This window comes from Hemiscyllium ocellatum, chromosome 25 (genome assembly GCF_020745735.1).
Source record: "Hemiscyllium ocellatum isolate sHemOce1 chromosome 25, sHemOce1.pat.X.cur, whole genome shotgun sequence".
Lineage (NCBI taxonomy): Eukaryota > Metazoa > Chordata > Chondrichthyes > Orectolobiformes > Hemiscylliidae > Hemiscyllium > Hemiscyllium ocellatum.
The window spans coordinates 6,367,125-6,487,142 of NC_083425.1; the positions used below are offsets into that span (position 1 = coordinate 6,367,125).

General features: G+C 42.3%; 2 protein-coding genes and 1 long non-coding RNA gene across 4 annotated transcripts in view; 1 reads left to right on the top strand and 2 right to left on the bottom strand.

Annotated features, from left to right (window-relative positions):
- Positions 1-293, bottom strand: part of samd9l (sterile alpha motif domain containing 9 like) — a 17,553-nt gene extending 17,260 nt beyond the window's left edge. For both annotated transcript variants that reach the window (XM_060844437.1, XM_060844436.1), the window contains exon 1: positions 137-293. The gene's annotated coding sequence lies outside the window, so the exon portion shown is untranslated. The remainder of the gene's footprint in view (positions 1-136) is intronic.
- Positions 294-8,160: 7,867 nt separating this feature from the next.
- Positions 8,161-99,935, bottom strand: LOC132827910 (serine/threonine-protein kinase/endoribonuclease IRE1-like). Its single transcript, XM_060844715.1, has 22 exons — positions 99,799-99,935; positions 65,444-65,561; positions 58,596-58,629; positions 57,388-57,460; positions 56,722-56,794; positions 55,402-55,524; positions 50,931-51,032; positions 48,921-49,182; positions 47,405-47,483; positions 42,991-43,150; positions 40,272-40,390; positions 36,438-36,623; positions 28,439-28,703; positions 26,933-27,023; positions 26,597-26,786; positions 25,158-25,257; positions 23,515-23,714; positions 22,007-22,154; positions 21,238-21,365; positions 16,419-16,542; positions 14,737-14,804; positions 8,161-11,679 (listed from the first exon to the last, which is right to left on the bottom strand). The coding sequence occupies exons 1-22, from the start codon at positions 99,862-99,864 to the stop codon at positions 11,458-11,460; spliced, it is 2,931 nt and encodes a 976-aa protein (XP_060700698.1). The 5' UTR covers positions 99,865-99,935; the 3' UTR covers positions 8,161-11,457.
- A 12,314-nt stretch (positions 99,936-112,249) lies between these two features.
- LOC132827744 (uncharacterized) lies at positions 112,250-112,811 on the top strand. Its single transcript, XR_009646038.1, has 3 exons — positions 112,250-112,305; positions 112,414-112,543; positions 112,780-112,811. It is a non-coding gene; the product is annotated as an uncharacterized LOC132827744 (long non-coding RNA).
- The last annotated feature ends 7,207 nt before the right edge of the window (positions 112,812-120,018 follow it).

Genomic DNA, 120,018 nt, shown 5'->3' on the forward strand with positions numbered 1-120,018 from the left:
TCACGTTTAAATAAAATGAATACCAGCTCATTTCCTCACACTTCCAAGTGAAGGAAAAGGGAAGAACTTTGAACTACAGAAACTGAAACTAGGGTTCAACTAAAGCAAAAGACTCACAGAAAAGATCAAAACCTACCCAAAAATGTTGCTTTATCAGCGATTTGTTAATACCATGATACAGAAAGCTCAAATAACAATCGGTAGAGACAGAGACGTCCAGTTTCAATTTCTAGTCGAAAAGAATCGAAACAAATAGTTTCGGAAAATTGGAAACTTCCAGAATACGACGAACCGTGTCACTGATCCAATCCCAACTCTGCAAACAAAATGCGAGAAATTACTCACCAATCAGACTCATAGAGGTAGTGGTTTATGATCAACAAGAGATTATAACATAACATCCAATTACATGCTTGTCAGAAATTATTTCAATGAAAATTTCCGCATAACACTGATCTTACAAATAATCGGAAATAGTGGGTTTCCCAAACTCAGGAATAGCTGTAAAACTAACTGTTATTTCTGCGCATAGCAAAATAGGAAAACCTGCAGATGGTGGAAATTGGAATGCAATTTGTGACAAATGGAGAGAAAATCTTGAAACAATGGAATTTTTCACAAACATCGCACTTGGCCAGGGCATTTATTAAAAATGCGCCAGTCAGTAACCCCTTTCCATGAACCAGCCACACAAAATCAGAAAGCTCTCTACACAAAACGGAATCCATTCTCCACTCACAATGATAACCACTGCAATCAAAGGTTCATTCAAGTCCTTTAGTGAAGAAAATCGGCTGTCCTTACCTGGTCTAGCCTATATGTGACTCCAGACCCACAACAACGTGGTTTAATCGTAAGGACTAGATAATAACTGCTGGCCCAACCAAAGACCCCCACATGCCATGAATAAATCTCAAATAAAGTATCTTAATTCATGTGTAGTTCTCCCACCCACACAAGGGGGTGTAAGGCTGAATTTCAGGCCATAGATCTTCAGAACAAGAGCAGGCTATTTAGAGTCGTGAACTCTTTCTGTCTTTCAACTCCCGGCTGTTGGGTACCTCAACTTTATTTACTCTTAGCCACACCTCGCAGTAATCTCACCTACCCTGTCAATCTCAGTCAATACCCAGTCTTCACAACGCTTCTGGGGAGGAGAGTACCAGATTTATACGGATTTCAATTTTTGCCAGAAGATGCCCCAAGTTCATTGGAATAAACTGTTGAGCAATTTCAAATTAGACAATAACTAGGCAAACTATTGCCTGTTTCAAATGTTGTGGCATTGGACATTGTGAAAGTATATGGGATGATTATTTCTGCTGCCCTGTAATAACATATTTGCCTAAGGCTGACCCAAATATTAGTGTATAGACATTTACTAATTCAAACAGCAATCAGCATTAAATATCTGGTTTTTTAATAGCATGCTTTTAGGCAGGTTAATATTTATTTTGTAATAGGTGATAAATACACAATTAGAGGCTTGCACGTTTTACTGAGTTGGCAGCTGTTAAAATACTTGGATTAAAAGGAAACATCTTTGAATTAATGAATGGTGACACCAACATTCACTCAGTTTCCCTTACACATCTTGTCTCAAGAACTCAGTCAGGTATAAAATCTCCACGTTAGGATAAGATGTAAGGAGCAATAAAGCCCATTAACTTCATCCCTTCTTCAGAAAAGCCACACTGACCCATCCTGAATCCTTTCCCCAAAATCAGGTCTAATATCTCTCAAATCTATTTATAGCCTTCGCAATGGACTTTGTTGGTGACTTAGACAGCAACAAATGGATTGTTGAAGTAAGTGCCAAAAGTAAACACAGTCTGCCAAACTTTCCAACTACAGCACCAGTGGCTGACATTAGAGTTCAGGTTAAGCCAGACTGCACTTTACTTCACTGCGTCCTTCACTGTTGGCCACTTGTTATGGTTCTATTTGTCATTCCATTCTTATGGTGCTGCGTGGATAATGCCTGAAGAACTCCAGGTCTTCTTTTCGTACAATTTGAATTCTCTTTTTTAGGGCAACAGTCACTCTCTTGCTTAGGTTGGCTCAGTGGTTAGTATTGCTGCCTCACAGCTCAGAGACCTGGGTTCAATTCCATTCACAGGTGCAAACTCCACACAGACAGCCACATGCTCCGTGTGTCTGCTTGGGTTTCCTCTGGGTGCTCTGGTTTCCTCGCACAGTCCAAAGATGTGCAGGTCAGGTGGATTGGCCATGCTAAATTGTCCATAGTGGGCTGACTATGGGAAATGCAGGGTCGGGGTAGGATATCTTTGGAGGGTTGGTGCAGACTTGATGGGCCAAATGGCCTCTTTCTACTCTGAAGGGATTCTATTCTATTGCTCATTAGTCCTCCTACAGTAGTTTTTTTCTTCCACACAGGTTATCTGCATGATCTCACAGATGCACCACATTTAAAAGTTTCTCACCTTTCCAAGTGCTCCAAGCTTCACATCTACAACTTGTTACTTACCAGATCGTTTCAAGGTTCACATTTCTTAGAATGCTGACCTAATTTTGCTAATATAACGTTGGCTTGTCCATACACTTCACTGAAGCAGAAGCAGGCCATCTGACTGATCTAATAAATCCGCAACACCACTCTGCTGCCTTTTCCCTGTCACCCACAATTCACTTATCGATTAAAATCAGTCGACTCCAATCTTGAATACACTTATTGATCCAGACTTGACAGCCCTTTGTGGTAAAGAGTTCCACTGCTTCACAACCCTCAGAGGACAAATTTCTCCTCTTTGCTATCTTAAATTGATGAGAAACTACTTTCAGATTATGCCCTCTATTCCTTGATTTTCCCACATCTACCGTCAAGCACCGCCTGTATTGCACATTTCATTAAGATAGTGTCTCATTTTTCTAAACCCCAATGAGCACACTCCCAAGCTACTCAATCGCTTCTCATAAGAAACTCTTTCCATTATAGAATCATAGTGGGCTAAAGCACAGAAAAGGATCCTTTGGCCTATCAAGTCCACGCCAGTCAAAAACAACCAGCTAACTATTTGAACCCCATTTTCCAGCACTTGACCTTGTATGCCTTGGCATCACAGGTGCACATCTAAATATTCCTCAAATGTTGAGGGCTTTTGCCTGTATCCCCCCTGGCAGTGAGCTCCAGATCCACACCACCCTCTGAATGGAACAAAATTTCCTCTCACCCCCTCTAAACCTTCCTCCTGACCATAAATCCATGCCTTCTGGTCATTGCTCCATCCATCAAGGGGAAAAATTCCTTCCTGGCAATGCTCCTCAATTTAATACGTCTCAGGCATGCTCTCAGTCAGTTTCCTCTCCTCCAAGGAAAACCCACCCAGTCTGTCTAATCTCTCTTCATGGTTGAAACTCTCCAGCCCAGGCAACATCCTGGTAAATCATACCCTTCCCATGGTGTGCACTTCAGAACTGCACACGGTACTCTAACTGTGGCCTAACTAATGTTTGATACAGATCCAGAATATCCTTAATTAACCTCCAAACTTTGACTAATAAAGACAAGTATCCCATATGCCGTCTTTACCACTTTATCTACCTGACCTGCAACCTTAAGGGTGGACATTCACATCAAGGTTCTTCTGATCGTCAGTGGTGCTTCGCAGGCTCCTCCTGTTCCTCATATATTCCCTGGTCTTGGTTGTCCTATCCTAATGCATCACCTCACACTTTTATCTGGATTGAATTCCATTTGCTACTGATTAACCCATTAGACCAACTCACCTATAGTTTCCTGTAATCTAAGACTATTCTCTTCAATATTTAGCACCTAATTTTCATATCATCCATAATCTTACCGATCAACCTCCTACATTCAAATCTAAATCATACTGCAAACAACAAGGGCCCCAGCAGATCGCTGCAGAATTCCACTGGACACAAGCTTCCAATCACAAAATAAAATCTCTTGACCATCACCTTCTGCTTCCTGACATTCAGCCATTTCTGAATCCACGTGCTCTTACCTTTGCTTCCATGTTAGAGCTTATCAAAAGCTTTGCTAAAGCCAAATTGCTTGCGTCAAAGACATTACCCTCATCTACACACCATGTCATCCCTTTGAAAAGTTCAATTAAGTCAAACATGAACACCTCCCCCCCTTAACAAAACCACTGCCTTTCAACCTGAACTTTTATGCTAGCATCCCTCTCCAATTCAATAATATCCAGTTCTTTTATTTTTCCTGCCAAAGTGCAGAACCTCACATTTCCCCACATTACGTTCCATCTGCAAAGGTTTTGCCCACATTCTTACAGTGTCTATATCCCTCTATAGACTCTTTGGATGAAACCCATTAGTCCAGGGAAATCCTGTCCTTAGCCCCATTTGTTCTTCTCATTTTATCTTTATGATAGCAATTGACTTTATATCCTACCTGTGGGAGAAGGGGAAGCCATTTTGCCTACAGACCATTTTGCTTACATAAGCCAGTATTGTACCATTGACAGCTCACATTAGCTATAACCAGGAACTGACTGTGAATGAGACATTATCTAAATGACCAGCTAATTGGATGCTTTCCCTTACAATAATACAGCACCTCCAGAAGCCCCAAGGATTCTCTCTGTCTCTATGGGAGCCCTAGCCGACACAATGTCCCTGCAAACTGTCACCAAGCTACTCAACATGGATGACCTCAGCCCTGTAGGCCATTATGAACAGGATGCTACTGATTACTTTATCAAGTAATCTTCTGAGATTAGTTAACCTCCTGTTGCCGTTGTTCAACTGATTGATACTGTTTAAACATTGTTAGCCCTCTTTCAATACTATTAAACTATCAGCTATACAAACCTACACATACACAGGATCTGTTCAGGAGAGGAGGAATGTGAGGGACATTTGAAAGTGCTCAAGGATGCCCTCATAAGAACCAGGTATGATGCTCAACTCAACCGCCAGTTCCAATGTGCCACAGCGAGAAACCATAATGACCTCCTCAGGAAACAGACACAGGCTACAACAGAGAGGGTACCCTTGGTTGCCCAGTACTTCCCTGGGAGCCAAACGACTACGCCATGTTCTTCACAGCCTGCAACACGTTATCAATGAGGATGAGCACCTTGCCAAGACCGTCCCCACACCTCCACTTCTCACCTTCAAAACAACCACCAAGACATACATGATAGGAACAGTGCTAGGCTGCTCAGCCTTCTCCATCATTCAGTATGACCATGGCTGATCATCCTATTTAGCCCCCTGCTCCCACTTTCTCCCCATAGTCTTTGAACCCTTTATTCCAAACAACCATATCAAATGTTGTGTAGAAAATATTCAACGTTTTGGCCGCAAACAATTTGAGAGAATTCCACAGCTCACCACACCCCAAGTGAAGACATTTATCATCTCTGTCCTACATGGTCCCCTCCATTATTTCTGGCTTGTGACTCCCAATCATTGGGAACATTATTTCTGCATTTATCTTGTCTAGTTACAGGTGTCTATGGGATCACTTCACCTCCTTCACGTTTCTGAAGTCCGGTGAATATAGTTTTCTAAATAGCTGAATGGATTGACCTGTTTGAACTCGCTTCCACTTATCGGCATTGGGCATAACGGAATTGCTTTTTTTTTGGCACCACATTAGGATGTCTTTGCTTACATATGAATACAAACCCATATATCTACCACTTTCTTTTATGACTTTATTGTCATTTTTGTAAATATTCATGATAGCACTATTGGTAGAGTGACTTATGCCTTTACTTATTCCTGGGATATCAATATCACTGACCATTTATTGCCCAGAGAATAGTTAAGTGTCCACCACATTGCTGTACGGTCTGGAGTCATTCGCAGGTCAGTCCAGATAAGAACTGCCGTTTTCTTCCCTCAAGGACATTAGTGAATCAGATGGTTTTTTCCAACAGTTGACAATGGATTCATGGTTTAATTCCAGATTTTCTTGATTGAACTCAATTCCGAAAACTGCCTTGGCAGAATTTAAATCCGGGTGACCAGAACATTACTTTTGGCTTAATAGTCTAGTGAGAATATTCAGCCATCATCCCCAAACCAAACTGTTGATGGCTCTCCTTTCTACATTTATACCATCCAATCCATCAATTTGTTCAAGAATGCTTTCATTGTAGATGGAGAATCAAAATGAATGAGATCACAGCCTTGTCTACACACTTTTAATTCACTTTCCAATCACCGAGTTCCTTCTCATATCTGATACCATCAAATACAATTGAAGAATCAAAGATCTCTCTTATTAAAACCATTACTCGCTAGCTTCAGTTGACTTTATTTTTAAATTCATCTCCTTCAGTATTTTGGCCATAGAGAACTAAGTTCTCAGGTTATAAGTTTGCTCGCTGAGCTGCAAGACTTGCTCTCAGACAGTTCATCACCATGCTAGGTAACATCATCAGTGAGCCTCTGGTGAATCGCTGGTGTTCTGCGCTGCTTTCTATTTATTTGTCTTGGTCTGTTGTGGTGGGTGATCTCACTTCCAGTTCTTTTCCTGAGGGGTTGGTAAAAGGGGTGCAGATCGATATGTTTGTGAATGGAGTTCCGGTTTGAATGCCAGGCCTCTAGGAATTCCCATGTGTGTCTTTGTTTAGCCTGTACCAGGATGGATGCATTGTCCCAGTTGAACTTGAGTCCGTCTTCGTCTGTGTATAGGTACAAGTGATAGTTGGTCATGTATCCTGGTGGCTAGTTTCCTGCCCATTTGTCCAAAGTAATATTTCTTGCAGTATTTTGTATATCTGTCGTTGTTCTCTTCTTCCTTTAGTGAACTTTATACCAATCAGGACGTTGTTTGTGTCTGTGTGGTTTTCTTCTAATTTGTTGCGTTTTATGACAACAAAGGTGTAATCCGCATAGCGGACCCAAAGCTTGGGCTGGATCATGGGAAGGACTGTTTGTTCTAACACCTGCATAACTGCTTCTGCTAAAAATCCTGATATTGGTAATCCCATAGGAGTCTGGTTGATTTGTTTGTTGGTCCTCACATTGAAGATAGAAGTGGGTTGAGAGTCACAGGTCTACTAGCTTGAGGATGCTGTCCTTACTGATGGAGTTGGTGTTGTCAGGTGTTTGTGTCCTTGGTTCATCTCGCAGTGAGGCCAGTGTTTCTTTGGCTAAGATAATGTTTATTGATGTGAATAGGGCTGTCAGATCGAAGGAAACCATGACCTAGTCACCCTTTATCTTGGTATCTTCGATGATGTTAAGGAATTCCTGGGTGGAGTGGATGGAGTGGCTTGAGTCTTCTATGAGGTGTTTAAGGTTGCGTTGCAGTTCCTTTACTAGTCTGTATGTCAGTGTACTGGGAAGTAAGACTATAGGTCTGAGGAGGCTCCCCTTGTTTACGTACCTTTCATAATCCATAAAAATAAGATGAGTTGGATTCTTCAGGGTTCATTCTTTAAGAGGTCTACCTTGTTAATTTCACCTGTCTTGTGGAATTTCCTCAGGGTTTGCTGTAATATGGATTTCTTACTGTGGAGTCAGGTCCATCGACACCTGTTGGTAGATGTTGGTATCGGCGAATAGCGTGTGGTAAATGGGGTCCCAAACTGATCCACCTCTCAGAAAATGAACGGATGTGATATCACACACCACAACGATCAAGACAGATATATAGCAAGCAGGACAGAATACCAGAGCTTCAACAGAGGCTCACTGATGATGTTACCAAGCATGGTGATGAACCATCGGAGAACAAATCTTCTGGCTCAGCGAGCAAAACACAACCTGATCCACAACCTGAGCTACAAATCATCTCCAAAATCACAACAAAGTTCTGATGTACATGGTTTACATTTTTCATTATCTTGAAGCTTAGGACGGACTGTAAGCTTCCTGCCTTACAATGGAAACAAACTCAACTTTCTTAATCTTTTCTAATAAAGGTAAATCACTGCTGCTCAGATTATCTTTCTGAAGTACCTCTATAACATTTGGAGGACAATACTCTAAAGATATGGCCTATCCAACTTTATGCAATCAGCACTTAGTGCGAATATCCCACAGAAACTGACTTAACTAAAGCTTAAACTGTGAGAGAAGCCTTCATAGTTACCAGACTCAAAATCTCTCTGTTGGACAGTATCTTTGAAAAGGTCAATTTGTTGTAAGGAGTTCAATAAAACTGTCAAAAAAGTTACAGACCACAAACATACATATTTTTAAAATATTTTATTGCTTTAACCCAGAGGGCTATCAATAAAAAATTACATCCCCAGTTTGTTAAAGCATGATTTACCATTGCAACCTACCAAACTCAAAATATGTATTGCATAAACAGTCTCAGAAAGAGCACTGTCCTGCAGTCCTTATTCCTTGCACACATCCCAAATAATCAATAATGCTTTTCAAAATGCATTTCAAGTTTCTTTTGTCCAAGACGAAACATGTACTTTATTACTGTAGGTGCACAATTTCACAGTTATGTCTATTATATCTCCCCAGATGGGGGCAGTCTTTATAGAGGTTTTGTACATTACTGGCAGACATTACAGTGTAACCAATATACCAGGGAATTAGTTAAGACTGATTTAACAGGTTATTGGCAAATGTTTCAGCTCTGGCAGTAAGCAAACCTATCATTTAAAAGTGTGACCTAAACATCATAGTTCTCTTATTGCTGCTGAACTGTCTGTTTGAAAAGATTCGTTACCTGACAGACCCCAACAAAATTTCCAATGAACAACAATCAATTATACCTAGGGATTGATTAAATTACACTGTAAAAGATATCCAGTAAAACTTGTGTTTCAATACAGGTGATATCATAGGAAATTCCCAATTCTATTTTATTTCTGCTGAAATCACAGGAACCTTAGACAAAGTATTAAAAGCATTTAGATTGGACAAAATTATCATTTGTGAGACAGAAAAAGTTAGAATGCTAACCACTAATGCCATATTACCACCATTAGGATACTTGTAAATAACAGACTTCTCCGCACTGGGAATCAAGAATATTCTGTTTCAATTATACTTGCAGTTAAAAATGGAACTAACCAGATTACTTTTCAAGTAGAAAATGATTTAATGTATACAGAAGTCAATCAACCAATGTGGTGGACTGATGCTGTGCAACTGCAGGTGGGCACTGGGTCGCAAGCTGGTTGTGGATCGAGAGGCTGGAAGGAGTTAGCTCACTTCCTTTGTCTATCATTGTAACAGGAGGAGGATGTTCTTCCCCCTCAGGTATATTCTACCATTCAATTAATTATGGTTGCTCTGTACCTCAACTCCATTCACCAAATTAGTTGATGTCCTTCGTTATCAATCCCAGCCTTGAAGTGTTTTGCATCCTTAAAATAACTCACTGTGGTTAAAGACTGGAACTGACAATGTTGGTGGGAGCACTGCAACTGATCATTAGTAGAAATTATACTTGGAATAGCAAATGGGGAAATGCAGCAATATCTTTGGGACTTACTTTGTAAAGTGAAATAGATCTCAAAAAGTGCACTTTCGATTTTAAAATCATAACTCTTCAAGATTTTAAAACAAAAATCAAGCACAAACAAGATGCATGTATAATCATAAAACTCAACAAGGTATTATGGAATTATATCAACTGGTTAAACCAGCTTCTGGGTAACCTGGACGGCAGATCAAATCTTTTAGTGCAAATGTCAAAATAAAAAGGAACATATATAATCACAATTTGAAACTTTTTTTTGTAAATGAAGACACTGAACTTATTTTTGCCACTCTTCTTTCAGAACCAATACAAAGTTAACACTCTCCAAAAACAGCCACCTCATCCCACCTCTCAGATATACACATATCACCTCAAACTGAAGATGGATACAGAAACAGTTTCAAATGTACATTAAACATCAAAACTATTAACTACCAGATATAAAGGTAAATCCCCCCCCCCAATAAATAAATAAGTTACTAAAATTTAATTATCAGCACATTTTAAAAAAATTATTTTGACAATTGACATGGGCTGCATTGTTTTGTGAGATAATGATTTTTCTTGCAAGTACCAAATACTGAGCTTCTACCACAAGTACATTTTTTTGGTAAACTGATTAAATTAAATGCAACATTTCATGTCATATCAGCGCTCTTGTAGCAAATGCCATGAAAATACAGGAATCTGTGATCACAGTCCTGCTGTCGGGAAACCATACTAAGCAGAACCCAAGTACTTAGCCATCGCATACACACCCTGCCGCCCCCAACTTTGCCAAGTGTACAACACTTGGCTAGGTTCTTACCCACCACCCAGATTGATGGTATTGGAGATCACGTGATCTAGGTGGGAGTGGAGAGGTAGTAGGGATAGAATCAGAAAACATAAAAGAGGAGACATCATTTAACAGGAGACAAATTTCATCTGTGAAGACAGTGATTTCTCACTCAAGGTGGGCAGGAAATGCAATGTCGACAAGACATGGTGTCTGCACTCACCTTACTATTTCCGTAACAAAACAGCACAAAATCCATCTGCCCTCTGTTGTAATGGGCAAATAAAGTAATTCAGACAATCAAGCTTCAGCACATTATGTTATAACTAAATGAGTGAGCTGTTGGAAACTGTGTTCAGTTAGTGTGTGAATGAAACTCTATAAATTCAACTGATTAATCTGTAATGCAATAATCTGATCACTCCTGCTCAGTATTTGGACTTCCAAGATCAAAAACAAAATATTGCAAACACAGAACAATGGCATAAAGCTACAAATACCAGAAATGCCCCAAACCTGAAAGCATAGCTTTCAACAAGGCGTTTTGCTGTGTGTGGCTAACCACTTTCCCACTGATAAACTGTCAATCATTCTCCACCTTCCTTGCTTTCAGAACAGAATCCATTGCATTTTGCCCAATGATTGTGTCAGTGCCATAAACCAAGAACACAGTGAGCCATCGTACTCTCCTGACAGGACTGATTAGTTTTCCGGACAAACTATTCCACAGATTGGTGTTGTCGGTGCTCCAATATGTATAACATGAATCGAACGGTCTTGGCATGATCTAGCCAAATGCAAGCAAAAGGCCTTGCAAAACCCAGAGCTTGACCAGCATCTGTGAATAAATGCCTTCCTTGGAATTTTTGAGTTACAGGTGCTTTATATCCTCGAACGTTGGTCCCTGACACATGAAATAGTGAAACATGCAACAGCCCACAGCAGTGCAGAAGGAGAATCACAGTTTTTTTTAAAAAAAGTGAGACAAGAATCAATTTCCTGCAAGGAAAATATTTTCTTGCATTAAAAATGTAGCAGTGGCAATAAAACTGCAGGTCCTTAAACTGGAGAACCAGCTTGCCTTGGAATATCCTGCAGGCCATATACAGCTTTTATAAAGGCACTTAATAGTTTGGTAACTTCTTCAATCAGTAAATGTCTGTCACCAAAACATAGTATTTTAGTACTTGAGTGCTAAAAAGGCCAATGGCTGGAATGCATTTTAAAAATAAACAATTTTCATTTTATAGTTTTTGCCTTTGGATTATATAAAGCTGTCGGTTACTGAGAGGACTAACTGGTTCGGTTCTGCAGCCTCCTGGTAGTAGTATGGATGAAATAGTCTTTCCTGGCTGCAGATTTGCATGGCATAATATGTGTGGAGTAATAGATGAGGGAAACGGAAGGTAAAATAACAAACAAATTCATCTGGGACTGAGCCCAAAGTTTCTTGCACTTCCTCTGGCAGTTCCCTATAGTGGTGTTTCTGAAAATAAAACATGCAAGATATGTAAATGTTAGATGTACAGTCAGACACTCTTATTTACCTAAGATGATCATTGTTTTGTACAGAAGCCCCCTAGCTCTGCAAACTAGCAACACAGAGCATGCCTCCTCGTTACGCACACCGGTGGAAGTAATGGTGCAGTGATAATGCTGCTGGACAGCAAATAAGAACCCTTGGTTCGAATCCCACCAGAGTGAAATGTGAATTCAATAAAAATCCAGAATTAAATGCCAGCCTAATGTTGACCATAAAAAAGTCATCTGGATTGTTACAAAACCCCATCTGGTTCACTAATGCCCTTTAGAGAAGGAAAGTTGCCTCCAGATCCACAGCAGACTATTTATAGCTATTTTTGCAATAAACATTGGCCTAGCCAGTGATGCTCACATCCCATGAACAAATTAAAAATAACTCAAGATATCCAACAGAGCAATAAAATGAAAATTTGATACGTGCACACACTAATAGGACTCAGGCAATTTAAAAAAGGCACTTTGCAATCAGAGAAATGAATAAAACCTTAGGCAGTTTGTACGTCCTCACCCTGAAACAATTCCATGTTTCATAAAACTGAAAATAAAACTGATCGGAATCTGTGATTATCGAATGAATAGCCAGAAGAGGCTGGGGCGTGGGTTTAATTTCTCAATTAATCTGTCAGTGACAGACTGACTGCCAGAGGGAGATCAGGCATTTCACTGGAAGAGAAAGGCACCATCATGCCCCAAACTCAAAGACCAGATACTAGAAGCGGGGAGAGAATGAAGTGAGGCTGGGCGGATATTTTAAAGGTAACACTCACAAAACATCTATAAATCTCACTTACAAAACTGATCAATGAACCAATAAATCCATTAATCGATAGTGGCATATTTTACTCCAAGGTTCATGGTGCTCCAGATTCCTCATTGCTGGGTTGTCAATCTGCTCTGTAACCAGACTGCCACCAGAAGGTGAACAAGCCGGGATGACCAATTCAGTCATCTTCTATACCACTCTTTACACTGCTGACTCTGCGTCTCTATTCCATGGAGTTAACTCAAGATCGGAAATTAGGAATGGGAATGTTAGTCACTTAGCTGAGTTCCAGCAAGCTCTTCCGTTAATGGCTGACAGGCATGTTCATTCTTAAAATTGGAATGAAACAAAGGTACACAAAGCTATCTGGAAAACTTATTTTCCAGGCTTTAAATTACTACAATAATATTGCAACATTATATTAAAAGGAGATTCTCAGATCAGTGCTTTGATTGTGACCACTTTTCGATGCTTGGAAATGACACAACTTTAGGGGACTCAGTGTTAGGCTGGGCCGTTCCTGGATGAAATCCGAGAGAATGGCAGAGGCATGGTGAGACTATAGGGAGGGAGGCTGCTTGAACTGCAGAGATTAAAGACTTCCACTTGGATTTTCCAGAAAATGAATCAGGCCTGAAGGACTGACCAGTAAGGCCACACCCACTACAGAAAAATCCAAGCACCTCAAGTGACCAAGCAGCTGCTATCTCTAAGTCAGAGCTCCATGCCAGCTGTTATTGTTAGCCATTAGTTTGGGAAGCTCTGTTCTGGGTCATTCACCAGAAGAATGCAGAGTAGTGCCATTTAGGGACATGGTTTTGTTTACTCAATAGCACTGACAAGGGGTAGTTTATAGTATCGCACATTTGCAGTTTGCAACAGAGACAAATTAGTCTTTGGGTTCTCGTGACCTTTCCTGCCAGTATAACAACAGCCTGAACCTCAGCATGTCCATGGTTACTCTTTAACTCATATCCTTTTCACATCAAGACTACCCACTGTCACCAGCTCACGTCAGCCATCTAGTCATGGCTAGATGACAATGACATCCCTTCCTGACTACAATATTCCAGTGGTCTCTGGCCAACATTCCATCTCCCATCCACAAGCTTTATCTCACCCAGAATTCTCATGCCCGCATCCTACCTCACATCAAGTCCTGTAACTCATCTCCAAGTTGGCTGACCTTCATTCTGCTGCCCCCTACTACTCTACAGTGCCTCAAATGTGAAATTCACAAACTTGATTATAACATTCTGCATGCTCTCATCCTTGGTTATCTCTGTAACCACCTTCAGCCCTGCAACCCTCCATGAACTTGGTGCTTCCTCATTCCAGCCTTTTAAATCGGTGTCCTCCAGCTCTTTTTCAAGTGGGAACAGCTTCTCCCTATCAAATCCATTCAGTAATATGCAAGATGTCAATAACTTGCATTTAAATGGTGCCTGGGAATTCCAGAACCTCGGACTCAGCCGTGTGAAGGCATGATGTCAAGGTGATGGAGTGAATGGAAACTGAAGATGTGAAAAAGAAACAAGGGTGTTGTGTGAAAATAAACTTTTTTCACACAGCGAGTAGCTTATAGAATTACAGGATTGCCCGAGTGCAGGAGGCCATCCAATCCATGGTGCTTACACTGGTTCAATGACATGGAGCCAATCTCCTGCCCTTTCCATGTATCCCTGCACACAATTTTCATCTCTGTACGACTTGGAAATGGGTGGAGACAGGTTCATTAGAAACATTCAAGGCGTCACTGGATGATTATTTGGATAGATACAGTGTATAAACACATCGGGAAAAAAGCAGAGGGTGTGCTCTCGGTAACAAGGCATCTTTTAAAGAGCTGGTGCCAACAAAATAGGCCAAATCGCCTCCCTCTGTACCATACCAATTCAGTAATACAGCTAGGTCACAGTCTGTAGTTGGAGGATGTCATTTACTAATTCAAGAATTAGTTCATCTGAGGTTTTAGAGGTTTCTTCTATCAAGGTTCTCACTGCCCTTCTCCATGTGTCCAAATAAAATGGTGTCTTGTGGAGATGGCAGGTCAAATGCAACACATCCCTGAGCAATGAACAGGCTGGGTTACCATTGACTGCCATTACATTTACAGGTAATAACACTTCATCTGACTGACAGAGACCCAAATAATGCACATTTGTAATATTTACAAGAATTATTAGCAATTTTACGAGGGATCAGAATGATAGATCTTGAAAAGATTGGTATAATCACCTTATTCCGCATTGCTCGCAGGAGATCTCGCACTGAGCTCCCTTTATAAGATCGGAATTTTCTAAGATCTGCAAAAAAAAGTTACTTTGTGAAGAAGCACTCGTTTCATGCAACTGTTCTCAGCTTCCTGGCCATAGACTTGTGAACCTTATACAGTTTTAGATTAGATTAGATTACTTACAGTGTGGAAACAGGCCCTTCGGCCCAACAAGTCCACACTGACTCGCCGAAGCGCAACCCACCCAGACCCACCCCCCCACATTTACCCCTTCATCTAACACAACGGGCAATTTAGCATGGCCAATTCACCTAACCTGCACATTTTTGGATTTAAGGGAATAAAGATCATAAGGCAAATGGAAACTGAAACTTGAGCTTGTGCTGTCAGATCATGATTGACAGATTCCAAGACAAGGATTAGAGTGATCAGGTGCAGATGATATACACAACAGCCATGTTCCAAAATGGCTATGATACTCGATTCAAGGCTAATTTTCAAATGGAAATCAAACAAAACATTAACCTAGCAGTATTTTGGGAGATATAAAGGAAGAACAGAGAAGTTTGTCAATTGGGATTGGTGCCTTCAAGAACTGGAAAAGGCACAATGGGAAAACTGCTTCATCTGTGGCACTGAATTCTATAATTCCTTTATAAAGGCTGATAAGAAAATTACTAGGACAACAAATACCTTGCTGTGCCACTGAATAAACTGCATCCCTGCCAAACAGCCCCTACTCCAGGCTGCTGCAGGTCACAGATTCCTCCATCACAAGGTGGGGCAGATAGCTGACTGAATGAGAAAGGCAGGACAACCTCTTCAGTCAAAACCACTGACCTCATTAAAATCCAGACTGGCTTTGAGAGTTCCACATTCAAACAACAACCACAAAGTACAGAGACTGCAATCTCTGTGCACCCACACGCTACCCAACTAGAAATGAACAAGGTAAAGGTTGGGACAACTTTCATTTGAGAAGAATGGGATTGCACAGTGGCTCAGCGGTTAGCACTGCTGCCTCACAGCACGAGGGACCTGGGTTTGAATCCACCCTGGGGTGACTGTCTGTGTGGAGTCTGCACGCCTCCTGGAATCTGCATGGGTTTCCTCCCACAGTCTAAAAATGTGCAGGTGAGATGGATTGGCCATGCTAAACTACCCATCGTGTTCAGGGACGTGTAAGTTGGGTGGATTTCCTATGTGAAATGCAGGGTTATGGGGACAGGGCAGGATCATGGGTCTGGGTGGGATGCTCTTCGGAAGTTCAGTGTGGACTCGATGGGTAGAAAAGCCTGCTTCTGCACTTCAGGGATTCTATGATTAAAAAAGCAGAAGAGAATCTGAAGGAGATGTCTGCGGCTATTAACAGGAACATGAACAGAATTTCAAGACACACTAAGTGACTCACGCTGAGCAAGGAGTCAGATTTTAGATGAAGGCTTAATTACAAAAGATTTGCACAAACATATTCTTTGCAAAACTTATTTCCTCTTCCCTGAGCATGGTCAAGTAAAACAATAATTGTTAAAATTAATAGTTACCAATGTCAATACCAGGCCACTGATTTTACACACCTATTGCCAATCTCACCAGCACAGGGTTAGCAGTGAGTACATTCATTCTTGAATCATGAGAGAGAATGGATCAGCAGAACGTCAACTCAGCCACATGACCTGCTCACCTGTCTGCAGAGGTACAGTGATGTGCTCTTTCCAGTCACCTTGAACAACACTTCGTCCACCTCTCTCCAGTTCTCGTACTATTGGTCCATCCAGAGGCTCCTTTTCTATTCGATCACTGACATCCTGCAATGATTAACGCACAATTACAAGACCCGACATGATTCCTAAGATCATACCATGTTTGTCGGTTGTAACAGAAATGGAATCTTTCCTGTATACAGATTTCAACAACGTACCTTTTCTGCCTTTACACTCCCCATTTAAAGACTCAAAAGATGCTCTTGTACCCTGATGATTTGGCAGCTACAATCACTTTCTGGAGAGGGAGGGAAAGAGGGAGTCTGACACACCCATAGTGCACCCTTTAGAAAGGGAATTCTCGAAGTGATTTTGAACCAGTGAGTGGAGGAACAGTGATACAGCTGAGAGTCAGGACGGGGTGGGGTTGGAAGGGAGCTTGCACTGTTTCCAAACACCTGCTGCTTTGGTTTTTGGAGGAGGTAAAGGTCATAAATTTGGAAGGAGCTTGGTGAGCTCATGTGTGCACTTTCTATGTGGTATATACTGCTATCACAGCAGTGGAGAGAATAGAAGTTGCAAGTGCTGGATGGTGTCAAGATGGCAGCCTTGTCCTGGATGGTGTCAAGATTGAGTTCAGTTGGAGATATGTCCATCCAGACAAGTGGGCAGCATTCCATCACACTCCTGACCTGCAGATAGTTGAGAGGCTATAGGGATTCAGCTGGTGAGTTACGCCATGGAATTCCCAGCCTCTAACCAACTATTACAGGTACACTATTTACATTGCCGATCCACTTCAGCTTCTGCTAACACTCAGGATTTTGATAATCAGGGACTCAACAATGACAATGGCATCGAGCATTGAAGGGAAATGGTTAGATTTTCTCTTGTAGATGGTCATTACCAGATCTTGTGACATGAATGCTGCTTGCCATTTATCTCCCCAGGCTGGGATGTGGTCCAGACCTTGCTGTATATGGAGGCATGGACTGCTTCAGTATGAGGAATCATAAATGATGCTGAATATTGCACAAACAATGGTCAACATCCTGATTTCTGATCTGACAATGGAGGAAGATATTAAATGAAGCAACTAAAAATGGTGTGGCATAGGATACTGGCCTGAAGAAGTTCTTCAGAGATGTCCTGGAGCTGAGATGATTGTCCTCCAACAACCATAACCATCTTCCTTCATACACATGACTCTGCCTAGTGGAGAGTTTTCCTAAATGATTTCCATTGGCTCCAGTTTTGCTAGTGCTCTTTAATGGCACACCCAGTAAAATGTGGCCTTGATATCAAAGGCAGTCTCAGCTCAACTCGAGTTCAGCTCTTTTGACTATATTTAGACCAGAGTTGCAATGGAGTCAGGAACCTAGTAACTTTCATTTGAGAAGAATGGGATTGCACAGTGGCTCAGCGGTTAGCACTGCTGCCTCACAGCACGAGGGACCTGGATTTGAATCCACCCTGGGGTGACTGTCTGTGTGGAGTCTGCACGCCTCCTGGTGTCTGCATGGGTTTCCTCCCACAGTCTAAAGATGTGCAGGTGAAGTGGATTGGCCATGCTAAACTACCCATCGTGTTCAGGGATGTGTTAGTTGGGTGGATTTCCTATGTGAAATGCAGGGTTATGGGGACAGGGTAGGATCATGGGTCTGGGTGGGATGCTCTTCGGAAGTTCAGTGTGGAACCCAAACTGAGTTTCAGTGGACTCACTGCTAAGTCAATGCTATTTGAAAACACTTGTCAACAATCACTTCCATCATTACAAATACATAAAGGACAAAAGGGTAACTAGGGACAGAAAAGGGCCCCTCAAAGATCAGCAAGACAGCCTTTGTGTGGAGCTGCAGGAGATGGGGGAAAATACTAAACAAGTATTTTGCATCAGTGTTTACTGTGGAAAAGGACATGGAAGGTATAGAACGTAGGGAAGTAGTTGGTGACATCTTGAAAAATGTCCACATTACAGAGGAGCAAGTGCTAGATGCCCTGAAACACATAAATGTGGATAAATCCCAGGACCTGATCAGGTGTACCCTAGAACTCTGTGGGAAGCTAGGGAAGTGATTGCTGGGCCTCTTGCTGAGATATTTGTATCATCGATATTCAAAGGTGAGGTGCCAGAAGACTGGAGGTTGGCTAACGTGGTGCCACTGTTTAAGAAAGGTGGTAAGGACAAGCCAGGGAACTATAGACCAGTGAGCCTGATGTCGGTGGTGGGCAAGTTGTTGGAGGGAATCCTGAGGGAGAGGATGTACATGTATTTCAAATGGTAAGAACTGATTAGGGATAGTCAACATGGCTTTGTGCGTGGGAAATCATGTCTCACAAACTTGAATGAGTTTTTTGAAGAAGTAACAAAGAGGATTGATGAGGGCAGAGCGATAGACATGATCTATACAGACTTCAGTAAGGCGTTCGACAAGGTTCCCCATGGGAGACTGGTTAGGAAGGTTAGATCTCATGGAATACAGGGAGAACGAGCCATTTGGATACCGAACTGGCTCAAAGGTAGAAGACAGAGGGTGGTGGTGGAGGGTTGTTTTGCAGACTGGAGGCTTGTGGCCAGTAGAGTGTCACAAGGATCAATACTGGATCCACTACTTTTTGTCATTTATATAAATGATTTGCATGTGACGTAGAGTTAGTACGTTTGCAGATGACACCAAAATTGGAGGTGCAGTGGACAACGAAGAAGGTTACCTCAGATTACAACAGGATATAAACCAGATGGGCCAATGGATTGAGAAGTGGTAGATGGAGTTTAATTCAGCTAAATGTGAGGTGTTGCATCTTGGGAAAGCAAATCTTAGCGGGACTTATACACTTAATGGTCAGGTCCTAGGGAGTGTTGCTGAACAAAGAGCCTTGGAGCGCAGGTGCATAGTTCCTTGAAAATGGAGTTGCAGGTAGATAGGATAGTGAAGGCGGCGTTTGGTATGCTTTCCTTTATTGGTCAGAGCATTGAGTACAGGAGTTCGGAGGTCATGTTGCAGCTGTACAGGATGTTGGTTAGGTCACTGTTGGAACATTGCGTGCAATTCTGGTCTCTTTCCTATCGGAAGGATGTTGTGAAACTTGAAAAGGTTCAGAAAAAATTTACAAGGATGTTGCCAGGGTTGGAGGATTTGAGCTTTAGGGAGAGGCTGAACAGGGTAGGGCTGTTTTCTCTGGAGTGTCAGAGGCTGAGGGGAGACCTTACAGAGGTTTATAAAATTCTGAGGGGCATGGATCAGATAAATAGACAGTCTTTTCCCTGGGGTGGGGAAGTCCAGAACTAGAGGGAATAGGTTTAGGGTGAGATGGGAAAGATATAAAAGAGACCTCTAAGGGGCAATGTTTTCACGCAGAGAGTGGTACATGTATGGAATGAGTTGCCAGAGGAAATGGTGGAGGCTGGTGCAATTACAACATTTAAGAGGCGTATGGATGGGTATATGAATAGGAAGGGTTTGGAGGGATATGGGCCAAGCGTTGGCAAGTGGAACTAGATTGGGTTGGGATATCTGGTTGGCATAGATGACTTGGATCGAAGGATCTGTTTCCGTACTGTACGTCTCTATGACTTCATGTTCCTGATGATTGAAAGCAGAGTAACGGGGCAGTAATTGGCTGGGTTGGATTTAGTTTTTTTTCTTTTGTCAATGGGACATACCTGGACAATTTTTTTCACTGCCACGTAGGTGTTAATATTATGGCTGAGCTGCCACAGGAGTGCAGCTAGTTCTGGAGGATAAACCATTGCAACTATTGGCAAGTTGTTGTTCAGGTTCTGTAAAATCATCACAGTCCCAGTGAACCATTGGCTGCTCTCTCGTTAGAGAGAAATGACTGGTAGTGGTTTAACGTGAGGGTCACCATACCTCATAGCAAGGAAAGAGGTTGAGAAGTCGAGTCAGTCATGGTAATCTCAGCCACTGCAGGAATCAAACCCACGCTGTTGGTGGCACAAACTAGCCAATCTTTGCAGTATCCACCGTATTCAGCAATTTCTCAATATTACATGGAGTAATCAAAATGGCTAAAGACTGGCACCTATGATGCTGGTGGCTTTAGGAGGAGATAACAGATGGTTCATCCACTCAACTCTATTGTACGATTACTTAGCTCAGTACTGAGTATTACAGAAAGCTTTTACTGTCTCTGCAGTGTTAAGTGATCTCAGCTAGAGACAGTGGAAGCTCTCTGACTGGACTTCCTACACTCAACGTCAGGGAGGGAGGTGAAATAGTAACTGGCTGATACTTCAGCTCATTAAACTGATGACAACACCTAAACTCTGGGTAAGAGCAGGTTTAAACAAAGCTCTCTAATCTCTAAGTTTGAAATAGGTTTGCTCGTGACTGGGGGAAGTAGAGGAGCACAATCCGAGTTCAGGAAAGGAGGGGGGCAAGAAAAGAAAATGAAAGTGTAAAAGAGAAAATTAAAAACCACCGATCTACAGATGCACAAGTATACTGAACAGCCTTTGGATTCACACTTACAACAGTTAATACATAATCCCTTTAAAACACAGATTCTTCCCTAACCAATAAGCTGCTCATGATGGAGTGCAGCAAAGGAGCAAATTGCCAAAAACATCTACCCCTCTCAAACAGACAGGCAGGAATAAAAGTTTGAAAATGCAGGGAAGGCACTCCATAAAGGCACTTATCCCTTGCAAGTAATGTCCTCTAAATACTCTTTTCTCTCTGAAATCAACAGTATTAAGCATCTAGCAAAGAAAATTTGAAGGAACATTTGAAGACAATAGTAGAAGGAATGCGTTCATGCAAGGGAAAATAAACAAACCTGGAAAAACTGAAGCTGTTTTTCAAGACTCCAAAAGAAAGGATTTTTCAGCACACACTTTGCAGACGGACGTTTCTGTGGGTCCATGTTTATCATTTCCTTAATTAAGTCGTGAGCAATAATATCCACTAGAAAGAGACAGAAATACACAACGAATGACAAATTCATCAAGCAACAGTCAAACGTGTCTGGAACGAGATTGCTGAAGGAAGGATTGATCTGAATGCACAATTGAAGAAATAGAATCAGACCTTTCAGGTGTGTGGTAGGTGCAAATAACAACTAATGATGTTAAATTTGAAACTGAGATCTGAGATGCAATAAAAAGGTTAGTAACTCCTGGTTAAAATTTTCCCACTTTATACTGATGCAATGGAAATGCATTAGTCCAAGAATGTGCTTAGGGGGATAGTTAAATGAAAAAAATGGCTGTTACTCTTTCAAAAGAACTTTTGTTGCTGACTAGTGCCTGCTGTCTTGTGTAATTTTAAGCAGACCTGTCTAGAAAATTAATGGAATTCTTCCTTTAGTTTTAATAGAGGGGTGACAATTAAGCACAGTGACGCACTCGAATTCTGCTTCTGAGTAAATCCAAATACTGATTGCATCAACCAAAATATAGGAGGTAACATTATCACATGATAAATCTCCACCGCCCTTGGCAGGAGACGCGCACGTGTGTGTGTACGTGTGTACGTATGTATGTATGTATGTATGTATGTAGGTATGTCTGGGGGGTGTGGTCAGGGGCTACCTTTTTAAAACTCACCATGTATATCACACTTTAAATGTTGAAGGTTACTGACACCCAATAAAATATTGGCTTGTCGCTGCAGAGCCTTTCCATATGGGTGATTGCCTTCTGAAATCACGTAGTAGAACAAACAACCAGCAGAGAAAATATCCACTGCACATGTCTGAGGACAAACAAATAAATAATTGCTTTAAAGAATGAAACAGATTCAAATACTCTGTAACATCATGCTTGAAAAATTCAAAATCTTTTTCTGTTCAATTTCAGTAACCAGATAATCTTGTTCAATGCTGAAAATGGTTTGCTAATTAATATTATCATCAAATCCTGCATTCGATGTGGCTGAGTTACCCGCAATCTTGGAGGCAGCCATTTTAAATGATGAGCTGAGTTGAAATACCTTGATTAAAAAAATAAAAACAGCAACTGCTGAAAATCTGAAATAAGAAAATGCTAGAAATATACAACAAACAGACAATATCTGGAGAAAGGAACAACATATTAATTGTTCAGTTTTAAATTTTATAAATTAAAACAGTTACATTTATGTCTTTACATGTGCAGGAACTCCGGGAGAATCTACAGTGCTTAATTAAGTCACCCTGAATTTTCAGATACACCATACGTTGACTGCATTGTGTTGAAAGATTGAATATCTGTAGAAGTGCTGACCAATGTCCAGCAATAAAATTTGATTTCCAGAGAGGGACAGAGACAGAACAATCTGGGGACATGGATTCAAAACCCACAAAGGCAGATGGTGAAATTCAATTAACTGAAAATCTGGAATTAAAAGCCTGCCTAATAGTCTAACCATTATCAATTGTCAGAAAACCCTTTTCAGGTTCATTGACCTCATAAGAGTCATCCTTATTTGGTCTGACAAGGAGTGACTGGAGATCAAAAGTGATGTACTGGACTCTTAACTACTCTCTGGGCAATTAGGGATTCGCAATAACTAGCCAGCAAAGTGAACATCCCATTAGTAAATAAAAACCCACAATCTCACTACCAAGCTCTAACATCAATAATCAATTAGCCATGAACAAATTCATGATGAATATCTTACTAGCACTCAAATACAACTAGAACAAATTTGTCAACAGATTGCTTGGATTCTAACTTTTAAAAAAATCTCAATCCTTTTGAGGAAAAACAGCAGGGTTGATACCATGAACAAGATAAAGTGGGGGTTGAATCCTTTTTGCCTCTGAACCAATCCTGTGATTTCTACTTGTAAAACTGAGCAATGAGAATTGCAAGAACTGTATAATGAGTAGCTCAAATGGGGGATATAGCCATCTGACCTTATTGATGTCTGGGGATGTTCAAAAAATCTCAGTAGAACAAAACAATTTAAATGGTCTGATGATGACAACAATAGCTTTCCACAGGAGACACCAATTCAGACCACTCATGTTCCTGTACTCCAAATTATTCTTTCCAATTCTCTCCAGACTCTGGGAATTGGAAGCTATCAGAGTAACTACAGCTGGCAGTGTCAGCCCCAATCGCTAACTCACCGGATTTGCCTTGCAATCTTCATTTAGCACTTCTGGTGCAATCCAGCCTTCTGTGCCAGGCACTCCAGATCTGCGGCTGAAGCTGTGTCTGCCCACTGCTAGCTTCTTGCAAAGACCAAAGTCGGAGATCATGGCTTTCACTCTCCCATGGGCGTTAGGCATTGAGATTAAGATGTTGTGTGGTTTCAGGTCTCTGTGAACTAATCAGACTTTTGGACTTTAGAAACAAATAACAACACAATGCTAAATAGTAGCCATGATAAAGGGTCAGTGAAGTATTCAAGTCACACTTTTTATTCCAAAAGAACATTGTAGAATCAAGTTGTACATAGATATAGCAATGTAGTTTACAGGTCAAGTAATTTAAAGAACACAACAAACTCACTACAGTAGTTTGAGAATTTAAAATCCTGAAATGCAAGGAAAACGAGCATTTGCAAAAAAAATTACTATGAAGTAATCAGACTGTTGTGAAAACTTAACTAGCTAATGAGTAACCAGTCGGGAAAGGAAGGTGCCACCTTTGCCTGGTCTGGCAGACGTGCAGGTCAATAAAGTTGTGTTGGACTCTCAGCTGCACTATGAAGTCAGCCACATCAAATTCTGCCTATGTGTCAAATGTCAGCCTTGCCAGTAATACTCACATGAATAAAATTTTTAAATGCCACTTGATACCAGTACAATTATACCAATCTGCAGTGACTTGTGTCAGAAGGAATAAGGAATAGACCACCTAGGAGATCCCATGCTAAAAGGCGAGGGGCTGATAGTTGCTTTTTGCAGACTTTGTACCACACAAGACCAACTCTGAATACAGTTACATCACTTGTCACAGTGGCATGTGAACTTCTGACATTTGCCTGGACTGCTGGCTCAAGAATAATTAGACAACTGCACCCACTTAGAGTTAACATTTTGAATGCTTGACACTGAATCTGTTGCCTGCTAACTTGTAGGAATGTTAGGCAAGCACATTTGAATCAACAGTCCAATAGTTCCATTACTGCAAGGCAAGTCCAATAGTGAACAAAAGCATAAATGCACAACAGGGGTGAAATTCTTACACCCAGAAAGACTCCATGTTTGATCCTTCATCTGTTCTCATTTCAGATTGAGTAGATAAGTTTGGAATACTCAGAAGGTTCTTTCTACTGACTATGAGTAGTTCCTAAACATTTTTTATGTGACACAGAGCTGCAGCTCAGCTAAAATATTGTGCACAACTTTTACAACAGTCTTATAATTTAGAGATCAAAGCATAGAACGTGCAGAGTAAAACTTACAAGGATAAGAATACTGAACTTCCAACATAAGGAAAATGACTGAGGGTTAACCTCCTAGAGGTCTGTAAAATAATGAAAGGGTTTGGTCGGGTAGAAACCAAGAAAATGTTTTGCTTGGAGAGGAAATACAGAACTATGAGCCATGAACAGGATGGTATCCAATAAATATGACAACGAGGCCTTTGGGACCATACAGACGTCTTGAGTTAGACTTCTACAGCACAGTCCAACTGAAACTACAAGACTGAGGAGGCTGTATGGGAGTATACCACAAAGGCTGAATAAAACAGCAACATATTGATTGTACGCTGCTGTGTGCGTCAAGGACATTTTAAATTGCTGAAGGGAGTTGCTACTTACCAATATTCAGTGAGTGCAGATATGCCAGGCCAGATGTGGTTTGCTGAAGTAGAGGAATAGGCTCCAGACCATGGCGGTCAAAGTCCTTTTGTTCAACATACTAAGAAAGAGCAAACAGTCATTCCTGAAAACATTAGAAGCAAAAAGTCACATAAACCAAAACATTTAAAGAAAATCTTGGACTTGCGGAATTTTTTTTTTAAATCACCAATGAAACTTCAGTGGGTCCAATAAACTAGATAGTAATGTCATTCCTGCCTCTCCAATCCTTTGGTGGTTCTCTCCTTGTTTGCTGATGTCATTCACCTTGCTCACATTGCGGCTTTTCACAGCATTTTGTTTTAGCTCCTCATTTAACTGTAAAGTTGCAATTCATTCTCATTGAAGACAGACAGACAGATAAGTGACTGTGGTAGGCAGCTCTAAAGGACTGAATCTTTCACTTGCTGCCTCCTGAGATGTGAAAAAATGTAAGTGTGGAACTGACTCTGCAATTCCAACCAGTAGTCTTTCAAACTCAGTCCCAATACATTTTGTCCACAGCCAGTAATAGTAACAAGTATCAAGGCATTTGCAGAGATCTAGGAGAAAGTGAGGACTGCAGATGCTGGAGATCAGAGCTGAAAAATGTGTTGCTGGAAAGGCGCAACAGGTCAGGCAGCATCCAAGGAGCAGGAGAATCGACGTTTCGGGCATAAGCCCTTCTTCAGGAATGAGGAGAGTGTGCCAAGCAGGCTAAGATAAAAGGTAGGGAGGAGGGACTTGTGGGAGGAGCGTTGGGAATGCAATAGGTGGAAGGAGGTTAAGGTGAGGGCGATAGGCCGGAGAGGGCGTGGGGGCAGAGAGGTCGTGAAGAAGACTGTAGGTCAAAAAGACGGTGCTGAGTTCGAGGGTTGGGACTGAGATAAGGTGGGTGGGGGGGTGGGGGGGGGGGGGGATGGCGAGGCTGGAGAAATCTGCATTCATCCCTTGTGGTTGGAGGGTTCCTAGGCGGAAGATGAAGCGCTCTTCCTCCAGGCGTTGTGTTGTCATGGTCTGGCAATGGAGGAGGCCAAGAATCTGCATGTCCTTGGTGGAGTGGGAGGGGAGTTAAAGTGTTCAGCCACAGGGCGGTTGGGTTGGTTGGTGCGGGTGTCCCAGAGGTTCCGCATGTCTCCCCAACGGAGAGGAGACCACATCGGGTGCAGCGGATGCAGTAAATGATGTGTGTGGAGGTGCAGGTGAATTTGTGACGGATATGGAAGGATCCCTTGGGGCCTTGGACGGAAGTGAGGGGGGAGGTGTGGCTGCAAATTTTGCATTTCTTGCGGTTGCAGGGGAAGGTGCCAGGAGTGGAGGTTGGGTTGGTGGGTGGTGTGGACCTGACAAGGGAGTCGCGGAGGGAGTGGTCTTTCCAGAACGCTGATAGGGGAGGGGAGGGAAATATGCAGAGATCTCACCTCCTGCAGCGTAGCTGCACAGAGCTCAGTGGCTATGTACTGGAACTGACGGTCCTTCTCTGTGCAGAAATATCGGATTACATTTGGGTGCTCATCAGATTCACGAAGCAGCTGAACCTCACGGTCGGCAAAACTGAAGCATTCCGGCAAAATCCTTTTCACTGCAACATATCGATCATCAAATCTGCCCCTTGAAAAGGCAAATTAGTAAAGTTATCAACGGTCAGAGCTTAAAATGGAATCATTTTCAAAATCAGATAAGAGGTAAGAAAGCTGGTTTCACCTCTCTATACCTCAGCTATCATAGTTAATATATTATGAATGAATCAAACCTACTTGAACACAATAGTTCCTTCAGCACCATGTCCCAGTACATCTTTTGGATGAAACAAAATTTTTCCAACTCTCACAATGTCAGAATCATCATCTGAGGAACAAAGGAAATAATATAAGGCTAAATCAAAAACACTGCAGATGCAGCAAATGTTAAATACAAAGAAATTACTGGAGAAACTTAACACGGGAGGCACCATCTGTGGAAAGAGAAACAGAATTAACATTTGTTCCATTGCTGACAAAATTTCAGTTTCTCTCTCGACAGATACTGCCAAACCTGATGAGTATCTCAAGCACTTTCTGCTTTCTGTTAATCAGATAAAGTTGTCATAGACAGCATGAAAACAGGCCCCTCGGTCCAACTAGTCCACACCGACCATGTTCCTAACTGAACTAATGCCACCTGCCTGCATTTGGCTCATATCCCTCCAAACCTCTCCTACTCATGTGCTTATCCAAGTGTCTTTTGTAACTGTGTCTGCATCCACTACTCCCTCAGGCAGTTCATTTCACACACAAAACTCTCTGTAAAAAATGTTGCCCCCATGTCGTTTTTAAAACTTGCTCCTCTCACCTTAAAAATATGCTCCCTAGTTTTGAAGTCCCCCCACCCTAGGGAAAAGACCCTTGCTATTCACCTTACCTACACCTTCACGATTTTATAAACCTCTAAGGTCACCCCTCAACCTCCTACACTCCAGTGAAGAAAGCCCCAGTCTATTTTTATAACACAAATCTTCTATTCCAGGCAACATCCTGGTAAATCTTTTCTGCACCATCTCCAATTTAATAATATCCTTCCTGTAGCAAGGCGACAAGGGATGACCAATGTCCTGTACAACCTCAACATGATGTCACAACTCTTTTACTCAAACAACTGAGCAATGAAGGAAAGCAGGTGAAATGCCTTCTTATCCACCCTGCCTATCTGTGCGTCTGTTTGAATGAGTTTTTAACTACCATGCTAACTTCATAATTACTGCTAGATGCCTTGAAATCATCCCTACTCCGGAAGATAGTGACTGAATTTCTCTGAATAACACAACAGCTTTAACAATGGAATTGGAATGGATTTTGAGGAGATATGAGAGACCAACATGTTTCCCTGCACTGCTTCAGTTTATCTTTCCTGAGCACAAGTGAGGTACTAATGGGCTGACCACTTAGTTATGATGTTGCTGACATTAGATGTGATCAACATCTGTCTCAAAAATCTTAAAGAATATCGAACTGTGCACTTGAACTTAAGAAAAGCTCCAATCAGATAATTGCTTCTTTTTGTTTGCAAATTACCAGTTTGCTGGCCAATCTCTTCATCCAGGAAGGAAGGTCTGAACTATGGTTTCAGTACACAAACATTGGAGAATATGCATGAGGTAGGTCAAACTGGATGAGACTAGTTTAATGATAACTAACAGTAAAACAGGACAGCCCTTCTCTAATTTTATTCCTCTAACCTCTCGACCTGACATCACTGCCTTCCCATCTCAGCCAGCCACACTTTACCTCCATCTTCTTGTTCTGTCGCTGAGCTGCCAAACTCAGAGATGGAATGATTAGAGTACAGTGAATGGTTTGATACTCGTGGAGATGCACTTGGTGTGTTGGTGCTTGAACTCTCGGTTCGCAATCTGGATGTTTCCAATAAGTCCGATTCTGGACCCAGAAGAGGGGGTCGGAAAATAAGCTGCCGTTTCTGCATTAGTTCCAGCCTTTCCTCCAAGTGCTTTTGAAACTGTTGATGTTGCAACTGTTGCTGCTGCTGTACTGTCTAAAAATATATATATTTTAGTAATTTTTGCAGAAAATGCATTGCACATGATTTTTTAAAAACACTTTAGCTAAACGTACACCAGTTCAGCAGATTCTAACCAGCAAACCTTGCCCTGACTTACCTGTATGACCCACATTGTGATAGTTTTTTATTTTTAACACCCAGATCCTTAACTTTACATTACACAGAATTACCATAGGACCATAAGAAATAGGAGTGCAAGTACAGCCATTTGGCCCATCGAGTCCACTCTGCCATTTAATCATGGCTAATGGACATTTCAACTCCACTTACCCGCACTCTCGCCGTAGCCCTTAATTCCTTGCAAGACTAAGAATTTATCAATCTCTGCCTCGAAGACATTTAACGCACCCCACTGCGCTCCGTGGCAATGAATTCCACAGGCCCACTACTCTCTGGCTGAAGAAATGTCTCATTTCCGTTCTAAATTGACTCCCTCTAATTCTAAGGCTGTGCACACAAGTCCTAGTAACTCTGCCTGACGGAAACAATTTCCAACATCCAGCCTTTCTAAGCTATGCATTACCTTGTAAGTTTCTATTAGATCACCCCGCAACCTTCTAAACTCTAATAAATACAATCCCAGGATCCTCAGCTGTTCATTGTATGTTAGGCCCACCATTCCAGGGATCATCCGTGTGAATTTCCACTGGACACGCTCTATTACCATATGTCCTTCTTGAAGTGTGGGGCCCAAAATTGGACACAATATTCTAAATGGGGCCTAACCAGAGCTTTATAAAGTCTCAGTAGCACATTACTGCTTTTATATTCCAGCCCTCGAGACAAATAACATTACACTTACTTTCTTAACCATGGACTCAACCTGCAAGTCAACCTTTAGAGAATCCTATATGAACACTCCCAGATCCCTTTGTACTTTGGCTCTATGAATTTTCTCGGTGTTTATAAAATAGTCCATGCCTGTGTTCTTTTTTCCCAAAGTGCAAGAGCTCGCATTTGCTCACATTGTTCTAAGAGATGGCTGGTGAAATTCATTCTCCTAAACTGTCTAAATGTTTCTGTAGCCTCTCCACCTCCTCAGAACTACTTGACTGTCCATCGAACTTCATATCATTGGCGAACTTTGCCAGAATGTCCCCAGTCTCTTCGTCCAGATCATAAGCGAACAGCTGCGGCCTCAACGTTGAAACCTGCAGGACACCACTTGTCACCAGATGCCATTCTGAAAAAGAACATTTTATCCCAACTCTCTGCCTTCTGTCAGACAGGCAATCCATAATCCATACCAGTAGCTCACCTCGAACACTATGAGCCCTCACCTTACTCATCAGCCTCTCGCGAGGCACCTTATCAAAGGTCTTTTGGAAGTCTAGGCAGATAACATCCCCTGGGTTTCCCTGGTCTAACCTACTTGTTACCTCTTCAAAGAATTCTAACAGGTTTGTCAGGCAAGACCTCCCCTTACTAAATCCATGCTGACTTGTTCTTATCCGACCCTGCACTTTCAAGAATTTAGAAATCTCATCCTTAACAATGGATTCTAGAATTTTATCTACAGCCAAGGTTAGGCTAATCGGCCTATAATTTTCCATCTTTTGTCTTGATCCTTTCTTGAACAAAGGGGTCACAACAGTGATTTTCCACTCATTTGACTTTCCCTGACTCCAGTGATTTTGAAAGATTGTAACCAAAGTTTCCGCTATTTCTTCAGCCCACCTCCCTCAGAACTCTAGAATGTAGCCCATCGGGGCCAGGAGATTTATCAATTTTTAGACCTCGTTACATGAGGTAGCAACAGATCAGAGACACAGTTTACATTCTAAAGAGACGCCTAGCTGCCTTATTGCAATTCACCCTAGTAATGTATCCATCTGCTCCTTCCTCCGTCATTAGCTAACTTAGATTCTTCTCAAATGGATCCATACCTTTCCCTCAATCACTCCTCCACCTGGAGTTCCTCAGTTTTCACAAAGTTTCCTTTTAAAGAACAGACACCAGATTTTTCATTTCCATTTTATAACCAGAGGTGATTCAAAAGAAATTTTAGAGCTAAATTCACATAAGTTGCAGCAGATGTTTTATGTTGTTTTTGTTACAATGGGACGATCTGATCTGGAGTAAAATAAGTGGTTTCATGGAATTCAACTTTGATCCTTTTTAAATCTAAAAACATTAAGGAGTCAGCAGTGAGAAAGGATAATTTTGTCCATCTGATTTGTTCCTTCCCATTTCATCCATTAATAACTCATTTATTACTAGTCCCTTCCTTATCCCTAATAGGAACAAGTGCCGATCATTTTGATAAATTCTTAAAGTGCTTTGGACAGATCACAAAAGTTTCCTATTTCATCAGAGCAACTTCAGCATCTGTAGCAACGTGGTCTTTGCTTCATTTATGAGAACTGTTCCCAATAGAAAAGTTGAGACAAGAAAGGAAATGGAGACATATTTTGAAATTTATCACTGGAAACTGCCTAAGTCGCTCTGAAGAAGTTATGGTGGATTTGAAATGTTAATGCAGTTACTCTCTTCAGACCAGCCAGACCTGCAGAGTTTCTCTAGCATTTTCTTTCTTTGTTTCAAATAGCCCACATGCTCATTTTCTTTCCTACTTATCATTGATCAGTCTGGGGCAGCCCTGTATACAACTTCTAACACCGGAAGAACATTTCAAGTTTGACCCATGCCTCAGACTATTTACTGCCATGTTGCTCAGAGATTTCTTTCCAGTGATTCTTTCAAGTGGCAAAAATGTAGGTGGGCACAGTGGAATTTGCCAGAAACTCTTAGGACCATTAGTACACAAACTCTGATCTGGGCATCTTAATAGAAGACAGAAAATAGGCAGAGGAATAGGCCAATAGGCCCTTAGAGCAAATTCCACCGCTCAACATCCAACTTATAACCTTGTTCTCTAAGCATTGTCAATGTTAACCACCTTACCCGGAAAATGCAAAATGAGAAAGATTCCCTCTCAGGAATGAGGAAAAAGAAAAAGAAAAATCAGGAGCCACTGCCAAGACAGAGGGCAGTAGTGATAAATGACAGAGGAGGATCCATGGCTCACACACCACAACTGAGGACAGCATCGCAGAGGATCCAGTATCAAGTTGACTGGAAGCACATTTGTATAAAACAGTGGATGAAAAATGGGAGAATTTTAAAAGGGAAATGAATAGGGTGAAATATAGGTATATACCCATGAGAATTAAATACGGGGTTTACAAGGCTACACCCTAGATGACGAAAGATATTGATGAGAAAATAAGGAAAAAAGGGAGGTATATGATGCACGGTGGAATAATAAAAGCAATAGAACATCAGAAAAAAGTATCTTGAATTCAGGAAAGAGGCTAAGACTAGAATAAGGTAGGCTAAAAGGAGGACTGAGAAAAGGATGGCAGGGTGTGCTTAAACAAACAGTGAAATGTTCTTCAAACATATTAAAAGCTTAGTGAAGGATATAGTGAGGCATAAGGAACAAGCAAGGTAAGCTGCTCACTGAAACAAAGGGATTGGCAGAGGTACGAACTGAACACTTTGCTTCTGTCTTTACCAAATTAGAAAATGGTGACAATAGCCCAGTTGAAAATGTGGGTGTTGAGCAACTGAGCAGTACAGTGATAGATAAAGAAGAGGTGCTAAACAAGCTGGCAGCACTCCAGGTAGAAAGAAAAGAAATCAACAGGCCCAGAGGGATGCATCCAAGATTGCTGAGAGGGGTAACCCAGAAAACTACACACTTGTCAGCTTCACCCTAAATAGGGAAAACTGATGGTGACTATAATACAGGATAATATACACATACGCTCAGAAACATAAGTTAATACTTGACAGTCAACATGACTATGTCAAGGGGGGGAGGGAGGGGAGGGTCCCCCGTCTGTCAAATTGGAGTTCTTTGACAAGGTGACACAGGTAGTGGATGAGGGTAGTGCTGTGAATGCTGTATATTTGGACATTCAGGAAATATTTGGTATGATGCCACAAGCGCCTGAGACCCGGGTTCAGTTCCCGACTCAGGCGACTGACTGTGTGGAGTTTGCATGTTCTCCCCGTGTCAGCGTGGGTTTCCTCCGGGTGCTCCGGTTTCCTCCCACAGTCCAAAGATGTGCGGGTCAGGTGAATTGGCCATGCTAAATTGCCCGTAGTGTTAGGTAAGGGGTAAATGTGGGGGTATGGGTGGGTTTCGCTTCGGCGGGTCGGTGTGGACTTGTTGGGCCGAAGGGCCTGTTTCCACACTGTAAATCTAATCTAATGATAGGTTGGCTGGCAAATGTTTGGGATTGATGGATCCTTGGTAGCATGGATCAAAGGTTTGTTAAAAAGATAGGGAACCGAGGGTAGGAATGGGTGTAGGTTTGCTCGCTGAGCTGGAAGGTTCATTTCCAGACGTGTCACCACATTACTAAGTAACATCTTCAGTGGGCCTCCGGGCAAAGCACTGCTGATGATTCCTGCTTTCTATTTATAGGTTTGGGTTTCTTTAGGTTGATGATGTCATTTCCCATGGTGATGTCATTTCTTGTTCTATACCATGTATTCAAAAAGAATGGGTACCCAACGAACACAGTCTGCCGATTTCTCAGCAACAAACCCAAACAAGCAGACAAAACACGTCCAGAAACCCTAGCCACTCTCTCCTACATCAAAGACATCTCGGTAATGACTGCCAGACTACTCAGAGCCCTTGGCATCATCTTAGTCCACAAATCCACCAACACACTAAAACAGCAGCTAATTAACTTGAAAGACCCAATACAGACAACAAGCAAAATTAATGTCATTTACAAAATGTTTTTCAAGAACTGTAACAACTACTACATTGGACAAACAGGCAAAAATCTAGCCACCAGGATACATGAACATCAACTAGCCACAAAAAGACATGACCCTATATCTCATTAGTATCATTACACAGAGATAACGAAGGACACCACTTCGACTGGGACAGCATATCCATCCTAGGACAAGCCAAACAGAGAAACGCACAAGAATTCCTAGAAGCATAGCATTTCAACAGTAACCCTGTCAACAAACACATCAAGTTAGATCCCATCCACCACCCCCTGAGAAAAAGAATAGGAAATGACATCACCAACCCAAAGAAACGCAAACATATAAATAGAGAGGAGGAATCATCAGCAGTGTTTCGCCCAGGGGCCCACTGAAGATGTTACCTAGTTGGGTGACGAAACGTCTGAAATTGAGCCTTCCTGTTCAGTGAGCAAACCTGCATCCAGAACCTCAACCTGAGCTACAAAGCTTCTCAAAACTTGCTAAAAGGGTAGGTATAGATGGGGATTTCTCAGACTGGATACAAGTTGGAAGTAGTCTTCCCCAGGGATTAGTGTGAGATCCTTGCTCTTTCTGATTTACATAAACAATTTGGAGATGAACGTACAGGGCAAAATCTCTAAACTTGCTAAGCTAGGAAGAATAGTGAATTATGAGGATGACGTTGAGCAACATCAGGAGGACACTGACAAGTTAGCCAAATGGGCAGACACCTGACAAATGCAGAGAAATGTGAAGTAATACATTTTGGTCGAAGAACCATGGAGAGACAATACAAGCTCAAATGGTACAACTTTATAGTGAGTACAGGAGTAGACAGACCTAGGGGTTCACACATTTAATTCTCTGAAGGTGGGCAGGCAAGTTGAAACAGTTAAGGCAGCTTATAGAATCTTTAGGTTTACAAATGGAGGCATAGAATATAAAAGCAGGAAAGTGCTGCTACATTTCTAGAAATCATTGGTCAGACCACATTTCAAATATTATCTTCCATTCTGGGCCCTTATTCAAGGAAGGCTGTTAAAGTCCAGGAGCGTGCACAAAGGAGAGTTACTAGAATGCTACCAGGAACGAGAAATTTTAAATACATGGAAATAAATAGTGGGCAAACTGATAGACAGGATAACGTATACATGCACTCAGGAAAATAAGTTAATGGTTACTCCCCTTGGTGCAGAGAAGATTAAGAGGTGACTTTATTGAGCACTTTTGGCAAAATAAAGAGGATATTTTGTTTTCACTAGTTAGTATGTCAGTAAATAGGGATCACAATTTCAAGCGAGAGAGCTCGGACTAAGATAAGCAGAAACTTCTTTCCGCAGAGCTGTAAGGACTTGGAATGTGGTGTGTGGAAAAGTGGTGGAGGTAGATTCCATAGGACGTTTCAAGAGAGAGCTGGCTACATATTTGAAAGTGATGAATTGAGAGGGTTACAGACATAAGGCTGGATAGTGGAAATAGCTGGGTAGCTCTTTTAGGAGCAGGTACAGGGAGGAGGGTGAAATGGTCTCCTTTTGTACTGTAATATTCTATGATTCCATAATAGTATGTTCCAGGATAGCGGTGCAGTGAGAATAATGTGCCAGTCTGACCTGATGCAAAGGAAGTGGAATCCCTTGTGCTAATAACAGCTTCAGATGACTGACACAGCAGCAAGGGTGGGCACTGCTGCACACAGGGATCAAACAGATGCCCACGTGGGAACTGAAAGCTTCGGACTGCTCCAAACAGGTTTGCCTGTGCTGCTTCCAAGTAAAGAACCTACATTAAACAAAACGCTGCTCATATATTTCACAATTAAAAACAAATGCGACTCATTGAAACAATGAGCAAGAGGGAGCAAAGTTCATCATCAACCCAACCCTAGAGCAGGAGAAGTGAAAGTGATAGAAGGTAAAGCACTGCAGAGCCTTAAAATCTGAAATAAAACTAAGAAAACCGACTGCTGGAATATCTTATCGCAGGTTGAGCAGCACCTGTGGAAAGAAACACAGTTCACACTGCAGGCCGAGCTGAGCTTTCATCAAGAACTGCTGAGCAGTGTTGCTGCTGATGCATAACACCACAACAGAGTGAGTCTCATTGGGAAAATATATCAGCATCCAAAGAGCAGGAGAATCGATGTTTCGGGCATGAGCCCTTCTTCAGAATCTTGCTGTGCTTTTCCAGCAACACATTTTCAGCTCTGATCTCCAGCATCTGCAGTCCTCACTTTCTCCCCTAAAATTTACCAGTAGACACGCTTCAGCAATGAAGTTACTTCAACAAATAGCTCAATGATTAAGCAAATAAATAGACTGCCTAGTGAGTAATGAATCACACCAAGCATCAGGGTGGCAATCAATTCCTGATCTGTGTTGGTTTCAGTTGATGCTGCAGCCAGTGCATTACTTTGGGCTAACAGAACTCTGTCAGGACAGTTACTCCAAACCGTTATTGGGAGAACATCCCTAAAATCCTAGATTGAGCTTAGCTGTGTAGCTCGAGAACACACAAGACCCAAACATGCGTGCTGAAGCAGCCCTTGGCCAAGAGCTCACCAGTGAACAACCAGCAGTGGGATTAGACACAGCAAATGACAGCCTGCAGCAGCTGAGACTCTGGAATTCCCTCCCAAACCCTTTGCACTAATGTTTCTTCAAGATGGTCTTTAAAACCTCTGAGCAACATTTAGCCTTCTTCACTAATTTTGTTTGCTGGCTCAATGTCAAATCTGGTTTGATAATTACCTCAGAGATAACCTGGGATGCTAGGCCACATTTGCGGCACTGGCCAGTGAATAGATGGAAAGCTCTGTCAGAATTAAGATGTTAAGACAATAGATGCATTAAGTACCAATGAGAGCAAATGACTGAAGAATGCTGCCTTATCAAACACATCTGATCCTAACCAATTCCCCCATGCAATCATCCAACATTTTGGTTCACTGAAAACTTTGGTGGACATTACCTTAGGATAGGTGATAACAAAAGCAACCCAGCCTGCCAGCAGAAAGGTGCTGAAGACAATTGTAGCCATGTCTTTCAAGACAGAATCCACAGGAGCTTCGAGCTTGGGTTGCGATTTGCTGTATTTTTCTTTTAGGTCGTTAAGAATATCAAAATCTTCAGCAACTTCATCGATGTTTGGGAAATGCTGAAAGGAATTTTTTAAAAAAGATTAATGCACAGAAATTGATGTTTTCCCCAATCTGCATAAGCTCATTTTACTTGTTTCGTGCACATTTAAATACAACGCCCTCAGTCCCCCATTTACTGTCCACTTCTCATAGTTGTCCCTTTATCTGTTGTGTCTCAAATTAAATTACTGAACCTTTCTGTACTCAGAGGAATCCCTAGAACTATAACTCACTGCAAACTCAGATTCAGCTTCACTGAAATGCAATGGACCTCAGGTGAGAGATTTGGAAGTAGGCGAGCACTTTGGTGATAGCGATCACAATTCTGTTATGTTTACTTTAGTGACAGAAAGGGATAGGTGTATACCACTGGGCAAGTGTTACAGCTGGGGGAAAGGCAATTACGATGCGATTAGGCAAGATTTAGGAAGCATAGGATGGGGAAGGAAACTGCAGAGGATGGGCACATTAGAAATGTGGAGATTATTCAAGGAAAAGCTCCTGAGTGTCCTAGATAAGTATGTACCTGTCAGGCAGGGAGGAAGCTGTGGATCGTGGGAGCCGTGGTTTACGAAGGAAGTAGAATCTCTGGTCAAGAGGAAGAATGCGGCTTATGTTAGGATGAGATGTGAAGGCTCAGTTAGGGTTTGAGGGTTAAAAGGTAGCCAGGAAAGACCTAAAGAGAGGGCTCAGAAGAGCCAGGAGGAGACATGAGAAGTTGTTGGCGGATAGGATCAGGGTAAACCCTACGGCTTTCTATAGGTATTTAAGGAGTAAAAGAATGACAAAAGTAAGATTAGGGCCAATCAAGGATAGTAATGGGAAGTTGTGTGTGGAGTCAGAGGAGATAGGGGAAGCACTAAATTAATATTTTTCGACAGTGTTCACTCTAGAAAATGACAATGTTGTCGAGAAGAATACTGAGATACAGGCTACTAGACTAGGTGGGATTAAGGTTCACAAGGAAGAGTTATTAGAAATCCTGCAGAGTGTGAAAATAGATAAGTCCCCTGGGCCGGATGGGATTTAGAGCTGAAAATGCCCGAAACGTCGAATTTCCTGTTCCTTGGATGCTGCCTGACCTGCTGCGCTTTTCCAGCAACACATTTTCAGCTCTGATACTCCAGCATTTGCAGACCTCACTTTCTTCCCGGATGAGATTTATCCTAAAATCCTCTGGGAAGCCAGGGAGGAGATTGCCGAGCCTTTGGCATTGATCTTTAAATTGTCATTGTCTATAGGAATAGTGCCAGAAGACTGGAGGATAGCAAATGTGGTTCCTCTGTTCAAGAAGGGGAGTAGAGACAACCCTGGTAATTACAGACCAGTGAGCCTTACTTCAGTTGTAGGTAAAGTGTTGGAAAAGGTTATAAGAGATAGGATTTATAATCATCTAGAAAAGAATGATTTGATTAGGGATAGTCAGCACAGTTTTGTGAGGGGTAGGTCGTGCCTCACAAACCTTATTGAGTTCTTCGGTCACCTTCTCAAACAGGTAGACAAGAGTAAACCGGTTGATGTGGTGTATATGGATTTCAACAATGCATTCGATAAGGTCCTCCACAGTAGGCTATTGTACAAAATGCGGAGGAGTGGGATTGTGGGAGATATAGCAGTTTGGATCAGTAATTGGCTTCCTGAAAGAAGACAGAAGGTGGTGGTTGATGGGAAATGTTCATCCTGGAGTCCAGTTACTAGTAGTGTACCGCAAGGGTCGCTGTTGGGTCCACTGCTGTTCGTCATTTTTATAAACGACCTGGATGAGGGTGTAGAAGGGTGGGTTAGTAAATTTGCAGAGGACACTAAGGTTGGTGGAGTTGTGGATAATGACGAAGGATGTTATAGGCTACAGAGAGACATAGATAAGCTGCAGAGCTGGGCTGAGAGGTGGCAAATGGAGTTTAATGCGGACAAGTGTGAGGTGATTCACTTTGGTCGGAGTAACCAGAATGCAGAGTGCTGGGCTAATGGTAAGATTCTTGGTAGTGTGAATGAGGAGAGATATCTCGGTGTCCATGTACACAGATCCTTGAAAGTTGTCACCCAGATTGACAGGGTTGTTAAGGCAGCATAGTGTTTTAGCTTTTATTAATAGAGGGATCGAGTTCCAGAACATGAGATTATGCTGCAGCTGTAAAAAACTCTGGTGTGGCCGCACTTGGAGTATTGTGTACAGTTCTGGTCACCGCATTACAAGAAGGATGTGGAAGCTTTGGAAAGGGTGCAGAAGAGATTTACTCGGATGTTGCCTGGTATGGAGGGAAGGTCTTACGAGGAAAGGCTGAGGGACTTGAGGCTATTTTCGTTGGAGAGAAGAAGGTCGAGAGGTGACTTAATAGAGACATATAAGATAATCAGAGTTAGATAGGGTGGACAATGGAGAGCCTTTTTCCAAGTATGGTGATGGTGAGCACGAGGGGACATAGCTTTAAATTGAGGGGTGATAGATGGAAGTTAGATGTCAGAGGTAGTTTCTTTACTCAGAGAGTAGTAAGGGGATGGAATGCTTTGCCTGCAACAGTAGTAGATTCGCCAAATTTAAGTACATTTAAATCATCATTGGACAAGCATATGGATGTACATGGAATAGTGTAGGTTAGATGGGCTTCAGATTGGTATGACAGGTTGGCGAAAGGGCCTGTATGCGCTGTAATATTCTATGTTCTATACAGTAATACCTACAACATATGGGTCAATTTACATACAATGGTGTTCTTATTTTACATCTCCCAACCTAACACTGTTTTCGTTTACATTGTGTTATCTTTAGAACCTCTCTGTTTTAAAATGACATAATTTTCAGTTCAACACAACTGCATGTGCATTGTATATCATCATGTGGCGTTGGGACCAGATCAGCAATATGTTGAAGAACTCCAGGGCACTTTAGGCAAAAACGGTTTTAGCAAAGTGCTGCCTCTCCTTCAGCCTTGCTTCTTCCTCTCCACTTCATGGTTTGCTTCCCTCTGGCATTACTGCTCTCTGTCCTTACCTTCGACCCCAGGATCAGTTTCCAGATATTCCATTCTCCTGGTTTCCCTTTGAACTTGCGCTGAAGGCTCCATCTAATGGCAGACATTAATCAGTTCAGGGACTCAAATCCTCCCTCCATCAACTAACATCAGCCACTAGATAGAGCCTGAGCAATGTAAAGCAAAGGGGAGAGTAATTTTTTTTAAATATTATATGTCTTTAGTATTGAGTGCTGTATTGTATTTTGTAAGTTATTCTAGCTAGGAATGTAAACTTGAGTACATGGCTCTTATAGTATTTAAATTTACAATTTTTGTTAATCTCGGCCCAAAAATGTCCCAAAGGAAGCCAACACTCTCTCTGGTTTAAACACTGATTCCTATGGGAACCTATGATTCACTTCAAAGTTATTTACCCAATGCCATAATTTTCAAGAACACACCCACAATTTTAAATGAGGCCTGTCTGCACATTGTTTAGGTAAGGATATTGTGAGATATGGAATTAACGCAGATAGGTGTAGATCAGCCTTGATTTAACTGAATGATGCAGCAGGCTTGAGGGACTGTATGGCTTCCTCTGCTTTTCATGCTACACATTTTAAAAACACATCTGCTTTTGGATCTTATAAACACAGTTTACAAGTCACAGAGCGTGTAAAATGAGAGAAAATACAATTGAGATATACATACATCTTCAAATATTTCATTCTGAGGGCTAGTAGCAATTACATCGTCTGGAATTTTCTGCACATTCTCAGGAAAATCATTAAGGATCTTGGTTTGGGCTGCTAGTGGCATTTCATGGTGCCCTGAAAATGATAAATCCACAGCTCAGCACAACTGAATTAGCAAATGACAGACATCAGGTTGCAACATAAGCAAGTTGTTCAGTCCTAAAGTAATCAAGAAGTTTGCAGATGTGTGCTCCATGATTCAAATGGATTCACATCTTTTCAGGTGAGACAAAAACTGGCTGACAATGAAGAGAGAAGCTGTAGACTATGAGGAGGTATCAATAAACCTGTCAGAAAACCAGCAAATGGAATTCACCCCAAAAACGTGAGAGATGATACACTTGGGTAGGTCAAACAAAACAAAGGGATGTACAATAATTAATGGGAGCATACAGAGAGTTGTACAGCACATGAAAGATTCTAGAGCGCACACCCATAAATCCCCAAAGGTAGAAGGACAAGTTGATAAAGTTGTTAAGGCAACACATAGAATACTTCTTTTACTAACCAAAATATTGATCATAAGAGCCAGGGAGGTTATGCTAGGGCTTTATATAATGCTAGTTAATGTCAAAACTTTAATATTGCCTACAGTTCTGATCATCTCAGTATAGAAATAACGTAATTGCACTGGAGGGAGATTTATGAAGATGATGCAAAGTCAGGAAAATTTGCAGCTAAGAGGAAGATTGGATCGGCTGGGGCTGTTTTCCTTGGAACACAGGAGACTGATGGAGAGATGTAAAAGATTGTGAGGAGCCTGGATATTTTGGGGGAAGGACATATTTGTCCTGGCAGAGGAGTCAGTGACCAAGATGAACTGAGTTAAAGTAATTAGCAGAAGATCTTTTCATCCTGACCTGGAAGGGCTATAGGACAGAAACTCTCAACACATTGATGAGGAAACTAGAACTGTACCAGGAGACCCATAATCTGCAAGGACACTGACCAAGTGTTGGAAAACGGAATCAGGTTGGCTGGTTCTTTTTCAGGCAGTGCAGACTTTATCAACTGCACGGTCTCCTTCTGTCCAACACAATTTGCACATTTTCTAAATATCTGAAGAGGAGGACGTGGAAGAGGACGATGAAGTGGCAAGTATGTGAATTGCTCCTTCGGAGGCCCAGTATACACACAATGGATTGCATGGCATTCCATTACTGCAACCATCCTATGACTTTATGAACAGAGTACTTGCCCATACTATAGCGCTTCTACCACAAGCAGAAACTATTTACAACTTGCCCTATATTGGACTATATCATTGTCACATCAAAACCACACAACATGTTAGATGATCTCAGGAATAGTGAGGAATCTCTGCTTTCTAATAATCCAATACCACGTAAATCAGGACCAAGTTTGTTGGGTAAGTTGGTTAGCTCCAAATAAATCAGCTGCAGAACTTTTCTGACTTCAATAGTCATCACAGCAAAATCTAATAAACTGCCTTAAAAACAAATTAACATTCAAATAATGTTAGCAATTGAATGGATTTTGCTTTATCTCTGGGTTATTTTCTCTTGTGGAGGGGGGGATGGACAGCTTAGATTGTAGAATGTTTCACTGTAATCACAGGGTTTTCTTGACCCTTGTGTTTGCCAGAGCTCCCCAATCATCAGGACATGTTACAAATGGGTACAGTTCTTTTTGATCAACACTTTTAGCACCACCACTACTATTTTACTCTCTAAATTGTTTTTCTTTCTCAAATACCACTGAGAAGCATTTTCCAATTAAAACAGTATGATCTTTGTGATATCAATTCAACTCAGCTGATAGGAGATTCTTGCAGCTTTTCACCCTTTCAGCGTGGACATCGAGACAGGTCCCAAAGATGAAATGATCTTTGCTGAAAGATCTTCATTACACTCACCCAGAGTAATCAACTTCATGCTTCCACAACTGAAAGATTTTGAAGCAAGTGACATTGGAGTGAGTGGAGCGAGAGAGAGAGAGTAACTATTTCCGAAAACATCCTACCCTTAAGGTCATGGTCATTTTTTTAATATCTTTTCCTTGTAATTTATTATTTTAAGTCCATGTTTTGTCTTTTGTTTGTTGCACTGTGCAGTTCCTTTAACATCAGCAGATGCTAAGATTACATGCATCGTAAAGAGCACAATGGTTCCTAATGCAGGCTAGAATATGGATTTAAGTGACTGTGTGGTTCCACATAGCCAATGATTGTGATAAGTGTTTTTCTTGGCTAAAGTTATTTTCTGAACTGATGAACTGTTGCTTACTCCATCCACCCAAATGGAAGACTATATTCTTTTTGAAGACCTACAGATTTGAGGTAAATATTATTTTCATTTCCATCAAATCCCAACAAGATTACAGAGTTTCACTTATCCAGTCCATTTTGCTGCTTATCCTCCATGAACTGCAATTCCAATTCCAATCCCAAGTGCACATTTTCCTTTATGCCCCCAGTCATTCCCACATCCACTTATTCATTTGTTCTGGAAAGACAAGGCTTAGATAAAATTTTCATACTTTTTTTCAACAATGTTAAATACATTCCCTAAGAGCCCCCTCCTGATACTCACATTCCTGGGGAGTCCCTGCCAACACCCACATTCTAAGGTACCCCCTAGACTTTGCGCTGGTGTTTTGATAGTCTGGTTCACGCTGCCCACTAGGAGGCACTTCGACACCATAGTTACTCTTACCGATCAGAAACCACTGATTTCTCAGGTAATCAATTGTCTTCGAAACTCCTGGTGTGAACTTAACATCAATACTGGGGGTGGTGTCACACTCGCCACGATCAGAGATGGTAATACGTTCGGTTTTGGGACCTTCAAGTAATGGGAATGCACTACCTCTTGGCTGTGAACACAAAACCCATACTATTGTTATTGGAATATGTTGTGATTACGTATAGAACATAGAACATAGAAGGATACAGCGCAGTACAGGCCCTTCGGCCCTCGATGTTGCGCCGACCGAATCCTACCTAACCTATACTAGCCCAATAACTTCCAAATGCCTATCCAATGCCCGCTTAAATGACCATAAAGAAGGAGAGTTCACCACTGATACGGGCAGGGCATTCCATGAACTCACAACCCGCTGTGTGAAGAATCTACCCCTAACATCTGTCCTATACCTACCACCCCTTAATTTAAAGCTATGTCCCCTAGTAACACCTGACTCCATTAGCGGTAAAAGGTTCTTAGTATCTACCCTATCTAAACCCCTAATCATCTTATACACTTCTATCAGATCTCCCCTAAACCTTCTCTTCTCCAATGAGAACAGCCCCAAGTGCCTCAGCCTTTCCTCATAAGATTTTCCTACCATTCCAGGCAACATCCTGGTAAACCTCCTCTGCACTCGTTCTAAAGCTTCCACATCCTTCCTATAGTATGGCGACCAAAACTGCACACAATACTCCAGATGAGGCCTCACCAGAGTCTTATACAACTGCAACATGACCTCAGGACTCCGGAACTCAATTCCTCTGCCAATAAAGCCCAGTACACCATATGCCTTCCTCACAGCACTATTTACCTGGGTGGCAACTTTCAGAGATCTGTGTACATGGACACCAAGATCCCTCTGCTCATCCACACTACCAAGTAGCCTACCATTAGCCCAGTAATCCATCATCTTGTTATTCCTACCAAAGTGAACGACTTCGCACTTAGCTACATTGAATTCCATTTGCCACATTTCCGCCCAGCTCTGCAACTTATCTATATCCCGCTGTAACCTACCACTTCCTTCCTCACTATCCACAACTCCACCGACTTTTGTGTCATCCGCAAACTTGCTTACCCAGCTTTCAAGTCCTTCCTCTAGATCATTTATAAAGATAACGGCACGGTGGCACAGTGGTTAGCACTGCTGCCTCACAGCACCTGTAGACCCGGGTTCAATTCCCGACTCAGGCGACTGACTGTGTGGAGTTTGCACGTTCTCCCCGTGTCTGCGTGGGTTTCCTCCGGGTGCTCCGGTTTCCTCCCACAGTCACAAAGATGTGCGGGTCAGGTGAATTGGCCAAGCTAAATTGCCCGTAGTGTTAGGTAAGGGGTAAATGTAGGGGTATGGGTGGGTTGCGCTTCGGCGGGTCGGTGTGGACTTGTTGGGCCGAAGGGCCTGTTTCCACACTGTAAGTCTAATCTAATAACAAAAAGCAATGGTCCCAAAACAGATCCTTGTGGTACACCGCTAGTAACTGCGCTCCAAGATGAACATAATTCATCAACTACTACCCTCTGTCTCCTTCCAGCCAGCCAATTCCTAATCCAAACCTCTAATGTATCCTCAATGCCATACCTCCGTAGTTTTAGCATTAGCCTACCATGGGGAACCTTATCGAACGCCTTACTAAAATCCATATACACAACATCTACTGCTTTACCCTCGTCCACTTCCTTAGTCACCTTCTCAAAGAACTCAATAAGGTTTGTGAGGCACGACCTGCCCTTCACAAAACCATGCTGGCTATCCCTGATCACGTTATTCCTACCCAGATGTTCATAAATCTTATCCCTTACCATTCTCTCTAAGACTTTGCCCACCACTGAAGTCAGACTCACTGGCCTATAGTTACTAGGGCTATCCCTACTCCCTTTCTTGAACAATGGGACCACATTCGCTATCCTCCAGTCCTCTGGTACTATTCCCGTTGACAATGACGACATAAAAATCCAGGCCAATGGCTCTGCTATCTCCTCCCTAGCTTCCCATAGGATCCTGGGGTAAATGCCATCAGGCCCAGGAGACTTATCTATATTCATCCTTTCCAATATTCCCAAAACCTCTTCCCTGCATATTTCCAGGGCATCCATTCTAATTATTTGTGATTCCATATTCACATCAGCAACAGTGTCCTGTTCCTGAGTGAATACTGATGAAAAGTACTGATTTAATGTCTCTCCAATCTCCTCCGCCTCCACACACAACTTCCCACTACTATCCTTGACTGGACCGATACCTACCCTAGTCATCCTTTTATTCTTGACATACCTATAGAAAGCCTTTGGGTTTTCCCTAATCCTACCAGCTAAAGACTTTTCATGTCCCCTTCTCGCTTCTCTTAGCTCCCTCTTTAGCTCCTTCCTGGCTACCTTATAACTCTCAATCGCCCCTACTGAACCTTCACGCCTCATCTTTACATATGCCGCCTTCTTCCCTTTCACAAGGGACTCCAATTCCTTACTAAACCACGGCTGCTTCACAAGGCCCTTTACACCATGCCTGACTGGTACATACCTATCGAGGACACGCAGTAGCTGCTCCTTGAACAATCCCCACATCTCATTAGTGTTCTTCTCTTGAAGCCTGTTTTTCCAATCCACACATCCTAAGTCATGCCTCACTGCATCATAATTTCCCTGCCCCCAGCTATAACTCTTGCCCTGCGGCGCACGATTATCCCTCTCCATCACTAAAGTAAAAGTCACCGAGTTGTGGTCACTGTCCCCGAAGTGCTCACCTACCTCCAAGTCTAACACCTGGCCTGGTTCATTACCTAGAACCAGATCCAATATAACCTCCCCTCTTGTTGGCCTGTCGACATATTGTGTCAGGAAACCCTCCTGCACACATTGTACAAACACCAACCCATCTAATGAACTCGAGCTATAGCTCTCCCAGTCAATATCTGGGAAGTTAAAGTCCCCCATAACAACCACCCTGCTACTTTCACTCTTTTCCTGAATCATCCTCGCAATATTATCCTCTACTTCTCTAGGACTATTAGGAGGCCTGTAGAAAACACCTAACAGGGTGACCTCACCTTTCCTATTTCTAACCTCAGCCCAAACTACCTCAGATGGCAAGTCCTCTTCCATCGTCCATTCCACTGCTGTGATACTATCTTTGACAAGTAATGCCACGCCTCCCCCTTTTTTACCCCCATGTCTGATCCTACTAAAACATTTGAACCCTGGAACGTGCAACAGCCATTCTTGTCCCTGTTCTACCCACGTCTCTGTAATGGCCACAACATCGAAATCCCAGGTACCCACCCACGCTGCAAGTTCACCTACCTTATTCCTTATACTTCTGGCATTGAAGTATACACACTTCAATCCACCCTTCTGGTTACAGGCACCCTCCTTAGAGATCACTGCATTATTCCTAATCTCCCTACACTCAAGGTCCTATACCCTATATATAAGGGGAGAAAAAAAACCTTACCCAAGTAACCTAGCGCGCCTTCCGGGTCTGCTACCGCTTTTTTTGAAAGAAAACTTTAAATTTTTAACTATTAAATAAACGACCAAACTTACCCACCAGCCATCGCGAAGTCTTCCGAGAGACTGAGGCCTAAAACTCGGAGCCCGAGTATAAAAATGCCTGTACCCTCTTGAATCCCTACACATTCTTCAAGCAGCAATTACAAGCAGCTTGTATCCTAATTACAGAGTCAAAAAAGGCCTTTCTAAACAAAGGAGTTAGAGTCACTTTATAACTGTAAGGGGAAGGGAAGAAATACATAAATTGACCACACTATTTAATCCTAGACCAATAAAAAATTAGGCAAACTGGGATTCATATAATATTGACAAAAGGAAGTGTTGTCTTTTCAAAATAAAGTACATTAATGTTGGCTTAGTTGGTTATAACAGTTAAGTATACAGGGTTAGTTTATGATTGAATTCCTAATCCCCATGAGTTAGCTGATCTCACCCAGAAAGAACAACATCAGGTGCACTGTGATTTTTTTTCCACTGTATCATGATTGGAAGAAGGGGAAAGTAATCACCCTGGATCTGCATCACACTGAATTTACAGGTAACAACCTCAGACATGGAGAAGTTAGGTGGACTCAGGATTGGGCTCAAATGCAGTCACTCCCTGTTGGCCCAATATTTTGTGCTTGCTAATTATTCAGACAATATAAAAAAAAGAGACACCTGATTAAGGTAAAGGAACCCATCTAAACTGGTGCTTCCTGAAGAGGGAGACATTAGGTGAAAACATAACAATAGTTGATGGATCTAATATAACAATAAACACTGATTCCATTTTAAATAAAGTTACAAATCAACTTTGAATATTTTAAACTAAAGGATGAAATAGTTTGAGACATAATTTTGTTACGGGATAAATAAAACTTCAATTACCTACCACAACAGCCACTCCTTCATGCACTAGGGATGATGAGGCATACAAACTGGTCGAATACTTTCCAACGTACAAAGTTGGCCTAAAAATGAAGAATAAGATGTGAAGTTAAAGGCTAAAAGGGCCTCAGCAACACAGTCTATATTGACAGTATTTTGTTTCCTTTATTGTTAAAGTATCCATAAGTCACATGGTGCTCCAAGGAAAAGCAAGCAGCTTGTTCTCTCTCTCACTGCTGATTACTGAAACAGTTACAGGGAAGGGCTGACCATTAAATGTCACTACACTAGTAATCTGAAACTCAAGTAGAATTGTGGGACACCAACCGTTGACCCCTGAAACAGGCTGCTGATTCGGTGCTACATTACCAAGTATTTACAATACAGAGACAAATCATCCAATCCAACAGATTCATACCACAGTTTATGCTCCAAACATGCCTCTTCCTGGCCTCACTTCATTTATCCCCATCAGCATATCCTTTTATTTATTTGTACCTGAAATGGCTTATCCAACTTTGTTTAATACCTACTGAGTAACTAATACAGACCTCTAATTGTCAAACCATGAAACTAAAAATGCTATGCTTCTATTAATCAACGAATTATCTTCTGGAACTCATAGACCATTACTGTAATTGACCATCATTCTTTTCCAACAGTGTTCGGAGATTAGCAACGACTGGTTAATAGTTGTTTTCTGCTACTGTTCTTCGAAGGAGGAATGTTGGTCAGGATATCAGGTGAGGTCTCTGCACTTCCAGATTTTAAACAAAATCGGGGAGTGGCCACTTGTCCCTTGTTTCTGTGCTAGTTCTTTAAAAGAGCATTTTCCCATTGTTTAGAATATTTTGCTTTTCAAGTACATGAGCCAAATTAACATTTGAAGTAGCTTCCAAAGTGAAATTAGCTATGGATCACTGAGACCTGATCATTCTTGACACTAGATTTTATACTCAATCATCACTTACATCTAGCTCGCTCACACACATTGCAACATTCACAATGGTAAATACTCCCTGTTGAATTAGTTAGCATGGGGTTCCCAAGGCAAAGTGAATGCTGCTTATCATCCAAACCTAATTCTGTCAGCTCTCAACAAGTCTCCAGATGCAGTGTTTCACAGAAGCAGCATATTATCTTAGTAAAGGGGAAGGTTTCCCCTTTTGCCTCACTGGAACCCTGTACATTCCCAAGCATTTGATCACAAGGCAGTAGTGATGCCATGTTTAATATAGGCACACTGTTGCAGCAGGAAGTAGTAAGAAAAAGGGAGGGTTCCCAGTACAAAGGATGGGCAAGAATGAGAAGGAAATGTGTTAGAATTACAGAACAATGAAAGCGCAAACAGAGAACATTCTTATAGAGGACTATTTAAGGTTGCATCCAAGATAATGGTTATCTCTTTCAGCACAATGCGTTCAAGATTAATGCTTATTTGGTTACCACATTGGATTACTGATCAGTTCTATACTGCTCTGCAGCACCTACTAGCTTAACAAAAAAAAAACTGCACTTACATTAGCTTTTGTTTGGTCTCTGCCTCTTTTGGGAAAGGATATTTCCACTTAGTGATCCGACCCACCTCTCCAGACATAAATGTGAGGTAGCGGAGTGTTTCAATGCCCACATTTGTGTGCATCACTTTCCTCAGTCCTTCCCGCTGCCAGATGTACATTGCCACCACCGGTGATGCATAATTCTGAATCCACAGAATGTCACCTGATTCATTATCTACTGTCACAACCAGCCCATCTCCATTCGACACAAAGTGGAGCATTTCTGCAAGGAGATGGTGAGAAACGTTACATCCAAAACATTACATCAAGGCACGGCGACAGCATCTTCAGCTGCTACTAATGGTGCGATTAGGTATAGTTACTCAGAATCATGTTTCGCCACCCACTTCCATAGTAAAAATATTTCAAGCTTTCCCATGCTGCTTTCCCCCAGTGGTCCTCCCTTCCTACTTCAGGAAAAATTGACCTCTGTGAGCAGCTCAGTAAGGAGCTCTGCAGGCAGTGGCAGTGAAAGAATTGCCAGTTGCAGGGTATGGCTGCCTCGTGGTTATACGACTGAACAGGCAACTGAGGAAGTGGCTGTGCCACCCCCTCCGACGCAAACCAAAAAACGAAACTAGTAATTTGTGAGCCACCGTCAGAAAAAGAGCTATCAAAATAGCTGGTTTTTAAAAAACACAGTACCCAAGAGGCTCACAATGCCCTTTGAGGTCCCTAGGAACTGTTGTCATGTTCTTTAAAATTTATTTAAAAAAGTTAAACATGCACATCCAAATATTATGCTAATTTAGTTACTCGAAAAGGTAACTAACTGAACTTGGTCGATACGAAAGTAGCAAAGGTGGAACATTCAATTACTCCTGCATTTTTTCCAATAGATTCTTCCTTATATTTTGCCGCCTTTGGGGCAGCACAGTGGCTCACTGGTTAGCACTGTTGCCTCACAGCACCAGGGTCCCAGGTTCGATTCCAGCTTCAGGCGACTGTCTGTGTGGAGTTTGCACATTCTTCCCGTGTTTGCATGGGTTTCCTCCGGTTTCCTCCCACAGTCCAAAAGATGTGCAGGGCAGGTAAACTGGCCATGTGAAATTGCCCATAGTGTTAGGTGCATTAGTCAGAGGGAAATGGGTCTGGGTGGGTTACTCTTTGGACGGTCGGTATGGAATTGTTGGGATGAAGGGCCTGTTTGCACACTGTAGGGCATCTAATCTCATTTACTCTTACCTTTGCCAACTTTGAGGAGGTGCTGGTGTTGGACTGGGGTGCACAAAGTTAACACCAGGTTATAGTCCAACAGTTTAATTGTGTCCTCCACAACCACCTGTTGAAGGAGCGGTGCTCCGAAAACTAGTGTGCTTCCAATTAAACTTTTGGACTATAACCTGGTGCTGTGTGATTTTTAACTTTTCCAACTTTGCAAGAGTTCACCTTGCATTCTCGGATCTCCTTGCGACGAAGTTAGCAATTCACTTGAATGCCAACACAAACGGTGGTACCATTAAGCGTTTCCACATTGTGCACACTCAATTTAAATTACATACGTCTTCCTGTACACTTGGACAATGTTACCAGATATGCTGTCCCTGGTAATGTCCTCCAACAACCTGAACCTCATCGTCCTTGCGCATGGGTATTGAGCAAACATTGTATTTCTGCCTCCCCTTGTATGTTGCTTCTTTTCCTCACTGTCAAACTATTCCAATGCCCACAAGGATCTTCAGACAACTTGGAATGGGTGATGATTCTGGTCTTGTCAATCTAGCTCCCAGCCAATGGGCAAACTACTAAAAATCATCAAAAGAAACAATAACTTATCCGAATTGCTCAGTGATATTTCAATTAGTTCTGCTTCTTAGTAAAATAGTCAAGTTAGGTACAATTTGACACAGAAGTGACCAAGTGACTAAATTACCACCTATTGCTGCTGGCAGGTGAAGTTTTCAAAATGTACAGCAGCTGCCTCTGCAGAAACAGCAGAACAAGCAATTATTCAAGTCAAACCATTCTTACTGTATTCAGTGTCCTCATCGGGTAAGGTGGCAGAGTAATCAAAGTAGGTGGCATTCCATCGCAGCTCCCGGTTCTTGGTGTCATACATAGTAATTGTGTATTCTGTCAACAAAAGAGCACATCAGCACAAAGGAGCCATTTGAAACCCAGGCTCAAGCAGCGCTCGAAAAACTACTGCTTCCAAATAAACCTGTTGGACTATAACCTGGTGTTGTGTGATTTTTAAGTTTAACCAGGTCTTGATAACCAGAATTCTACGTTAACCAAGATTACCCTGCATTCTGACCAGATCTATGGCAATCTTTCATTGACACAGGCTTGAGCCAACTGGAAAGTGCCAGTACAAAATATGCTCAAGGACACATTCCTGATGAAGGTTTTATGTCCAAAACATCGACTCTCCTTCTCCTTGGATGCTGCCTGACCTGCTCTACTTTTCCAGTACTACACTTTTCGATTCAAAGTACTTTCTGCAATGCCATGGTCCCAATTTCAAAACTCCTTTTTTGACCCTAAGGTATAGGAGCAGGGTTAGGTCATTCTGCCCATCGAGTCTGCTCCACCATTCCATCATAACCGAGATGTTTCTCAACCTCATTCTCTTACCTTCTCCCCGTAACCCTTATTAATCAAGGGCCTATCTTGGTCATAAATACACACAAGGACGTGATCTCAACAGCCCTCTGTCCTAAAGTAGTTCCATAGGTTAACCACTCTCTAATATGAATATTTTTCATCAGTATTCACACAGGAAAAAGACAATATTGTCAAGGAGAATGCTGAGATACAGGCTACTAGATTAGACTAGACCAGATGGAGGTTCATAAGGAGGAGTTATCTATTTTCACACTTTGCAGAATTACTAAGTTCCCAGGGCCAGATGGCACTTATCCTAGGATTCTCTGGGAGTAGATTGCAGAGCCTTTGTTTTTGATCTTCATGCCAGAAGACTGGAGGATAGCAAATGTTGCCCCGTTGTTCAAGAAGGGGAGTAGAGACAACCCTGGTAATTACAGGTCAGTGAGCTTTACTTTGATTGTGGGTAAAGTGGATAGGATTATAAGGAGATAGGATTTATAATCATCTAGAAAGGAATAATTTGGTTATGGACAGCCAACACGGTTTTGTGAAGGGTAGGTCGTGCCTCTCTTATGGAGTTCTTTAAAAAAGTGACCAAACAAGTGGATGGGTGTAAAGCAGTTGATGTGGTGTACATGGATTTCAGTAGTGTCTGAAAAGGTTCCCCACGGTAGGCAATTGCAGAAAATACAGAGGCATGAGATTGAGGGTGATTTAGTGGTTTGGATCAGAAATTGGCTAGCTGAAAGACGACAGAAGGTGGTAGTTGAGGGGAAATGCTCATCCTGGAGTTCAGTTACTAGTGGTGTACCACAAGGATCTGTTTTGGGGCCACTGCTGCTTGCTGTCATTTTTATAAATGACCTGTACAAGGGCATAGAAGGACGGGTTAGTAAATTTGCGGATGACACAAAAGTCGGTGGAGTTTTAGACAGTGCGGAAGGATGTTGCAGGCTACAGAGGGATATAGATAAGCTGCAGAGCTGGGCTGAGGGGTGGCAAATGGAGTTTAATACAAAAAAGTACGAGGTGATTCACTTTGGAAGGAGTAACAGGAATACAGAGTATTGGCTAATGGTAAGGTTCTTGGTAGTGTGGATGAGCAGAGAGATCTCGGTGTCCATGTACATAGAACCCTGAAAGTTGCCACCCAGGTTGATAGGGTTGTTACGAAGATGTAAGGTGTGTTAACTTATATTGGCAGAGGGATTGACTTTTGGAACCAGGAGGTTATGCTGCAGCTGTACAAAATTCTGGTGCAGCCACACTTGGAGTATTGCATACAGTTCTGGTCGCCGCATTATAAGAAGGGCATGGAAGCATTGGAAAGGTTGCAGCGGAGATTTACTAGGACGTTGCCTGGTATGATAAGGTTTTATGAGGGAAGGCTGAGGGACTTGAGGCTGTTTTTGTGAGAAAGAAGAAGGTTAAGAGGTGACTTAAGAGACATACAAGATAATCAGATGGTTAGATAGGGTGAACAGTGAAAGCCCTTTTCCTCGAATGGTGACGGGGAGCACAAGGGGCCATAGTTTTAAACTGAGGGGTGATTAGACGTAGGACAGATGTCAGCAGTCGGTGCTTTACTCAGAGCAGTAGGTCGTGGAATGTCCATCTGCAACCCTAGTAGACTCGCTAACTTTAAGGACATTTAAATGGTCATTAGATAAACGTATGGATGAAAATGGAGTAGTGTAGGATAGATAGATTTCAGATTAGTTTCACAGGCCAGCGCAACATCAAGGGACGAAGGGCCTGTACTGCACTTTTTTTTAATGTTCTAACTGAAGAAATTCCTCCTCATAACCATTCTAAAGGGTAGTTCCTTCACTTGGAGGCTGTGTCTTTGGATCAGAGTCTCTCCTACTAATTACTGGAAACATTATCTCAATGTCTACTTTAACTAGGCCTTTCAGTGTTCTATAAATTTTAATCAGATCCCTCCATGTCCTTCTAAATTCCATCAAATACAGACCCTGAGTTCTCAACTGCTCCTTGTATGACAAGCCCTTCATCCCCAGGATTACACTTGTAAAGCCCCTCTGGATCCCCTCCAATGCCAGCACATTCTTCCTTAGATACAGGGCCCAAAACTGCTCACAATATTCCAAATGGGGTCTGACCAGAGCTCAGCAGTACATCTCTGCTCTTTTATTTAAACCTTCTTGAAATGAATATTAACATAGCATTAGCCTTTCTGTCTTCCAACTAAACCTACAACGTTGACCTTAACAGAATCCTGAACTAGGAACCAAGGCCTGTTGTGCGTGTCCCTTCTTCTCCATTTGCCTCACATAAGTCACCTTTTCTCGTTTCTTTCTTTCCTTCCATCAAGCTTCTATTCCTTGGTCTTAGCTATCCTCCTGCACTACTCCTAAATGGCTAACATTCAGAAGTGAACAGTGACAGGGAGTTTCTAGGTATAAGGTTATTTAGCACACTACAACCCTGTGGATAGGATTCTTGGTTTATTCTCTCCTCCAACACTCAGATGCTGGATGCTACTTAGGATGCATCTGCCCCTACCCTATTCTCAAATCAGTTAAATCTAGTTTCGACAGGCTCGGCCTGTTTGAAGAGGCTCTGCAGCTGGAGAATCCTGTTGAGCCACTGTGGGGAGCCAGAGTCCATCACATGAAGCACGATTAGACCAAAACAAATTAAAACAAGATGACACTTAAACCAAAGAGGATCTTATGATACAGTGGTAGTGTCTGACCTCTGGGCCAGAAGGTCCAGGTGAACATTTCACCTGCTGCAGAAGTTTGTCATTACATAACCAAGCAAGTTAATTAAAACAACTACACTCAAGTTACTGCAAAGTAGTGCAGTCCTCATCTGTTGCCACTCCAACACATACATAAAACTTCATTTCTGAAGCATCTTTATATCAAATTTAAAAATTAATATTTTAAATCGATTGATACTTGATTTCTAAACCTTTACCCAGAGTTCGCTAGGTCAGTTGCACTACTCAGATGGTCAATCTCCTCTAAAGAGGGAAGAATGAATGAAAGCCAATGAAAAATATCTGAAATGGAATCTTACCAGCAGTGACTACCTACAGGACTGAATGTGAGGAAGAAATAAGGAAGGAAATTTACTCTCAAATTTTTCTCTTTCTTTTTCTTCCCAACAAACTTATTTTTGTGACTAAAAACAATCTCTAAACATTTCTATTGATATCCCTCTATCCTTTAGTTTACATTATAGATTGTAGCTTTAATGAGGAAACTTGACCTCAGTTGCTTTCTCAAATTGACACTGTCGTTAATGAGCCACCTGAAAGAGACGGAACATTTCCTGGATTCATGTCCTTTTTCATATTGGGTGCTCTACCATGCTATGGCCCCTGATCTGGCTGATCTGAGTCACTGGTCCTCCATGCTAGCCTCTGTTAGCCTCCATGCTAGCCCCAACTGACTAATCTTTCTGCTACTATTACCTGAGAGTTGAAGCAAAGTCACAATACAAAAACAACTGATAGCTCCCATTGCAGATACATAACTCAACTGGACAGTCCCAAGACAGTGACTATCATCTCCCAAACCAGAGTTAGAAAACACTCCCATAGACCCAATGAGACCAAACAAATCCGAATAGCAGACAATCATTTGTGCCAATAAACCTTAGATTGTTTCTATCTGGTTGAAGACAGGTGAAAAACATACAAAAATGGATGTAGTTGGTGAAAGTGATCAGGATGTGATGGAATTTATGAAAAATAATTTTGTTTCTGGAACTTCACATATTTAAATTTAGCTCTGCAATCAACATTTTACCCCTCAATACATGTTAAGTCAAAAAAATAAAACAAATTTATTCACAGAAAAAGGAGAACTGTTCTTTTTATTATATTCTGATTTTGAAGCAGGAGGCATACACACTATACCTGTGCGTCCAAGGTATAGGAGGGGTGTGGACGGACACATGCTTTCTGCAAATGAAGCTGTTAACGTCTGCTGCTTTACACCTGTCATTGGGTCCACAACATACCAGATATCCTGCTTCTTACCTGAGGGAACACAAAATAAAACGATCTTACAACAAATTGTTACCATGTCATTTAGAAGCTACCAATCCAATCATGAGATGGTACACCAGGGGCCTTCAGATACATCATAGCTTGATTCAAACTTTCCTTTCTTGTACTTTCAAGTATAAAGGTTTCTGAACCAGTTGAGTGAAATAATATGTTTCTATAAATAATAACCCCTTAAGGAGCACCTATAATATAGTTATTTCTCATCAGCTTATATTCAAATTACAAATTAAAGCTACCTGTAATCCCTTATCTGCAAGGGGTAATTTAAGTTGCTGATGGCAATCACAAAAATACTATAGAGAATATGATCTTGAACTTAATCTCAAGATTTGCAGCCCACTGAAATAATTCCACAAAGAATGGATTGTACCTGCACTGATCAGATATTCAGCTATTTAAAGATCAGTAATTAATTTGCCAACACAAGGGCTTTCTGTAAACAGTCTTACTAAGGATTGGAAAGGTGGATCTCTGATTAACCCCTAAACAACTGACTGGCAGTGACCATGTCAAATTGAAATCTATTTAGGAGCTGGAGAGATTGCATGAGAAGCAAACAATTTAGCAACTAGACTATTCATAAAACAAGCAGTTTAGTTCTCCCCAGCCCTAATCCCATCAGGTAGACCAAGGCGTTGAGTATTTAATTGCAAGATTATACAGCCAAACACTTTACTGAAACCATACATTTTAATCACCAGATCTGTTCACCCAAAACCATGCTAAATATAAACTAGCCCCACATTCCCGCACTAGGCCCACAGCCCTGAATGCTCATCCAAATACTTTTTGGAAAGTTTGAGAGCGTTCTTGCTTCAATGACCCTCCCACACATGCCAGATCCCCATCACTAAATCCTCTCTGAACTTCCAGCCTTCCACCTTAAAAGTCCAACTGATCCTTCAACTAAGGGGAACTAGTACTTTCTACTCATTGGAACTTCACTCATCTCCAAACATTAAACCACACCTGCAAACTTGCCTATTTCCACCAAACATTTTCTTCCTCCAGTAAAAAAAGTGATAGATTATTTCACATTGAAATCTTTCCTTCCCTGTGCAAAATAGGTATACAATTTATAAGACATCTGTCTTACGTCAGAATAACTGCAGAATTCTGAAAACAAGTAAACAGTGAGCAATGCACTGTGAAACCGAGTTGACTCACCCATGTACAGTATACCATCAGAACTTCGACAAGGTGATGCCTGCACCAATTCAGGAATTGTGAAAGGAAGTTTCTGGAAAAAAGAACTAACGGTTTCACTATGAAACTAATAACAAGTTTGACATGTTCTACAAAAGGAGATATACCACATATTAAAAGGTAAAACCCAGCAGCAGAGCATATTTATTCTGAAATCAGGTCTCTATTAAGCCTCCAGAGTAGGATTAATAAAACTAATTTTAAAAGACCTGGAGTTACCACCACAATAGTTTGTAAAGTTGAGAGTACAATTTCAGAAAGGCCAAAGGATAGCCGACTTTAGTAAATCAAACCTCCAAATAGGAGGAGTAATCGTTCTTCTATCACTGGTGAAAGGAACATATTTGAGGGGTAGATTAAAGAATACATAGTTTACTGCACGAAAACTGCCCATCCAGCCTAATCAGACGATCACACATTGCCTGCCCAAAAAGTGTTTAATATTGATATTGGATGCTTGAAATAAAAAGAAATACACATTTGCCTCTGCCAACAACACAATCCAATTAAAACAAGGATTAGTAGATAGCTTATTGATTTTAGAACTCTTTATCAATTGAAGTTAAGAAAAGCAGATCTTTGAACAGACACAATCAAACAGGTGGGACTACAAGGGGATTAGCTTACAGTAAGTCCTTCATTGTTTTTGTCTCCCAGCGTGTATAGACTGCCATCATTAGGATCAGGTAGAAATGCTGGTCTGCAAAGAAGAAATAAACAAATTAGTAACAGCATTTCTAATTATAGATTATGATGAACTAACAGCTGGGCCATTTACTTGCACACCACCAAAACTGACAGGTAGCAAAGTCCAGGTGTTGTGAACCAAAATCCAACTGGACTATCCATAGGTGGAGGTGCCCTTCTGAGAGTAGGGTCTCACTGCAGTTAAAAGCTACTATACACTGCCCCACTAAGCAAATTTAGAATGACTACATACAGAAAATGCTACGATGGAGTAAATATATACCCTCTGATGAATGCACAATGCTGTACACTCAATTATTATATACTGAAGCTTGGAATAAAGTTAAAACTGTGCAAATGCTTGTACAGACACCAAAACTGAAAGTTGTTTTTTGAAAAACATTTTTGCACAAGTTTTCTGACTTTGACTAAGTGACGTGCCCTATGGGGAAAGAATAAATGTACTCTACTGTGTAAACAGAAATTCTACAAACAGATTTCATAATAGACTGGCGCTGAATCTCAAACATGTTGTTAAATGTACATGGCTGGCTGACCAACATAATTCATTATATATGTGAATTCAGCGTTACTTGTAGAAGGATCAAGCTCAACAACAATCCAACAGCAATGTCACTAGGACATACTGCACAGTTTCCAATAAATACATTACCTTGCAAACATCGCATCAATACAGTAATATAGCTCACCTATTCATAGAAAGAACACAAGACTTATGAAAGACTAAAAGTAGTGAAAGGAATAGGCTTTTGTAAAATAGAAGCCAAGAGGAAGAACATATCATAACAATAAAACAGGCAGGAGTATGAATTCAATTTTAAAAGGTGGAAGAATAAAAAGTTGGTTATGAGCAAAAGTGACCATAGTGCAATTGAGCTGTTGCCAAAAGCCAACTATTTCAGTGATGTTAGTTAGAAAGGGAAACTTGACAGCCTCTACTTAGTTCCATCCCACATCAATACGGCTTGATCTCAACCACCCTCTGGCAAGTATACACTGATGTTGAATATATAATTTTGTATGCATTTGAAAAGGAGAATAGTCTCAACAATGATAGATCTTTAACACACAAGCTCTGTGCATTCACATGAGACGTAAACAGATGTATAGTCATATTATCAACTTACTCCGTTAGATGCATGGGCACTTGAAGCACAGGATCTGTACAAGACAAAAAGAAAAAAAGTTTAGAACCATAAAATTACACAAATAAAATAGGACCGTGTAAATTCTGAGTCTATCCACAAACTCCACCTTTCCTGAACCTTTTTTAAAATGTTATGAGTTACGAAGCCACAGATTGATTACCTACATCCAAAGGTGCAGAGTGTATAACTCTATGCTAATAAACAGGCAGTCATTTTATATTTGATAAAAGAAAATATGTTATGTACTAATGGAAAAACACGATTATCTAATGCTGTATGACAAAACAGCAACTGAAATACCTGACTGAAGAGATGTTAGCTTCCAACTGACTCAGCAAGTAGCATCCTCAACTCAAGGGCAGAAATTGAATGCAAGTCTCCTAGCCATGTAACATTGAAGTTCATAGTCTGTTCAGGCAAAATGTCAGACACAGGCCAGGTTTATGGCTTCTTTATTAAGTTGGAATCTAATGATCTGTTTCTACTATTCTCCTGGAATCCAAACCAACATTTATTATTCAATCACAGGCAGATGAAACCATGATCCATTCTTAATGTCATCCTGTAATATGCCTAATTTCAAGTCCAACATCCTGATTATTGGTAGGGGACAACTGGGGCAGGGGTGCCTGCATAACAGTCATGTTGACATGGCAGGTACAATGTAAGCACCAGTAAAAATATTTGTTAGAATTGTGACCCACTGCATGCTGTGTAAAGGCAAGAAATTTGGAGACTAATATATATACACATACACACACACACACAGTAGCGCCTTGACAGACAAATGACCCTGTTCATGAACAAATCAGTTTATGAACAGGAGTGTACATAAAATTTTGCTTCAACGTACGTACGAAATTCAAGGTACGGACGCAAAAACCCCTGTGCGACCACGTGATTTCATTGTTCAGCTTTGCTACGCGCTTGTTGAACGCAAAAGCTCTTGGGCCCCGCGTGATCTCATTCAGTTCATCTTTGGCGCGTGCGCTGTGAACAGCCGTCCAAGCATCCTTACACTATCCAAACAATGGGAAAAATTGATTCAGTTCGCAAACCGGGTCCCGGGACGGATTAAGTTTGTAAGTCGAGGCGCTTATATGGTAAAGACAGACTGGGGTGGGGACCTGAGCAAGGGGTAGGAGGGAAGAGGGCAGAGTGAGAGGAGGGACAAAATCAAGGACAGATTTCAAAGAGTAGTTGATCATGGTCAGTGGTTTTGCAGGGGGATGATCTCTCTTCACTTTGAAACTACTGTTGTAAAAACCCAACCTGGTCACTACTGCTTTAATGACAAACCAATCCTGTCATTATCTGGTCTGGTTGACATGTAATTCCAAACCCAGGACAATGTTGTTGATTAGTTCAGAAAGCCACTAGGGGATATTAAAAATTGCTACAGGGAACTATCAACAGTACAGCAGAGATGGACAATTAATTTGGCAGCAAGTGTGTTTATTTGAGCTGTAACCTCCCCTGCCACCACAGGAATTGCAAAGCCTGCATCCTCACCCCTCACCTCCATCCAAGGCCCGAAAGGAGCCTTCCACATCCAACAAAGTTTCACCTGCACATCCACCAATGTCATTTATTGTATCCGTCGCTCCCAATGTGGTCTCCTCTACATTGGAGAGACTGGATGCCATCTCGCAGAGCGCTTTAGGGAACATCTCCGGGACACCCGCATCAATCAACCCCACCGTCCCGTGGCCCAACATTTCAACTCCCCCTCCCACTCTGCTGAGGACATGCAGGCCCTGGGCCTCCTCCACCGCCGCTCCCTCACCACCCGATGCCTGGAGGAAGAACACTTTATCTTCTGTCTTGGAACACTTCAACCCCAGGGCATCAATGTGGACTTCACCAGTTTCCTCATTTCCCCTCCCCCCACCTTACCCCAGTTCCAACCTGCCAGCTCAGCACCATCCTCATGACCTGTCCTACCTGCCTATCTTCCTTCCCATCTCTCCGCTCCACCCTCCTCTCTGACCTATTACCTTCATCCCTACCTCCATCCACCTATTGCATTCTCAGCTACATTCTCCCCAGCCCCAACTCCCTCCCATTTATTTCTCCACCCTGGAGGCTCCCAGCCTCATTCCTGATGGAGGGCTCCTGCCTGAAACGTCGATTTTCCCACTCCTCCGATGCTGCCTGACCTGCTGTGCTTTTCCAGCACGACTCCCATTTGATGATGCAGTCATTGCATAACACGAGCACAAGGAAATGAGATTCCTCTCAACTTCCAATCTCAAATGAAATGTCATAGGCAAATCTTAAGGGCACATTTTTGTTCAAAAACAAAATAAATAAAATTTTGAACAAAATACTGAAGGCGAAAACAAAGAATCTAAGGCAAAACACAAAAACAATTCCAAGATTAAGATTCCCATTATCTGCAAACTGAATTAGTCAGGTTTTTAGGAATAGTCAGCAGAAAGCCTTTCCAACTTCTTGATTAACTTCCCAATAAGCAACAAATAATAAACAAATAACAAACTAACCAGTGATATTAATAATATAATCTCCACTGAGATGGGATCCTGCCAAATTAATAGTATTATTAACATCTCATACCATGTTGAGACCATTTACAAATTGCACAACCAAGAATATAAAGCCTATTGTGTGTTACCTTTATAACTGCAGCTAGCTTCCTAAAGTAACAAGGCACAATTCTGAAGCTGTACATTTTGATGGATAAGAATGCATGTGCACAACTGTCCTTGATGTCTTTCCAGTTAGCAGAAAGACCTACAGTGTTTTCAAGCTGGTATGAGAAATAGATGTAGTTTAAGTAACTATGAAAGTTTCCAGTGCACTCTTAATTTAAGGTTTTCAACATTAATATGCTCCGTATATTGTTTATACAATTTAGCTTGCATTATCAGAAACAATCCTTGACTCATTTATCCTCCCTCCAAACATAGTTCTATTACAACTAACCATTTCTAAACAAATGAATTTCATAGATTTAGAAATCAGGCTGGTCATTAAGTATATTCAAGGTTCAGATAGATTTTTAATCATTAATGGGAATAAGGATAATAGGGGGAAAAAGCAGAAAAATGGAGTTGAGGATTATTTGGTCAGCTGTGATCTCACTGACTGGTGGAACAGACTTAATGGGCTGAATGGCCTATTTCTGGTCCTCTGTCTAATGGTCTACTTGGCAGGAACCAGTTTCTTCCCATCATCAAAACCTTCCATTAATTTTACTAACTTTATTAAATCTCCGCATAACCCTCTGTTTAAGAACTACTTCAGCTTTTGGTCTCTGTATAACCAAGGTCTTTCATCCATTACAACAGTCAAGAAACCTTCCTCCACACAAAGATCTTCATGTCTATCCCAAGTTGTATTATTCCGAATAGTACATGATACTCCAGAAAAGGAGAGGCTCAAATTAATTTATATCATGCCTTTACTATATGCCTCTTATTCAATGCTACCGTTGCTTTTAACACAGATTGTCCCACCAGCATACTTTTCTCTGTGACGGCAGTTGCTTTTACTCTCATTACATAGATGGCTCAGTGGTTAGCACTGCTGCCTCACAGCACCAGGAACCGGGTTTGATTCCACCCTTGGACAACTGTCTGTGTGGAGTTTGCACATTCTCCCGGTGTCTGCGTGAGTTTCCTCCGGATGCTCCTGTTTCCTCCCACATTCCAAAGATGTGTAGGTCAGGTTAATTGGTCATGCTAAATTGTCCCATAGTGTTAGGTGCATTAGTCAGGGGTAAATATAGAATAGGGGAATGAGACTGGGTGGGTTACTCTTCCGAGGGTCGGTGTGGACTCGTTGGGCCAAATGGCCTTTTTCTACATTGTTGGTAATCTAATCTAAATGTTCCTTTTGCGTTTTTAATCAAAAAATTCAAAACGGAAGCTCTAAGACTTCCTTTTAAAAAGTAGCACACTGAGATGGGATCTTTATGTGTAACTTTCTGCAAAACGTGGCAAAAACAAAATACACAGGAAACACTGGTTTGTGCACAGCTCCTGAAACTGACCATTTCACATGTCATTTCAATCTGAGGTTTATGAATTGAGACAATACACAGTAACTGTGTACACATTGCACTGTTTAAAAAGATTCAATTCGGTCAATGATGTGGAGATGTCGATGTTGGACTGGGATGAACAAAGTTAAAAATCGCACACCACCAGGTCCAACAGATTTATTTGGAAGTGCAAGCTTTCGGAGCATCCTCCCTTGTCAGGTCGCTAGTGGGGTAGGATCATAGGACATACAGTTTATGGGAAATGATCAAAGTGTCAAACAGTGACGTGATGTGTTGAACAAACCTAGATTGCTATCTTGCATACTTAGAAAGAGGATGCAGGTTTCGATTGATTAATATGTAAATCCCAGAACTTCTTTCTAATCACATTCGCAAGATAGCTTGAGGTTTTATTTTTTAAAAAGTGACATCTCTGCACAGACAATGCATTAAAGGTTAGAGTCCTTATGTATTCCAACCTTGAGTCAGATTGGTTCTATTTCCAAAGTAGGAATTTATAACATGTCACATGGACTGACTGCCTGTAGATTCTGTGCTTTTTGAACAAAACAGAATATATCTGCTAATACAAGTTCACCCCATAGACGTGTGTGTGTGTGTGCGCGCGCGCGCGCGCGTGCATGCGCGAGAGAGAATGTCACACTACAGGTGATCCCACTACACTATATACTCTCTCACTCGCGCACATACACACACAACAGAAAGTCCTTCTAGATGATGGTCATGGGTTTTTAAGGTGCTCTCAAAAGAGCCTTGGTGAATTTCTGCAATGCATCCTCTAGATGGTACATCGTGTTCTAACAGTATATCAGTGGGAGAAGGAGTGAATGTTTGTGGATGTGGTGCCAAGCAAGTGAACTGTTTTTTTTCCTGGATTGTGTCTAATTTCTCAAGTGTTGTTGGAGCTTTAGGGGTGCTATGAATATCAATAACTGATGGTTAAATTCTCTTGTTGGAGATGGTCAGTTTCTGGGACTTGTGCCCAGTAATATTTGGCCAGACATCAGCCCGATCCTGGCTATAACCTGGGTCACCCTGCATTTGGACGTTGACTGCTTCAATAATTGATGAGTCACAAATGGTGCTGAATATTGCAGTTAGGGGCCAAAAGAACTGCAGATACTGGAATCCAGTCCTCAGTTTCTCCCAGGTAGAGGGCACAGCCTGGTTGGTCGATGGGAGGAATGAATCCAGCTGGTGGCTGGATGAAAGGGTCAGTAAGTGGATTGGAAGAAAGGAGCAGGGGGTGGCTGGAAAGGGAGTCAGGGAATGAATGGGAATGTTATTTGAAATTGTAGAACTCAACATTGAGTGCTCCAGGCTGTGGGCTGCCCAGCCAGAAGATGAGGTGTTGTTCCTCCAATTTGTGGTCTGATTCACTGTGACAATGGAGAAGGCCAAAGATGACCATGTCAGAGGGGGAATCTACAGGGAATTGAAATGGGTGGTGACTGGGCGGTCAGGCTGGTTCTTGCAGGCTCAGCTGAGATACTCAGCAAAACATGCAGTTTAGGTTTGGTCTCACCACATACACAGAGGATCACATTGGGAGCACCGGATACAGTAAACTAGGTTGGAAGAGAGGCAGGTGAACCTCTATCTGACCTGGAAGTACTGAATGGGACCCCAGATAAAGATGAGGGGCATGATGTGCCAACAGATCTTGCAACATTTACAGGGGAAAGTAGAGGGATATTCGACGGGGGTGGGGTGGTGGTGGTGGTGAGGACAGTGGCGTGAACCAAGAACCGTTGAACAGAACGGTCCTTGTGGAAAGTAGAGAGGGATGTAATGGAAGATGTTTTTGATGGTGGGGTCTGGTTGAAGTTGACAGAAGTGTGAAGGATGATATACTGCACAGTTAGCAAACATTCCCACTCTGACCTTATGATGGTGGGAAGGTTATTGATGAAGCAGTTTAAGATGGGAATTCCTGAGGCATAAACCTGCGGATCTCCTGCACAAACATCCTGGAGCTGGGACAACTGACCTTAAACAGCCAGAACCATCATAATGGCATGAATCACAAAGACAAAATGATCAATGACCCTCCTCTAATAGGAGAGCTAACTATATTTAACCATTGCTGAAAATGTGTTGCTGGAAAAGCACAGCAAGTCAGGCAGCATCCAAGGAACAGGAGAATCGACGTTTCGGGCATAAGCCCTTCTTCAGGAATCTGATTCCTTAAGAGGGGCTTATGCCCGAAACGTCGAATCTCCTGTTCCTTGGATGCTGCCTGACCTGCTGCGCTTTTCCAGCAACACATTTTCAGCTCTGATCTCCAGCATCTGCAGACCTCACTTTCTCCTCGTATATTTAACCATTAAATGTGCCAGCTACTAAGTAATGTGTTTTGAGGGTGAAGTAATTGCGCTTTTCTATAAAGAAAAAGGCCAAGTTTATTCCAATAACCTTTTGAGTGTCATTTAGAAAACAGAATGCACACAGAGGAGGTTGCTGTTTGCCAAGCATTCCAACCAGAAAACTGGTGTGATTAAAAATCTAAATTGTGCCATCAATACAGAGGTGTAATACCCGAGATGTCGAATATAAAATTCAAAAGCCCCAAATACCAGTTTAAAATGGAGAGTATATAGTGATTACTCCTTAAGAATTTACTCTTAAGTCCACATAATGAATGAGGCCAAAAGTCAAAAAGTGAATTATTGCTGGCATTTGAAATTGGCTTTTTATCAAACAGATTCATTCCAATCAAACACGTAAAATTTAAACCAAACCAGAGCTGGAGGTCGAGTTATATTTTCGTCACTTCCAAAACACAAATGATGCTACTTACCTTCTTTCAAGGTCCATTTGATTGAGCCTGTCTGTTTGCTGACAGCATGCAAGTTTCCATCCAATGTTGATATAAAAAGCAGTGTCTCAGGCAGGACTGTGCTTGAACTTCCACAGCACTGTAAAACAAACAATATATATGAATTGCACCCAAAAAGACAGAACGTCATTACTGTAAATTCACTCTTTGAGAAAGAATTCAGGAGCAAAGTCTCAAAGGATCCCCCACACACCCAGCTTCCTGATTTAAGGAGTCACCCATTTATGATGGAGAGGAGGAGGATCGTTTTCCTCAGAGGGTAATGAATTCGTGGAATTCCTTACCACAAAGTATTGTAAAGATGGGGTCATTAAATGTGATTAAGGCTAAGACAGACAGAATTCTTATCTGCAAAGGAGCCCTGTATGGGGGAAAAATATAGGAAAGTGGAGTTGAGGGTTATCAGAACATCAATCTCTGAACAGCAGAGTAACACGAGGAGCCAATGGTCAATTTCTGCTTATATGTCATGGCTTTGTCAACAGTTTTGAAATATTAGATATGATATGGGAGGGAAGGAATCATGAATCTAAGGTAGTTGCAAACTGTTAGACTGTTTATGCTCAGTTTAATTTCCAATCGCATACTGGATTATCCAAATGCGGAGGCCATAATCACTTAATACTGTAATTTAGCTCGACAGATATTCCATTGGGAGTAACAGGCTATAATAAAGGAATTAAATACATAGCAATGATTTTGTGAACTCAACATAAGAATTTGTTCAATGAAAACCAGTCTTAGAAACACAGCTACTTCATCAAGAATTACATTTTATGCACAAGCTCTGCCCTTACTCTCACTTCACCCAACAGCGTCAAGGTAACAGAAGTTCAATCCAACTTTGCAATGTCCTTTATGGTCTACTGCACAAGGCAAATCTGAAAGGTTCCAGAAGGCACTGTTCTATTATTGCTTTTCTGCTTCTAAATCAGAATCAGAGCATCAGCTTGTCCCTTGGTACTGACTGCATTTTCCCCAGTCAGTATTCACACCCGTTATAGTTCTAAATGCAGATACCAAGAGCTTCTGCAAAGATTTGTTTCTGAACAACAGAGGACCCATGCCAGAAACACACACAGCTCAATTAATCTGTCTTGCACAAAGATGCCACGTTTAAGGAAGCTGCTTCCACACCATATCTTGCTGTACCACCACCTACCCACCCTCCATCTCCTCAACTACCTAAATCCCACTGATACCGCAAAGATTTCCTCATCTGAAACTGACACGATCAAACCCATCTGCAGTTTTGCTCCGCACCTTGTTATGCAGCAAGATTTTATACAACAATAGATTATCGCAGCTACTTGTTATTGCTGTTTTTCAGACCCAGCTATGGCATAGCTTGAAAATTTATGAACTGCAAGCACAACAGCAAAAGAAAATACTACAAATACTGAAAATCTGAAATAAAATAGATAATGCTGGAAGCACTCAGATCAGGCAAGCTTGCCCTAGTCAATATTTATACCATCAGTTTACAAAGAAGGAAAGTAACATGCATACGCACACATTACTGCTTCAGTATTTCTGAGATTAATTATCTTTCATATTTAATATCAATTAAAACATTTTCAAATACAAACACAAACATCCAGTATCCCATCAATTAAATATTGAAAGTTCACAAGAGTTTAAAACAATGATGACTCCAGAAACTGTGGGTACCTTCCAAGTGCTTCAGTGAAACCAACAGGTAAAGCTGAAGATCAGCAGCTGGTCCCCTTCTCACTCACTTCAAAGGGAAAGGCTTGTAGCTTCTGTCAGAGTTCACTGTTGGTGCATTCTTACTCAGCACTCATTGTGCAAAGCCATTCTCCACCTGGTCCCACTTAACTACAGAAAACAAGCTAAAACACACAATGCATAGCAATACTAAACACTAGCTGATCACACCTAGAAAGGGAGATACTGCAGTTTTATATGATTGTACAGGAAGTTCTACAAACATGTAGAGCCTGAGTCTATCACCTGAAAAGCTGAGCTGACAACACTCCTCCTGACACCAAAATCCCAGACAGCTCTGTCCACTTAGTCAAGTCCACCTATTCCTTGGATGCTACCTAACCTGCTGTGCTTTAACCAGCAACACATTTTCAACTGTGATCTCCAGCATCTGCAGACCTCATTTTTTATCCACACAGATAACATCCACTGCCCTACTCTCCTAAGAGTCAAAAGCATGGTGCTGGAAAAGCTCAACAGGTCAAGCAGCATCCGAGGATCAGAAAAATCGATGTTTAAGGCATTCCTGATGAAGGGCTTTTGCCTGAAATGTCGATTTTCCTGCTCCTTGGATGCTGCCTGACCTGTGCTTTTCCAACATAACACTCTTGATTCTAATCTCCAGCATCTGTAGTCCTCACTTTCACCTACTCTCCCAAGAGTCATACAGCATAGAAACAGACCCTTCAGTCCAACTTGTCCATGCCAACCATGTTTCCAAACTAAACTAACCCCATTGGCCTGCTCCTGACCCATATCCCTCCAAACCTTTTATTTATCCAAATGTCTTCTGAACATTCTAACTGTACCTCCATGCACTACTTCCTCTGGCAGTTCATTCCACACACAATCCACTCCGTGTAAAAAAGTTGTCCCTCATTTCCTTTTTAAATCTTTCTCTTCACCTTAAAAGTATGTCCCCCCTACCCATTGGAAAGACCCTTGTCATTCACCTTATAAGGTCACCCCACAACCTCCTACGCTCCAACAAAAAAAAATCCCAGCCTATCCCATTTCTTTGGGGCAGTATGGTGGCTCAGTGGTTAGCATAGCTGCCTCACAGTGCCAGGGACCTGGGTTTGATTCCAGCCTCGGGTGACTGTCTGTGCAGAGATTGCACATTCTCCCAGTGTCTGCGTAGGTTTCCTCCGGGTGCTCCGGTTTCCTCCCACAATCCAAAGATGTGCAGGTCAGGTGAATTGGCCATGCTAAATTACCCATAGTGTCAGGTGCATTAGTCAGGGGTAAATACAGGCTGGGGGAATGTGTCTGGATGGGTTACTCACCAGAGGGTCAGTGTGGACTTGTTGGACTGAAGGGCCTGTTTCCATACTATGGGGAATCTAATCTCCTTATACCTCAAACACTCCATTCCTGGCAACGCCCTGGCAAATCTTTTCTGAAGCCGCACCTGTTTAACAGCATCCTTCCTATAACAGGGTGACCAGAACCACACACACTACTCTAGATGAGCCTCACCATCATCCTATACAACCTCAACATAACGTTCCAACTCCTACATTCAAAGGTCTGAACAATGAAGGCAAGTGTGCTAAATGTCTTATCCACCCTATCTGTATGTGACATAAACTTCTAAGAATTATGTACCAAACCCCTCTGTTCTACAAGGCTACCCAAGGCCCTACTTTTAATTGTACACGTCCTGTCCTTGTTTGTCTTACCAAAATGCAATAGTTTGTATTTATCCAAATCTGCCACACCTCAGCTCATTGACCCAATTAATCAAGATCACTTTGTTATCTTCGATAACCTTCTTCACTGTCCACCAAACAACCAATTTTGGTGTCATCTGCAAACTTACTAACCATGCCTTCAATATTCTCTCCAAATCACCATATAAATGATGAACAAAAGTGGAACCAGCACTGATCCCGGAGGGACAGCACTGGTCACTGGCCTCCAGTCTGAAATACGACCCTCCACCACCACTCACTCTCCTGCCATCAAGTCAATTTTGTATTCAATTTACAATCTCACCCTGAATCCCACGTGAGCTAACTTCACTAATTAGTATAGCATGCAGAAACTTATCAAAAGCTTACTAAAGTCCAAGCAAACAGCGTCTACCACTCTGCCCTCAACCTTCTTTGTTACTTCCTCAAAAAACTTAATCAAGTTTGAGAGACACGATTTCTCACACATGAAACAATACTGACCGTCTCCAATCAATCCTCGCCTCTCCAAAATGTATGTAAATCTGATCTCTCAGTCAGACATCATGTGAGAATAACATAGGATTGGGAGGGAGAGGAGAATTTTGTGGGAAAGGTATGGGCTGCCCTTGTCCTACCTGATTCCTTCTAAGACCTCACCAGGGGCGGAATCAATGCAGAGTCCTACTCCACTATAAAGAGGGAGTGCCCATTGGAGGGAAAGTGGGGAGGAGGCCCATTTACCAATGTACCAATCTCCCCGTCCTTCTAAATGTCACTCCAAGGATGGAGTTCAATTGACACAAGCATTCTCATCAAGTGGAAAAGAATTAGAAGAGTACAGGTAGATAAACAGACAACATGGAAAAATTTAAACATAATAACCAATGTATAACATTCAGCAAGAGAACAATACCGTTCTACATCATGTAAACGTGGGGGATGTTTAAGATCTAGATTTTTGCACAGACAAAAACCAAACGACACTGGGTTATGGTCCAACAGGTTTACTTGAAACTGCAAGCTTTCGGAGCGCTGTCCCTGCCCCAGGCAGCTTTCAGAGCGCTGTCCCTTCCCCAGGCAGCTTTCAGAGCGCTGTCCCTTCCCCAGGCAGCTTTCAGAGCGCTGTCCCTTCCCCAGGCAGCTTTCGGAGCGCTGTCCCTGCCCCAGGCAGCTTTCGGAGCGCTGTCCCTGCCCCAGGCAGCTTTCGGAGCGCTGTCCCTGCCCCAGGCAGCTTTCGGAGCGCTGTCCCTGCCCCAGGCAGCTTTCGGAGCGCTGTCCCTGCCCCAGGCAGCTTTCGGAGCGCTGCCCCTTCCCCAGGCAGCTTTCGGAGCGCTGTCCCTTCCCCAGGCAGCTTTCGGAGCGCTGTCCCTGCCCCAGGCATTTTCAGCAGTATTAACTGTTAAATTGAATCTTTGTACTAAAGGCGGTATTCAGAATCTAAACAGATAATTTAAATAGCTATAGCTGATAAAGATGTAACGATGGGTAAATTGATTTGTACACTCTGCATAGGCATAAAATACCTGAGATACAGAAATCCTCAAGGTGGTTCACAACTCCAATGGGATAGTCAAAACAATTAACATAGAATAATGAAATGTCAAAGTGAATCAATAAACCAAGATCAAAACATTTTACCATAACAAATTAGTGACATTAAAATACTGTTCTGGAGAGAAAACAATGTATTTGCAGTTGAAACATACCTAACGGCAATAACCTCAGAATTGGAGATATACTATGAGGATCTGTTCTGACATTCGTGCAAATTTGGTTACAGCAGAAGAAACGTCTCAGCTCATGCCTGCCGAGGCAAGTGGATAGTATTAGGGTAAAAAATGAGGTCTGCAGATGCTGGAGATCACAGCTGAAAATGTGTTGCTGGTTAAAGCACAGCAGGTTAGGCAGCATCCAAGGAATAGGAAATTCGACGTTTCGGGCATAAGCCCTTCATCAGGAAGTGGATAGTATTCTTGACTCTAAATCAGAAAGTTTAAATTCCATTTCAGATTTGACAACAAAACACTCAGCTGACATTGCGGTATGGCACTCAGCAGGTTTTGTACTACATAATATAGTGCCTTTTATAAGAGACAATACCCAACAACTTTCATTTACATCGCACATTTAACATAAAAAAGAAACACCCAATGGTGCTTCACTAGATTGTTAAAACATGATTTAAAGTCTGGTATTGACCTATAGTCAATTTATTAAAACATTGCAATGTTACGAGTTATATTTCTCAAGCAACATATTACTATTCTAGTTCAGGCACTAAAAATTATTTCACAAAACATTTTCCACGAGGTCCTAGACGAGTGCATGGAGAAGACTATAAATAAGGAACGCCAGGAAATACGTGTCTTGGTCACTCTCCTATGAACTATATTTCATATATTTCAAAGAAGAGAGAAGGAATGTGGTAAAAGACCCAAGTTCTGACAAAAAGAAACCATGAGAACAATAACAGCAACCTTTACACCGAATTCAGATACCAAACTGCTGACCAGGACTACTCAGCTTTTCCTGTTTGGGTTTCCATCGAACACATGCCGCATTATAACGCTGATTGTTGTTGATATGCTGACTTCTACCAAATGACTGAAGGCAGTACTTTGCTGCATGTAAAATACAAACAATATTTATGTAAATTAGAAAAGAGATTTTAAATAATAAAAGGATTAAACGGCTTGTGTGCACCCACAGTCCAACTGGAAGAACCGAAATAAACCGAAATCCATTCCATCAGTTGTTGCACTACAGCATGCTACATAATAAACTGTAACAGGCTGCAAACAGAAACATAAGTGAGTTGTAGCTCAGTTCGCACATATTAAACAGTGGCTCCAGTGCTTTGACAAAAATTACCAGTTCAATATTTTCACCCCTTTCCGAATTGATATCATTGGCACAGAATCACCAATAGCGATTCCTGCTAATTCTCAAATTCTAGCCGAAGAATGGGTGGATTATTAGAATCTCAAAATTTTACCCCGCTAAATAAATACTTATCAAGAAAGTAATGTTAAAATACAACAAAGCAAATGATTTCAAAAAATGGAACAATTCTTTTCAATTTCTGAAGATACTATGTTGAGGATATTAGAGTTAGCAACATATAGATTCAGGAGTTTTTCTGAGAGCAGCTATGTACAAAATGGTGAGCAGTTTGTGGGCCCCGTATCTAAGGGAGGATGTGCTGACATTGGACGAGCTTCACAAGAATGACTCCAGGCATAAAGAGCTTGTCACATAAGGAGCAGTTGAGGACTCTGGGTCTACACTCAATGGAGTTTCGAAGGTTAAGGGAGGTTCTCATTGAAACTTACAGAACACAGAGGATTGTAAAGGTTTGGAGCTCAGGTTGAGGTTTAGGGTGTAGGTTTGCTCGCTGAGCTGTAGGTTTGATATCCAGACGTTTCATTACCTGGCTAGGTAACATCATCAGTGGCGACCTCCAAGTGAAGCGAAGCTGTTGTCTCCTGCTTTCTATTTATATCTTTCTCCTGGATGGGGTTCCTGGGGTTTGTGGTGATGTCATTTCTTGTTCATTTTCTGAGGGGTTGATAGATGGCATACAGTGTGCAGTATTCCTCAAGAACAAACCACGACAAGCAGACCAAACACAGCCAGAAACCCTAACCACCTTACCATACATCAAAGAAGTTTCAAAAATGACAGCCAGACTATTACGACCCCTCGGAATCCTAGTAGCACATAAACGCACCAACACTCTCAAACAAAAACTAACGAACTTAAAAGACCCAGTACATCCCATGGACAAAACCAACATCATTTACAAAATTCCTTGCAAGGACTTGCACAAACACTACGTAGGACAAACAGGAAGAAAGTTAGCCACCAGGATGCTTGAACACCAGCTAGCCACAAAAAACACACGACCCTCTCTCCCTCGTAGTCCTACACGCAGATGAAAAAAAACACCATTTCGACTGGGACAACACATCTATCCTGGGACAGGCTAAGCAAAGACATGCCAGAGAATTCCTAGAGGCCTGACACTCCAACCACAACGCCATAAACAAACACATAGACCTAGATGGCATCTATCAACCCCTCAGAAAACGAACAGGAAATGACATCACCACAAACCCCAGGAACCCCATCCAGGAGAAAGATATAAATAGAAAGCAGGAGACAACAACTTCGCTTCACTTGGAGGTCGCCACTGATGATGTTACCTAGCCAGGTAACGAAACGTCTGGGTATCAAACCTACAGCTCAGCGAGCAAACCTACACCCTCAAGAACACAGAGGCTTAGATAGAGTGGATCTGGAGAGATGTTCCCACTAGTAACAGAGACTAGGACCTGAGGGCACAGCCTTAGAGTGAAGGAACTACCCTTTAAAATGGAGATAAGGAAGAATTTCTTCAGCCAGAGCAAGAATCTGTGGAACTCATTGCTGCAGAAGGCTGTGGAGGCCACGTCACTGAGTTTGTTGAAGACAGAGACAGATGGATTCTTGATTAGGAAAGGGATCAAGGATGAGAGGGAGAAGGGAAGAGAACGGGATTGAGAAGAAATCTATCAGCCATGATTGAATGGTAGAGCAGATTCAAAGGGCTGAATGGCCTAATTCTGCTCCTATATCTTATGGAAACACTAACTACACAAGTACTAAATTCAGAGCTCATGGTTAAGAGAACTACATATCACTATTTACTTCCGTAAGTGTTTATGATGGTTGTAGTACATGATATCAATGTAAGCATAATTCAGTTAAAGATTAACTATGGTTTATTTAGATCCTACAAGTCTCTGTTCATAACGCAACATATTTATTTGAAAATTAGGAGTCCAAACAGTTGGATCGGTCCCAGTAATGTAAACAGTAAAAATATTCCTGCACGACTGGTGCTGATACACAATCCACATTCAGAACTGCTAGAAGATTTTACTTGACCCACAATATTTTGTAGGGCCTCGTCCAATTCTGCAAGTACTGCTGCGTTGTCAGCATATTGTAAGTTATAATTTTACCTTCAGTTTTTACCACTGGAAGTACATGTAATTGTGAATATTTGTTGTGCATATAGATGGAATAGGATTGAAAAAAATGGTAGCTGGAAGATAAACAACGTAAGAAACTAAACTGAAAACTGAAGCTGACAGTGTCATGCCAAAGAAATAGATAAGTCTGTCCATTTAAAATGAAAGATAACAGGAGCTGTCAGAGGAAGTGGTAGAGGTGGGTACAACGACAACATTTCAAAGACATTCGGACAGTTACATGGACAGGTAAGATTCAGAGGGATATCACATCGAGTGTGTGGTGCTGGAAAAGCACAGATCAGGCAGCATCCGAAGTGCAGGAGAATTGACACTTCAGGCAGAAGCCCTTCATCAGTAAAGAGGCTCGTGAGCCAAGGGGTGGAGAGATAAATGGGAGGTGGGTGGGGCTGGGGAGGGATGTGGGGCTGGGGGGAGGTAGCTGAGAATGCAATAGGTAGATGAAGGTGGAGGGGTAATGGTGATAGGGCGGAGAGGAGGGTGGAGTGGATAGATGGGGAGGAAGATGAACAAGTAGGACAGGTCAGGGTTTTACATGGATTCATGCAGTTTTTGAGCAAAATAAAAAATGTAATTCTTCAAAAACACCCCATAAGCTTGTGCGCGCGCATTTGGGGGCATCAGATTGAGTGTGCACATGTGTACGTGCTTGTGGGTGTGAGTGCACATGGTAGAGTGTGTCCACACGCTTGGTTAAACGTGTGCGTGAGTGTGATGAGGTGAGTGTGTCGGTGAGACTGCGTGGGGTGTATGTGTGTGCATATGAGAGAGCGCTTGTGTATGAGGGAGGGTCTGCGTTGGGGGTGTGTGTAGTGGGGTCACCTATAGTGTGACATGAACCCAAGGTCCCGGTTGAAGCCATTCCCATGGGTATCAGCCATCAGCTTCTGCTCAACCAGGAGGATAGACAGCCAGAAGTAATTGGCTTAGTGATAGGAGACCAGAGGGTGGTGATAGAAGGCGGTTTGTCAGACTGGAGGCCTGGGTCCAGTGGTGTACCACAGGGATCAGTACTGGGTCACTTATTGTTTGTGATGTATGTAAGCAAACACTGATAAGAAGATAGGTGTGCGGATGACACAAAGACTGGCTGGGTGATTGGCAGAGAGGAAAAATGTCTTATCCTACAGGAGGATTTAAATGGATTGGTCAAAGGAGCAGATCAGTGGCAGAACAAATTTTAATTCTTCAAAGTGTAAGGTCATGTGCTTTGGAAGAAGTAACAAGACAAAAAAATACTCAATAAATGGCAGGACACAAAGAAGCTCAAAAGAACAGAGGGATCTTTGGCAGCTTTTCCACAGATCTTGGAAAGTGGTAGGGCAGGTTAATAGGGTGGTTCAGACAGCATGTGGGACACTTGCTTTTATAAGTCACAGCATAGATTAGAACCTCCCTGCTCTAATGTTGGAGTCATATAGGTCTTTGGTCATAGCTGGAGTACTGTATGCAATTCTGGCCTTTGTATTATTGGAAGGATTACAGAATCCCAACAGTGCAAGGAACAGAGGGATATGGACCAAGGGCAGGCAGAAGAATTACTTTAATTTGCTGTTATGTTCAGCACAACATCATGGGTCAAAGGGCCCATTCTATGCTGCACAGTTCTATGTTTTATGTGTGGAAAGAGGCCATTCAGCCCTTCAAGTCTACAGCAACCCTCTAAAGAGCAGCCCACACAAACTCAGACCTGTACCCTAGCTCCATTATCCACATTTCCCATGGCCAATCCATTTAACCTGCACATCTTTGAACTGTGGGAGGAAGCTGGTGCACACTGCAGAAACGCAGGCAAACGTGGGGAGAATGTGCAAACAGCACACAGAGAGTCATCTAAAGTTGGAATTAAACCTGGGGTCCCCTGTGCGATGGGGCAGCAGTGCTAAACACTGAGCCATCATGCTGCCCAGGATGTGACTACACTGGAGGAGGCAGAGGAAATTCACCAGGTTGCTGCCTGAGGTGGATCACTTTAGCTGTGAAAAGAGGCTGTTATTATCTTTGAAGTTGAGAAGGTTGAAGTGCGATGTAATAGAGGTGTATATGATAGTGAGGGTCGTGGACAGGATGAACAGAAAGCAGTTGTTCCCCTTAGTCAAAAGGTCAACTAACAAGGGGGTATAAGTTTTAAGGTGAAAGGCAACAGGTTTACAGGGGATTTAAGGAAAAGTTTTTTTTCACCCAGAAGGTGGTGGGGGTCTGGGATGCACTGAGAGGGTAGTTGAGGTGGGTATCTCTCAGTTTTTAAAGTACTTGGATTAGCACTTCAACTTCATCACATCATGAGTACTGGTTTAGTGCTGGAAGGTTGCTGTAATGTAACTTTGGCAGTAAAGACTTGATGGGCCAAAGGGCCTCTTCTGTACTGTATGGTTTCATGATTAACAGTGAAGATAAAGGATGTGAACAAATATGTTACCTTCTGTCCACTTTCCCACGGAGAATGTGGAGGCTTTTCAAATGTGAATGTTCAGAAACATGCTAAACATTCCACAGAGAATAAAGAACCGAGCCTTCAGTCCAACTCGTCCGTGCCAACCAGAAATCCTAACCTAATCTAGCCCCATTGGCCAGCACTTGGCCCATATCCCTAAAACGCTATAACTCTACACCTAGGAGCGGGAGTAGGCTATTCTGCATCTCATGCCTACTGCTCCATTTTATATGATCATAGCTGATTTCATCTTGACCTCAAACCACTGTCCTGTCTGCTCTCCATAACCTTTCAACCCTTTAATAATTAAAAATGTCTTCTCCTTAAATTTATTCAGTGACCCAGCATCCTGAATTCCATAGACTGAGGACAAGTGAACAGGTGCTTGAAATTGCAAGCGTAAAACAACTAAATTCAGAAAACCTCAATATTTTGGCCATTTGCCCAGAGGCGAAAAGCTACAGAGATTGCACCTCGAGGGCAAATTGGAGGCAATCGGTGGGGGGGGGGGGGGGGCAACATAGACTTAGTCGGATGTCAGTTGTGACAGAGGTGCTGACAAATTTCCAAGAATGCATGAGGATTGCACAAGTTGGACAAACGTGATAGCAGACCTCCTGACAGGAGCAGCAGAAACATCAAGTTCCCTAAGACATTCTATTTTTTCCTTAACGTGACTGCTGTAGCATCTTATTGTTGAGAATATTGAACACTATTGCAAAAATCTAAACAATGATTAGAATCAGCTAACCACCTGAGCAGATAAAAACTATCACTCAAACATAAACTTCTTGCATACAAGTGATCTGACTGCTTGAAGACTCTGGCACCCATAAGCACACAGAAACCTAACCAGAAATGGCCACATCCCATGAATTACTAAAAAGATAGCAACCAATCTAGAAGCAGCAAACTCCACAAATGACTTGATAAGTAGATTATCTGTTTTGTCATTTGGATTGTTTTGTCCTGGATGGTGTTGAATGCTGAGAGATTTACACACACTGAGGCAAGTGAGTTGTATTAAACGGAATACCTAAACTCTGATCTTTTCATGGAGTTGCAGTATTTATACAGCTGGTCGAATTCATTTTCAGCTTAATGTTAAGTCCCAGAATGTCAGACCAAGCCTGAATGTTGTTCAAATCTCACTGCACACAGGTACAGACTGTCACATTATCGGAGGAGTTGCAAATAACATTTGTGACCCTACCATGAAGGGAAGGTCATTGATAAAGCAGTTGAAAATGGTCAATCCTTCAAGAACAGGTGGGGACTTATCTCCAACAATCTCTGTGCTTGATATCTTATCAAATTTCCTGTTCCTTGGATGCTGCCTGACCTGCTGTGCTTTTCCAGCAACACATTTCCAGCTCTGTGCTTGATATGACTTGGAACAGTAGAAAGTTATCCCCAATTCTCAGGTATTTATCGGATATTAGTAGCCTTTCCATAGAAATATCAGGACAGGGTTGGAAACCTAGTGGCATAATGCTTTTCCAGCATCTGCTCCATGGTGAAGCTGTCCACACGCCAGTGCTGCTTCCACATTGTAGCTTGGTTATGCCTATAGCAGGTCCAGTCACAGCTTGGTACCGATACCACTGCTAACTCCATGTGGATGTGTTCAATTCTATGGCCATTCCCTTTTTGTTGCTGCTACTTGTCTTACACCCACAGTCCAGCACAGTTGAATCTTTACGTAAGAGATGCACATACACAGTCCAGATATGGCATTACTTTAGCAGAAGAATCCTTGTCACATAATCACCCATCTACAATACACTGTACACAATCAGTAATAAACTACTAATTTGAAAAACACTTAATTGTTTCTCAACTTTAGTTACAGGGTGATCCATTGGAAATGTTTACTTGTATAACAGAGTGGTCATCCATATTTGAGTAAAAAGTGAGGACTGCAGATGCTGGAGATCAGAGCTGAAAATGTGTTGCTGGCTAGAGCACAGCAGGTCAGGCAGCTTCCAAGGAACAGGAAATTCGACGTTTCGGGCAAAAGCTCTGATGAAGGGCTTTTGCCCGAAACGTCGAATTTCCTGTTCCTTGGATGTTGCCTGACCTGCTGTGCTCTAACCAGCAACACATTTTCAGCGCTGGTCATCCATATTGCACAGTAATTACTTTAGCAGCAAGGTCAATAATGATTTTGTCTTTACGTGTGCTAATTAGAACATTGTAGCTGCAATCAAACAGGTTTCCAGCTGAAAATGCAATTTATGCAAACATTAATCAAGCAAGCAACATTTACACAATGTTTGTTCTTTATTAGAATGTTAATTATTCAAAGTGGGTGCATGAAAAGACAGAAAATGTTAATCGTCCAGCTAAGATAGCAAAATAACAGCTTACGCATGGCACAACATCTGCCCTATTTTTTTCCAACCAGCCTGTTCAGAGAGGTTGATTGGAACTTGAACCTGGGTCTCCTGGTCCAGAAATAGGGACAATACCACTACACACTTCAAACACTCAATGAAGGGTACATTTGTTAAGTAAAAAATGAGGTCTGCAGATGCTGGAGATCACAGCTGCAAATGTGTTGCTGGTCAAAGCACAGCAGGTTAGGCAGCATCTCAGGAATAGAGAATTCGACGTTTCGAGCATAAGCCCTTCATCAGGAATAAGAGAGAGAGAGCCAAGCAGGCTGAGATAAAAGGTAGGGAGGAGGGACTAGGGGGAGGGGCGATGGAGGTGGGATAGGTGGAAGGAGGTCAAGGTGAGGGTGATAGGCCGGAGTGGGGTGGGGGCGGAGAGGTCAGGAAGAGGATTGCAGGTTAGGAGGGCGGTGCTGAGTTGAGGGAACCGACTGAGACAAGGTGGGGGGAGGGGAAATGAGGAAACTGGAGAAATCTGATTTCATACCTTGTGGTTGGAGGGCTCCCAGGCGGAAGATGAGGCGCTCCTCCTCCAGCCGTCGTGTAGTTGTGTTCTGCCGGTGGAGGAGTCCAAGGACCTGCATGTCCTCGGTGGAGTGGGAGGGGGAGTTAAAGTGTTGAGCCACGGGGTGATTGGGTTGGTTGGTTCGGGCGGCCCAGAGGTGTTTTAGATTACTTACAGTGTGGAAACAGGCCCTTCGGCCCAACAAGTCCACACCGACCCGCCGAAGCGGCAACCCACCCATACCCCCACACATACCCCTTACCTAACACTACGGGCAATTTAGCATAGCCAATTCACCTGACCCGCACATCTTTGGACTGTGGGAGGAAACCGGAGCACCCGGAGGAAACCCACACAGACACGGGGAGAACGTGCAAACTCCACACAGTCAGTCGCCTGAGGCGGGAATTGAACCCAGGTCCCTGGCGCTGTGAGGCAGCAGTGCTAACCACTGTGCCACCGTGCCGCCGTGTTCTCTGAAGCGTTCCGCAAGTAAGCGGCCTGTCTCACCAATATAGAGGAGGCCACATCGGGTGCAGCGGATGCAATAGATGATGTGTGTGGAGGTACAGGTGAACTTGTGGCGGATATGGAAGGATCCCTTGGGGCCTTGGAGGGAAGTGAGTGTGGAGGTGTGGGCGCAAGTTTTACATTTCCTGCGGTTGCAGGGGAAGGTGCCGGGGGTGGAGGTTGGGTTGGTGGGGGGTGTGGATCTGACAAGGGAGTCACGAAGGGAGTGGTCCTTGCGGAACGCTGATAGGGGAGGGGAGGGAAATATATCCCTGGTGGTGGGGTCCGTTTGGAGGTGGCGGAAATGGCGGCGGATAATACGTTGTATGCGCAGGTTGGTGGGGTGGTAGGTGAGAACCAGTGGGGTTCTGTCTTGGTGGCGGTTGGAGGAGCGGGGCTCAAGGGCGGAGGAGCGGGAAGTGGAGGAGATGCGGTGGAGGGCATCGTCGATCACGTCTGGGGGGAATCTGCGGTCCTTGAAGAAGGAGGCCATCTGGGTTGTGCGGTGTTGGAATTGGTCCTCCTGGGAGCAGATGCGGCGGAGACGAAGGAATTGGGAATATGGGATGGCGTTTTTACAGGGGGCAGGGTGGGAGGAGGTGTAGTCCAGGTAGCTGTGGGAGTCAGTCGGTTTATAATAGATGTCTGTGTTGAGTCGGTCGCCCGAGATAGAAATGGAAAGGTCTAGGAAGGGGAAGTTCTTACATTTGTTAAGAACAAGTTCAAAACCAGATGAGTTACCAACATAAGCAGGAGACAGCCCCAAACTAATCTGACACAAGGCCGTGAACTACATTTCCTACAATGTCCAACTTAGGCCTCTCTCTTTCCTACACACTGCCTATTGTGTGAACACTTCTTTGAAAATCTAACATCTATATGCTGTAATGGAACTGTCATGTAGTTAAAGGCATTTCTATTCTCAGAGACAGAATCATATAGCATAGAAATAGGTCCTTTGCCCCACCACATCTATGCAAAGCAAACACTAATCTATACCACAGCCTACTATACCCTAGCATTTTAAGTGCTCATCCAGAAGTTTCTTAAATGTTGCGAAGAGTACCTGCCTGCACTACCTTCTCAGGAATCACATTCCATATTTCTATCACCCTCTTGATGAAAACATCGTTCCTTAGATTTCCTTTAAATCACTTACTCCTCATCTTAAACCTGTGTCCTGATCTCAGACCTGTCTGCTGTGGGGAGTAGCTTCTCATGATTTACTCTGTCTATGCCTCTCGTAATTCTGTATGCCTCAGTCAGATTTCCATTCCACAGCCTCCTCTGTTCCAGGGAATACAAACCCAACCTACTCAGTCCTTCCTCATTACTGAGACTTTTCATTGCAGGCAACGTCCATCACGTCTTTCTATTAGTGTGAAGACCAGAACTGTCCACAATATTCTATCTGAAGCCCAACAAGTGTTTTATCAAATTGTAAGACGACTTCCCGTCTTCTATACCCTTGCTAACGAAGGCAAGCATCCTATATGCCTTATCACCACCCTATCTACCTCCGCATGTAGGTTTGCTCGCTGAGCTGGAAGGTTCATTTCCAGACATTTCATCAGCCTAATAGGTAACATCTTCAGTGGGTCTCTGGGTGAAGAACTATTGATAATTCCTGCTTTCTATTTATATATTTGGGTTTCTTTGGGTTGGTGATGTCATTTCCTGTTCTTTTTCTCAAGGGGTGGGAGATGGGGTCTAACTCGATGTGTTTGTTGCTGGAGTTTCGGTTGGAATACCATGCTTCTAGGAATTCTCGCGTGTGTCTCTGTTTGGCTTGTCCTAGGATGGATGTGTTGTCCCAGTCAAAATGGTGTCCTTCCTTATCTGTATGTCAGGATACTAGTGAGAGGGTCATGTCGTTTTGTGGCTAGTTGATGTTCATGTATCCTGGTGGCTAGTTTTCTGCCTTTTTGTCCAATGTAGTGTTTGCTACAGTTCTTGCACAGTATTTCGTAAATAACATTAGTTTTGCTTGGTTGTCTGTGTAGGGTCTTTCAAGTCATTAGCTGCTCTTTGTGTGTGTTGGTGGGTTTGTGGTCTACCATGATGCTCAGACCCCTAACCTCTTGACCAACTGACCAACTTTTATACAGACCCTACAGCACTCACACAGAACAGAAACAGACCCTTTGATCCAACCACTCCATGTCGAATATAATCCCAAACTAAACTAGTCCCACCTGTCTGCTCCTGGCCCATATCCCTCCAAATCTTTCCTATTCATATGTTTATCCAAATATCTTTTAAACACAGTAATTGTACCACTACTACTTCATCAGGAAGTTCACTCCACACATGAACCACTCTGTGTAAAAAAAAATTTGCCCCTCGTGACTTTTTAAAATCTCTTTCATCTCATCTTAAAAAATGTACCCCCTGGTGTTGAAATTCCCCATCTCAGGGAAAAAGACACTACCATCAATTCTACCTTTAACTCTCATTATTTTATAAACTTTTATCAGGTCACCTCTCAACCTCCTATGCTCCAGTGCGAAAAGTCCCAGTTTTTCTTTATAACTCAAACCTTCCATGTTCCCGTTTGACCTGCCTCAATGTGTGAGCCACCTGATCGGTGGAAAACTGCTTCACAGAAGAACTTCTCAGTGGGATGTTTTAGCAGCTTTCTGGTCCCCAACAGCAAGGTGTAGACACATTCTGTGAAGGGGTCAACTCAGGCATCACCCCCTGATGTCATCACCACCACCACTCAGGACAAGGATGACACCACCATCGCCAAGGTCACCTTTGCCCATTAACATACAAACAATCCACTATTAGATTACAAGGAAATCATAGAACAGTCAGCTGTTCTATCACACGATGGTTGCGTTCTTGTGCAACCCTGTGTAACAGAAATATCATGCTTTAGAAACAGTGCTTAAAATGTTGGCGCCAGAATCGCATTCCAGCCAACACACATTTTTAAAGTTTACGCTGTAGAAACAGCAGCCCTAATTCATCAATCACATTACAGCAAATTTGCATTAACAAATGAGTGTTATAGCAGCACGACCTGTATTAGACACACATTGCATTATACTAGCACCCTGGTCACTGTGTAGCAGCTGATTACACAGCTTTTGGACCATCAGCCCGATTTATTTCAAATGGTAAAGTTTATTTGATCTCCATTTACTATTGTAAAGGATGGTTCTGTAAAAGAACTGTAAAGGCACACAATAGCTCTCCCCTACCATTTTTACAGTATTGAAATAATTCATTCAATTGAATTACAGCCTTCCAAGTCAAAGCCAGTTTTATAATGAGTGTTACATTGTCCAAGTCACCTTCTTTCAAAAAGACAAACAGAAGATGAAAGATAACATTGAACAAAGGGCCAGTCACTAATAACTAACACCAAAGCTTTATTAGGCAATTTGTTCCAAAGTCAGATCATATCAGTGGCAATTTTCAGGTAAGAGAAGTTTTTGGCTCCACACCAATCAGCATTGAATAGGTTGTTGGCTAATGCTTTTCAGACGTTTTGATGCAGCTAGAAGCATGGTAAAACAAGACCGTGAAAGATGTATCTTTATCTGAAAATGGAAAGGACAGACTTAGTTCGATATGGTACATCATTTCCTCAGGGTATTCCGAAGTACAAAAAAAACTTTCTTCAGGGCAGTGTAATGATAAATCTAAAAATATGTTCCCTGTTCAATAGGATGATGGCTGACATGTCCATAAAATACCTTCACCCCACATCCCAAAATACCTTTGGTTAGAATGCATCTCAATCTCAGACTTAAAAACAACAACTTGGCTATCAACCACCACTTGTAGAAGCAATTTCCAAACTCTTACCACCATTTGCGCCGGGCAGTGCTTACATGCTCATTATTAATACTCTTCTCTAGTTGCCCAATAATGTTCCTAGCCTGGTCAAAACTTGTCTCCAAATTGCAACTATTCATACTGCAAATACAGCAGCTAATTTATGGATAACAACCCAGAGAGAATAATTAACTAAATTATACTGAACTGGGGATAATGTTAGATAAAGGAAAAACCTTAGCCAGAACTGGAATAATAAATTATATTTTTAAATGAATGATGAATGCTTTATTTATTGTCACTCGCCTTTCACAGTGAATAATCCAGTAAGATCCAGTGAAAAATTTCAATCGCCGCCACAAACTATTCAAAATGGTGCTGGATTAAGAACAAAACGGATAAAAGAAAAAACTCAGAGTCCCCAGTCCTAAATCAGCTCATCAACGACACCCGTGCTGCCCCTCCTCCACCTCCTCACCGCCTGCACTAGATACACCACCATAGGAGTCGCCACTCCTTAGGCACCATCTCTTCACCAATACCGAGAAAAGCAAATTACTGTGGATGCTGGAATCTGAAACCAAAAGAAAAAATGCTGGAAAATCTCAACATGTCTGGCAGCATCTGTAAGGAGAGAAAAGAGCTGACGTTTCCAAGTCTAACTGATCCTTTGTCAAAGCTTGTGGATTTGACAAATTCACAAATTCCACCCTGTATGCAGCCTCCAGGAGTACAGGTACTTGCAAAAGAAAAGCTTTGACAAAGGGTCAGTTAGACTCGAAATGTCGGCTCTGTTCTCTCCTTACAGATGTTGCAAGACCTGCTGAGATTTTCCAGCATTGGTCACCAATACAGATGCTGGGTTCCATGCTGAACCCACACTCACCCCACAACCATGGGTCCCCGGCTCCACTGATGCCTCAATGGCTTCAATGTGATTTTTCGACACTCATCTAAACAAGTATAACAGGACTTTAGCTTAACATCTTACCCAGCATCGGTAAAATTTACAAAATCTAAAATAACCATTTACACTTGTAATGCTATTGCTTGCAAACAATGTCACCTTCCAGAATAATCAAAAAAAACTTCTTTCAACCATAACATTTGCCTTGTATTACTTGAAAATTATTGGTGTTAAATAAGCAGGCAGAACACTGACAGCTCCAAATGTTTAAATGTGTGTGTTTTTAATGTTCATTTTAAGTTGGAGTGGGATGCAGATCAATAATAGTAGCTAAGATTGCTCCCTTTTAAGTTCCTCAATACCCATTTTACAAACCAGCCAAAATCATTCAAAAGGCAAAACATTTTACAAAGTAGGAGAGGAACTGGAGAAAACTTGCACGTTAGCCTCACTCATATACCCCTGACTGCACACTAGTGAGCAATAAACAAAACAATGCCAGCACACATTCCGGAAAGATCTATGGTCAAAAAGATGGGAAATAACTGACTAAAGACAGGAAGCTTACTTGCAGATTCTGCCTGATTCATCCAATTGGTTAACACCTCATCACAAAGCAGAGGTGTTTACACTATTTATGAATATCCGAAGGCTCAATGAAGCTGCATTGCAAGTTGGAAAATAAGACAATGAAGGATGTGACAGATCTATTTTTTATTTTCTAATTTCCTAATTTTTAAAAAGTGTTTTGACTCCAGTGACTTTTCTCTACAGATGCTGCCAGACCTGCTGGGTTTCTTCTCCTTTCCTATTTCTGACTTTCACCCATACTGACTTTCCTAGACCAGGATTTAGGTTTGCTCGCTGAGCTAGAAGGTTTATTTCCAGACATTTCATCACCCTACTAAGTAACATCTTCAATAGGCCTTCAGGTGAAGCACTGCTGATAATGTCTGCTTTCTATTTATATGTTTGGGTTTCTTTGGGTTGGTGATGTAATCTCCTATGGTGATGTCATTTCCTGTTCTTTTTCCCCAGGGGGTGATAGATGGGGTCTAACTCAATGTGTTTATTGATAAGCGTTCCAGTTGAAATGCTCTGCTTCTAGGAATTCTCGTGCGTATCTGTTTGGCTTGTCCTAGGATGGATGTGTTGTCCCAGTCAAAGTGGTGTCCTTCCTTATCTCTATGTGAGGATACTAGTGAGAGAGGGTCATGTTGTTTTGTGGCTAGTTGGTGTTCATGTATCCTTGTGGCTAGTTTTCTGCCTGTTTGTCCAATGTAGTATTCGTTACAGTTCTTGCACGGTATTTTGTAAATGACATTATTTTTGTTTGTTGTCTGTATAGGGTCTTTCAAGTTGATTAGCTGCTATTTTAGTATGTTGGTGGGTTTGTGGGCTACCATGATGCTAAGGGGTCGGAGTAGTCTGGCAGTCATTTCTGAGATGTCTTTGATGTAGGGAAGAGTGGTTAGAGTTTCTGGACGTGTTTTGTCTGCTTGTTTGGGTTTGCTGTTGAGAAATCGGTGTTCATTGGGTACCCATTCTTTTTGAATACATGGTGTAGGTGATTTTCCTCTGCTCTGTGTAGTGCCACATGCTAATGAGCCGAGGAATAGAGAGCAAATGCAGCTGAATACATAGCTTCAGAGTTGGTGTAGGAGGGAGGGCTTCGTTGGGATAACTTCTTGGGAAGCTGAGACCTCTACCAGGTGGATGGGTTGCATCTGAACTGGAGGGGCACCAACATCCTGGGCGGAACATTTGCTTGAGCTCTCTGGGAGGCTTTAAATTGGATGGACAGGGCAATGAGATCCCGAGCTCAGGTTGAGATTCTGGATGTAGGTTTGCTCACTGAGCTGCAAAGTTCATTTCCAGACGTTTTGTCACCCTACTAGGTAACATCTTCAATGGGCCTTCAGGTGAAACACTGCTGATAATTCCTGCTTTCATCCACAAACAAAGCTGCATCAGAACATTATTTCAATGAGCCAACACACACTGCAGCTCAGTGAGCAAACCTACATCCAGAACCTCAACCTGAGCTAGAAATCTTCTCAAAACTTGCTAATAATTCTAAGTATTGATCCATGCTCTGAGTTCATCATCCTTACTCCTGACACTTCTTATATTAAAATAGACACACATTAACACATCACACTGACTGTACCTTTTCCCTACCAAGTGCCTTTATCCCCTCCCATTCTCTGCACGCTGTATCTGTCTGTTCAGTACCAACTCCATCATCTGATCTGTAGCTCAGGTTCTCATTGCCCTGCCCATCTAGTTTAAAGCCACCCAGAGAGCTCATGCAAACGTTTCGCCCAGGATATTGGTGCCTCTCCAGTTCAGATGCAACCCATCCACTTTGTACAGGTCCCACCTTCCCCAGAAGTTGTCCCAACGAAGTCCTCCCTCCTACACCAGCTCTGTACCTACGTGTTCAGCTGCATTTGCTCTCTATTCCTCGGCTCATTAGTACGTGGCACCAGTAGCAATACTACTTTGTTCATCCTGCCTTCTAGCTTCCAACCTAGCTCCCTATATTCTCTTCTCAGGCCTTCCCCCCTTTCCCTAACTATGTCATTGGTACCGACGTGTACCACAACTTTTGGCTGCAACAATGTGGATATTTTACATATTCTGATCAATGTTATAACTACAAGGGAGTACAAAATACTAATTTGTACTTGTGATCTTTTTAAGCACAGCAACATTTAATACTCAATTAAAATGCTAGTACAAACTATCCTTAAAAGAGGGGTTTCAAATTCCCATTATTTCAAAGAAACTGTGTAGAAAAAAAACAGAATAGGAGGCTTGATGCAACAACCAGCTGAAAGGACACTGTCAGCAGACAGCTTGGATTTCAGTGCGCTATCAATACCGAGAAAGAGAACTTCAGTTGCTTGACATATTACTTCCAGAATGTGGATTTAATAGGTTTTCCATATCATTGTTTAAAGTATAAAGCATTAATATTTTCAAAACAACCTATGGAAAGATGTTATTACACACATCTGGGGCAGTTGAGACTTGAACCTGGTCTCCTGGCTTAGAGGTAGGGATACTATGACATTCTCTATGCTGCATTTCTTCTCCCTGATCAACACCAATGATAATTACTGCCTTGGCCCCTGATAGATTCTTGTTGTCCCGAGGAATAAAGGGCTACGGGGAGAACGCTGGTAAGTGGAGTTGAAATGTCCATCAGCCATAATTGAATGGCGGAGTGGACTCGATGGGCCGAATGGCCTTACTTCCACTCCTATGTCTTACGGTCTTATGGAAATCTCCGGTCAAAACCTTTATACAGCTTATCCAGATCTTCAACCATCTCCTCTTGAGATAATCTTAGCTTAATCTTCTAATTCTTAGACAGCACTCTCCAATCCCAAGACCACTACCATCTAAAAAGGACAAGGGAGCAGATACATGGGAAGATCAGCACCTTCAAGATCCCCTCCAAGCCACTCACCATCCTGACTTGGAAATATATCACCAGTCCTTCAGTGTCGTTGGGTCAAAATCATGAATTCCCTCACTAATGGCATTGTGGGTCTACCTAAAGCACATGGACTACAGCAGTTCAAGAAGGCAGCTCATCACCATCTTCTCAAAGGAAGGCAGGCAATAAATACCGAGGTAAAAACAATGACTGCAGATGCTGGAAACCAGATTCTGGATCAGTGGTGCTGGAAGAGCACAGCAGTTCAGGCAGCATCCAACAGGCAGCAAAATCGACATTTCGGGCAAAAGCCCTGAAGTGCTTTTGCCCAAAACGTCAATTTCGCTGCTCATTGGGCAATAAATCGTGGGCGGCACGGTGGCACAGTGGTTAGCACTGCTGCCTCACAGCGCCTGTAGACCTGGGTTCAATTCCCGACTCAGGCGACTGACTGTGTGGAGTTTGCACGTTCTCCCCGTGTCTGCGTGCGTTTCCTCCGGGTGCTCCGGTTTCCTCCCACAGTCCAAAGATGTGCGGGTCAGGTGAATTGGCCATGCTAAATTGCCCGTAGTGTTAGGTAAGGGGTAAATGTAGGGGTATGGGTGGGTTGCGCTTCGGCGGGTCGGTGTGGACTTGTTGGGCCGAAGGGCCTGTTTCCACACTGTAAGTCTAATCTAAAAAAAATATAGTCCAGTCAGCAATGCTCTCACCCCATGAGGGAATTTTTAAAAACGTCATTCTCAAATATCTTTATGGTTCTCTGAATTTACTGTTTTCTCTCTCTCTCTCTCCACGTGAAGTTAGAGATTTCACAAAGTTAGTGCAGTACACAAGCTGCAGTAGAGTGAACATGAAGGTTACCTTCATCAGACATTCTTTATAAATATTGACCTGCCTTGACTAGGTTTTCACATGTACCGTCGCCAATCTCCTGGGTCAAGTTCTCCATGCTTGAACAGACTGTTAGCCGAGTTCAATCAGGAACTAATCCTTTGATCTTGCAATGCACAAACTGGCAGATGCATTTTCTATAATACAACTGAGTATATTTTGAAAAGTGCCTGCTGCATTCTTGTCTTTGCAGTTCAGATTTCCAGCATCCACAGTATCTTGAACTGGAGTTTAGACAATTTGTTTTAAAGCACTTACAAATGCTTTAGGGTTTGAAATATGCTACATATATGTAGATTTTTAAAAAAAAACTTTAATAGGAATAAATGGCCAATGACCCATTCTCTGAACCTAGACATACATGCAAATTCAACATAGGTGGGACACACTCTTGGCTTAAAGTAGGGATACTATGGCATTCCCTCTCCCTTGGAGCCCAGAAACCTCTGGTCAAAACCTTTATACAGCTTATCCAGATCTTCAACCACCTCATCTGAAATAATCATAGCTTACCCCTCTAATTCTTAGACAGCACTCTCCAAAACCCTCTTTTAAACAAAAGCTCACAAAGATAACCTCACTAAAGTATTGGGGTAATGATGTCATTTAACCAGTTTCTGAATTTACAAACACTTAATTAGACACCAAGTTTAAAGGATTCAATCTATCTCTTCCCAAGATTGAAGCAAGAAGTGATTGTTAAAGTAAACCTGCACTACTAAAAGCGCAATATGATTTTCCAATTCCAACTTATTGTAGGACTAAACCATTTTACACAAGGACCTTCAGGAAAAATGAATAGTTCCAGCCATGAACAATACAAAATACAAGAAAGGAAACACGAACAAAATCTTGTTTCAGTGTGACAGTGTGTAGGACCTCTGATATATTGGACTGAAAGAAAAATACAAACTTGTAAATATGTAGTACCTTTCACATCCTCAGGAAGTCTCAAAATGTTCACAGCCAAGAAGTGCTACATTTCTGAGGTGCAGCAACCATTGTTCCACAGGCAATAGCAAAAAACACAGAAATAAGCACAGAAACCTCTCACAACACCAAAGATAAATGGCCAGACAGTTTTTTTTGCCCCCACAGTCTTCATACTGCAAATTCCCAAGCACAGTCATTTGAGGAGGCTGGGCTTCAGGGTAAGCAAGAAAAGCAATAGGAGAAAGGCACAACTCATCCTATTTACCTCAGGCATGTCTGGAAGTGGCATACAGGCCAGAATGCCAGTTGTCCATTCACTTGTCAATCACAGATAGAGAAGGATCGTAAAAGGAAAAGAAAATATGATTTGGAGCTGGTGTTGGGACTGGGGTGGACAAAGTTAAAAATCACACAACACCAGGTTATAGTCCAACAGATTCACTTGGAAGCACTAGCTTTCAGAGCGCTGCTCCTTCATCAGGTGGTTGTGACAAATAAAGTTGGAAGTTACCTCATAATTCCTTTTCTCCCCTAAAAATAGCTTGGTCTTTTCAAATGAATGTATGCTAGTCTATCCTACAATGCTCTTTTTGAATTTATCCATTAACAGAGGAACTCTGTATTCTAAACAACATGTGTTTCTGGACATGGATTCTGTATGCAGCAAAAATGGTGCATTAGCAATAGGTTTAAAAATCCTCCAACAGGCTTTAATCGTTTTCCCACCAACGCACTAATGTGTGTGGAAATACATGCAGAAGTTGCAACTCAGAAATTGACTATTCAATCCAACCACTCTATTAGCAGAGTTTTATCATGTATTTTATGCTCAAGTCTCTAACATGGAACTTGAACACAACCTTCTGATTATTGACAAACGTACCACTAACTGAATCATGGTTAACAACTTCATTCATCCTCTTCCAAGATTTCTTCAATTCCTTATCCTGCAGCCAACTATCTCACCTAACACCTGACCTTAGTTCAGATATTTCAGAAAAAGCAAAACCTACAAACAAAGCACAATCATTTATTGCACCAGATGAAATTCTGGAAGTAGCAATCTTATGTTCACCTGACCTAGATCAGCAAGTTTGGATGCTTTTGTTCGAGTCCAAGGAAGAGGCAAAAAGAAAAAAAACCTCACCAATACAGGGATTGCACAAACGAGATTCCTGAATAAAAAGATACAGTGCAATGTATTCAGTAGCACTGACTTTTCACTGGATTGTTTGGAAGCATGACAGCACATTAAAAAGCATGATCCATTTGGGCAGATTGATATTGAGGTATGTTCCTAAATCAACAATGTTATGACACACCTCTGGAGCAGATGGGACTTCACATTGCTATCACCTGCTACATATAATCATTGAGATCTAAATGAAACCAGAGTGAAGCTAGAATTGAACCGATACCTTCTACTTAAAGGCTACATTGTGAAAGAGGTTAAATGCACAGACATAATTAAATACAAACTACATCTCTTGGGATTATTTCAAATGACTGAATTATAATCTCACTACTATTTCATAGATTACAGAACAGCAAAAGACTGACAACTGTCACAATACTGAAGAACTGCTGCAAATCAGAGAGAGCCGAGTGAAGTTCCATCCGACTGGCTCAGGAGGACAGCAAAGATCCTGTGGCACCAGTCACAGATTAACAAGTACTTCAGGTGTCCTGGCCAAACATTTACATTCAAACAAATGCTGATGACACCAACAGTAATCCAATTGTAGAAACAGAATTCCACAATTTTCCAGTTGTGGAATCTTGCACTGCAACCTAACTATTTACTAATATTAATTAACTCCACACGAAACACCAAGACATTTGAGAAGTTTAATGATGCATTATGTCTCTAATTTTCTTGTCATAACAATCTTAGCATTAGTTCTGAAAACCTAACAATTAAGTCATTTTCTTGGTCCTATTCCAAATTAAATTCAGATTATTAGTTTGAATAATAATAAATTACTAAATAATAAAGAAATTACTCAGTGTGACTTCAGGCTATCATAATACAGAACTGCCAATAAGCGATAATGCATTAGAAGGGATTAACTAGGCAAACTTATTACCACGTGGAGTACCAAACCATAGAGATTACAGTTGTGATCTGTAAAAATTAATTGTACTGGCTAAGATAGCTGTACATTTGAAAGTCAATTTTTACAAAGTCAACAAGCAAAGACCAACTGAGTGTAAGTTGAGATGTAATTATGACGTCCTGCATATATCTGACAGTTGATATTGTCAGAACAGTCATTCTTTGACTTGAAACAATGTCAGTGACCTGAAACGTGACATTTGAGAGAAACACCAACAGAATATAAAATGGAGGGAGGTGGGTGCAGAGCTTAGGGAAAAGCAAAGGGAGAGAGAAATTAAAAGGGAACATATCCACACTAAAAGAAAGTACAAACAGATTACTCCCAAATTGAAATTTTCAGAGGGATGCCATCGTCACCATTTTTCCTAGAAACCTTGCCAATGCAAACACAATTTAAAATCTGCTGCACAAGTGAGTGTGCACAAAAATCAAAGGCTGATACAAATGTACAAGTTGGCCAAGAAATCTCACATTTACACCAAGTACTTTAGGCCAATTAGATTTTTTTCACTGCCTTCTGGTAATGAATTGACTGCACCAAATGTAACAAAATAACACTGAGGGAACTCTACGTTAAGGTCTTGTATTAAGTTGGCTCAAGAATTCTCTCTGATGGGCAATGTAATGCTTGGTTAGGTGTTTGCTTCTGAAATCAATTTTATCACTTACATATAATCAGAGTATCATGTTCCTTTCTGTCTCCAGCCGGACTGTATGTGCTCAATAAGTTGTAGCACAGAGCCTCCTTTATGGCCAATAGGTGACTTTTATTGCTGAAAATATTTTTAATCAGTTTTAAGAATAAACTATGTTGACATGTAGGTCTGACGTAAAGAACCAATTTGAGGGAAAAGCCAGTTTGAGTCTGAGGCTAAAAGAATTTAAACTTTTAAAAAACCCTTAAATGAAGCTGTTTAGCTAACTTGTAGTGTCTGAGGCTAGATACTAAGATACAATTCAACCACAAATGAACTCTCAGGATGACCAGACGGCTATGCCTCAGTACAGACCATGGTGACTACATAATGAGCACAAACCCTGAAAGCCACTTCAAGGACTGATGGATCCTTAATTTTACAAGGCAGCAAACAGACCAGTGACACAATGAACAAATTAAAAATTAAGCAATTACGGCACCATAAGTATCTAAATGACAGAGATCACTGACAATTCAGGAAGCTATGACACAGATGCAAGAATATCAGCTCTAACCCTCGATGCCAATCAAGGCAAATGTTCACTTTGTGACTATGCAGTTATAAGATGCAAGAAAACAGACAAGCACTTCCAAAAGAGGGAGAAAAACTGACATCAGTTATCAAAGGTATTCTCATTACAAACAGTTAAACTGCAGAGCACACAAGCAGAATACCAATTAAATAAAGGTAAACTATAAAATACTGTGGCACAGAGGGTTCGGGGTGTCCTCCTACATAAATCATAAAGTTAGCATGCAGGTACACTAAGTAATAAGGAAGGCAAATGCAATATTAGTCTTTATTGCAGAGAATAAAGTAGGAAACTCATACTAAAACCATAAAGATCATTGCTGAGACATCTCCAACAGTACACCATACAGTTTTCTGCTCCTTATTCAAGGAGAGATATATTTGCAATGTCCAACAGGAGAATAAACGAAAGTTCAAGAAGTTGATTATCGAGGTGAAAAAATTGTTTTTGGAGGAGTGGTTGAATAGATTAGACCTATACTCATTGAAGTGCAAAAGAATGAGAGATTATCTTATTGAAATATACAAGATTCTGCTGAGACATAAAAGGATAAATTCTAAGAGGATTTCAAACTAGAAGGGGACAGCTTCAAAATGAAACGTTCACTGAATTAAGACTAAGATGAGAAGGAACTTTTCTCTTATAGGGTAGAAAATCTTTGGAATTGTCTTCTACAGACAGGGGTGTGATAGGATCATTGAAGGTTGAACTAGATAGATGTTTGATCTGCAAGAGTCAAGGGTTCCAGTGGTTGGGAGAGTGGTGACAGGAGATGGTGGAAGTAAGCAGGAAATTGCTGTAAAGTAAGCCATTCAGCCCATCAATCCCATTCCACCATTTTAGACCTTGGTTAATCATCTCCTTAATGTCATTTTCCCCTGCATTCTCTCAATATTGCCAATGCCACTAGTCTCCAGAACCTTATCAATTTTTATCAGGAATTTGCTCTCTGAAAGGAGATTTCTAAAGATTCATCACCCTGTAAACAAAGAAATTCCTATTCATCGCAGTCTTAAATGGCTTGCCCCTTATCTTGAGATTATAGCCCTGGGAAATATCTTATCTGTAGTCCATAACACCCAGTCAGAATCTTCTAAGTTTCAATCAGTCAATCTCTCAATTATTGAATCTCCAGAGAACATAGGCCCTGGTTTCTCAATCTCTCAAGGTAATCCCACCGATGCAGGGATTAACTTGTGAAATACCGTTTCAGTCCTTGCTTAAGTAAAGTGGCCAAAACGACAGACAGTACTGCAGGATGGACTATCATTAAAGTTCTACACAGCTGCAGCAAGACACTGTATTCACATCCCCTTGAAATTAATACCAATCCTGCATATATCTACTTGTGCTTGGCACCAACATTCCAGCTTTCAGTTTACTTATCGACAAGGACACCACAGCCTTTTATGAACATTAGTAACCACTTTATTTACATTATATTCCATTCGCCATGTTCTAGCCCATTCACTTAGCCTGACCAAGTTCTCTTGAAGCCATTTTGCATCCTCATAGCTTACATCCTCACCCAGTTTTGTCATAAGCAAATTTGGAAATATTACAATTAGTCCCCACATCTAAAAATTTAAAATGATTGTGAACAGCTGTGAACTTAGCATTGATCCTTACAGCACCATATTAATAATAGCCTGCCACTCAGAATAATCCATTTATTTCTACTCTTTGCTTTCTGTCTATTAACCAATTCTCAATCCATACCAGTATATTCCCCTAAGCTCATGTTATCTAATGTTATTTATTAATCTCCTTATCAAGAGCCTTGTGAAAATCCAAATGTGCTTCTTTGTCTATACTGCAAGTAACATCCTCAGCAATCTCCAACTTTGTCAAATTATATTTCTTTCATAAATCCATGTTTTCTCAGTCCAATTCTGCCATTTGTTTATAAATATGCAGTTACATCTATTATGACAGATTCTGACATTTTCCCCACCAAGGATGTTAATCAATAGATTTGTAGCTCCCCTTTCTCCTTCTCCCTCCCATCTTAAACAGCAGAGTCACATTTACCATTTTCCAATGAGCTGGAAACTTGCCTTAAACTATCGAATTATGCAAAGTAACCACCAATGTATCCACTACCTCTACTGCTACTTCTTTCAACACTCTGGGTTGAAGCTGATCTTGTCAAGGACATTTTTCACCCCTCAAACCAGGTCATCTTTCAAGTACTACCACTAACGCCTCAGCTAAATATATGGATAGTAAAATGTACAGACCTGTATATACGAATGATTACTTGATCTCTGTATGCAAAGAAATGGAATGTTTACGTATGTATGGCATGACCAGATCATCAAAATATTTCACGAATGAAGTATATTTTTGAAATTAAAAAATCTTTCAAGTACTACGTCTTTTCAACTCTTCAGTATACAAGCCCCTTGTCACCGAGTGTTTCAGAGAGATTTTCTGTATGCTCTGTGAAGACAGATGCAAAGTAAATACTTATTTTCTGAACGTCGATTTTCCTGCTCCTCAGATGCTGCCTGACCTGCTGTGCTTTTCCAGCACTACTCTACTCTAGACACTTATTTTCTCTGTCATTTTCCTGTTCTCCACATAAATTGTGCAGTTCCCACCTGCGATGGGCCCACTTTATCCTTGCTGATCATTTTGCTTTCACACATTGTTGGAAGCTTTTTCAGTCTCCCTTTATATTTCCCACTGGCTTGCATTCATAATCTCTTTTCCCTTTCATCATCAGTTTTTTGGCTCTGCTTTAGGGCCCGAACTTGCTTCCAATCCTCAGGTTTACCATTATTTGACATTTTTATCAGCCATTTCTTTGATCTAATGCAATATTTAACTTTTATTAAAGGATGACTGATTCACCCTTCCCTTGGGTGTTTGCGCCTCAGAGGAATGTTTATCTGTTCTTGACCTTGTAGTGTTTCTTTAAATACTAACCATTGCCTAACTACTGTCAAATTGTTTAGTGTGATTTCCCAATTAACCCTCACCAACTTTTCTATCATACCACGAGTTCCCTTTGCTCAGATTTTAGGCCTCGGCTTCAAACTAAGTCACATTCAAATTTTATGCTAAATTCTCTCATTTCACGGTCACCATTTTCCAAAAGATTAACTAGAAGAAGGTAATTTATTCACTTTTTCTCATTACACAACACCAAATCCAAAAACAGCCTAAGGCCTAGTTGCTTTCTCAACATACTGTTCCATAAAACCATCTCGTACATACTACAGGAATTCATCTTCCACTGCATGAATGTTGACTTTGTTAACCCAGTCAGATTTTGTAAATTTAAGTCAATTATTACTGTAATATCAATGTTACATGCAGTTTGGTATTCTATAAACAACACTAATTTTTACTTTCCTTTGCTGTCGTAACTCTACCCAAACTGATCTAAGATTCTCTCTTACTAACAGACTGTCGTCATCCCTTATTAGGGATGCTACCCCACCTCCTTTTCCATTTCTTTTATACTCCATCTGAATGGAGATAGCTCTTAGATACTTAGTTCCAAATCTCAATCACTCTTTAATTGCTGTAATGGAAAATAAATAATATCCATTTACCGCAGTTTGAACATGGAAATCTTCAATCCTTTTGCAATTGCTATATACATTGAGATAGAGTGCCTTTAATCAGCTTTTTTGACATTATTTTCCACGTTGATCAGATTTGATGCTTACCAGTGCTTTATCTTTCCTCTATTTTTTGATTACCTATCTACGTCTTTTTGCTAGCTTTGCTTCCCTCAAATCCAAGCTCTTCTTAGGTAGGAAAATGTGAACATATCTAGTTTAAACCTTCCCCAACAGCACGAGTACATTCAGTGGACAGTTTATTTTCCATTCCAGAAGAAAGTGAGGACTGCAGGTGAGAGTCGAGAGTGTGGTGCTGGAAAAGCACAGCAGGTCGGGCAGCATCCAAGGAGCAGGAGAATTGACGGTTCAGGAATAAGCTCTTCAACGGGAATCCTGATTTGGGGCACCGAAACGTCGATTCTCCTGCTCTTTGGATGCTGCCTGACCTGCTGCACTTTTCCAGCAACATATTTTCAGCTCTGATCTCCAACATCTGCAGTGCTCACTTTCTCCTTCACTTAGAATACCCCTACCACTGTTTTAGTGGAGAACAATTCAATACATCAGCAATATGTGACTTGTATATTAATCATAGCGGGTTGGCAAGACCATTAAGATGTAGAAGTAGGAAGCCATTCACCCCATCAAGTTTTCTCCACCGTTCAATGACATCATAGCTAATCTGATAAATAGAGTTGAACATTTCCTGCCATTTTTCCGTAACACTTAATTCTCTTAGAAATTATAAATCTGATAATCTCAGCACTGAAAATGCTTAATGACAGAGGCGCTACAATCCTCTGAGGTAAAGCGTTCCATATTCACTACCCTCAGAAGAAATTCCTCCTCTTCGCTTTACTCTAAAAGAATCCACCACTCCTCGGATTTTCCGGCCTCTCCAAAACTAACTTGTCAAGTACCCTAAAAATCGTACTGGACTTGAAACATTAACACGTTAACAAATGCTATTGAGTTTCTCCAGCACTACTTTTATTTCAATTTCCAGTATTCACAGTATTTTTGATTTTGAGTTGGCCAAAAATCTTGCATGTTACAATAGAGAGTAACCATCATTTTTAACTCCAATGAGTACAAGCCCAACCTACTTAATCTCTCTTCATAAAATAATCCCTCTATAGTTGGAATCAACCTAGTGAACCTCGCTTAACTGGTCTATGACCAGCTGCAAACTCTGTTGTCACAGTAACTACAACATACAAGCAGAGCCCTCAGTCCAAATCGTCCATGCCGACTAGATATCCCAAATTAACATAGTCCCATTTGCTAGCATTTGGCCCATATCCCTCTAAACCTTTCCAATTCATATGCCTATCCAGATGCTTTTCAAATGCTGCAATTTTACCAGCTTCCACCATGTCCTCTCGCAGCTCATTCCATACATGTACCACCCTCTACGTGAAAAAGCTGTACCTTAGATCCCTTTTAAATCTTCCCCTCTCACCCTCAACCTATGACTTCTAGTTTTGAACTGCCCTAAACTAGGGAAAAGACCTTGTCTATTTACCCTATCCATGCTCCTCATGATTTTATAGCATCACCCCTCAGCCTCTGACAGTCCAGGGAAAAAATAAGGCTCAGTCTATGCATCCTCCCCCTATAGTTCAAACCCTCCAACTCTGGCAACATACTTGTAAATCTTTGCAGAGCCCTTTCAAGTTTCACAACATCAGAATATCTAATATGGAACCTTTGAGATGAAGACATACTAAATCAATCCTCTAAAGCAGAGAGACCAGAACTGCACATATGATTCCAGAAGTGGCCTAACCAATGTCCTGTATGACTGCAACATGACTTCCCAACTCAATGTTCTGATCAAGAAAGGCATCAACACCTTCTTCACTACAGTATTTGTCCTCATCATTGGCCTCCCGTTTATTTCTGCGTCATCCACAAACTCGGCTACATAGGCCCAAATGAATGCATTCGCAAGCATGTATTGATGAAGGGGGTGGAAGAGATGATCTGCAGCTGCTTTAGTTGGGGGTGCACCAAAACAAAACATCAAGGATTGTTCAGCAACACTTCCCTCCAGTGTAACTAGCAACACATCGCGAAGCACATAGCAACAATGTTATAATTTGGAGATGCTGGTGTTGGACTGGGATGTATAAAGTTAAAAATCACACAACACCATGTTATAGTTCAACAGGTTTAATTGGAAGCATTAGCTTTCGGAGCGCTGCTCCTTCATCAGGTGGTTGTGGAGAACACAATTATAAGACACTAACAAACAATCAAGGTATTTTTCAATTTATCATTTTAGTTACATCACACTGTAAACTATTGCTTTGAATTCTGTGTATTACAATCTTATACTGAAAATGTGTTGCTGGTTAAAGCGCAGCAGGCCAGGCAGCATCCAAGGAACAGGAAATTTGACGTTTCGGGCAAAAGCCCTATTACAATCTTATACTCCACTACCACCTGATGAAGGAGCAGCATGACAAAAGCTAGTGTTTCCAAGTAAACCTGTCGGATATAGCCTGAAAAATGTGTTGCTGGAAAAGCAGGTCAGGCAGCATCCAAGGAGCAGGAGAATCGACATTTCGAACATAAGCCCTAACTTGGTGTTGTATGGCTTTTAACAATGTTATAGGTACACTTTCACCTCACAAGTCTCTCTCTCTCACACACACAGAGTTCCATCCGAATGGGGCCACCAATCCAGAGCTCCAGACACACCACATCAAGATACCCAGAGAAACTGTGCAATGCTGGTGATATAACAAGGTTCTAAATAAACTAAATCGAATCCTTAACTGAGTGAATAATTAGGGAGGGATGAGCTTCAGTGGGTTACAGAGATCTCCATTCAGATGTTTAAAGATTTCTGCACAAGTACAGATGCAGTTAAATAAAAACAGACAGACAGCCCGATCAGGTGCACAATGTTTCATTCTGAAGTGTTTTCTGATGAAGACATGATTCACTCTGCCATTCCGGAGAGAGCACGTGAGTTTCCCCGGCCCAGGGCAGCTTTCCACCGGGGGACAGCGCAACAGAGGCCGGTGCCCGGGGCCTGGAGGCCGGGGCCTGGAGCATGGAGCCCGGGCCTGTGCCCCCACCATCGGGCCTTGGCTGTTCTCCCCCTCCCCCAGCCACGGCTCACACTCACCGTCCCCAACAACACTGACAAGCCGATCACCAACAAGGCGAGCCCGGGAGGCCGCGATCCGGCCATGACCGACACTGGTACGGCTCGGCGATCTCCCCCCAGTCCGGCCCTCGGCCTCCTCCTCCAGCACCGCCCGCTCCCAGTCTCCCAGCCTGCACAGGGGCGGGGCCACCGCGCCGTCAATCACCCCGCAGGAGGCGGAGCCAACAGTTCACCAATTACCCCTGGGAGGGGGGTCACTGTAATATCAATTACCCCCTGGGAGGGGGGGTCACTTTAATGTCAATGACCCCCTGGGAGGGGGGTCACTGTAATATCAATTACCCCCTGGGAGGGGGGATCTCTTTAATGTCAATGACCCCCTGGGAGGGGATCTCTTTAATGTCAATTACCCCCTGGGAGGGGGGAATCTCTTTAATGTCAATGACCCCCTGGGAGGGGATCTCTTTAATGTCAATTACCCTCTGGGAGGGGGGTCACTGTAATGTCAATTACCCCCTGGAAGGGGGGGTCATTTTAATGTCAATTATCCCCTGGGCGGGAGGGTCTCTGTAATGTCAATTACCCCCTGAGAGGGGGTTCACTTTAATGTCAATTACCTCCGGGAAAGAGGATCTCTGTAATGTCAATTATCCCCGGGAGGGGGGTCACTTTAATGTCAATTACCCCCTGGGAGGGGGGATCACTGTAATGTCAATTACCCCCTGGGAGGGGAGTCACTTTAATGTCAATTACCCCCTGGGAGGGGGTCTCTGTAATCTCAATTACCCCCAGGAGGGCGGATCACTGTAATGTCAATTACCCCCTGGGAGGGGGAATCTCTTTAATGTCAATTACCCCATGGGAGGGGGTTCACTTTAATGTCAATTACCCCCGGGAGGGGGGATCTCTTTAATCTCAATTACCCCCAGGAGGGCGGATCACTGTAATGTCAATTACCCCCTGGGAGGGGGGATCTCTTTAATGTCAATTACCCCCTGAGAGGGGGTTCACTTTAATGTCAATTACCCCCGGGAGGGGGGATCTCTTTAATCTCAATTACCCCCAGGAAAGAGGATCTCTGTAATGTCAATTATCCCCTGGGAGGGGAGTCACTTTAATGTCAATTACCCCCTGGGAGGGGGTCTCTGTAATCTCAATTACCCCCGGGAGGGCGGATCTCTTTAATGTCAATTACCACCTGGGAGGGTGGTCACTGTAATCTCAATTACCCCCGGGAGGGCGGATCTCTGTAATGTCAATTACCCCCGGGGGGGATCACTGTAATGTCAATTACCCCCTGGGAGGGGGGATCTCTTTAATGTCAATTACCACCTGGGAGGGGGGATCACTGTAATGTCAATTACCCCCTGGGAGGGGAGTCACTTTAATGTCAATTACCCCCTGGGAGGGGGTCTCTGTAATGTCAATTACCCCCTGGGAGGGGGGTCACTTTAATGTCAATTATCCCCTGGGAGGGGGGTCACTTTAATGTCAATTACCCCCTGGGAGGGGGGATCACTGTAATGTCAATTACCCCCTGGGAGGGGAGTCACTTTAATGTCAATTACCCCCTGGGAGGGGGTCTCTGTAATCTCAATTACCCCCGGGAGGGCGGATCACTGTAATGTCAATTACCCCCTGGGAGGGGGGATCTCTTTAATGTCAATTACCCCATGGGAGGGGATTTCTTTAATGTCAATTACCCTCTGGGAGGGGGGGTCACTGTAATGTCAATTACCCCCTGGAAGGGGGGGTCATTTTAATGTCAATTATCCCCTGGGAGGGAGGGTCACTGTAATGTCAATTACCACCTGGGAGGGTGGATCTCTGTAATGTCAATTACCCCCTGAGAGGGGGTTCACTTTAATGTCAATTACCCCCGGGAGGGGGGATCTCTTTAATGTCAATTACCCCCAGGAAAGAGGATCTCTGTAATGTCAATTATCCCCTGGGAGGGGGGTCACTTTAATGTCAATTACCCCCTGGGAGGGGGTCTCTGTAATCTCAATTACCCCCGGGAGGGCGGATCTCTTTAATGTCAATTACCACCTGGGAGGGTGGTCACTGTAATCTCAATTACCCCCGGGAGGGCGGATCTCTGTAATGTCAATTACCCCCGGGGGGGATCACTGTAATGTCAATTACCCCCTGGGAGGGGGGATCTCTTTAATGTCAATTACCACCTGGGAGGGCGGATCTCTGTAATGTCAATTACCCCCTGGGAGGGGGGATCTCTTTAATGTCAATTACCACCTGGGAGGGGGGATCACTGTAATGTCAATTACCCCCTGGGAGGGGAGTCACTTTAATGTCAATTACCCCCTGGGAGGGGGTCTCTGTAATCTCAATTACCCCCGGGAGGGCGGATCTCTGTAATGTCAATTACCCCCTGGGGGGATCACTGTAATGTCAATTACCCCCTGGGAAGGGGGATCTCTTTAATGTCAATTACCACCTGGGGGGTCATTGTAATGTCAATTACCCCCTGGGAGGGTGGTCACTGTAATGTCAATTACCCCCTGGGAGGGGGATCTCTTTAATGTCAATTACCCTCTGGGAGGGGGGAATCTCTTTAATGTCAATTACCCCCAGGAGGGAGGTCACTGTAATATCAATTACCCCCTGGGAGGGGGATCTCTTTAATGTCAATTACCCCCTGGGGGGTCATTGTAATGTCAATTACCCCCTGGGAGGGGGGGTCATTTTAATGTCAATTATCCCCTGGGAGGGGGGTCACTGTAATGTAAATTACCTCCTGGGAGGGGGGATCTCTTTAATGTCAATTACCCCCTGGGAGGGGGTCGCTGTAATGTCAATTACCCCCTGGGAGGGGGGTCTCTGTAATGTCAATTACCCCCAGGAGAGCGGATCTCTGTAATGTCAATTACCCCCTGGGAGGGGGAATCTCTTTAATGTCAATTACCCCGGGAGGGGGATCTCTGTAGTGTCAATTACCCCCTGGGAGGGGGATCTCTTTAATGTCAATTACTCTCTGGGAGGGGGATCTCTTTAATGTCAATTACCCCCAGGAGAGCGGATCTCTGTAATGTCAATTACCCCCTGGGAGGGGGATCTCTTTAATTTCAATTTCCCCCGGGAGGGGGGAATCTCTTTAATGTCAATTACCCCCAGGAGGGGGTCACTTTAATGTCAATTATGCCCTGGGAGGGGGGGGTCACTTTAATGTCAATTATGCCCTGGGAGGGGGTCACTGTAATGTCAATTACCCCCGGGAGGGGGATCTCTTTAATGTCAATTACCCCCCGGGAGGGGGGATCTCTGTAATGTCAATTATCCCTGGGAGGGGGATCACTGTAATGTCAATTACCCTCTGGGAGGGGGGGTCACTTTAATGTCAATTATGTCCTGGGAGGGGGTCACTGTAATGTCAATTACCCCCTGGGAGTAGGGATCTCTGTAATGTCAATTACCCCCTGGGAGTGAGGATCTCTGTAATGACAATTCCCCCCTGGGAGGGAGGATCTCTGTAATGTCAATTACCCCGGGAGGGCGGATCTCTGTAATGTCAATTACCCCCAGGAGGGGGATCTCTTTAATGTCAATTACCCCCGGGAGGGAGGATCTCTGTAATGTCAATTACCCCCAGGAGGGGGATCTCTTTAATGTCAATTACCCCCGGGAGGGAGGATCTCTGTAATGTCAATTACCCCCAGGAGGGGAGGTCACTGTAATGTCAATTACCCCCGGGAAGGAGGATCTCTGTAATGTCAATTACCCCCTGGGAGGGCGGATCTCTGTAATGTCAATTACCCCCTGGGAGGGGGGATCTCTGTAATGTCAATTACCCCCCGGGAGGGGGATCTCTGTAATGTCAATTACCCCGGGAGGGCGGATCTCTGTAATGTCAATTACCCCCAGGAGGGGGATCTCTTTAATGTCAATTACCCCCGGGAGGGAGGATCTCTGTAATGTCAATTACCCCCAGGAGGGGGATCTCTTTAATGTCAATTACCCCCGGGAGGGAGGATCTCTGTAATGTCAATTACCCCCTGGGAAGGGGGATCTCTGTAATGTCAATTACCCCCTGGGAGGGGGGTCACTGTAATGTCAATTACCCCCGGGAGGGGGTATATCTTTATTGTCAATTACCCCCCTGGGAGGGGAGATATCCATATTGTCAATTACCCCCTGGGAGGGGGTCACTGTATTGTCATTACCCCCGGGAAGGGGGATATCTGTGTTGTCAATTAGCCCCTGGGAGGGGGATCTCTGTAATGTCAATTACCCCCAGGGTGGGAGGATATCCGTATTGTCAATTACACCCTGGGAGGGGTCACTGTATTGTCATAACTCCCTGACAGGGAGGGTCTCTATATTGTCAATTACCCCTGGTAGTGGGGAGTCACTGTAATGTCAATTACCCCCTGGGAGGGGGAAAAATCTGTAATATCAATTCACCCTTAGGAGAGGGGTATCTGTATTATCAGCTACTCCCCTGGGAGGGAGGGTCTCTATATTGTCAATTACTCTCTGGTAATTGACAGTGGGGAGCACTGTAACGTCAATTACCCACTGGGAAGGGTATCTCTGTAATATCAATTCCCCAGTATGTTAGTCTTCATAGTGGCAAATGTGTTGCTGGTCAAAGCACAGCAGGTTAGGCAGCATCTCAGGAATAGAGAATTCGACGTTTCGAGCATAAGCCCTTCATCAGGAGAAAGATTCGGGTACAGTGATGTCTTGCTGCAATTGTTGGGCGTTGGTGAGACCGCACATATTTGTGGCATCCTTTTCTTAAGAAGAATGTTCTGACTCTAGAAGGAGTGCAATGAAGATTTATGAGACTGATTCTGGGATGGCAGGACTGACAATATGACGAGAGACCAGATCACTTCATACGACATTGACTGGCAGGTGATGCACAGGAAGAAAATTCCCAGTGGCACGGGAGTCTAGAACTACTGATTATGGTCTCAGGATACAGGTCAAGGACCAAGATGACAAGAAATTTCTTCATCTAGAGGCTGGTGAGCCTGTGCAATTCTTTACTTGGAAATAGTTAAGACCAAAACAGTGAATATTTTCAGGAAGGCATTAGATATAGTTCTTAAAGCTAAAAGAAATGGAGAGAAAGTGAGAATAGGGGACTGAGTTGGATGATCAGCCATAATCATATTGAATAATGGAGCAGGCTGAATGGCCTATGCCTGTTCCAATTTTTTACATTTCTTTCACCTACATAAGGTGACACCAGACCTCATACTGTGGGGGACAGGCATACCCTGTGTCCATCAGTTTGCTTTTCATTCCTCCGGCTCATGAAAGTGCACAATCTGAATAACCTATCATTTCAAAAAGGATAGCAGTCTGAAGTTTGACAGTGGACCCAAAAAACAATATAAAAACAATTAAAGCAAGTCACAAAGGCGGATCAGTGATTGGGTTGTAGTAGAGTATCTACCAGTGGGTAGGAATCATGAAGAGATATCAGTGGATTAGAGCAGATAGCAGTGAGCAGGTAACAGTGAACAGGAGCAGATAATATTTGGCTGGAGCAGATAGCAGTGAGCAGGGGGATGAGGCAGTGGATTGGGCAGATAGCAGTGAGCAGGGTTATGGTGACACCCTGTCTGCCTGCCTTGGGTTGAACTCCAGTGGCAGTGGGAGAACAGTGTATAGAGGGCATTAAAGCCCCATTGAAATTAGTATCCAGGTGGAAAGGCCATCCATGGGTATTCTCATATCCCAAACTGAATTGGGCAGAGGCAGGAAAGCAGAGGCTGCTGATTCTGCACCCTGCAGCCCAAAATGAACTGCAGGAACTCTCATTCCAAAAATGCCACCTGGATCTGTGACTACCAATCTGGCAATCTCGACTTTGTCTGTGCTTTGTTCAGCAAAGGCCAAGCAATTTCCTGATTTCCAATAATCAGTCCATTTTGTTTGTTACAAAACTGCATTTTAACATCACAATATTTCACAGGTTAAAATAGTTAAAATAACTAGTACATTTAAAGTTTAAAAGAAGAAAACACAAAAAGTAGGTTCATTGTGTTTTTTAGTAACTCTCAATGAATATGATTTCTGACTTACAATTGTGTTTAAAAATGATAAAATGAGGTTTTAGTTATTTATTTGTTCATTTAACCTTTTTCCAACCTCCAGCGCGCAGTTTTGTTTGAATCAGCCAACAGGTTTCATATAAATTCATTTTGGTTTCTTGCTCTTTATTTTTAATCACACATCACTAACAGCTCTCAGGTCGCTATGATATGTCATTTCTCAAGCAAAACTTAACCATGGATTTCAGAATACCAGAAATTCCATTAATGGAAAACAGTTTCTCCAAAAGATATACTAGATTTTCTAGAGGGCTGAAAGTATTTTGAATGCACAAGGTTTATTTATGCTATTGTAGAGACATTTGAAATTTTAACTCATCTTTCACCCACTGAAGCTGCTTGACCTGCTGAGCATTTCAAATATGTTGAGCTTTACCTTCAATTTCCAACATGTTATTTTTGTGTAGATTTGATTATTTTGTCAGTGTAATGTTTTCAGGAAGGCAAAAACCACTTTTGTATGTGACAGGAAATGTTTAGTGTGTATATCAATAAACCAGTCTGAGGCAGGATCAAAGATAAAGGTTTGCAGGTTTAAATTCAGGAAGGTAACAGTTCTGGCTTTGCCACATGTTTTATAAACTGAACTAAATGTCTTAGATTGTAGTAACAGCATTTATTTAAAGCTAATTCTGTCTTGAAATACTTGATTTTATAATATGTTTTACTTTTTGCAATTCAATTTTATTGGCAAAAGGAATTTTCATGTCATCAACTAATTGATATTTTGACAAAAGCTTACTCCACTAGGGTTTGCATTTAGTCAGCATAACTACATGTTACACAAAATACAATTGAATGGTTTCCAATTTATGGCAGTAAGAAAGTCAAATAAAGTTTTTTTTTGTCTGATTCCCCAGAAACAGTTTTGAAGTAACTTCAAATGAAACATCTGTGAACAGTGTGAACAGATGTCATCAGTTTCACAGCTTCTTTCATTTCTAGTTTCCAAAATAGTTTTGCTTTACAGACTGAAACTCTGCAATTCTTCTTGCAAGAACACATGAAAACTGAATTGAAAGTTATTTTCCTATGCATGGGAGTCTATCTAACAGGAATCACAGAAAAGTAGTTTAATTATTGTGAGAACCCTTGCTGATTTTTCATTATTTTATTTTTATTTTTCCCCATTTTTAGTTTGGAGCTGAAAGCTAAACTGACCTTAGAGCTGTAAGCAGTAACTCCTGTATTTTGTTTTAGAAAGGAGAACAAGCAAACTGTTGTTTATTTATGAGGTGAAGCCTGGAAGATATTTATATGTTTATTCTTGCTAAAAGTAGTCTATAGATGTTTTGACTCCAGACTGGCCTTATGCTCAAACAGATGGCAGATATTAGAATGGAAACAGGAGCCTCATTGGGAGACAACCAGACCAACATGTAGAAACCAGAGCTTGAACTGTGTTTAAACAGGATTGTGCCTGCAAAAGCTATACGATAAAAATTTGAATGCTCTCTGGTTGTCCTCCCATTATCAACTTATTGAAAGTTCAGAGAACAAGAATCTCAGTTATAAGAATTAAATAAATATTATTTGGAGACTGCTGGAAGCTATCTGCATACATTGATGTCATTAGAAACCAAGCAACATACAATCCCATGTATTTTGTGTGGTTATGGATTCTGTAAGCAATATAAGTGAGCTGGTCAGTTAAATCACATTGCTTTTCTTCTGATATATCCCTGAACTGTGTCTCTGTTTGTCGTCCATGAGAGTAAGGGGCTAGAATTAAAGAAGATTGGGTTTAAATCATAGACATTAATTAAATTACCTCATTGTTTAACTTTGCTCTGCTAAAGCTACTGCATTATTAATAAATGGTTAGTTTTTTATTTAAGCTATAAACCTGACATCTTGTATCAGTAATTCACAAAGTCTGGTACTGGTTATGAACCATTGTGGTCAATTTTAAGACTCATTGCGTTTTTAATTTCACTGTTGCAAATACAAGGAGAGGGAAGCTTATTTGATTTGGCTTTCTCCATGTTGAAAAATTACACCATAAATTAGGTTTGGTAGCTTTATCCTAAGTAATTAAAGTAAGTGTGCCAATCTGTATAACCATGCTATGAGTCTCCATATCTGCTTAATGGCAGGTGCATGTCAAATAAATTTGGAGTGAAGACTAACCAAATTAATTTGGCAAGTAATTTCAAAGAGAAAGACACTTTTTTTAAACGATTGTCTAACTGTTGCTTTAATATCTTGTCTATATGGGGAAATAAATCTCATCAATTTGATTTTGTTATTTCTTCCATTGTGGAGAATTAAAAGATACGTCATTTCTTCATTCTTGAATTTTCCTTTTGTGAAAAGGAGTATGGAGCAATTCCATTGAAAGGGCCATCAAAGCTCAGGAATCTGGCTAATTGATGTTGTACAGGAGAGATGTTAGAGATGAGAGGTGAGAAAGGAATTGCTCATCAGATGAAAAGTCTTTCTACTAATTTGTCAGTGAATTACAGGACAGGTGAAGAGCATTAAAATTGAGTTATAAAATCACTGAGAACTTTGAAACAAATGATAACTTCTCCAGGAGGTTCCAGTGATTTGCCTCCATGGGTTTTGTCCTTTTCCTTCTGATGGAAAATGGGGGCTTGTTATAATGAGAGTGTGTTGAAAACAACAGGTCAACAGGAGAACAGCACGTGCAAGAGCTTTTCCCATCCTGTTTCTTACAATAGTTCAGCTCCAGTTGTCAGAGACATGGCCAACTCTGGTATTAAAGTCCCCAGAGAGATGATCTTTTTTGATGGCAATAAGAAAATATAGAAAATGGATAGCACAGAAACAGGCTATTTGATCTATCAGTTGAGAAGGAGCTAATCAGGTTAATCTCAATTCCCGACTCTGATTTAAAGCCTTTTAAGTGATAGCACTTTCCAAGGTGTTTGTTTTAAATCCGATAATGTTTTCTGCCCCAACCACCCATTCAGACAGCTAGTGACACCACCCTCCAAAGTAAAAAGAATTATCATTTAACTATTCTGAATTAAAATCTCCATTTGTCTTCTTAATTCCAAAGTAATTTCTAGCTTTCTAAACTTTTGTTTTTGGAATGTGAGCATTGTTAGCCAGACAATAGACAATAGACAGTAGGTGCAGGAGTAGGCCATTCTGCCCTTCGAGCCTGCACCGCCATTCAATATGATCATGGCTGATCATCCTTAATCAGTATCCTGTTCCTGCCTTATTTCCATAACCCTTGATTCCACTATCCTTGAGAGCTCTATCTAACTCTTTCTTAAATGAATCCAGACACTGGGCCTCCACTGCCTTCTGGGGCAGAGCATTCCACACAGCCACCACTCTCTGGGTGAAGAAGTTTGTCCTCATCTCTGTCCTAAATGGTCTACCCCATATTTTTAAGCTGTGTCCTCTGGTTCGGCACTCCCCCATCAGCTGAAACATGTTTCCTGCCTACAGAGTGTCCAATCCTTTAATAATCTTATATGTCTCAATCAGATCCCCTCTCAGTCTTTTAAACTCAAGGGTATACAAGCCCAGTCGCTCCAGTCTTTCAGCGTAAGGTAGTCCCGCCATTCCAGGAATTGACCTCGTGAACATACGTTGCACTCCCTCAATAGCCAGAGTGTCTTTCCTCAAATTTGGAGACCAGAACTGCACACTGTACTCCAGGTGTGGTCTCACCAGGGCCCTGTACAGCTGCAGAAGCACCTCTTTGCTTCTATACTTAATTCCTCTTGTTATGAAGGCCAGCATGCTATTAGCCTTCTTCACTACCTGCTGTACCTGCATGCTTACCTTCATTGACTGGTGCGCAAGACCACCCAGATCTCTTTGTACTGCCCTTTATCTAAATTGATTCCATTTAGGTAGTAATCTGCCTTCCTGTTCTTGCCACCAAAGTGGATAACCATACATTTATCCCCATTAAACTGCATCTGCCATGCATCTGACCACTCACCTAACCTGTCCAGGTCACCCTGTAATCTCCTAACATCCTCCTCACATTTCACCCTGCCAACCAGCTTAGTATCATCAGCAAATTTGCTAATGTTATTACTAATACCATCTTCTATATCATTAACATATATTGTAAAAAGCTGCGGTTCCAGCACTGATCCCTGCGGTACCCCACTGGTCACTGCCTGCCATTCCGAAATGGAGCCGTTATCACTACTCTTTGTTTCCTATCAGCCAACCAACTTTCAATCCAAGTTAGTACTTTGCCCCCAATATCATGCGCCCTAATTTTGCTCACTAACCTCCTATGTGGGACTTTATCAAAAGCTTTCTGAAAGTCCAGGTACACTACATCTACTGGATCTCCCTCGTCCATCTTCAGAGTTATATCCTCAAAAAATTCCAGAAGATTAGTCAAGCATGATTTCCCCTTCATAAATCCATGCTGACTCTGACCTATCCTGTTACTACTATCCAGATGTGTCGTAATTTCATTCTTTATAATAGACTCCAGCATCTTTCCCACCACTGAGGTCAGACTAACTGGTCTATAATTTCCTGCTTTCTCTCTTCCACCTTTCTTAAAAGGTGGTACAACATTAGCCACCCTCCAATCCACAGGAACTGATCCCCAATCTATCGAACTTTGGAAAATAATCACCAACGCATCCAACGAATTGGTGGTGGAGAGATCTCGTCAGAGGAGTGGGAGGATATTTGGGAGAACGTAAGGAAGATTTCAATTTGCAACAGGACAGAGACTATGCAACTGAAGGTACTCCACAGGGGGCTCATTTGGCACTGCAGCGGCTTGCGAGATTTAAGAAAGGAGCGATCCCAATGTACCCCAAATGTAAAACAGATGTTGGTACTCTTATTCATTGCTTGTGGTCATGTCACAAGCTTCATAGGTTTTGAGGTGCTATAGTGAGTGTTTTTGTAGGGTCGTGGGAACTGAGGTCAAGGTGGATCCAGTGTCCCTTCTTTTGGGTTTGCCAAATCTCCCTTCTTTGGACATGCATGGGAAGAAATTGTTTAATATTATTTCATTCTGTGCGAGGAAGAACATTCTAAGGAGCTGGGTGTTGGAGAATCCCTTGGGACTCTTGGGATTGCATAGATTAGTTATGGAGCACATCCCCTTGGACTTACTTATGAATATGATGCACTACGTTTTATAGAATATGGCAGCCCTTACTGAATTATATGGAGGCAATCTTGTTGGCTATATTGGTTAGGGCCTTTGTTTAGTCATGATGGCTACGTCTGGCGGTCTAGGGACCCCTGGAAGGAAGAATTCTGAACAAGTACAGGTATGCCTACTGATGTTCCTGGTGGTGGGGAGCTTTGGTGGAAGTACGCTGAGTGAGATAACTTAACTGAATGCAATTTAATTTAATTTGGTTCAACTTGGCTTAATTTAGTTTTTTTTAGTTATTTGTTAAATTGTAATTTTCATAGATTTTTTCTCTCTCCTCTGGTTTGTGGAGTAGAGTAGTAGTTTGTTTACTGTTATTGTTGTTATATTATAATATTGTTATACTGTTTTGTAGTGATTTTGTAATTTTGTTAAAAGTTTTTTCTCAATAAAAATATTTACAATAACAGGCATCTGGATGGGTATATGAATGGGAAGGATTTCAAGCAATATGGGCGAAGTACTGGCAAATGGGACTAGATTAAGTTAGGATATCTGGTTGACATAGATGAGTTGGGCTGAAGAGTCTATTCCACTGCTGTATATCTCTGTGATTTGAATACTAACAATTCACAGTGCCCCAATATTTTGTTCTTTGCCCATTAAGGTGGCAGATTTAAAAATCTTGGTTGACAATGCAAACTCGTTTTGTAGGATTTCCAGTTTATCTTTTGCAAGGTTTGTAGCTCAGGTTGAGATTTATGGTGTAGGTTTGCTCACTGAGCTGTAGGTTTGATATCCAGATGTTTTGTTACCTGGCTAGGTAACATCATTAATGGAGACCTCCAAGTGAAGCGAAGCTGTTGTCTCCTGCTTTCTATTTTGTCTTAATTTTGATTAAAGCAAAGCCACCATCATCTTACCAAACCACAGGATTGCTCTCTCATTTGAGAGAGACAACTGGTGGTATTTAACCTTAGGGTCATACCTCAGGCGAGGGGAGAACATTCCTCCATGATAATCTCAACTGGTGCGTGAATTGAATCTTATTAGCATCACATTGCATCGTAACCGACCAGCCAACGAGCTAATCGACCCCCTTGTTTTTGATAACCTTCAATTAAATAATTTTGTCTGAGTTCACAAACCCAGTTTCGTCCTGAATGTTAACCAGTGCAAACAACGTTTGATTCTAGTCAACTTTGAAATTGAGTCTCTCCTGGTATTAATCACTGACTGAGATTTGGACGGAAGCGAGAGGAGAACCGGAAGTGCGTCGATGTGAAAGTGCTTTATCACTTACAATGGCGGCTCGGTGAGGAATGGAGTTATCGACATGGGGAGCTGAATGTAATCCGCCTCCATCGGCTTAATGAGGTATTGTTTTATGCACTGGCATGGTTTGGTACGTTAGACAAACGATTAGCTGTTTTTACACCGTGATGTGAACGGTAAAAGTTGACGATATTAAAGCTTACGTTTCAGTTTGCAGAGTTGAAGGCCCAGGCCTAATCCCCCCAGTTTCCTGGATCTGTATCATAGGGAGGGGATGACCTGACCTGGTGGTGGAGGGTCTGATGCATGGGTCCGATATGCCACAAGACAAATATTGAAGGTGAGGATTTTAATGTAGTTAAAACGCGGCGTTTGTATCTGTGCCCATGTTTCCTCATCGTCCCCAGTAATTTCAGACCATTTGACTGAATGATGATTTTTTTTACACGTGTTAGACTTCTGATGCAAATGAAGAAGCCTAGAATCTGACTCCAGTCTGAAATAACAACATCGCTAGTAATTGTTTATGCTTTTCAAACAACATTTTATCATTATATGTTAACTTTTTTTTTCTAGACTTAATGAATTTAACAAAGTTAACTGCCAAGGAACTTCAGTTTGTGAAACTCCCAGTAACAAGTAAGTTCTTAAAATAAAACGGTAGATCTTGTAAATATATGCCTTAGTACGAAGCATTCAGAAGCACTTAAATGATATTTGTTTCAGTCAGTTATAATAAAATGCAATGCTTAACCACTAACTAACATAGTGGGTTGTGTAACCCTTGTGGGGACGAACAGACCGTGGAAAAGTACTGAGTACATCTGACTTGTAAAGATATGCTGATGTAAACACACAATAGGAACAAAGAGCAGTATGTAGTGGTGGCTTTGGTGGCGGTTGGGAGAGTGAGGCAGATAATGGGGGTGTTGCTGCCCTGTGATTGCAGATGCAGGACATGTTGTAATCTCTGGTAAAAAAAGCAGAACTATTTCGCGCCACCACCTGCTGCAGGAGGTCACGTGGTGCTCTCTTTCGCAGGCAAAAGAAGGTCATGGGGGGTTGGACATTCGGGAATGTGAGGAGGTGGAGAATGGAGTCAGATCAACAGCCAATCAGAAGACAATCTCTCCTCCTCCGTGATTGCATGATTTTTTATTGTTTAAAAAAGCTGGGTCAGGGACAGGAAGGGGTCTTACTTTGTGAACTGACACACTTTTTGTAGTTTGTCAGGGACAGAAAGATCTAGACCCAGAGCTTTGTATACTTTGTCCACTTACTACTAAAATAAACTAAATGTGAGACCAAATATCTTCTCCTATTGCTTCATTGAAAGAACACGCAGGACTCGGCTCACACGTAGAGGGAAATAAGCTGGTAGGTTGAGCCAAAGTCCAACAATTTGCTGACCCCGACGTGATGAAGACGGAGAAGTGACAGAAAAGAGAGAAAAATTAGAAACAACTGACATCTGATGACGACAAGCGGCACTGCATAAAAAGGTGAGCAGACAGCTGTTTATATCAGAGTTCTGCAATTGGTGATACCAAATTGATTGTCATTATACTGCAAGTGTCCTAGTAATAGTAAGTGGATAAATTATCGATTATAATACATACGGGTTTAAAGTCCCGTGGGGTTAGAGTCCTCATAAAAGCACCAAGGTACGTAAGTGTGAGGAGGTTCAAAGTCCATTTAGCAGGATCTCATAACAGCAACGCTCACAAATTTTGGTTTATGACTGTTGTAAGTTTTATATTGGGGAATGTACGGAGGGTGGCAGAAAAGCCAGTGGTGTCTCTGGGACAAAGACGGTGGTGTCTCAGCAAGAGAGTCGGCAGTGGAAACCTAATGGTGACAATGAAACTGTTGATTATTTCTCACTGAAAGGGTCAGTTGCTCGGGTGTACTCCATACAAACTGGCCACCGGCTTTGTCTCTGATTGGGCTGGTTGCTCGGCTACATTATATCCAAACCAACTGACTACTGGACGGGAGGATTTAAAAACAAAAATACATAAAATTGAAGGGCAATTTGATAGTGTGAAGAATACGGAGGATGTTCTTCCGACTTGATGTTGCCCGTAAAACAACAGTGGGATAAAGCTGTTAGTCAGTGGACTTGCAAAGAACAAACAAAAAAAAACAGGGCAAAGTCCCTAAAAATGAGGAGAGGAAGAAATTGTCACCGTTTTTAGGAAAAGCAGAAGAGCAAGCTAAATTATAAGTAGAAGAGCACATGAAGGGAAAGAAAAGGTCAATATTGGTCAGAAGAAAGTGGACAAAAGGCGAGGAGGATTCATCTGCACAATATGATGTTAGCCTGTGTAGCGGTAGAAACATTACAAAAGAGAATAGGTGGTACTTTTTTTAAAAAAAAGGCAGGACCATCCGTGCCATTGTATCCTAATTGTCTGAGGCACAATCACCGCCCCCAGATTCTGTAACACATGCCACTTATGGATGTGCAAGAAGTAGGAACAAGCGAGTACAATGTAGTACAAAGACTGGCAGAAGCAGTAGTAGAAAACCTGAGGGTTAAGGATGTGGAAGAAGCAAGCAGGGTGATAATCTCACACAGCAAAAACAAAACAGCCAGGACAGGGGGGATATTCAGCAGTGCAAGAGCCAGATACTCACTCAACACCAGATAGTGCTGAGAATGAAGGGGGGGGGAAGGGGGGAAGATTACAAAGTTCAGGTCAGTTACTAGATGACTGGTTCTCAGACAGAAGAACGAGATAGAGAGAAATTGGATGGGGAGGAGTACAGACAGTAAGGACTAAGAATCCCTGACAGAAGATGACCCACACACCTACCCTGTCACTTTGAAAGGCTTACTCACAATGCGTTCTGAACATGGCCCTCCACTGAAGCCCCTACCTGAAACAAGTTACAACCTGTGTCGAAGAGACACATTATGACAACCCATTAAATATCAGCACCACCAAATGCCATTAATTTACAGAGGCTCTTAGATGGGTGATGTTTATCAGCCCTTTACATATACTGACATGAACTGCATCCTGGATAAAATGCCCCCACCCATGGAGGGAGGTAGGCCCTGGATGACTACGTTTTGTCAATATACACTAGACCACAAGTTAGCTATGGGCAATTGGAGAGCAGTATTGGATAAACAATTGAGTATGTGGGAAATACAGCAGCTTGAAGCATCTGCAGGATCACCTGACTCAGACCCGTTTGCGCAGCATGCACCTGTGTGGGAAGGGCAATGAGGGATAGATTCCCGATTCCACCGGGAGCGATGCACTCACTCACCTTCACAATGAAGGAGGGTGAGGATATGCCTGCCTTTTTGGCTAGATGCAAGGGCAAGTGGAGAGAGACTGTGGGGAACCATCCAGGGTCGGGTCAGCTACAGACCACACTATTTAAGAATGCTGTTATGGCAAGGATGTCTAAGGAAGTAAGAGGCAATGGAGAGTAATCCTGATATCCCAGGTTGTTCTACAGAACAATGGGAAAAACACTTAACGCCCCACATGGAGCATTACAGGACAAAACAGGATGAAGATAAACGGAGCAATGAGTCAGCTCCAGTGCAGTTGCTGAGGTTACAGCTCAATGAGCCTGGAAGGAAGGCTAATGAAATAAAGAAGGCCTCCCAAAAGACGACTAATCAAATGGTTCGGCAGCCATCGCCACAAAACAACCTGCTGAGTCTAGACCCAACACCTGATTGGATGCCACACTACGTAAAAATGAGGTGTGAAGGTTCAATTGGGGCGATTGAGAGTTATAACGTAGACAGGAAGGATCTAAAGAGAGCTCAGAGCAGCAAGGAGGGGACATGAAAAGTCTTGGTTGGTAGGATTAGAGAAAATCCAAAGTATAAGTATGTCAGGAATAAAAGAATGACTAGGTTAGGAATAGGTCCATTCAATGATAGTAGTGGGAAGTTGCGTGTGGAGGCTGAAGAGGTTGGGGAGACACTGAATACTTTTTGTCAGTATTCACTCAGGAACAGGACATTGCTGATGTGACTATTGAGTCACAATTAGAATGGATGGCTTTGAGGTATGTAGGGAAGAGGTATTGGAAATTCTGGAAAGGGTGAAAATAAGTCCCCTGGGCCTGATGGCATTTATCCTAGGATTCTCTGGAAAGCAAGGGAGGAGATTGCAGAGCCATTGGCCTTGATTTTTATGTCCTCGTTGTCTACAGGAATAGTGCCAGAAGACTGGAGGATAGCAAATGTGGTTCCCTTGTTCAAGAAGGGGAGTAGGGATAACCCTAATAACTATAGACTGGTGAGTCTCACTTCTATTGTGGGCAAAGTCTTAGAGAATTGTTCATAAATCCTATTTCTTACATCTGGATAGGAATGATGTGATCAAGGATAGTCAGCATGGTTTTGTGAAGGGCAGGTTGTGCCTCACAAACCTTATTCTTTTGAGAAGGTGACTAAGGAGGTGGACGAGAGTAAAGCGGTAGATGTGTATATAGATTTTCGTAAGGCCTTTGGTAAGGGTCCCCATGGTAGGTTACTGCAAAAACATTAGAGGTATGGCATTGAGGGTGAGTTGGAGGTTTGGATTAGGAATTGGCTGGCTGGAAGAAGACAGAGGGTAGTAGTTGATGGTAAAGATTCATCTTGGAGTGCAGTTACTAATGGTGTTCTGTTAGTTTTGGGACCATTGCTGTTTGTCATTTTTATAAATCCCCAGGAGGGGCTAGAAGGTTGGGTGAGCAAATTTGCGGATGATACGAAGTCAGTGGAGTTGTTGAGTGAGGAAGGATGTGGCAGGTTACAGTGGGATGTAGATAAGCTGCAGAGCTGGGCAGAAAGGTGGCAAATGGAGTTCAATGTAGGTAAGTGTGAAATTATTCACTTTGGTAAGAGTGACAAGAAGATGGGGTACTGGACTAATGGTCGGGTACTTGGTAGTGTGGATGACAGAGGGATCTTGGTGTCCATGTACACAGATCTCTGAAAGTTGCCACCCAGGTAAATAGTGCTGTGAATAAGGCATATGGTGTACTGGCTTTTATTGGTAGAGGAATTGAGTTCCGGAGTCCTGAGGTCATGTTGCAGTTGTATAAGACTCTGTTGCAGCCTCATCTGGAGTATTGTGTGCAGTTTTTTTTTAGATTACTTAGTGTGGAAACAGGCCCTTCGGCCCAACAAGTCCACACCGACCCGCCGAAGCGCAACCCACCCATACCCCTACACATACCCCTTACCTTACACTATGGGCAACTTAGCATGGCCAATTCACCTGACCCGCACATCTTTGTACTGTGGGAGGAAACCGGAGCACCCGGAGGAAACCCACGCAGACACAGGGAGAATGTGCAAACTCCACACAGTCAGTTGCCTGAGGCGGGAATTGAACCCAGGTCCCTGGCGCTGTGAGGCAGCAGTGCTAACCACTGTGCCACCGTGCCGCTGGTCGCCATACTATAGGAAGGATTAGATTAGACTTACAGTGTGGAAACAGGCCCTTCGGCCCAACAAGTCCACACCGACCCGCCGAAGCGCAACCCACCCTTACCCCTACATTTACCCCTTACCTAACACTAGGGGCAATTTAGCTTGGCCAATTCACCTGACCCGCACATCTTTGGACTGTGGGAGGAAACCGGAGCACCCGGAGGAAACCCACGCAGACACGGGGAGAACGTGCAAACTCCACACAGTCAGTCGCCTGAGTCGGGAATTGAACCCGGGTCTACAGGCGCTGTGAGGCAGCAGTGCTAACCACTGTGCCACCGTGCCGCTCCATGTGGAGGCACTGGAACGGGTGCAGAGGAGGTTTACCAGGATGTTGCCTGGTATGGTAGGAAGATCGTATGAGGAAAGGCTGAGGCACTTGGGGCTGTTTTCATTGGAGAAAAGGAGGTTTAGGGGTGACTTGATAGAGGTGTACAAGATGATTAGGGGTTTAGATAGGGTTGACCATGAGAACCTTTTTTCCACGGATGGAGTTAGCTATTACGAGGAGGCATAGCTTTAAATTAAGGGGTGGTAGGCGTAAGACAGATGTTAAGGGTAGATTCTTTACTCAGCGAGTCGTGAGTTCATGGAATGCCCTGCCAGTAGCAATGGTGGACTCCCCCCCCCCCCCCCCCCCCCCCCTTATGGGCGTTTAAACGGGCATTGGATAGGCATATGGAGGATAGTGGGCTAGTGTAGGTTAGGTGGGCTTGGATCTGCGCAATATTGAGGGCCAAAGGGCGAAATACTGCGCTGTATTTTTCTATGTTCTAGCCCCATTATGGGGACAGGCCTATAGGTGTTCCAGAAGGAATGCGTGGTAGAGGAAGGGGCCACTGAGGAATCGGAGGTCAGCCACCCTACACCTGTTTTGAATGTGGCCAATCCGGGCATTGGAGAAGAAATTGTCCCATGCTGTGGGGACCCCAGGGAGGCCAGGGATTGATCAGAGGATAGTGTGTCCGCTCAAAGCAGCCTCCTTTTTCAACAGGCTGTTCAGCCTTGCCAAGTTCCAAATGCAGCTACAGCCCCAGTACAAGGACAGTACCCCCAAACTATGCCAGAAGGGCAGGGGTACAAATATTGCCGGGGCCCAAGAACTCCAACATGTGGAGTTGGCAGACCCAATATGCAAATGAGGGTAATGGACCGGAATCTGTCTTTTTTTTTTGGTTGACACGGGTGCCAGATTTTCTACCATCACTTGTGATCTACCTCGGTCAAATCTGTCATCCTCCAGTGTCCAGTCAATAGGGTTTTCGGGTAAACCAGAAAATCTGCCTTTGACATCTCCACTGATCCCATCAGTGGCTGGACAGACCTTTCGTCACCAATATGTTTCATCACCTGCATGCCCTGTGAATCTGATGGGACGTGACTGGCTGGCGAGATGCGGGGTCTCGGTTCTGCGCGGACCAGATGGACTGGTAGTGACCTTTCCAAATGGCTATTCTGTCAACTGTTCTATGACAATGATTGTCTCTGGATCCCAAATGATGTTCTCACCAGACACCTCACCAATGGCAGAAGGGCAGTGGGCAGATATATATGGGGGACTCCTTGAACCCGAAAACAGGCAGAACAACGGCATACAACCAGTGGTGACCCTGGGCTCAGATGCTGCATCCCTATGCTCCTCCCTGCAGATCCCCTTCATGTTACCCTATATTACGATAGATTTCATTATCATCTCTATCAGCATGCAGTCTATCAACACCTAGAAGGGACTCAATGGGATATTTCCTCCAGTTGCATTCTGCTAGGGAAAGAAGGTGTGGCAGGTGTTGTTGAACTAACTGCAGAACAGTTGGAATGGTATGAGATGTCTGAAGAAGCTATACCTCGTCACATTGGCCGTGCATGCTGAATATCGGGCCAAGGATCTGGAACCTATGTCCAAGCGTTTTGATGGTGCTAACTGACTGAGTTTGGATTCAGTTACCCGGTTTACAATGTTCATCATCAGAGACAGCCTATAGAATTATGTACAGGACAACTGAGAAGGTGCTGCTGGAACATAGGCAGATTGAAAGTTTTCATGGCAGGGAAAAGACAGACCATCCACAGGCTGTAGCGATGCTTGATACACTACCGGATGCATTGTGGTCAGCGGGTTCGACGGATGTTGGTCACTACAAACACGTCACCCCAATCACATTCGAGGTAATAGACTACACTCTGAGTTGGCAGAGACAATACCCACACAAACCAGAGGCCGAAGCCGGCATCGCTGACATAATTGAAGGATTGGTAGCAGCAGGGGTGCTAGAATCCTCCCAGTCAGCCTGGAACACTCCTATCTTACCCGTAGAGAAGCAGAATACAGGTAAATATAGGATGGCGCATGATCTTAG

What these genes read in the sequence shown, in the direction of transcription:
- LOC132827910 (XM_060844715.1), bottom strand. Translation starts at nt 99,864, where the DNA reads ATGGCCGGATCGCGGCCTCCCGGGCTCGCCTTGTTGGTGATCGGCTTG. An exon ending in TGTCAGTGTTGTTGGGGACG is followed by an intron (nt 65,562 to 99,798) that starts GTGAGTGTGAGC and finishes TTTGTTTTACAG; the next exon opens with TGCTGTGGAAGTTCAAGCAC. An exon ending in CGATGAGGACACTGAATACA is followed by an intron (nt 49,183 to 50,930) that starts GTAAGAATGGTT and finishes ATCTCCTTGCAG; the next exon opens with AAATGCTCCACTTTGTGTCG.